The sequence below is a fragment of the Camellia sinensis genome, chromosome 2 (genome assembly GCF_055761805.1).
Source record: "Camellia sinensis isolate YWXY chromosome 2, ASM5576180v1, whole genome shotgun sequence".
Classification (NCBI taxonomy): Eukaryota; Viridiplantae; Streptophyta; class Magnoliopsida; order Ericales; family Theaceae; genus Camellia; species Camellia sinensis.
In genome coordinates this window covers 66,961,139-67,105,317 of record NC_138962.1, presented here as the reverse complement: position 1 = coordinate 67,105,317, position 144,179 = coordinate 66,961,139, and the positions used below count along the sequence as shown (strand labels likewise).

Below are 144,179 nucleotides of genomic sequence, written 5' to 3'. Positions count from 1 at the left end.
ATTTTAAATATATTACTGAACCCAAAAGTTATTTTTAAATTTAAAAAAATTATTTTTATATAAAAATAAAATAAAGAATGTTTTCACTACTTCAAAAGTATCAAAATCCTGGACAGTGGCAGGCACACATCATACGCACTAATCAATTTTTTTTCTTTACATATGAATTCCATTCTTATTTAACCTACACATTATTAATTAAACCATTGAGCACTTAATCATTCTCTTAATTAAGGAAAATGCTAGAGGTCCTAAATTTTCTACTAAATAAATGACCAAATGTCTCACATGGGTGTGGGCCCACAAAATTGCAGACCCCACACCCATGTGAGACATTTGGTCATTTATTCGGTAGAAAATTTAGTATCCCTAGCATTACTCTAAAAATGGTCTAAAATTAGAATTACTAGAACTACACTAGTTCTGTTTGTAAATTATACCCTCCAAGAGAGAAACCAGATTTGAAGGAAACTGATAACATGAATATATCTCACTAACATTAATAACACAAATTGTACAAAGAAATCAAACAGAGAAAATACATGATTAAATAAAATTTTACAAGAGTTATGAGCAAGTAAATTTCGAAAAAGACATGTCTAAGCAAGTAAATTTCGAAAAGGACATGTCTATCATGTATTTTTTTGTGCTCGATTCAACTCACCAAGTACATGTCAAAAGTTCATAAAACATCATTGTGCAATTTCGTTATAGATTAATCTAACAAAAAATATAATTTAAATTACAAATTTTCATACAAATATAATTTTAAAAAATACGGAAAATATAAGTGGAGGATAATGGTCCGTTTGGTATAACTGTTAAAACAAATTATAAATTATAAATTAACAGATTATAGATTATGACTTTAATCAGAAGTTGTTAATTTGTTTGGTGTACCTGTTGGATTATAGATTTAAGTTGCTCAATAGTGTTTGTTAAATAAGCTGTGAAGTAACTTTTTCAATTAACTTTTATTTTTTGTTATTCACTACTTGTCTACATTTCTCATAAATAATAATAATAATAATAATAATAATAATAATAATAATAATAATAATCTATAGCTCATTTGGGTCTTTTTCTATTTTTAAAAAAATAAAAAAAAATCTAAGAGTATAACCGTAAATTAACATATCCATAGCAGAAGTTGATAATCAAAAGTAAATGATGAGTAGTTTTTTAAAATCAACTTTTTTGAGTTAAAATAAATTATTAGAATTAAAAATTATTTAAAATAAATTTAACTAAACAGTCTAAAAGAGAGTGGGAAAGCATAAAAAAAAGATAAATTACACGTACATCCCCTGAGGTTTGGGTTTAATACATATCACCCCCTAACGTTTGGAAAATTACACTAACCCCTCTGTCATTGTAATTATTTAGACGGGATGAAGACATTGAACTTATACACTCTCTTTTTTTTTGTTTTGCTATACTTTCTCTTTTTTTTTTCCTTTTACTTTACTTTACTTTACTTTTTTTTTTTAATGCAATTTTTTCTATTTTTCTATTAGGAGTTATTATCTTTTATATAAGTAGGGGGCTTGTGAAATGAAACTATTAACTATAGGAGTGAAATGTAATTTCCAAAACGTCAAGAGGTGGGTAGTCATTGGATCAAACCTCGAGAGATATTAATGTAATTTATCCTAAAAAAAGAAAAAGAAAAAGAGAATGAGAGAAAAGCCATAAAAGTTGAAAGGACAAACATCAGAGCATTTAACCTAGGGCTGCAAATGAACAGAGCCGTTCGTGAACAGGCTTGAGCTCGGGTCGATAACAGCTCGTTGGAACTTGGTTTGTTAATTTTTTTTTTGTGTTCGAGCTCGAGCTCGAGTTCGAGTTCGTTAAATTTTTAATAAACAAACCCAAACATTCTAAAGCTCGGCTCGTAAGCTTGGCTCGTTAGCTGGCTCGTTTAATATTTATTATTTATATATTAAATAATATAAAAATATGTATAAAAAACAAGAGAAATATGCTATTTATATATTTAAAAAATATAAATGTAAATAATAGTTAACTATAGACAGTACATTTATGTAATAGTGGTAGTACATATTATTATTTTAGTAAAATATAGATTTTTTTTTAATATGTTTATATATATTGTATATATAATTATATAATCAAAATTTTGATTGTAACTTTAGTCTCACATGCAAGTATGAATTTATAAATTTTTTAGCTCGTTAAGGCTCGTGAACAAGCTCAAGCTCGAGTTGAGCCTAAGCCAACTTGGCTCGAGCTCGATTCGTTAAATTTTTATTGAGTTCAACCTTAAACTCGAATTCGTTAAAATCTTAATAAATAAAAACACTAAAACTCGGCTCGACTCGCCCCGTTTGCGGCCTAATCTAACCTCCCTCTTCTAGGCTTGCTAACTAAAGTTATAGACATGGGGGGCCCACTGTCATTGTGCTAAAAAAAAATATCATGTTGATGGTATACCTAACCAATAATATAATGTTAAGAATTTTATAACGCTAAATATAAAAAATTAGTTGAAAAATAGTCTTATTGAAAGATGATCACGTATTCTTCCTAATTATAGGATAATTTCTCTTTTCGTTGGTTTTCGGACGCAGTGGCTTTGGAGGAATGCATAATTTCTCCCATCATTGTGTGGCACCACTTGCCAAATCTAACGTGGTGCCTTTGGACAATAGATAATTTTTCACAATAAAGTTTAAATTAAAATTACATTTTACATATTTTATAATATTATAATTTATGATAATTTGTGATATAAAAATATAATTATATATTTTTGTTATAATATTAAGTATTTTATAGTATTATTACACATTTTGTGGTTACAAAATATTTAAATTAAAAAATATAGAAAATTATCATAAAAATACAGACTGTGCAAAATATAATTGTTGTAATTATAAATTGTTGTAATTTTTACCAAAAATATAAAACAAGGTGCGTATGGTACTAGGACTGTGCAAAATATCACTAAATTCGCTAAAATCGCATCGATCTGTATCCATGCACCGTTCTATCTACTAATTGCAGATTAAATTTTAAATTTATGATTTACCTTCGAAACTGCTCTGCTCCGTTATAATTAATACACACATATATATTTATATATATTAACCTCTAATGAAATATCACAATAAACATGAGTGTAAGATTTATTACAAATGAGTAGTTATATACATAAAAATATTATGCAAAATTAGTTTATGTTATATATATATAAAATATTATGTAAATTAGTGTTATATAAAGGCGGAGTTTGGGAAGATGAATTTTTAATTTTTTTCCTACTAAAAGATAAATTGGTTACAAAACCAAAAAAAAAAAACAAATCCAAACAAAATATTACATCAAATCCCATAATCATTTCACTTTTTCTCTCACAAACATCACATCTAACCACAAAAAAACTCAACTATCTTTTCAAATACAAAAAAAAAATTCTCTAATAATATCATACAACTAAAAAAACTTACAAAAAATTCACTTTCTAAACACCCACAAAATGTTTGCAAGTTGTTGATATGCTTTGAGGGGACTGCTTAAAGAAAAATAGTACGTTATTATAATTTAATAGTTAAATGTACTTTTCAAATTCAATATTGTAATGGTTCATTGGAATATATAAGGCAGCTCTTTCTTATATCTTTTATAATCATCAATTCAATTCATTTATTTTATACAATATTAAATCTAGAAAATAGGGGTTTATATCATTTTCTAAAGAAAAAGAGAAAAAGTAGAGACAACGAATTGGGATCTCGAAAATGATCACCAACGGTTGAATTATTATTATTCTTTAAGTGATGTCGGATCCAATCATATTGTGATTTGGTGACAAATTTCGGCATGATAATTTCATCAATAATCCTTCGTAGCTCGAATCTTTCTTCCTCGAATCTCCCGATTGTCCAAAATGACGTCGTTTTGTGCAGTTTCTTTTTTTTTTTTTCTTTTCTCCTTATGTCTGAAACAGAGAGAGCAGAGAGAAGAGAGAAGAAGAGGAAGAGGAAAAGGAAAAGAAAGAGAAAGAGAAAGAGAAAGAGAGAAAGAGAAGAGAGTGGAAGAGGGAATGGAGAGAGAGAGAGGGTCGATCGCCGCCGCCTCCACTTCCGATCGTCGCAGCCCGGCCTCCGATCTCTGATCTCCGCCTCCGATCTGTGTATAAGGATAATGTGTTGAAGTTTTTTTTTTCAAATTTTTACATTTTTTTTTGTCTCTCTCTCTGCTGTGTTGATGAAGGTGTTTCAGATTTTTACATTTTTTTTTTGTCTCTCTCTCTGCTGTGTTGATGAAGATGTGTTGGGTGGTTGATGATGATGATTCTCTCTCTCTCTCTCTCTCTCCTCTTCTCTTCTTTCTTCTTCTTCTTCTTCTTCTTCTTCTCTGTTTTTCTTTTTTGATTTTTCTTCTTCTGCCAGTTATTGAAAAAAAAAAAATCAAAACAATGAAACGACATCGTTTTGAATTTGGGCCAAATTCGAGCTCGAAAATTTCGAGTTACGTAGCATAATTGTAATTTCATAGTATATAGAAAATTTGTTGTTTAAAAGGCATTTTATTGGCCAATGATCCAACGATTCAAACATAAATTTGAATCTTTAGATAGAAAAAAGACTGGGAGCTCTAAAAGAAGAGCTCCAATGGTGTGTGGGCCCCACAATGATATGATATTTGTGTCTTGTTTTTTATTTTTTAATTTTTTTTCCATTGCCAAGTCATTGGAATTCTGTTTAGAACTCCTAAATTAGAGGGATGAATCATTTCTGCTTTAGATAATAGTCTTTATTACTTTATCTTATTGTCAAAAAAGCATCACAAAATCATTCTAATGAAAAAAATGATAAGAGGGATCCTATGATCTTTACTAGTTACTTTACCAAAAAAAAAAAAAAAAATTCTTTAATTTGTTTTTAGGTAGGTGAATTTTATAAATTAAAAGAAAGATATGGAGGAAATATATTCTCACTTGTTTTGTTTCGTCCTAAAATTGTTTCGGGAAATTTTTTTCACTTTTTTTGGCGTATCCAACCATAGAAAACAAAATGTAAAACATTCTTTTGTAATTAATAATTTTTTTTTTAAATGACAAAAATATGAAGTGTTACCAAAATTGACATATTTAGCATATTTCAAGTTGGTAGTGAGGTCACAAAATAAAGGCCACGACTCCACCACCTTATCATCGTCGTCGTTACAACCACCACATTAACACCGCCAGTAACATATTATTTTTAAAGTTACAACTAAATATAAATAAATAATTTTATAAAATTATTTTTTGAAAAATATTTTTTACCAAAATAGATGGAGCATTAAAACATTCATCTTCCTCATCCATGAATTTTGTAGAATGTTATTGTGGAGGGTAGAAATCCAAATCTAGCCTAATCGGAGCCATAATATTACACATTTGACCCGCTAACATACATTTTATTAGTTTATTAATTTGTATTATTTTATAATTTTGTGTGATTTTATGTGTTTTCATATATTTTGAGTTTTTGTACATAAATTATTACAAATAATATATTTTAAATATAATTTTACAATATTTTTTTATAATATTATATTATATATTAAAAATAAAATAATAAAATAAAATAAAATAGTTTTTTTTATAAAGAAAAAGAAAGGAAAAAGCAAGTGCCACTCTCCACTTTCTATTTATTTTTATTTATTTTTCAATATATAAGGAACTTCGGTAGGAAAAAAAAAAAAAGAAGAAAGGAAAAATTCTTGATAAATTCATATTCTCACCCTTATAAAGGATAACGGTGGTTTTATGGGAGACACAAAGACACTTGTTGATAAAAAGTTTATACGCTAACAGTTTAAGAAATTTAGTTTCATAAATACTACCTATCTCTTCAATTTTTTAAACCTATCTATCCAAATTATTTTACTATATCTTTCATAATATTTTTAACATATTTGTTCAATTTTTCAACCTATCTATCCAAATTATTTTTATACCTATATGTAGTCTGTAGCATTATCCTTAATTTTCTAGCATTACCCTTTATTTTTGAGAAGTTTTAAATATTTTAGTGAACCCAAAAGCTATTTTTATATTTAAAAAAAATATATTTTTATATAAAAATAAAAATAAAGGATGTTTTCAATGCTTCAAAAGTTTCAAAATCTTGGACAGTGGCAGGCCCACATCATACACATTAATCAAATTTTTTTTTGTTACATGTGAATTCCATTCTTATTTAACATACACATTATTAATTAAACCATTAAACACTTACTCATTCTCTAAACTAATAAATATTTCACTTTTCAATAAACATGGAGAGCTCATTAAAAAGGGGCTAAAATCTGAGTCACTAGACCTATACTAGTTCCGTTTGTATCCTTCAAGAGAGAAACCAGATTTGAAGAAACTGATAACATGAGAAACATATCTCACTAACATTAGTAACACAAATTGTACAAAGAAGTCAAACAGAGAAAACAAATGATTAAATAAAATTTGAGTGATGATAGTGTACGGGGAGGAAATATTCTTCGCTCTCCGTACTCCTTGCGTCCAAGTTTCGTGTTGCTCCGAACAACGTCGTTCAACCTGAGAACAAAGTGATGGTGAGCTGCCCGGTGGGTGTGATGCCAGAAAGCCCCTCCGATGATCAAATTAGTACCCTTTTAGAGGAGACAAAAGATAGATGGCTCTGATAGCCAAAATTGCAGACCTTTTGTATGGAGGTGCTGCACAGTTTATATACCTCCTGTGCACACCACTCTGCTCTTCTTTCTTTGGACGCGTAGTTGAACTGCCCTCTCTATTCCTTACACATGTACGCGTCAATACTGCAAAACAATATTAGCCAAAATAGCCAAATGGTATTGACGCGTACTATTGGCGGGTTTTCCTCCTCGCATTCCAATTGGGCCATGTAAGCTCCTGATGTGCTACCCATAACTCGGCGCAAGGCCGTTTACCAACTTCCATCAATCGACTCAGCTTTGAGTTGCCCAATCGGTCAACCGTGGCTCGACAAAATATTGCTCGGTTCATACAGAGGATGGTGTCATTAGCTCAGACCATCCTTAGGTCGGCCCATTCCACATGTAGTTCGGTCATTTGTTCAATGTAAATTCCCCTCAATTGCATACATTGCTCGGCCCACACTTCTTGACCGAGCACATACATAGCTCGGCTCATTCTGCTCATTGGATTTTCCCCTCTCAATTACCCCTTAATCTCATTTTTTGCAACCTAATTGGGATTGCTTTATTCTTGTATAATCTCCATTTCAGCTTGGTTTGTCATCAACCTTTATGATAGCTCGATCAAATTTTATCACTTGTTTCCGGGGCCCGCAGTGCACTGCTTCACAAATCTTCATAACTCAAAATTTTCAAGATGTTCTTCGATTTTCGTGTTGACCACTTATCGTGTAGCTCGTCCCTCTATTGACTAGGGATGGCAATTTAAACCCGGCCCGACGGGGACCCGACCCCCCGACCCCGATTAGAATGATTTTTCCCCGAAAAATACCCCCGTGGAGACGGGGATGGTATTCAAAATTAAATCCCCGATCAATTTCGGGCCGGGGACGGTGATAAATTTCTCTTCCCCGGCCCCGGCCCCGCCCCGCCCCGCAACTTCCCCGTATGTGCATATGTCTATATTATAATATATCTATCTATATAATATTATTTTATGTCTGTTTGGGTGGCTAAACAATGATATTATATTATATTTATAATATGAGATATATGTTATATTATATTATAATCTGATGCCTCTCTCACTCACTCAATTCATTTCATTTCATCTCTGACTCTCAACCTCAGCCCATTTCTCTCTCTCTACACAGGTGGTCTCACGAGACTCAACCTCAGCCTCTCTCCCTCTCTCTCTACGCAGGTGGTCTCATGGCATCGGCGACGAGCAAGCTCCTCTCATCACCGCCGATCGTCGCTGTCCTTCCCCCATAGCCGTTGTCCCTCCTCTCCATCACCGCCATCTCTCCATAGTCGCCGATTACAGTCGTCTCTCTCTCTGAATGTGTTAATTTTTTTTTTTTTTTTGAGCTCAGATCTGTTTCGATCTGTTGTATATATGTTAAATCTAGTGTTGAATATGTATTTGGGCTTAGATCTGTTGAATATAGCGATATATATGTTGAATATAGGTCAGATCTCTCTCTAATTCTTGTTGTTGTTGATATATATGTTGATATATGATGAAGAGATCTGTTATTGAATGTGTTGTTTTTTTTTTTTTTTTTTTTGATCGGTGAATTTTCGGGGTCGGGGAAACCCGATCCCCGTTAGGGGACGGGGGTGGGGGCGATGAGAGACTCCTCGTCGGAGATCGGGGCCGGGGACGAGAAAATTCGTACCTTCGGAAATCGAGAACGGAGAGTGTGAACCCCGGCCCCACCCCGCCCCGTTGCCATTCCTACTAGTGACGTAATTTGTTTCATTCTTGCATTTAGTGGAATGGGTGCGGGGCCTAGGCCTTGATTTTTCAATGCTTAAACAATTTTATAGGGGGAGTGCTTGGTGGGCCAAGCCTTATATCATAATCATGGAATGCATTTTCTTGTTTGAAAATCTTGCTCATGAACAACCAACATGTTTTTTAATATGTTAATGTTTGGCGGGTCCCACCATAGACTTTGGAAACAATCTCTTACTTTAATCAACAGGCATATAGCTTTGAACCATGAATCTTGCCTAAGAAACCGTGCTATTTCATTGGTGACCGAGCTACTTGCTCAATGAGTCAATGCTCTCAACTGAGCTACTGGCTTAGTGTTAGCACCTTCTACTTGAAGGCTGCATGGTTGGCATTGGCAGCACCTTGTGCCCATGACCAACCAAGACCAAGGCATGATGGAGGCATGCCAAGACAGCAAGGTAAAATATTGTCCAAGTGCTAAGACAGCAGCACAACCCTTGGCCAAAGTATGTGCAGCCGTTGCACAGATGCAAGGCATTAACATGACCCGAATGTGGGGCTGCAGCATGCTTGGGGGTTAAATGCAATCAGTAGGCAAAACTTGGTCTGGAGGCTAAGACAACCAAATTCGTGGCTGACTTGATGAGGCAAACAAACATGGTAGTTACTAGCAGTTATGCATGTCAGTTGGCAGCAGTTATCCATGATGGGCAAAGACAAGGCAAGTCTGGACACCTGGAACCAAGCCTGAAACATAGCAGCAGTTAAGAGCAGTTATGCTCCAGAAATGTTCCTAAGTCCCTAGGCAGTTGGGGGTGTCAACTGCCATGCCACTTGGCATGCTTTCCTTGTAATGCTGGTTGTAAGTTGAAACTGATTGTAAGCCTATTTAGGCATAAGCCATGGAACTCGAAAATTAACTAAGTGTTTTGTAAGAGTTCCATAGGCATCCTTTGTATTGTTGGTGCAATTAATAAAGGTTGGGATCTTTCCTGTAATTACATGCTGCCTATTCTTACTTGTTATAACACTGTGTGTGTGTGTGTATTCATACTTGGCTGAGACTAAGTGTCCAACTTAGTGCCATTACAGGCTGGAATTTTGAAACGAAAATTGACCCTGTGACACTTAGCATACCAACTTTTGAAGACCAAACACACAGTTCTTGCTTCAATACTGAGTTAATGGCCTCAACACTTTTTCCTTTAGCTCTAAAGCCGAGCTAGAAATATAGTCATTGCTTAAAAACCGAGCTGCAATCCACGTCGATAACTGCGTGCCTCATAGGTAATTCCATTTTTTTTTTTTTACCCTGCATCTTTTTGTGCTAGGATCAAGCCATTTTTAGGCCGAGCTAAAGCAAGGACCACGGTATTTGGGCAACTAAGTGGTGGTATAGACCGAGCTAGAGACTTGGCTCCACTATTTTAGAAAACCGAGATACCCAGCTTTGCTAGAAATAGCACCATAGCTCCTCTTAGTTATGGTGTCAAGCTATTAATGTTGCCCCTGGTTCATAACCGTACAAAATACCAGGCTGAAATAGCTGACCCAAAATGGGGCTAAAAGTATGGACTTTAAATAAATGTTGTTTGCGCAAGTTGCTTGCCATAGTTCCAATACTTTGAGTTAAAAAATTGTTCCCTTTGCTAAAAAACCGAGTCGTAGGAGCTTCACTAACAACTGAGCTACCATTCCCTTGACAATTGCTTGCTCCATTACCTGGCTAAGTTCTTGCCGAGCTAATACTGCTTCAGTAAGGCATTCATTTGATGAATATAGCAATTTGCATTTAGTCGAGCTAGATTTGCTTCGGTAATAGATTCAACCGGTTGGACAGGCTATCATTTTCCCTCTTATTGCCGAACTAAATCTACCCAAGCAAAAGAACAAACTTTAGTTGGACAAAACACCAATTCTACATCTTGCCGAGTTGATGTAGAGTTAAATTTGCTCTAGCCAAGGAATTCACTTCGTTGGACAAATCACAAACTCTTCATCTTGCCAAGCCCAATTTGCTATAGGCAAAGAATACACTTGGTTGGACAAATCACCAACTCTCCTTTTTGCCGAGCTGAATCTGCTCTAGGCAAGGAATTCACTTAGTTGGACAAATCACCAACTCCCCCTCTTGTCGAGCTGAGTCTGCTCTAGGCAAGGACTAAGTTTCCGTTTGCGGGCTTTATCTGCTTCAACAAAGATCAATTTGCCCTCTTGCCGAGCTTACTTTGCTTCTGCAAGGAATTATAAAGTTTATCAACTCTATTAACAAATCTCTTGCTGAGAAAAATTCACCCGGAAAAGAATTTCAAAATTGATCAAAACCATCAACTAACATTTTGCCGAGCAAAATCTGCTTAGCAAGGAATTCCAAAGTTAAACAAAACACCAACTTTCGTCTTGTCGAGCAAAATCAGTTCGACAGCTTGCTTTTTGGCGAACAAAATCATCTCGGCGAGAAATTCTAAAGTTGACGAGCAAAGTCAGCTAGGCAATTTGCTTCATAGTGAGCAAAGTCGTCTCAATAAGACTTTTTGGCGAGCAAAATCATCTCGGCAAGGAATTTTAAAGTTGACGGGCAAAGTCAGCTAGGCAACTTGCTTCTTGGTGAGCAAAGTCATCTCGTTGATCTTTTGCATCAACAGCTCCATTGTTGTGGGTTGATTCATTGTGACTGCATTCCTCAGCCTATGTCCGACTGGAAGACCGCACTCGGCAAAATATTGCTCGGTCCATACAGAGGACGGTGTCATTGGCTCGGACTATCCTTAGGTCAGCCCATTCCACATGTAGTCCGGTCCTTTGTTCGGTGTAAATTTCCATCAATTGCACACATAGCTCGGCCGACACTTCTCGACTGAGCACATACATAGCTCGGCCTATTCTGCTCATTGGATTTTCCCCTCCAAGATAGAGACTCCAAAAATTCTACCAAAGTTTCTACCAAATATCTCACATGGGTGTAGGACCCACACAATGTGTGTCTCGTGTGGGTCCCACACCCATGTGAGACATTTAGTAAAATTTTTGAAGTATCTAGCATTTTTGATAAAATTTTACAAGAGTTATGGGCAAATAAATTTCAAAAAAATCATGTCTATCATGTAATTTTTGTGCTCGATTCAACTCACCAATTAAATGCCAAAAATTCATATAGCATCCCATGAAACTCATAACTTCTCCACTAGATATAGGCTTTAAAAGTTCCAAATTATACCAAAACAAAGTTCTGAAATTCCAAAATGCATACAACTAACACAAGAAAAACATTCACCCAAAAAGAAGACGAGAAAGACAAACACACAAAAAAAAAAAAAAAAAAGGCTTAAAAGTGAGAAGAACTAGAATTCTGAAGCCAATATTTAGAGCACCTAATCACCGATGGTGATTCTATCCATAATCTGTGCCACAACCTCCTTGGAGTTCTTCAGCAACCTAATACTCTTGTTGAGCCTCTCACGCTTCAATGCAACAGGAGGTGATTCTTCTAGCATCCTTTCAATCCCACCACCATGAGAACCCATGAGCTCATTCACAATCTCAATTTCCATGTTCCGATTCACCAACTCATTAATACTTAACAACAAGTGTAACGCCAAGCTATCAACAAACCTTTTCAAAACTATCTTCCAATAAGCAGTGATTCTCATTTTCATGTCAAAAGCTTGTTCCCTAGTATTTGAATGAAAACGAAGATGCCCAACCTCAATATCCCCAAAACCTTCAATTGTCACCTGCGATGGCTTGGAATTATCATTCATTACCTCCATGAAAGCATTCTGATGAGCCATAAACTTAGCCCATTCTGTCATGTACTCCGGACTGCAGGTATAATCTGTTAGCTTCTCCATCTCAATGATCTCCATCACTCGATCAAAAGATTTCTCCTTCATTTTTGCTATAAGATTATGTGCTGCTCTTCGTGTAGGCAAAAGAAGTTGTGGGTAACAATCACAACGATACAACAAAACACTAATCACCACAGATTCAACGTAATTCCAGACTTTTGCCATGAAATCAACTGGAGTATTCGCTATCTCCTTAACTTTCCTCTGCAAAATTATCAGAAAAGCAGTCCGGGGAAGGAAATTGGGCAGCCCAATTCCTTTTGTTTCATCCAAAACCCGAATCTCATCCATCAAAAAGTTCTCAGTGGACTTGTTCACTGCACTCTTTTGAAGTTCTTCAGAGTACTCATTTAACATTTCAGCCAATCTAGCAGTGCAATGCATGTTTTTCTCATCCGGGTACTCATCAAACTCACCCCTTAAACAAATTTTCCTCAGAGACTCCTTTGACAATCCAATAATTCGCATGAACGCTGTCATCGCTTCAGCAACTGAAGACAGATTTTGAGGCATTTTGTTCAATTCAGAAATATTTAAATTCAGCTTGTCATTGATCTTCCTCACAATATCAGGCAAACATTTTGATAAAATGGTGGCTTGAATTCGCACGAGTTTTTGGGCAAGAACAGGTACACCCACCATAGACTTCTCAATCTTGGAAAGAAGTGGATGAGATTGAAAAAGCCTTGCTTCTTCAACCCGAGCATCTTCATAAGACTCATCACCAATTCGATTCCTCACACATACATAACCAAGTCCTATGTTCACATCATCCGCAGTAACTTTCTCAAGCAATCCTTCAGGAGCTCTATCAACCTTTGTCACAACAGCTAGAGTCCTCCCACCGGTCTTGTCAACACGCTGCGACATCCTTATCGACTCGCATGTTGGGAAATCAACTGTTGCAGATAAAACATTCAGAATAATACTCTCCTCTGGTTTAATGTAGTCCATTATGATCCCTGAAATCTGCTCATAGATATCTTCAGGTTGGCCATGAACAGGCACTCTAGTGATTCCAGGAAGGTCCACCATTGTAAGATCAGGAACACCTTTCTTTTTCACAACTAGAGTCAATGGGGTGTGGGAAATCCCCTTCCCATTACCTGCAATCAAGAACCAACACAGGATTTCAATATAGAGTAGCCAACATAAACAATAATAAAAATTCAAAAAAAATAATAATAAATACACTTTTCAGAAAAACACTTTTTAAAAAATTCTACTTTCTTATTTTTCGTATTTTTTTGTTTTTATTGAATTTTTTTAATATTTTAAGTAATTTTTTTACTTTTTAGAAATACCTAACATAAATACACCTAAAAAATTAAAAAATTGTAAAAAAATCTTTTAAAAATTCACTTAGTACCAAAAATACAAGAATTCAATACATTTTTTTATATTTTTATGTATTTATTAATTTTTTAAAATATTTTTTACAATTTTTTTATTTTTTAGATACATCTAACTAAGGTGCATCTAAAAAAGTAAAAAAAAATGTTTAAAATTTAAAAAATATTACCTAAAAACAAAAGAATACGAAAACTAAAAAACTCAGTTTTTAAAAAACTTAATCCAAAAAACTCAAACCAAATACACTAAATAATAATCACTTTACTTGGTTTCTCTTTTCCAAAAACACTTTTTAAAAAATTTTACTTTCTTATTTTCTGTATTTTTTTGTTATTACTGAATTTTTTAATATTTTAAGCAATTTTTTTACTTTTTAGACATACCTAACATAAATATACCTAAAAAGTAAAAAAATTGTGAAAAAAACTTTTAAAAATTTAGTAAATACCAAAAATACAAAAAAAAAATACGAGAATTCAGAACATTTTTTTTTGTATTTTTATATATTTATTAATTTTTTAAAATATTTTTTTACAATTTTTGTACTTTTTAGATACATCTAAGTAAGGTGCATCTAAAAAAGTAAAAAAAAATGTTTAAAATTTTAAAAATATTCACTAAAAACAAAAAAAAAAACATGAAAATTATAAAACTCAATTTTCAAAAAACTTAATCTAAAAAACTCAAACCAAACACACTGAATAAATTTTAACAACTATCTTGAAAAAAATAATATGGTACATATGAAATAGCATATAAATAAGTTTGTCTATCAAATAAAAAAAAATTATTTATCTTAGTGTCGAATCTCAAATTATATTTGACTCTTTCCCGTGATTAAAACATATGTGACGGAACATACATTTGTACAATATATTTTTTAATAGATGTAACCTTCATGAGTACTCAAAACCTCCTCTGTGTAAGTTAGGCCTTGAAATTAACATTAATTCTGAAAAAATAAAATTTTTATTATATTTTGTTGAATTTTGTTGAATTTTATACTATTTAACATCCACTCTCATAAACAAAGAAAGGTAGCCATTTAAAATTTTAAAAACTTAAATGAGCCTAGCTAACCACACGAGTTATGTTTGAATTATAAATTTATACAAAATTTCAAAAGCAAAAAGGGCATATAAATTAAATTTTTTCTCTATAATTCAAACATAGTGTTAAAATTTATATATATAAATTAAAAATATTAAAATAGAAACTCATAATTTTAAAATTATAAATACATCCATAATAAAGTGACAACACAATTAAATCTTATATAATTGGATGCATGACAACTCAAAAATAAAATATATATATATATATATATTATTAGGTGATCTCAAGACACATTCATGTCCCAACTTAACAATTGGTCGAACCAAATAACCAGATAATCACATTAAAATAATATTATATAAATAAAAAATCCATATATAACAATGTCAATCATTATATACTTTTTCATTTAAAAACAAACATAATTAAGAATAAATATATTTATAATGATAAATAATATTAGCGCATCATTCTTGTAAATTTTGTATGAATTTTAAATATAAATAAAAAAATTTCATCACATTACAAGTCAAATTAAAAATATAGACATTTAAAAAATAATTCTATCCATACTCACACTTCCAATAAAAATACAAAATGATTACTGGTAAAAAAAAAAAAAGACATTAAACACAATTTTTTCCTACAATCAATGTTTTGAAAATTGGATCGAACCAGCTTGCTCAGTCGGTTGAACCGTTGATAAGTCTATGGTCTTAGTTAAACCACTAAACCGGCTTGGGTTGAAGCAAACTGGTATGTTTGGTCCAACATTAAAAAAGTTGATACTATAGAGGGACTTGAACCCAACACCTCAAGCTCCAAAGAGTATGAATATTCACTCTACCACCATTATTCCTTGTTAATATATAGGAAATATATAATATTAATTGTATTCAAACTAATTTCTCTCAAACACATGTATAATAATATTAGGGTAAATTACACTGACACCTCCTGAAAGTTATGTTTATTACAGTTCCCCCTTCATATTTGAAAAATTACACTGACCCCCTGTTAATTTAATTTTATGGATGATGATCATTACGATGATGGGGGAACTGTTGTAAAACTTTAAATCTCAAGAGGCAATCTGTAATGAAACTTTAAACCTCAGGGAGAGGGATGTAATTTCTAAAATATGAGGAGAAAACTGTAATAAATATAAATCTCAGGGAGTGTCAATGTAATTTACCTTTAATATTTTTACAAACAATATTAATATAAACATATATGTTTGATAAATATATATATTAAATTATAAAATATTTTAAATGAATATATTTTATTTATTTTTGAATTATAAAAATATTCATTAAATAATTATAACATTATGGTTTGATTCCGATTTAATTCCAATAACTCAGTCACCCAATCTCCTTTTCGATTCATTCATCGGTGCGACTTTTAAAACGTTACTACAAACAATCAACAGCTAATACTATTGAGTAAATAGAAACGTTTTTAATCCACCCGTACCTGCAATCTCATCCGTAGCGATTTTAATGGCTTCGGCGACGTGGGTTTCGTCAGTGGGTACTACTTTTCCATGAAACTCCAAGTGAAGGTCTGGTTGGGGATTTGAATGGTGTTGGAGCCTCATTATGAGTGGGACTCTGGTGCAAATGCCTTGGCCGCGTGGGAGGCTGATTCCGGCGAGGGATTCAAGGACACTGGACTTGCCAGCAGATTGGTCGCCAACGACGACGATGGTGGGGAGTTGAATGCCCTCTTCGGCCACCTTGAGGTGGCGGAGCTTGTCGACGGCGTCGAGGAGTGGTCGAATGCGGTCGTTGTAGGAGGACGTAAGTGGCGGAGCATCTGGAGTTGGAGTAATTGGGTAGTTAGCTGAAACTGAAGATAGAGGTGTTGGGTCTTCAACGGCAAGTGAGAATGATGATAAGCATGGGACGAATTCTAAGGAGGTTTCTTCGACGTCTATGATGTTGGGACTTTGTTGAGAATGGCACGCCATTGTGAGTAAGAGTGAGCGGGGGAGGATGTAGAAGGGGAGTGTGCAGGAGATGTGTTTTATAAGGGTGTGGCATCCGGTACGGAATCATGATTTTAAGCATGTAATTAACAAAATAATAATAATAATAATAATAAATAACAATAATAAAAAAATAGAGACAATTATAAAAAAAATTCAAGAGTTGAACTTTTTAACAAAATAAATTATGAGTTTTAATTTTGTTAATTTAAACTTTATTGGTTTCTTTTTAATGTAAATTATTTATCTATTTTTGTTAAATAACACTGACTATTTTAGTTATTACGCTAAATATACATATAATGACTAAAATGTATTTTTCCAATGACTTTAATAACTAAAATATCTATTTTTTTTTATCGATTTTATTTAATAAAAATAAGTAAATAGTTTGAAATGAAAACAAATAAAAAATTTAGGATTTAAATTAATAAAATTAAAAATTCATGATTTATTCAATTATAAGGGTCAAATCTTAAGTTTTTTTTTTCTTTTGTAATTTTTTAAAAAATTAAAAACAAAGTATAAACTATAATATCAATTTCTATCGACATAAAAAAGTGAAAAATAGCATTAAGATATATATATATATATAAATTAAGATGTTTTCTTATATTAATGTTGAATTACAAAAGATAATAAATTTAAGATAATTTATCAATGTTGTGAGACTAGTTTTTTTTTTCTTCTTATATTTTGTTTGAATTGTTAAATTTTATACTTTGAATTATATGCTTTGTAGTCATGTTTGATTCACAAGACTAATAGTGAAGTATTAATAATCTTATAAAATTAGTGTAGTATTCACTATCCAATTGGATTAATATCCATTGGATTAATAATCCCACCCCTACCCTATTACTAATAATCCTACAAATTTGTTGGATTAATTATCCATTGGATTAATAATCCTAAACTAAAATATTAAAACAAACATAGGATAATTGGGCCCACGGATTAATAATCATAATCACATGTTCTAATCCATCCAATCAAATATGCCCGGTAGGTATAGAGGTCTAGATTGTACAACCACTTGATCTTTTCAAAAGCTAGAAGGGGCAAACATGTTTAATTTAATGGGGCTGTTTCCCTCCAGTTCGCATGGACTGGAGGGTACTGTGGTCACAAAACAATCGTTGTCGTGACAATCACCACGTTAACACCACTAATAACATATTATTTTTAAAGTTACAACTAAATATAAAGAAATAATTTTTTAAAAAATATTTGTTACCAAAACAAATGGAGTGTTAGAACATTCACCTTCCCCTCCTCCATGAATTTTGTAGAATGTTATTGTAGGGTTAGAAACCCAAATCCAACCTAGTCGGAGTCGTAATGTTACATATTTGGCATGTTATCATATATTTTATTAGTTTATTAATTTATATTATTTTATAATTTTATATGTTTTCATGTATTTTGAGTTTTTGTACATAAATTATTACAAATAATACATTTTAAATATAATTTTATAATATTATATTATATATTAAAAATAAAATAATATAATAAAATAATGTTATAGAGAAAAAGTAAGAGAAGAAAGGAAAAAGCAAGTGTCATTCTCCACTTACTATTTATTAATTTATTTAATTTTTTAATATATAAGCACCTTCGGTAGGAAGAAAGAAAAAGACGAAAGGAAAAATCCTTGATAAATTTATTCTCACCCCTGTCTATCGATGGATTCGTTTGGGATGTTGGTTGACTTTTTGATTTTTTAAATTTAAGATTAAAAAGTTTTGTTTGGGATAGATTTTTTGACTTTTTTGATTTTTGTAAAAAAAAATAAAATAATTATGATTTGGAGATGACATTTTGGCCCTGTTTGGTAGAGCTGTGGGAAAGTGTTTATACCTTATACCTTAACAGCTTATAGCTTATAACTATGAACATAAGCTGATTTCTGACTTATAAATTAAGCTTCTCCTGCCCCACTCAAAGAATAAGCTGATTTTTGACTTACAAAAAGCTATAAGCTATAAGCTTAAGCTAAACCAAACACATCAAAATAGCTTAAATTAAGCTGAAAGCTGAAATAAGCTGAAAAAAAGCTATACCAAACAGGGCTTTTGTCTTATTGACTTTTTAACTTATTTTTTTATTTTTGTAGCTAAAATAGCCAAAAAAAACTTTTGGCATGCCAAAGGAAGGCTATACATTATATAAGTGAAAGGGAGTTTTTAACCTATAAGGCCTCTAAAAGCTTAAAATTCTTAAAAAGTAATTTATTAATTTAAATTTAAAATTGACTAAATATAAATTAAAATTATAATGATCTATCCCATAATTTATAAGTTTTAAATACAAATTTAAAATTATCATAATGTTAGTTCAGAATATTTGCTTTATGTTGAGATTATTTATATATTTATATATTTTACAAAGAATGTTTTTAAAAAGAGATATTATGAGAGTTTCAAAACTTCATATAAAATCTATATACCATTATAATTGCAAAACGTTTTCGTTTTATTAAAGTTGAGAGCTGCAATTCTTTTTTATTTTATTTTTTTGATTTTGTTTAATTTTTGTTACTATGTGTCACAATATGATTGGTCTATAAATTAATTTTATATTATTAAAATAAAATTTTAAATTTAGATTCTTCCTTAAATTATGTTATCAAAATAATATTAATATTCATTTCTTAATTTATGCATCTTTCGTTAAATTATAAAATAAAATTTAAAATTTAAATTATATTACTACAATTAGAATAAGAACAATATTCATATGTGTCATAATATTATTAGTCTAAACATAATATAAATAAACGTACTCAAATTATGAATCCCTATTAAAAGTTTATAGTTTTATTTTTTTGTCATTTTTAGTTTTAAATTTAATTTTTTTTTATATCTTTCTAAACTACAAGGAGTTAAACAATAAATTTTTTAAATACAAATATTTTTTTTTAACAAAAGACAAAAGCATTTAAAAAAAAAGAATGACTTTTTAAATAATTGCCAAACATGATGGATTCTTTTTTTTTTTATTATTTTTTTTATCTCAATTGTCAATGAAACAAATTAAAATAAAAAATAAATATTTTTTGCTTAAATAGTTAAGAAGTGACTTTTGCTAAAATTAAATAGAAATAATCATTTTTTTTCTATTAAAAGTGATAGTTGGTGATTTTTTTTTTTATATAATGAAAAAAGAAAATGGAAGTTACACATGATAATTTATTGTTCCAGCAATACTACAAACTCATACTTTCACCCACAATAATATAGCAAGGGAGTTGAGTCTCATGTCATTGAGTGTATATCAAATCAAGAGTTGACACATATGATACCACATCATTGTGGATACAATAGTGAGTTTTTTTTTTTTTTTTCCTTTTTATAGGTCTCAAACATTTTCCTTATTGTTCATCTAGACTTTTTTAGCACTTGTGAAACATGGTAGACCTTGTTATTTTTTTAAAAAATCTCAATTGCCAATTAAACAATTTAAAATAAAAAACGAAAATTTTTTGGCTCAAATTGCTAAAAAGTGACTTTTGCAAAAATAAATAGAAAAAAATATTATTTTTCTAAAAAAGTGATGGTTCATGAAATATCTTTTTGTATTTAAAAAAATGAGGATTATATGTGATAATTTAATAGTTATCTAGAATTATTTTCAAATCAAATGAGAATATTATTTTAAATTTTCTTCTTACTTTTTTTTTAAAATTTTTTTACCCAGATACTTTTATTTTGTAAAAAATTTAATTTGTTTATATTTAAATTTTCTATTGTAATTTTCAAATTAAAAATAATTTTTGAACAATCATATTTAAAGTATTTTATGACATTATAAAATGTAATTTTTTTTAAATATCAACTTATTCGATGATCCCTTTCTAAAATGTGTATTTGCTTTTGTTCATTAATATTAAAATTTTAATTAATCTTATTTATCATTAAAAAAATAAATTAGCAAATAATTTTATATATTTATATATATAATTTTTTTTTGATTGCCCAGGTTATGTGGTGTCTCTGGCCAAATCTATTCAAATTTATTCGAATTTTTAAATTTTACAAGTTCTCACCGAATTAAAATTATGTTACCCAATCTTTAAAAATTTATAGGCTTGATTCAAGTTGTTTGGATTTAACTCGCCCAAATTTAAAACTCTAGCAAAGAGGTTAAAAGTTACATGATTGAAGTTGTGATAAATTAACAATTGATACATAAATTGTGATAAAATTATGAAACTTAAATTTTACTTTTTAATATTTTTTTATTTTCATAATTTACATATAAAAATCTAACTATTTATATTATTTTATATAAATATATTTTATTAATTTTTTCACATTCCATACATTGCACATGTGTTTTATTAGTAAAATGTATGTTAGCGAGCCACTCCGATCAGGTTGGATTTGGATTTCTACCCTCTACAATAACATTTTACAAAAATTAAAAACTCATTTATTTATCTCTATTTTTAAAATTATTTTAAATTTATCTCTATTCCTAAAATTATTCAAATAAATTTCAAATTTATATCTATTCCTAAACTATTTCAAATCTATTTTAAATTTATTTTTATTCCCAAAGTTATATCCAATCAAATTTATCTTTATTATGAAAATTATATTAATTGAACCGATATCTATGATATAGTATGTGGTACATCATATTTTCAAGTTAATTGAATATTTTAAAATGAAATTTTGTAAATAAGTTATTTACAAATTCATATAAAAATTTAAAAAAAATAAATTTTTATTTTGAACTAATATAAATGGGAAATCCTCCCTACCACAAATTGGCCTAACTTAATCACAAAATTTCTTAATATTAATTACAAAATGAGTAATCTCATTACAAATTAAAGTAACAAAAAATGTCGTAACTAAGTCACAAACTTTTGTTATATGAACCACAAAGTTTTGGATATTTTGTTATACTAATTTGTAATTTTGTTATTGATGTTATCAAATTTTGTAATAAAGTTACGGCAATTGTTGTAGGGTGCATATGGATGTGTACCATAAGGTTTCCTATCTGTATTAAGACCTACTTTGAAAGTGATAAATAAGCTTACTTTTTGTATATTTCGAAAGGGCAATTACACTAACAGTCCTTATAGTTTGGAACTCGTATAACTTTGGTCTTTGATTTTTCAATTGTGACACATTTGATCTTGAATTTTGAATTTTTTTTCCAAATAAGGACAATTGAAGATATCATTGCTCAATTTCAAAGGCAAAGTTGTCAATTTGATAAAATGTAAACTAATTTGACAAAAATAAATGCCAAAAAATATTTTCAAATTTTTAAAAATTATTTCTATCCACTAAAGATAAAATTCTATAAAATTGATAAATTTTTTACGCATTTATTTATTTACTTATTTTACCAAATTAATTTTTATTATGTGTTTGGATGATGATCATATATTGTGTAGTTGTTAGGCTTTTAATGTGTAATCAATATATTTAATATATAAAATATTTTAAGTTTTGGATTTTTTGATTTAATGGATTGATTTAATAATGATATTAAAATTGTCGCCATATTTGAGTTTTGAAAAAATAGAAACTAATTTAATGAAAATAAAAATAATCATCCATTACATGATCATCATCCAAACACATAATAAAAATTAATTTAGTAAAAAAAAATAAATGTGTAAAAGATTTATAAATTTTACATAATTTTATCTTTGGTGGTTAAAAATAATTTTTAAAAATTCAAAAATATTTTTTTGATATTTATTTTTTTCAAATTTGTTTATATTTTATCAAATTGATGACTTTGCTCTTGAAATTGAGTAATATTATCTTCAATTGTCCTTATTTGGAACAAGATTCAAAATTTAGAGTTAAATCTGCCACAATTTAAAAGTCAGGAACCAAAGTGACACAAGTCTTAAACTATAGAGACCATTAGTATAATTTGTCTATTTCAAAAAGACGTGCAAAAAGTAAAGATTTTGTGACTCACATAAGTCAAAAAATTAATAAATTAGCTTATAAATCACTTTCCAAAAGATGTCAACGTATATCTAAAAAGTACATTTACATTAGGTATACTTAAAAAGTAAAAATATAAATTTGACAAACATATGAAAAAAAAAAATCAAAAGCAACAAAACATGGAAAATAAAAAATTCAAAAGAGTAGTTTGAAAATTCAAAACTAAACAAGCTTTGAATTTTTAAATTTTTTAAAATTATTTTCAAAATATAAAATCAAATAGGTTTTCCCTTAAATGGGATATTTACCAATAAATCTTATCTCACAAACAGTTTTATCGATTGGTCCTAAGGTTATTTCTATTGTTCTGATTAGTCCTATTAGTGGGGAAAATATCTTACCAGTTGATCCTATTTCCTTTGTTTGGTAACATTGAGTGGTCAATTATACCCTTCCGTGTGTGTGTCACGTGACATACATCATTCCAAGGCAAAAAGCATAAAGAGCCTTAGTGTATTTTGTTGATGTGTGACACCCATTGTGTGTGTCACATGACATACATCATTCCAAGGCAAAAAGCATAAAGAGCCTTAGTGTACTTTGTTGATGTGTGACACCCATTGTGTGTGTCACGTGACACTCCAAGGTAAAAAGTATAAAGAGCCTTATTGTACTTTGTTAATGTGTGACACCCATTGTGCATGTCACATGACATATTGTGTGTGTCACGTGACACACCCTCATAAAGAGCCTTGGTGTACTTTGTTGATGTGTGGCACCCATTGTATGTGTCACATGACATATTGTGTATGTCATGTGACATACCCTCATAAAGAGATGCATCTAATAACATCTAAATGAGGGCATTAAGATCCCTCAAAATATCCAAGGACTAAACGGTTTATTAAAAAAAAAATGATACCAATTGGTTCATAAGTTTAACATTTGGAATTTATTGGTAAATCTCCATTGGTCAATTGTTTTCAAAAAAAAACTTTCAAAATTAATTCTGAAAATCCAACTAAACAAACCTACAAGAGTTGGAAAAGCCTAGATATAGGAACAATTTTCTGTATGAAAATTTTATTTTTACATAAGATTCAGTCAAAACACTTAACAAGAATGTGTGATAATACCATTATTTGTTTTGAAATATAAATCCATAATAAATTGTATCATTAAATATAAAAATTATATACAATATGAATTTTTTGTATAATAGCATTACTTCGTGGGGAACTACATACATGTGGGAACTGAAAAAAAAAAAAATTACAAACATACGAGGGGTGTAAGTATATCAGTGGTGATATAGTTTTTAATAAGAATACAAAAAATGTAATAAATTTTCTAAATATATTTTTTAATATATTTTTGATATTTAGTGAATTTTCTAAATATTTTTTTTCACAAATATTATAATTTTTAAGTGTATTTATGTTAGGTGTATCTAAAAATTAAAAATTACTTAGAATATTTAAAAAATTCAGAAAAAATAAAAAAAATACGAAAAATAAAATTTTTAATTTTTTAAAAAATGAATTTTAAAAATCCAAATCAAATAAGTTAAATATTATTGCGTCACAAAGTCACTTGTACGTGGTGCCGCACACCGATGAAAGATGAAAGGGTGCCAAGTCAACAGAATACACTGGGCCCACCATGCTGTAACTTAGTTGGTAAGCCAAATGTTTAGAAGACGGACGTTGAATGCTCATTTTTTTTTTTTTTTTTTTTTTTTTTTGGGATTGATTTCCCTGTAGCCTTTATCAGATTAGAAATGTTTGTTTGGCCAGGAAACTCATTTTTTTAATTTCGTTTGAATAATTTAAATTATTTATATTTTAAAATTAATCGAGTGCATAAACTTTATAAAAAATTAAGTTTATCAAATAACTAAAATTACATGTTTAGATTAGTTTTATATACATAAAAAAAAAATTAATGGTGAAAAAATAAATGATTAAGACAAAATTGATTTGAACATATATTTTTCGTTATCTAAGGGTCTGTTCGATAACGTTTACGTTTTCAGTTTATATTTACAAAAAATTTATAAACTGATTTTTGTTTATTTTTAGAAAAACATAAATTACAAACGTGTTTGGTTTAGATAAAATGTTTGAAAAACTTTAAAAATATAAAAAAGAGTGAGAAATGGCAAGTGGTGGCGAGTGGCGTGTGATGGGTGGTGACGAATGGTGGCGGCGGAAGACGGTGGTAGAAAATGGTGGTAGGTGGTGGGTGATAATGGCAGAAGACGGTGGTGGAAAGTGGTGGCAAGTGGCAAGTGGCGGGTGGCGGCGGAAGATAGTGGTGGAAAGTAGTTACGGGTGGGTGGATGGTGGTGGCAGGTGGGTGGTAGATGGCGAGTGGTGGTGGGTGGTGGCGGTGGGTGAGTGGGTGACAATGACGGGTGGTGGGTGGTGGTGGCAGGTGGGTGGTGGGTGATTGTGGTGGTGGTGGTGGTAGCGGGTGGTGGTGGCGGGTGGGTAGCAGGTGGCTGGTTGTTGCAGGCGGGTGGTGGGTGGGTGGCAAGTGGGTTGTGGGTGGTGGAGGTGGAGGTGGCGGTGGCGGTGGCGGGGGGTGGGTGGCAGTGGCGGGGGGTGGCAAGTGGGTGGGGGTGGCGGGTAGTGAGTGGTGGTGGCAGGTGGGTGGTGGTAGGTGGTGGCGGGTGGGTGGGTGGTGGCGAAGGGTGGGTGGTTGCCGGGTGGGTGGGTGGTGGTGGTGGTGGTGGCGGGGGTAGGTGGTGCTGGCGAGTGGGTGGCAGGTGGGTGGTGAGTGGTGGTGGGGGTTGACTGTGGTGGAAAATGATGGCGGGTGGTGGCTAGTGTTGGGTGGTAAAAAAAAAAAACTGAAAATTCAATACGTAAACTTATTTTTTGAGTTTACAGTTTTTTGTCGAATTTATAAACTGAGACCATTGATTTATAAATAAAAAATTTACCAAACAAGTTTTATTTGAATTTTTAAAATTTTTATAAATATAAACTGAAAACGTATGTGTTACCAAACGTCACCTAATTGATTTAATTTTTTACAATAATAATATATTTGAGGAAATATAAAATATAAACTATTTGAAATATAGAAGCGAGCTCCAAAAACTGACCCAATAAATCGGCTAGACTGTCCAATCGGATAAAAAAATTGGAGACAGTGCAACCTTTTTTTAATTTTTTATTTGAGCCAAAGCATGCTCTCATGTTTGTCCTTTCAAGTTTCAACTTTTCGACTCCTCTCTCATTTTTTATTTTTTCTTTATGCTTTCCAATCTCCTTTTACCTCCACGTCAATTTCTTGTTACTTTTCTTTAATTACTTTTCTAACTAAAAAAAAAAAAGAAAAATTTTATGATGTGTACTCTTTTAACAGTATATATCATATGCATTTTATTATAAAAATAAGTAATTTTATTATAAAATTTGATAATATTAGCTATAAAATGTATAATTTTATATAAATTAATATAATAAAAAATATTATAATCAAATTACAAATTTTCACACAAATAGTTAAAGAAAAATATGGAAAATATAAGTGAAGGGAAAAGGACGTGGGAAAGCATTAAAGAAAAAAAGAAAAAAGGGGAACTTCATTTTACTTTCATGTAGTTTGGCCTGTGTGGATTGCCCCACTATTATCTGAAAATAATCACTTAGGTGTTGTTTGGTAACACTTACGTTTTTAGTTTTATGTTTATATTTATAAAAATTTTAAAAATTCAAATAAAACTTATTTGGTAAAATTTTTTATTTATAAATCAATAATCTTAGTTTATAAATTTGGCCAAAAAATGAAAACACAAAAAATGTGTTTTCGTTTTGAGTTTTTTTTTTTACCACCCGCCACTAGTCACATCCGCCACCATTTTCCACCACCGTCTTCCGCCACCACCACCCACCACTCACCTTTCACCACCACCTGCCACCACCACTCACCACCACCACCCATCTGCCATCCAACCGCCACCACCCACCACCTGCCACTACCATCCACAGCCCGCCACTTACTTGCCACCACCTCTCACCACCCACCTGCCACCACCAGCCACCCACCACCACCAGCCACCTGCCACCTACGCACCCCCCCACCATCACCCACCACCCACCCGCAACCCACTTGCCACCATTACCCACCACCCACCACCACCACCACACACTCGCTACCACCTACTACCCGCCACCGTCACCCACCACCACCCGCCACCTACCCGCCACCAACCGCCATCCGCCACCCACCACCCGCTACCACCACTCACTCGCTACCACCTACCACCCGCCACCGTCACCCACCATCACTACCCACCCGCCACTACCCATCAACATTCGCCACCCGCCACCTACCTGTCACCACCAACCGCCACTACTCATCAACATTCGCCACCCGCCACCTACCTGCTACCACCACCCGCCACAACCACCACCATCACCACCTGCCATCTGCCACCCACCTGCCACCACCACCCACCATCACCACTACCCACCACCGTCACCCACCCACCCACCCACCACCACCTATTCGCTACCACCTACCACCTACCACCCACCACCGTCACCTACCCACCCACCACCACCCACTACCTACCGTCACCACTTTCCACCACCGTCTTCAGCCGCCATTTGCCACCACTTGTCATTTCTCACTCTTTTTTATATTTTTAAATTTTTTTAAACATTTTGTCAATCACCAAATGCATTTGTAGTTTATGTTTTTCTAAAAATAAGCAAAAATCAATTTATAAAATTTTTATAAATATAAATTGAAAACGTAAACGTTACCAAACACACCCTTAACTTTTATGTATTTCATGAACTAAAATGCATAGTTATAATTTTTGTCAAAAGTAACCGCATGTGTAATGCACGCGCATTTGTTAAGAGTTAGTATGAGTACGACATTTTTTTAAGACCAAAACGCCCTAATAAATCTCTAAAATTACAAACTTACCATTCCTCTACCCCTCATCTTCCCTTCCACTTCCACTGGTGCCACCTGCTCCACCCTTCCAATTTCAAACGAAAAATACAAAAAAATCCCAGCAAAGCTCTCCCTCCCTCCACCTTAAATTCAGAAACATTCCTAAAGAAAAATATAGCAAATTCAATCTTCGAAGTGCCTCTTTCAACAATTGCCCAATTTGTCCTCAATATTATTTTGCTTGCCTTTAGTCCTCTCTCTCAATTTTATTGTTTTTCTTTTTATTTTAAACAAGATTTGTAGCTCTTATTACCACATATGTGACAGTGAATAAATTCTATGTTTATGTCTAAATTCTTTGATGGGTTATCTTCTAATTTTCTCAAAAATCAACTGTTTGAACTCTCTTTCTCTTTCTTGATTCTACTTTTTCTATATCTATAGGTGTAGCTATTGTATACTTATTGGAGAAGAAAAAAGAAAAAAGGAGGAAGAGAGGGAGGGAGGGGTAGAGCAGTGAGCGGCTGCTGGAGGGAAAGAGGAAGGGTGGGGCCTACCGAAAATGGAGGTTTTCGGAGATAGAGATGAGGCGAAGTAAGGGACTGCCCGAGGAGAAAGGAAGGACGGGGGTTGAATGGCCAAACGTCAGAGCATCTAACCTGCCTCTTCTAAACGTTCGGCTTAAGTTATAGACATGGCGGGCCACTGTCATTGTGTTGAATTGGCAGCCTTTGGCCTATTTTCCGAAATTAATTAAAAACTAATTTTTTAATTTTTTTTTAAAAAATATGTCAAAAAATAAAGAGTTAATATGACTCAAAAAATTTAAAAAATTAATAAGTTGGCTTTTAATCTTATTCCCAAAATAGGCCTTTCATTTGAATAATTATCATATCTTTTGAGAATTTCATATTCACAGTATACCAATTACCAACATAAGGTTAAAAATTACATAACGCTAAATATAAGAAATTAGTTAAAAAATAACATATAGACATCACTTAAAAATAATAATAAATTTTTAATTTGAAATTAGTTATAGACATCACTTAAAAAATAATAATTAGTTGTAGACATCACTTAATTGAATAATTTTAGAAATAGAGATAAATTTAAAAATAAAGATTAATAAATGAGTTTTTAATTTTTAGCTCTCAAAAATCTTTTTAAAATTCAAACCAAATGGGTCCTTCGTTTTCCATACCACCAAGGACAGAGATGGAGCAAGATGGGGGTGGTAATTATAATTTTTTTTTATATATATTCAATTAATTATTATTTTTTAAGTGATGTCTATAACTAATAAAAAAATTAGTCAGAAAACAAAATGTAAAACATTCTTTTGTGATTAATAAAATCTATTTTTTTAAATGACAAACATATGAAGTGTTACCAAAATTGACATATTTGAAATATTTCAAGTTGGTAGTGTGGTCACAAAACAAAGGCCCCGACTTCACCACCCCATTATCGTTGTCGTCACAACCACCACAGTAACACCATTGGTAACATATTATTTTTAAAGTTACAACTAAATATAAAGAAATAATTTTATAAAATTATTTTAAAAAAAAATATTTTTTATCAAAATAGATGGAGCGTTAGAACATTCATGAATTTTATAGAATGGTATTGTAGAGGGTAGAAATCCAATTACCTGATCCGAGCCATAACGTTACACATTTAATTCGCTAACATATATTTTATTAGTTTATTAATTTGTATTATTTATAATTTTATGTGATTTTATGTATTTTGATTTTTTTTATACATAAATTATTACAAATAATACATTTTAAATATAATTTTACAATATTTTTATAATATATTAAAAATAAAATAATAAAATATAATATAATATAATATTTTTATAAAGAAAAGGAAAGAATAGAAAGGAAAAAAGCAAGGGTCACTCTCCACTTTCTATTTATTTATTTTTTCAATATATAAGGAGGTTCAGTAGGAAGAAAAAAAAAAGAGGAGCTTTTTTTTTTTGATAAATCTCTTTTCCAAGAGTTTTATTTCATATAATTTATAATTTTTTGACTATTTTATTAGGTCCTATTTAAGGTACGAAGACCAAAACACCCTTAATTTTTCCTGCCCCCATTAATGTTGATATTTCGGTTGGTTTGGGATGTTCTAAAAAAATACACTTTTTGACTTATTGACTTATATGGGTTGGGTTTGGGTATGGGTTGGGTTTGATGTGATGTGTTAGAGAAGTGATGTGATTTAAATAAGATGATGTGACTTAAATAGGATAGTGACTTTTTGACTTTTTGTATTATTTAGTAGATGCCAAACTTGGCCTTAATGCTGATTGTCGTTATGTTTTGATAGTTCTCATGCATCAGGATGTTGACTGTCATTATATTCACATTAATTTGAAAATGAATTTTTATTATTGTATTGTCAACTACATGATGTGAATATTCATATAAAATATACGAATATGAATTTTCACATGAATTCTAGAATATAGATAAAAACACCATGATCATGGTGACATGTGTGAAAGTTCGCATTGGGGCAAAAAAATTGGGCAATATTAAGTAGAAATGAATACTTTTCAATTGTAATCTTCATGTTATATCCATATACAAATGTTAATGGCCCTGTTTGGTAGAGCTGTGGGAAAGTGATTATAAATTATAGCTTAACAGATTATAACTTATAGCTGTGAGTATAAGCTGCTAACCTGTTTGGTGTAGCTGTGGGATTATAGATTTAAGCAACAGAGTAGTGTTTGGTAAATAAGCTGTAAAATAGCTTTTTCCTGTGTAAATGTCAATTTTGCCCTTATGAACAGGAAATTTGTAATTTTTGTAATTTTCTTCTCTTTAAATTTTGAAAAAGTTATTTCATTAATGGAAGTTGATTAATTAGTACCTAGTTTGGTACATTTCATTACCTCAAATTTTTATTTTTTTTTTATTTAATTTTTTTGTAATAATATTGAGTTGACAAGAAAACAAAAAATGTCATTGCAATAAAAATACAATAAATTACTATTAAGGCAAGAAAAATAAAACTTCATAGATATTTATAGAGCTCCTAATTTCGTCTGCAAATTGACATACAAATATTATGTCTCCTCACTTCCATCTCGTTGACATCACATGCAACATCATTTCCATGGCGCGCTTGTTGAGACGAAGATCCTTCCTCTTCATTAGGCACATAATCCGTGAATCTATCATAAGAGTCAAATGCAATATCGCAGAGCTTACTTCGTCGGATGAAATTATGAATTGCCATTGTTGCACAAACAAGTTTGACTTGGGTCGGCCACTTGTAGTTAGGTGGGATATCCTTTATCATCGGCCATCTTGCTTTCCAAACCCCGAACGTTCTTTCTATTACACTTCTAAGTGATGAATGTGCTTGGTTGAATTTTTCTTGTGCATTTTGGGGGGGTTGACCATGTTCAAATTGAGCTAGATGGTATCTCTCTCATTTGTAAGGTGTAAGATATCCTTTCATGTTTGGATAACCAGCATCCACCAAGTAAAACTCATCTATTTTAAAATTCCAAAATGAAATTTAAGTAACCAATTATAAATATAAAAATAAATATGAAGATGTGAGTGTGGTGCATCTATTGTAGCAATCAAATATAAAACAGTTACTTCCTTGTGGTTTTGGAAAATTAAAACTAGGATTCCTAATTGCATCTAAGAAGATCTGAGTATCGTGTGCACTTCCTTCCCATCCTGGTAAGCAAAATGTGAAACACATATCAAAGTCACATGCGGCCATTATGTTTTGAGTCGCATATCCCTTTCCACCTATTAGACAAGCTTGCTTATCTGGAGATATATATGCTTTGATGTATGTTTCGTCAATTGCTCCAATGCAATCCTATTACATAATAATGAAAAAAAAAAAAAAAAATTAGCCACAGATTAGTAGAAATATCCTACCAACATTAATTATATGTAACACCCAAGTTGCGCTTGTAGTTAATTATTTACCTTGAAATGAGGATAATATTTGCGGTTGCGTCGGATATATGGATGCACACCATTAGTTGGTTGAGGTCTTACCTAATCGATGGACATCATTATAATAGCCTTTAACACCTTCTTGAAATATTTTGAAATAGTCTCGCCGGAATGTTGAAATCTTTCTTGGACATTTCTGTTTCGAATATCACCGCCAACAATAAACAAAAATATTGCAACTTGCTCTTGAACCGAGACTTGTCGTCCAGTTTGAAGGCCATAATTTGTTTGTAACAAATTACACAATTGATAAAATACCTCTCTTTCCATTCGAAAATTTTTAAATATTCTTGTCTGATTCCCTTCTTGTAATTCTACCATCCACATCCCTCCTGTTAAACAAGATGTCCTACATGGTTTTTTTATCAAATAATTTGTTACATATGTCGCTGCAACTGTAGCCGCCGTAGCTAAGAGCATATTATTATTTTGTTGGGTTTGCTGCCTTCATCGTCAGTAGCTTCATCATCATGGTCATCATTCCATTGGTCTTCATCACTGTTACTCATCTTTAAAATACCTACTCATTTAAAAGGTTCAGTTACCATTCAATTAAAAAAAAAATAGGGTGACATAAAGAGTTAATATAAATTCAGAATTGGCAATTTAAATTATTAAATCAAACCCACTATATGCACAGGAAGATTCAAAACAATGTGAACAAATAAAAGTTACTAAGGGATAAAAGTAAAGTTATTTGATAGTGTTTCTATTAAGAACAACCTTGTTTCTATTTTAAACTATCCAGATTGTAAACTATTTTAAACACTAAAGGTCCAGATTGTAAACTATTCAATAAGTTAGGAAAATGAATATATATTTTCTAAAAAAATCCAAATGTCATTGAGCGGCTCTTTGTTTCACTCATGAGTTCGGTGGGTCATATGCACCAACCATTTGCAATCGTTGAGTATGGCAAACATATTCAATATCTATTCTCTCTCATGAGTTGGGTGGGTCATATGCACCCGCCATTTCAACATGGAGACGTAATCAGTAAGAAAACATATCAGTATGCCACAGTGGTGTAACTACTTGGAGCAGTTTCAGACCCTATTTAATTGTTTCAATTCGTAACTGTCAGTCTATCTGTTTCAATTCATGAAATTCAAGCATAACACAAATGCAATTCAAGCACGCAGCATTGTTATATGCATATCCAATTCTAGCTCATGAATGAAGTATTAAAGATGTGTTCCTATCTATTGAAATATAAGGCAACCTGTCATCCATTTATTCCAATTAAAGAAAACCATCATTCATATAAAGAAATATGTAAATAAAAAAATGAAATAGGTGAAAGATTAAAATGTAAAGCAAGAAAATTATACCTTAAACTTCAACAAAGTTATACCTAGAGAGATTCAAATGTAAAGGAAAAAAAATGTAAAGCACAAAAATGAATTGAGTAAACCATTCACCTACATATACATATATATAATCTTCACCATTCACCTACCATTCATATTCACCTATCATTCATATTCAACTAACAATCAACAAGTCAACCATTCACCTACCATTCAACTGAAAAAATGTCACCTACCCACCAACCATTCAACCATTTAACTAACAAAGTCCAACATAATATTAATAAAATTCGAAATAGTGAGTCCACAATTAAAATTCAAAAATATAGTCAATATTAATAAAAGGAAAAATTAGGAAAATATTACAACAGTCCACAATTACTAAAATAAAAAGTCCAATAGAACAGTCCACAATTAATAATAAAAGTCTTAAGAACAACTGGGCAATCCACAATTAGCCACGATAACATGTGGTGGTCTTCTCCATCTCAATCTCCAACTTTATAAACCTAAGCCGAACTTCATCCGTAGGAAGAGTCATGAAGCACTCACGACGCTTGTCGCGTAAGAACAATCGGGCGGCCCATACATACAGCTCATCATCCGAGGACACACCAGGGATGTTTTCCAACTTTGCCAAACATTCTGCAATTGAAGGATATCTTGATGAGATCTGTGTTGAAGTTGCTGAAGATGACTCAACCACATTGACTATACGATCAAGTGTCTTGTTAATTAGAGCTGCACCAGTAAATTTCTTCTTTGTCTTGCTTTTGGTTGATGAACCACCAGTGTTTGATGAACGTTTTTTGTTTAACTTAGAGGGATGAACCACCTCCAAATCATCATCATCATATTCGGCATCATGTAGGGTATGAAATTCCTCCACATTGTCATCAGTGTCAGGCGTAACCCCTAAACTAGGAGTGTATGCCCATTCTCCTGTAGCAACTGCGTATGAGAATAATATGTCTAAGTCTTCACTAAATTGCAACGGCATACGCCGGAATTTAGTAGCATCAGGATACCTCTGCAACAATTACAAAGAAAAAATTTAGCATTTACAAGTATCAAAGTTTGGTGTGTTTAAACAACAAAAACAAACAGAATATGTACATTAAGCAATTTAAATACCTCCAATTTCTTGGTCCACCGCTCATCAGATGCAGATATAGCTCCAGTCAATGTATTATGGCCTAAGCCTGTCTCACCCCTTAACAGATTGTTCCACAAAAGCCAATCTTTTTTCAACACATCCTAATGGTTTTTCATTTGTATTCGTTGGTATGCTTTTCCAGTCATAGTTTTAAACGTAGTTATGACATTTTCCTACCCAACCCTATCTAAGTGTGTACCAGGTCTGTGTCCGACCTTCACTTGCTCAACACAAAGCTTAATAAAGATTTCATTTGATTTTGCATTCCAATGAGCCTTAAAAGATGGTACTTGAGAAGATTTTCCCTTATTCTTCCTATTTTCAGATTGTGTTTCCTCTTGGGTACTCATTCTATGAAAGAAAAAAAAAAAATTTGTTTAACACATACTCATTAATCATTGGTTGCATTAAAACATAAGATTAGTACAAAATAACCATACATGGCATGATTAGTATAAAATATAAGATTACTACAATAGACGTCTCATCATTGGGTACACAACTTAGCAAAAAAACACATAATCTAAAAGCCACCAACAATCATTTGAAGAGTAATGCAATTGACAGAACAATACAAATTGTGAGCAAACCCACAACAAGCTGCTTCATAAATATTACGGATTGCTCAAGCATTTGGTTCTTCACTTTTAGTCCTACAGTCTCGATGTTTTGATTTTCATAAAGATTTGTCTCGTTCCTCTGCCTCTCTACCATCGTTACAGATTTTGGGGTACACTACCTCCAAAATTGGCAATTTCTCTTCTCACAAATTACTTACAGTCTTCTTTTTGATGGCTTCTCAGATTCGGTTACCCTTATGGCAGCTCTTACACCACACTCACATTTCAAAGCCTCGTACCTCAAATCCAAGCTGTCAGCACTAGAAGTATAGTTACTAGAGGATGACATGCCTCTGCAGTAATTACAAAGAATTGAATCCACATCCTCTAAAATTGATTGGGAACTTAAAGATGTTATACATAACTAACACTATTGTCCATGACCAACTATGTAAACAGAAAGAGTTTTCATGCATTGGATTGATTAACCCTTATTGATACAATGAAAATATTTGCACACTTTGGCCTTGCAAAGACAAAAAAAAAAAAAAAAAAAAAAAAAAAAAAAAAAAAAAAAAAAAAAAACATAGTTATGGATATGTATGTTCATTAAATTATCACTGAAAGTCATTTACTTTTATTGGAAATAGTCTTTCCTCAACACTATTGTTAAAGCCCTTAATTTTGAAGAGTTAGTTTCTAATTATTACCCGTGAAAATTTTTAAGTGAGATACTCTTAAAAGTGAGCTAAACTAGTATAAGTTTGTTAATAAATACAAATGGAGTAGGTGAAGAGCAATCTAGGAAACGAAATGCAGAGCCTATTTAAACAAAAAGGAAAAACTGGACTTATTAGACTCCGGATGATATTTCAAGAAGAGAAGTTAAAGCCTTTTCATAGAGAAAGAACCGACAAAAACTTACGAACAATAGAGAAGTATTACAAAAGGAACTTTGAGCTGCTCAGCAGCCAACTATATTTACAAACTATGACAGATAAAGCATAAATAAGAGAATGGTAAACAATGACATATGGGAATTATAGATCCAAATTGAATTACATGACCAAAATAAACCAAAGAGCTCTTGATATTCTATCCCATGTCTGGGCATTTTCTAAAACTTCACAAACTAATTTAACTGATGAAGATAAAAATTATCAGTTATCTTCATCAAACACTAATTTATCAAAAGCCAATCAAAGACAGAAAAAAATTGTATCAAAAGCCAAACACTGTATCAAAAGAAGATAACACAAATTTGTTATTTAAATTGGAACAACAGAGAATAATTTCAGAGAAAAATAACATTAATTTACGAAAATTAACATTAATTTCAGAGTAAATAAAATTTCAATTCACATTAAAATGTTATTCACGAAAATAAACTAAATGACAGAAAAATAAAATCAATATATAAATAACATTCTTGAACTTCAGTTCACATTTCACATACAGACACACACAATCTTCAGAGAAAAGAAGGGGGGAAATAAGAAGAAGTTCCACATCTATATATTCAGCCATATATCTTCAGATAAAGTAAACAGAGCATACATTTCTGAGAGAGAGAGAGATGACAAATAAGGGAGAAGGCAAAGCCAAGGGCAAGATGGAAGAGGAAAATTCAGACGGAGAGGCCGCCTTCAACTCGAAACCAAAGGGTGAATCAAAGGAAGAAGAGAGAGTGTGATCTGTCTGTAAACCCTAGCTCAAATGTGTGTGTGTGTGTGTGTGTGTATCACAAACAAAAGGCATGAACTCTTACCTTTTGTAGTGCAGATCTTGGAGAAATCTTGAAGAAATCTTTGACTTCGATCGGCTGACCTTGGAGAGATGTGGAGGATCGTCTTTCGTCGCCAAGGAAATGAGAAGACGAGTGTGAGGAGAGAAGTGGGCTAGGGCACGACGAAAGAGGGCTTATATAGTGGCATAACCGTAATTGTTGAAGTTTTAGAGGGGCATTTAAGTCATTTCATGCCCCTCCAAACAGCTGCGCGTTTAAGCGAAAATCTGAAGCACCTCCGGAGCAACTTCTCCAAATTGGCTGAAAATGACTTTTTTTAAGTTATAATTTGGTGCTTTAAGCTGTGCCAAACAGATCAGAATGACTTAAATTAAGTCATAAGTTGAAATAACCTGAAATTAAGTTTCACCAAACAGGCACAATGTTCACAATGTTACATCAATATGTTCATGGTGACATGTGTGAAATTTTGCATTGGGGCAAAAAAATGGACAATATTAAGTAGGAATTAAAACTTTTCAACGGTAACTTTCTTATTATATCCACATACAAATTGTTAGGTTTTTATTCTTGGCAATCTCGTTTGACAAAACTCTTTTCAGTTATAATTTTATTAGCTCTTGTATTTCAGTGAGGATATGAGTTTTAGATACGAATCCAACCTGAATTGTGCCTTGCAGAGAAGTTTATGATGTTAATGCTTTCAAGATTGCTACTTCGCTGTTTATGACGGGGGTCGAGCTGCCCGGTCAGCTCGCGGCCGAAGCAAAATGCAAAATTACATTCAAAGTTGCATGTCCGCCCTTGCTCGCTCGAGTGAAGAAATCCTCGCTCGAGCGAAGGATTGCGTCTATACAAAAACTTGAAAGAGCTCATTGGTCGCTCGAGCGAAGGGTTCGTGGCTCGAGCAAAGGCACTAGTGGAAATCACGCGAGTTAAGGTTCTCGCTCGAGCGAGAGAAGCTTCGCTCGAGCGAGCTTCAAAATCCGAATTTCTATAAGAAATTGGTTTTCTTCCAAAACTAGGATTACTTTGGATCTCTATAAGTAGTTGGTTTTCTCCCAAAACTTGACTTACTCTTCCAGATCTTCTTTTTGGGTTCTAATGTTTATATCTAGGGATATTTTGCTAGTTTTCTTTGATGCTTTCATTGAGTATTCAACTCATGGTTTAAGAAGCATACATCAAAGGTTTGTTTGTTTATTCTACACAAAAGAGAGAGTTGTTCTTCGGTGGATTCTGAAGAATTCGAGCCTGAAGCTTTGGTGGATTCCGTGGATTCCGGAGTGGCTCATCGTCAAGACAATTCTGAGGTGAAGACGGGGTTAGAAGAGACACATAGAGGTTGGTTCAATTCGGGCGTGGATTCGCTAGGTAATTAAGAGTATACCTGTGTAATTCCTTTATATCTTCTTAGTGGATTGTGTTGTGGCTATTGCCCGTGGTTTTTTTATCACAATTGGAGGTGTCCAATTGTGGTTTTTCTACGTAAAATCGTTGTGTCAATTTGTCTTGATTGTTTGATTGGGATTGTTGTTTGCTGCTTAAAATTGATACATAATCACAAATCAACATCTAGAGGATTTCTAGATTTTTCAATTGGTATCAGAGTAGGTTGTTCTATTTTTTTTTAAAAAAATATATATATCTTTTAGAACGAGGTCTTGTTTGATTTGTGATAATGGATTCAATTCGTGAGGGAAATTCTATGGTCCGACCACCCCTACTTGACGGATCCAATTATTCTTTTTGGAAAGCTTGGATGAGATCGTTTTTGAAATCTATAGGTGAAAAAGTTTGGCAATCTGTCATGAATGGGTGGACCGAACCAACAATTACCATTGATGGAGTAACTTTTCCCAAACCAATTGAAATGTGGGACACAATTGATTACCAAAATAGTAGCTGGAATAGTAAAGCTATCAATTCTCTCTTTTGCGTTGTTACACCTGAAGAGTTTAGTCGAATTTGCAATTGTGAAGTCGCAAAAGAGGCTTGAGATATCTTACAAAATATTCATGAGGGCACTCCTTCTGTTAAACGCTGAAAACTTTAAAGGCTCACATCTAGTTTCGAAAACCTTTCAATGAAAGATAGTGAGACCTTTGATGAATTTTATGCGAAGTTGAGTGACATTGTAAATTCCAGCTTCAATTTAGGTGAAAAAAATACCAGAATCCAAAGTTGTGGGAAAAATTTTGAGATCCTTGCCCGATCGATTCCAACCAAAAGTTACGGCTATTGAAGAGGCTCAAGATGTTGACAACCTCAAGCTGGATCAGTTGGTTGGAAATCTCCAAACTTATGAGGCACATAGGAATTTCAAAAAGAAACAAAAAATATTACTTTTAGTAGTGCTCATAGAGTTGGAGAGGATTCTGATGAGGATTGTGAGATAGATTCTAAGATTACGGCTGCTTTTGTTAAACAATTTAAAAAATCTTTTCTGAAAAAGAATCCTAAACTATTGGAATCTACTCATACTCATAAATCAAAAGGCAAAGATAAACTCAAAATTAATTCTATAGCCAAGAAGGAGAAAGGAAAGATACAAGGGAACTCTGAAAGAGTCCAATGCTATGATGCCAAGGATATGGCCACTTTGCTTCAGAATGCCCCACTCGTTTGAAGAAGAAGAAAGCCCTCGCCATCACTTGGGATGATGAATCAGAATCTGATGAAGATGAAAGTGACAACGAAGATCAAGGCGAAGAGGGACATAAATAATTCCTTGCTTTCACGGCGGCTTCCAAAACTGAAGAACGAACAGAGTATCCGAAGAGGCCGGTTGAGAATGCCACTGATGATGAATCTTAGGGAAGTGATGATGATCAGCTTGAGCAAGCTTATGAAAAATTGTATAAGGAATCTCTTGACTTATCCAAATTGAATGACAAACTCACTATGAAACTCAAAGCATGTGAAAGTGAGAATGTCAAATTAAAGAAAAATATTTCTAAGGCTAGGAATGATGCCCTTAAGATTTCTAATGATCGACAAGCTCTCTGTGCAAAACTCTTGACTTGTGAGACGGAGAGGTATGAGCTACAGCAAATCTATGCAACATATGAAGAAAAGATTGAAACTCTCGAGATGTCTCAACTTGCCTTGGAAGAACTAATCATCAAGAAAGAGGAAGAACTCAAGTGTGCTATGGCTACCATTGGTCTTTGGAACAAATGATCAAAGACTTTGGACAATATCATTGGGTCTCAACAAATTTGTTCTGACAAGAGTGGCATTGGATTTGGTGGTAAGAAATAGCAAAAACAGAGTGCTTCCTCATCTCATGATACAAGAACTCAAGGAAAGGGGGAACAAAAAATTCAACATAAGGATGGACTTCTCAAACTTCTTAGAGTTGGAAAGGTAAAAGAAAAGAAGGTACACCCTGTTTTTATTTGTCATCATTGTGGTATGCATGGTCATATACGTCCTTATTGTTATAAGTTGCATGGGAGAGTGTATTTGCTTAGACCTAAAAATAGGATGTCGGAAACTAAGTCGAGACGGGTTCCCATTGAAAGAAAAGGGAACCACAATGTCAAGACACCACCTAAGAACCGCAATGCTCACAACTTTGTTTATACTAAAGCAGTTTGGGTGAGAAAACTTGACTTGTGTTAATTTGTTTATTTGTTTTAGTTTTTGGGTTTCTGTGTGTTGTTTTTAATGAAAAAAAAAAATTCCAAAAAGATTTTCTTAGTATGGTTTTGCAAGCTTGAAATTTTTGAGTGGTCCTTGGTGCATATTGGAATTGATGAAAATATCCATTACATGTTAATATGTATGTGCTTTCTATGGTCTTTACTCATTTTGGAGTGCGTGTTTTTTGATTAGTATGTCTCATTCTGTACACACTTTTGGATTAGCAAATTTTGGAGTCTTCCACCTTAATGATTATTTTTTTTTTCTATAGACTTCTGGCATTGTATCTTTTGTTTTTCTAGAGGAATTGACCTATACTAGCATATCATGGATGATGTTGAGTCTCTTAACCACCTTCCATCTTTTTGCATCTCCACGGCTTTCCCCTCGATTCTTTGTAGTCCAGCCATGAGGAAAATGCTACCTCAGAGTCACCAACCAGGCCATCCTTATTATATCCATGCTTCTCTGGTTCGGTTTCCATACTCTTGAGCGTGTCAGCTGCCAAAGAGTGTGCAAAAGAAAAAAAAAAAAAAAAAAACCTGTGCACAAGAAAGAAAAGAAAAAAAATGTGCAAAAGAAAGAAAAGAAAAACTGTGTGAAAAAAAAAGAAAAAAAAGAAAAGATTCATTGATTGAGGGGGAGCCTCCGCTTTTACTCACCAAATACCCCTTGATTCTTAGTGGTTTGACTTTCTATAGATATGCTTAGATTCTCTTGTCAGTGGTCCAGCTATCAGATCACTACTAGGATTAAATCTAGTGTTTGTCGAACTCCAAGAGTCACACACACACTTTTATCATGGGATCTATGCTTTTCACATAATGCATCACTTTCTTTCATGAGGAATCTTTTACAAACTGTGCACATTGTGTTTACTAATAATTGTGCTTCTTGGATAATCTTGTGTGTTCTAAGGTACAAATCTGAGATTTCTTGCTTGCTCCACCATATTATTTTTTGTCTTTTTCTTCTTGTTCACTGTTTTCAGTGTTTGTGGTTGTTTTTAGTGAGGGGGAGTTTGGTTTATCTTGATTTGGGTTGGTAAGGGAGTTTGGTTTTTCATTGCAAGAGTTGTTTAGCATGAACACTTTGATTTGTTTGGTAAGGGAGATTGGCTAGTTGTTTTGAATGTTGTTATGCAATGTTTGCTATTTATTTCCTTCTTGCATGCTCCTGGTATTTACATCGTCATATCATTGCTTGTGTGGTTTATGATCTTGCTTTTGTTGTTTAGTAGTTGTTTTGGAGATTGTGGCACTAATAGTTGTTTTGCAGATCATGACCTTGAGAAAGAAGTTTGTTTTTATTGGCTGTAAGGGTTAGGGTGTTTAGGATTTTATTTGTTAGGTGTGTTTTGTCACGACATTACCAAAGGGGGAGATTGTTAGGTTTTTATTCTTGGCAATCCCGTTTGACAAAACTCCTTTCAGTTGTAATTTTATTCGCTCTTGTATTTCAGTGAGGATATGAGTTTTAGATGAGAATCCAACCCGAATTGTGCCTTGCAGAGAAGTTTGTGATGTTAATGCTTTCAAGATTACTACTTCACTGTTTATGACGGGGGTCGAGCTGCCCGGTCAACTCACGGCCGAAGCAAAATGTAAAATTGCATTCAAAGTTGCATGTCCGCCCTTGCTCGCTCGAGCGAAGAAGTCCTCGCTCGAGCGAAGGATTGTGTCTATACAAAAACCTGAAAGTGCTCATTGGTCGCTCGAGCGAAGGGTTCGTGGCTCGAGCGAAGGCACTAGTGGAAATCACGCGAGTTAAGGTTCTCGCTCGAGCGAGAGAAGCCTCGCTCGAGCGAGCTTCAAAATCCGGATTTCTATAAGGAATTGGTTTTTTTCCAAAACTAGGATTACTTTAGATCTCTATAAGTAGTTGGTTTTCTCCCAAAACTTGACTTACCCCTCCTAATCTTCTTTTTGGGTTCTAAGGTTTATATCTAGGGATATTTTGCTAGTTTTCTTTGATGTTTTCATTGAGTATTCAACTCATGGTTTAAGAAGCATACATCAAAGGTTTGTTTGTTTATTCTACACAAAAGAGAGAGTTGTTCTTCGGTGGATTCTGAAGAATTCGAGCCTGAAGCTTTGGTGGATTCCGGAGTGGCTCATCATCAAGACAATTCCGAGGTGAAGACAGGGTTGGAAGAGACACATAGAGGTTGGTTCAATTCGGGCGTGGATTCGCTAGGTAATTGAGAGTATACCTGTGTAATTCTTTTATATCTTCTTAGTGGATTGTTTTGTGGCTATTGCCCGTGGTTTTTTTTTATCACAATTGGAGGTGTCCAATTGTGATTTTTTCATGTAAAATCAGTGTGTCGATTTGTCTTGATTGTTTGATTAGGATTGGTGTTTACTGCTTAAAATTGATACATAGTCACAAATCAACATCTAGGGGATTTCTAGATTTTTCACAAATGTTAATGTCCACAATGGTAATGTCGAGGTTCATATTAACAACTCATGTTTTGAATATAATAATGATGTTAATGTTCACATTGTAACTTACAAAGTACAAAAATATGACAACTTCAACAATGCATTAATCACACTACTATTTTTTGGGTAATCAAACATAATGTGAATAAGAATGTATAGATGATGTGAATCTTCACATCACAACACTGGCTACATAAATAGACAATAATATATCAAACCACCATTTCATTATTTTTTGAAGAAAAAAAAAAACAGAGGGTTCATATCCTTTGAACACCATCAACACCAATAGCAATGTCATGACCCAAACCCGCCCCTATGGGTTTAGTACCGTAACCGGCCAGTAATCTGAGATTACCGAAGGCCTGCTTAACAGAAGAACAGTAATATAGAGTACAGGGGCTGGCGGAAGCCAAAACAATAAATAAACATTGTCTAATGAGCTGTGACAGTCTGTATGCAAAAAGACTTTTCATTCAAATATATATAGTCGGACAAAACAGTATGTACATATATACAGTCATTCAGTTCAGGGACCTAGTTCCTATTAAACAATATAGTACAGTAAACAGGATAGTTACAGAGACAGAAGAGGAAAATTAAAAACACCCCTAAGCCATAACTTGACAGGCTCGGAACCTCGCAGTGAGGCACAGTGGTTGGCTTGACAAAACTGGAGCTTACCCCGACGCTTCTAACCACGGTCCGGTACCTGTACACCTACATATATATATGAGCAGTGAGCTAAAGCCCAGTGAATGACACAATGCGTGAAGAGGTTAAGAATGAACGTCCTTATAGTAATGAAAACAGTTCATTAAATCAGTATTTCAGTCGTTCAGTCAATACAGTCATATGTGGTACATCCATTAGCATAACAGTACAGTAAACAGTAGGTCTTAAAAGACCGAACAGTAAATGATGGCCATCAATCAGTAAACAGTAGTGGTTCCAACAAGGGAACCGACAGAGATCTCTGTAACAGTAACAGTAAACAGTAGTTGCTAAGGATGCCACAATACAATTCAGAATATAGGACATATATTCATTCAATTAACAGTATCAGTTTAGAAAGAAGTACAGTTCAATTGTTCAGAAGATAATCATTTTGAACATATCTTTACACAGTTGTTACTCACAGAGTTCTGGGCTACAATAAAGCTAGAGCGCGTCCCCAGTCGCCAACCCTACACAGTTACAGATTGAACACACACTAAGCTACACAGTTGGGAAAATAATAACTTAATCCCTAATTTGCCTCGGTGTGTTCTACATCTATGTCCTCGTTAAGATGCCTTAAACTAGGCCTAATAATGCCTAGGATGAGATGATGATGTAAAGATGCACCTTAAAAGCATTTTCAGAAAACAGGGGTCACACTCGAGCGTAGGTTACCCCGCTCGAGCGGACATGCAGACAGAGGTTTCCGCTCGAGCGTAGAATTACCCGCTCGAGCGTTCAGCAAAACAGTCAAAAGTGCTGGATGGGTGAAAATCACGCTCGATTGGGCGCTCGACACCCGCTCGAGCATGTGACACAATGTCCCACTCAAGCGTCTATTATTCCGCTCGAGCAGACTTCAAAACAAAACAAAAATGCTGGGAGCACGATTTCCATGCTCGAGCGCCAGTCACCCCGCTTGAGCGTGAGTCCAAATTCTGGAAATTCCAGATTTGAACCTCAAGCTCAAAACCAAGCTTTAAACCATAAATTTCGATCCTCTTGGGCCAATTTTCTAGAAAACACATCAAAACTCATACTTTAACATGATTCCAAAGCTCAATTGTAAAATCAAAGCCCAAGGGTGTTTCAAACAACTTAATTCAAACCAATTTTCATGAACATAATCCAAGCATGACATGCATGAGTTTAGCTAGCCTCCAAGCTTCCAAAACATGCTCCAAGGAGCCAATTCTTTCCAAAACAAAATGAAATCATGGACTAAACATAACTATGAGCATGCATGTGACAATTCTCCATGGAATCAACTCAAAATTCAACGATATAAGCATGCATGTATGGAATGAGCTCTTAATTCAACAACTTGAGCTAGTTCTAGGCTTAGGTCACTAAGAACACAAGAACCATGGATGAACATTCATAAACACAACAATAAAAGGCTGAATTTCCTTACCTAAGTCTTGAATTAGAGGTATGGAGGCTCAATGTTGCAAGAACTCCTTTAATCTTCCAAATTTCCAAACAATTCTCTCAAGAACAAATCAATTCTCTCCCTCTCTCTCTTGGTCGGTTGAGACAAGGAAAGGCTGATGAAAATGTTTTGTATAGAGTGTAATAAGGCTCAACAATAGTCCAAGTAGTGGGCCACTAGGTGGCACCAATGTAAATAAGGCCAACTATGCAATTTATCAATATTTAATCTAATTTAATCATACCAAATCAATTTTCAGATAAATATGCCATAAATTCACATTAATTCTAACGATCATAGAACATCAATCAATTTCAGATTCGGCCGCCGATAAGGCCTTCAATTCGCAATTTGAACACAGAGGCATGAACAGATAATCAAACAGTCAGCAGATAGACATACAATTAAACAGATATACTTAATCAATTCAGTTCCAGATTTCAGTCAGTCAGTTCAGTACTTCAATCAATTCAGTTACCAATCATAATCAGTCTCAATTTAGCAGTAATCGGTAGTTTAACGGTAAACAGTGATGAGGGTTGTTACAAGCAATCACAATCACAATCACAAAAAGGGAGAAAATAATATATTATCATTACTTAAAAATAAGAATGTTCACATCACTATATTAGATGAGACAGAATTTTCCGGAAAGGTATTGTGAACGTTCACATTAGATGAGAGAGAATTCTCAGGGCGTTGAAGCCATTAAATAACTTTCCGGAAAGGTGTCCATTTCATAAGATTATCAAAATTTTTAATAAGTTGGATGAAAAGGGAGCTTTTTTGGTTTAAGGTTTAGCGACATTAAATATTAACATTAAAGTTTGATGAAAAAGGAGCTTTTTTGGTTTAGGGTTTAGGGACATTAAATGTGATGCCCCAAAATTTGAGGACATCATAATAAAGTTTAAAACTTAAAATCAATTTTCTTAATTAAGAATCCTCATCAATTTTGCCACCAAATTTACCATCATCCATTAATTAAATACGCAGAAACTAAAAGTTCTTAAAGTACAACTTTAATCAAACTTAAAACTTTGTCTTAGTACTTAAAAAAAATAACACAAATATAAAAAGAAATTAGAGAAAAACTAGAAAACTCAGAAAAATAGTTCATGGAACTTTGGCACATTTCTAGCTAACCAATGTTGAATGATGCCTTCTAACACCTTGGGGTTTCCTTCGGTTTCTTCGGTACCTGGCATAAAACGCCAAGGCAACGGAAAATGCCAATGAGCGACGAGCTCAATAAGATATTACAACCAGAAAATACCCATCCCGATAATTATACTCACAATTAATGAATACTGTGTAGTAACAAAATAACAAGCAACATTTAATAAGCATAACAGGAATGCTCTCAGTTGAAGTAATAACAATAGATAATAAGAACAATGGCAAGCGGAAGCAGTATTTTATCATAAGGAAAAATGCTAACTTTTCTTTTAAATTCACAGAGATTTAGTTTATTAGATAAGTTTAAGTAACTCCTCACGGAGCACTTTTTCCACTCAACCGCTAAAGAATGGCCAGGAGCAATTCTAACTCCCCTTTGGTCAAATATTCAAATATTACTTTCTATAATTATCAATGATGCCAACGCACCAGGGTTACGTACCCGAGTCGTGACATCATGGTCTGCCCAAAGGGAACGGTCTATGTTGTGACACCCGCACCACCAACCTTATATCGCCTACACCGATAAGAGCCAAAATACCTTCCCATGCCATGTTAGGGTTCGCAATTCACTTGCGCAAGATTCTAAACCAGGCTTTTAAATTTTAATGTATGATGGTTCAATTTTGTGTTTCTCTACTTCGTCGAATTCACATTTTAATGCATGTGCGAGTTTTAGTTTGAAAACTACAGTAATATAATTTTTATATAGCACAACACAGTCATGTATGGCAACCAAAATAAATATGATAAAATGTCTTAGGAATCATCACAAAATTTCTTAAGAATTCACACACTTCTTCTTTCAACATTGTGTAGTTAGACAAAAAAATATGAAATCCATACCAAATGAAGTTCAACCATTACAATATTTTAATTGGTGCTAGTTCATCGAGTTAGGAAAATATTTCGAGAAGAATACCAGGGCTAAAAATGATTTAAAAAGGAGAAATAAAATTTGGAGAAAACTGGTTTTTCTCGGACAGTGAGTTGCAGTAACTTCCAGCACAGTTGATCTGTGTTTGAAAATAGAAATGAGCCTCAAATGGTGTCAAAACGAGGTATGGTTAGAACGGCTTGCTTGATATTTGAGTTTAAAACATATTTCCGAAAGAGTTTGAAGATTGAAAACCAGTGGAAGATGGTCAAATAATTTTTTTAAGAAAACTGGACAGATTCTATCACATTTAGGAAAAATTGACGTTTTTCTCTCAATGCTTAGTAAAAAATATATATATATATGAAACCAACGGCATTTGAAAGGTAACTTAAAAATCTAACTTTTTCAATTTGAATCACCTGAAAATTCATTCTGTAGAATAAATGGTGACTTGGTAAAGTCAGCATTGCTGCTACCTCTAAATAGCAACGAAGTTAAAAATATGTCGGGTGAATTACACTAATGGTCCCTATAGTTTGGGGCTTGTGTCATTTTGGTCCATGACTTTTCAATTGTGACACATTTGACTTTGAATTTTGAATCTTATTCCAAATAAGGACAATTGTAGATACTATTAGATTTTTCAAGTGCAAAATTGTCAATTAATTTAGCAAAAATAAATGTCAAATTTTTTTTTTGAATTTTTAAAAATTATTTCTAGCTACTAAAGATAAAATTATATAAAATTAATAAATCTTTTAGAGATTTATTTTTTTTTTACCAAATTAATTTTTATTATGTATTTAGATGATGATCATGCAAAATTAATTTTTAAAAATTAATCATGTAATTTTTATTAATTTTACATAATTTTATTTTTGGTGGGTAAAAATAATTTTTTAAAAATTTTAAAATATTTTTTTGACATTTATTTTTGTCAAATTAGTTTATATTTTATCAAATTGATGATTTTGCCCTTGAAATTAAGCAATGGTATGTTCAATTGTTCTTATTTGGAACAAGATTCAAAATTCAGGGTCAAATGTGTCACAATTGAAAAGTCGTGATTCAAGTGACATAAGTTCCAAACTATAGGGACTATTAGTGTAATTTGCCCAAATATGTTTTGGCTACGAAACGTTGTCAAATAATTTTTTCGATATTCTAGCACCATGAAAACATGTTAAACTAACTCCAGTAGTTTCAGATTTTATGAAAACGTTCTCATGAGTTTGTTTGAGTTTATTCAAAACGGATTAAAAATCTGTTTTACTAGAAGTTCATTATTTTGTGAAAAACACACTTTGTATTCACCATGAATCACACGCAGGACTATAAAAATTATTTCTTGCTACTATTCCCATGTGAAACTCAAATCCTTCATATTTATTTTCATTAGTGGGAACAGGGAATAGATGAAAATAAATATATATGAAGAGTGAACACAAATTCATAAGCGTGCAAGATTATTTCAAATAATGGAGAATATTTCAGTACATATAAGAAGAAAAATCAGTAGCTAAATCATCTAATCTATGCTTGCAAGAAGGATAGAAATCATATAATCATAAGATTATCATTCTATCAAAATGTAAACATGCATTGAGCTATTATTGCTATGTGTGTATTAACAATGCACACTCTTGCATATTTTTGATATATAGATTCAGTTTAAAAAAAAATATCTAAGGGAGGATAGAGGTTGAATCTTCTTACCTCAAAAGCTTTTACAAACAATTCTCAAAATTAGTTTTGAAATGGTGATCGCAAAGTACCCTCTCCTATTCCTCTCTTTTTCTTTTCTTTTCTACTCTTTCTCTCTTGTTTTTCTTTGCTCAGCTATGTATCTCTAAGGTAGCTAAAGATAGGGTCCTTATGTAGGAGTTTGGAGGCCTATTTTTATTTTTATTCCTCTTGGCTTGGGAATATTACCTACAATGTCTAGGTTAGGGTGTGGTTGGAACCATGCTTTAGCATGCATTGGCATGCTTGCCCAGCAACCTCTTTCCTTGGAAAGGAAGGGGACGAATTCCTCTGGCCAAAAAATAAATTCTGATTTCATTTTTTTTTTATTATGTACAAAAATAAAAATCAATGAATAGATATATAACCTAGTCACTAGATATTTTGTTCCCTACTATTCTCTAAATAACTTAGTTATTATTTGTTTAACTCATTTAGTTTCCACAACTATATTTAGATACAAAAATTTAATTACATAAATAAATTTATTTAAAGGGGTTTAATATTGGTATTAATCATGATGCTATTATCATTATAATTTAATAGTTTAATAATCACTATTAATTGACTTAATATTATAATATTATTATATGTAACTAAAAAACTTGAGATTGAACCAATTAATCTCCATGGGTTAATTTTCTTGTACACAAATTATTAATGTAAAACTTTATACAGAATTATATATATTAAAAATTAGATTTGTGTAGTCATAAAAGTGACGACAACGACGATGACGACGACAACAACAACAATAATAATAATACTATTAAGATAAAAATTGCACTAATTAAATAATTAAAAGTTAATTATAGAATTTCATCACAAAATGTTGTTATGGAATTGGATTATGGATGTTGATTACAAAATTTAAGTAGCTAAATATAATTACCAAAATAATGTAATATGCAAAAATACAGGTTCTCACAACCTATCCCCCTTAAAATAATTTCATCCCCAAAATTTTAACGCATACATTTATCTTCAAACAACTGAGGGTATTTAGCTCGTATTGCATCCTCTCTTTCCCAGGTAGACTCCCCCATTCCTCGGTGCTGCCACAACACTCGCACCAAGTGGATGATTTTTCCTCTCAAGTTCTTTTCATGTTGATCCATAATCTTATAGGCCTTTCCTCAGTGCTTGCATCTTTATTGAAATCAAGATCTCCCAAGTTGATAACATAGGAAGGGTGTGGCTCATGCTTCCGTAACATTGAGATGTGAAAAACATTGTGCACTACTGCGAGCTGTGGTGGTAGTGCTAAACGGTATGTCACCTCTCCTACCTTGCCCAGAATTTCAAAGAGTCCCACATAATGAGGTGCAAGTTTTTGTTTCTTCCCAAATCGTGTAGTACCTCAATGAGGTCGAGCTTTGAGAAAGACATGATCCCCTACTTCAAACGTTAAGGGTCGTCTACTTTGATCCGCATAGCTCTTTTGTCGACTTTAGGCTGTGATTAATCGTTGTCTGATCAGTTTTATCTTTTCAATGGTCTCCTGAACCAAGTCTGGTCCTAACAAGGTTGTTTCTCCTACTTCAGTCCAACAGACTGGTGATCGACAAGGTCGCCCATAAAGTGCTTCATACGGTGCCATTCCAATACTGGCCTGGAAACTATTGTTGTAAGTGAACTCAACGAGAGGTAAGTGTTTCTCCCAACTTCCATTAAAATCCATAATGCAAGCTCGAAGCATATCCTCCAAAGTTTGTATTGTTCTTTCAGACTACCTATCGGTTTGTGGGTGAAATGTCATGCTAAAGTATAGGTTCGTTCCCATTGCCTTCTGCAAGCTCTGCCAAAATTGAGAAATGAATCGAGGATCACGATTAGACACGATGCTAATTGGTACTTCGTGTAATCTGATCACTTCTTTGATGAACAATCTACTAAGTGAATCTAACGTATCTAATGACGCAACAAGTAAGAATTGGGCTATCTTAGTTAGTCGATCTAGCACTACCCATACGCAGTCATGTCCCTGTAATGATCGAGGCAAACCTGTCATGAAATTCATGGTTATGTGTTCCCATTTCCACTTCGGGATTGGTAAGGGTTGAAGTGTCCCTGCCGGTCTTTGGTGTTGAGCCTTTACTTGTTGACATGTCAAGCATTGTGACACAAACTTTGCTACATCCCTTTTCATTCCGCCCCACCAATATTGGCGTTTTAGGTCTTGGTATATCTTAGTACCTCCTGGATGTACTGCGAATACTGAATGATGGAATTCCTTAAGTACCTTTTCTCTTAGTGAGTCGTCGCTTGGCACGAACATTCGACCTTGATATTTCAAGCTTCTATCTATGTGAATTTCCCAACGAGGCATCGGTTCAATAGACTCCATTCGTGCCTTGATGAATGCTACCTCTTGATTGTACTTTTGTGATTCTAATATCTCACTCAAAATTTTAGACGTAACAATCTGAGCACCAAGGTAAGCCTTTTCATTTTGAACCTCTATTTGTACTCCAAATTCATTGAGCGTTCCAACCATACTCCATTCCCTAAGTGCTAAACTAGCAACAATTCCTCCATTCTTACGACTTAGTGCATCTGCCACCATGTTAGCCTTGCCAAGATGATAGGAAAGGGTAAATTGGTAATCCTCGACATACTTCATCTAGCGTCTCTGACGCATGTTCATGTCCTTTTAGGTGAACAGATACTTCAAACTTTTGTGATCGGTGAATATCTCAAACTTTTCACCATACAGGTAGTGTCTCCAAATTTTAAGTGCGTAAACTATGGTTGCTAACTCCAAATCATGAGTGGGATAATTCTTCTCATGGTTTTTTAATTGCCTTGATCCATATACCACCACCTTGCCATTTTGCATCAATACGCACCCCAGACCTTCTTTAGAAGCATCACAATACACATTATACCTAACATCACGTTCTTGTACTATGAGAATAGGGGCACTCGTCAATCTTTTCTTTAGTTTTTGGAATGAATTTTCAGAAGACTCGTTCCATTTAAACTTAACCCCATTTTAAGTCAAATGTGTCATTGGTTTGGCCAATTTTTAGAAGTCTTGAATGAATCTTCGATAGTAACTGGCCAATCCTAAGAAACTACGAATCTCAAATATGTTCTTAGGTTGCTTCCATTCTATCACTGCTTCTACTTTAGTTGGGTCCACTGATATTCTATTTTCAGACACCACGTGACCCAAAAACTTTACTTCTTCCATCCAGAACTCACATTTACTAGCCTTAGCATACAGTTGGTTCTCTTTCAAGGTTTGAAGTACTATTCTCAAGTGTTGTTCATGATCTCTTTCAGACTTGGAATACACTAAAATGTCATCAATGAAAACTACCATAATGTGATCTAAGTAAGGCATGAATATTTTGTTCATTAAGCTCATGAACATGCTTGGTGCATTGGTTAGACCGAACGACATTACTACGAACTCATAGTGGCCGTAACAGGTTTGAAACGCAGTCTTAAGAATATCTTCTTCCCGAATATCTAAGATGATCAAAGAGGTCATCAATCCTAGGTAGGGGATACCAATTCTTAATGGTGACCCTATTGAGTTATCGGTAATCAATGCACAACCTAAGTGTCCAATCTTTCTTTTTAGCAAAGAAGGCTGGTGCTCCCCACAGGGATGTGTTTGACCTTATAAATTCCTTGTCCAATAATTCTTGCAACTATGTCTTTAGCTCTCTCAATTTAGCTGGTGCCATATGGTGTGGTGCCATTGAGATCGGTGATGTACTAGGTTGTAGTTCAATGGTAAAGTCTACTTCTCACTTTGGGGATAGTCCTGGTAACTCCTCTTAGAATACATCAGCATACTCACACACCACACGAGGCAGCCCTAGTTCCATACAATCCTTGTCTTCCAGAACTAAGCTGGCTAGCCACCCAGCTAGGTGATCGGGCCATTTTGACTTTCCAAGTGTCAGTGATAGGGAATCTCGTCTATTCCCCTTAAATTGGAATCATGTTCCGTCATGAGAGTAGGAAGTCATCGTCTTTCAATAGCAATTAATGGTGGCTTTATAGGCTGATAACCAATCCATTCCAAGGATAATGTCAAAGTCTGACATTTCCATGACTCATAGGTCGCAAGTTAAACGCAAACTAAAGACTCCTAATTCACATGATTTGCATACGAGATCTACTCGAGTTTGACCTCGTAACGGTGAAGCTACACTCATAGGTGTTTCTAATTGTTCAAGCTCTAATCCCAAGATTCACACAGTTGTAGTAGAGAAGAAAGAGTAAGACATGGCTACGACAATAACATAATTAGCATAAGAATTCAAATGGAATTTGAACAGACAGTATAGTCCGATGACATGATGGTTTTGAACATTTAATAGGGTTAAGATTATGGAGCTAGTGACCAAACTAGATATTTGAATTGAAATTGTGTTTGGCCATATACATTTCAAACCAAATACCTAAGATTCTTTATCCTGTAAGGATTAAAAGAGTGCAACTGGTTTTCAAGAGAACAACATACAAGATACAATAATCAAGGCTCAAAAATTGCCAATTGATCATCTTAAGGCAATACTTTGTCAAATTGGAAAGGTTCAATGAAGATAGAGAAGTGATGATTTTACATCCGACAAATTTGGCGTCAAGCTAGAGGTACAGTTAGGAGCAAACAAGGATAATTACTATGATTAGCATAAAGCTCACATAAACTATGAGTCACATAACTCTATTCCTTCTAACACATGACACTACTCCTCAATTGAGGTTAAACCACTTCCCACCGTCCCTAGGTATTCTAACCTAGGGCTCTGATACCATGTTGTGACGCCCCCAAATTTGAGGACATCATAATAAGGTTTAAGCCTTAAAATCAATTTTCTTAATTAAGAATCCTCATTAATGTTGCCACCAAATTTGCCATCATCCATTAATTAACAACACAGAAACTAAAAGTTCTTAAATTACAACTCCAATCAAACTTAAAATTTGTCTTAGTACATTTAAAAAAAAACACAAATATAAAAAGAAACTAGAGAAAAACTAGAGAACTCAAAAAAATAGTTCATGGAACTTTGGCACACTTCAAGCTAACCAGGGTTGAATGTTGCCTTCCAACGCCTTGGTGTTTCCTTCTGTTTTTTCGGTACCTGGCATAAAACGCCAGGGCAACGAGAATGCCAATGAGTGACGAACTCAATAAGATACTACAACCCAAAAATACCCACCCCGATAATAATACTCACAATTAATGAATACTATGTAGTAACAGAACAACAAGCAGCATTTAATAAGCATAACAGGAATGCTCTCAGTTGAAGTAATAACAATAGATAATAAGAACAGTGGCAAGCAGAAGCAATATTTCATCATAAGGAAAAATGCCAACTTTTCTTTTAAATTCACATAGATTTAGTTTACCAGATAAGTTTCAGTAACTTCCCGCGGAGTACTATTTCCACTCAACTGCTAAACAATGGCCACGGGCAATTCTGACTTCCCGTTGGTCAAATATTAAAATATTACTCGCTGTAACTACCAATGCTGCCCACGCACCAGGTTGTCTGCCCCAAGGGAACGGTCTATGTTGTGAGACCCGCACCACTAACCTTATATCGCCTACACCGATAAGAGTCGAAATACCTTCCCATGCCATGTTAGGGTTCGGAACTCACTTGCGCAAGATTTTAAACCGGGCTCACCCCATCACTTTTAAATTTTAATGTATCATCGGTTCAATTTTGTGTTTCTTTACTTTGCCGAATTCACATTTTGATGCATGTGCGAGTTTTAGTTTGAAAACCACAGTGACATAATGTTTATATAGCATAACACAATCATGTATGGCAAGCAAAATAAATATGATAGAATGTCTTAGGAATCATCACAAAATTTCTTAAGAATTCACATACTTCTTCTTTTAGCACTGTATGGTCAAACAAAAAAATATGAAACCCATACCAAACGAAGTTCAACCATTACAATACTTTAACTGGTGCTATTTCATCGAGTTAGGAAAATATTTCGAGAAGAATAGCAAGGCTAAAAATGATTTTAAAATGGAGAAATAAAATTTGGAGAAAACTGGTTTTTCTCGGACAGTGAATTGCAGTAACTTCCAGCATAAGTGATCTGTGTTTGAAAAATAGAAAGGGGCCTCAAACGGTGTCAAAAAAAGATAAGGTTAGAACGGCTTGCTAGATATTTGAGTTTAGAACATATTTCCAGAGGAGTTTGAAGATTGAAAACCAATTGAAGATGGTCAAATAATTTTTCTAAGAAAACTGGATAGATTCTGTCACATTTAGGAAAAATTGAGATTTCTCTCTCAATGATTAATAAAAAATTTTATGAAACCAGCGGCATTTGAAAGGTAACTTAGAAATCTAACTTTTCCAATTTGAATCACTTGAAAATTCATTCTGTAGAATAAACGGTGACCTGGTAAAGTCAGCATTGCTGCTGCCTCCAAACAGCAATGAAGTTAAAAATATGTTTTGGCCACGAAACATTGTCAAATAATTTTTTCGATATTCTAGCATCATGAAAACATGTTAAACTAACTCCAGTAGTTTCAGATTTTATGAAAGTGTTCTCATGAGTTTGTTTGGGTTTATTCAAAACGGATTAAAAATCTGTTCATTATTTTGTAAAAAACACACTTTGTATTCACCATGAATCACACGCAAGACTATAAAAATTATTTCTTGCTACTATTCCCATGTGAAACTATAATCCTTCATATTTACTTTCATTAGTGGGAATAGGGAATAGATGAAAATAAATATTTATGAAGAGTGAACACAGATTCATAAGCATGCAAAATTATTTCAAACAATGGAGAATATTTGAGGACATAAGAAGAAAAATCAGTAGCTAAACCATCTAATCTATGCTTGCAAGAAGGATAGAAATCGTATAATCGTAAGATTATCATTCTATTAAAATGTAAACATGCATTGAGCTATTATTGTTATGTGTGTATTAACAATGCACACTCTTGCATATTTTTGATATATAGATTCAGTTGAAAAAAAAAATATCTAAAGGAGGATAGAGGTTGAGTCTTCTTACCTCAAGAGTTTTTACAAATAATTCTCAAAACTAGTTTTGAAATGGTGATCACCAAATACCCTCTCCTCTTCCTCTCTTTTTCTTTTCTTTTCTACTCTTTCTCTCTTATTTTTCTTTGCTCAGTTGTGTATCTCTAAGGTGGCTAAAGATGGGGTCCTTATGTAAGAGTTTGGAGGCCTATTTTTATTTCATTTTATTTTTATTTTTATTCCTCTTGGCTTGGGAATATTACCTACAATGTATAGGTTACGGTGTGGTTGGAAGCATGCTTTAGCATGCATTGACATGCTTGCCTAGCAGACTTCTTCCTTGGGAAGGAAGGGGCCGAATTCCTCTACCCAAAAAATCAATTCTGATTTTTTTTTTTTTATTGTGTACAAAAGTAAAAATCAATGAATATATATATAACCTAGTCACTAGATATTTTGCTCCTTACTATTCTCTAACCAACTTTGTTATTATTTGTTGAACTCATTTAGTTTCCACAGTTGTATTTAGATACAAAAATTTAATCACATAAATAAATTTATTTAAAAGAGTTTAATAATAGTATTAATCATGATGCTATTATCATTATAATTCAATAGTTTAATAATCACTATTAATTGACTTAATATTATAATATTATTATATGTAACTAAAAGACTTGAGATTGAACCAATTAATCTCCATGAGTTAATTTTCTTGTACACAAATTATTAATGTAAAACTTTATACAAAACAATTATACAGAATAATATATATTAAGAATTAGATTTGTGTAGTCATAAAAGTGACGACAACGACGATGATGACAACAACAACAATAATAATACTACGAAGATAAAATTTGCACTAATTAAATAATTAAAAGTTAATTATAGAATTTCGTCACAAAATGTTGTTATGGAATTGGATTATGGATGCTGATTACAAAATTTAAGTAGCTAAATATAATTACCAAGATAATGTAATATGCAAAAATACGGGTTCTCACATTAAATATCAATATTAAATATCAACATTAAATATAAAGGTATAAGAGTCTAATAAAATAGTGTAAATTAAGAAAAAAGACTTTATGGAATAAAAGTATACATACATGGGACTAAGTTGGTTAAAAAATTTCTTCATAAACTTCTTAGGTTAGAACATTTCTAAATGAGATTTATCAATAAAAATTCCCACCCTCCCCCCCCCCCCCCAAAAAAAAAAAGGAAGCAAGAAAAAAATTCTTGATAAATTCATATTCTCACTCTTATAAGTTATGAAGGATAAGGGTGGTTTTATTGGAGACGTAAAGATATTTGTTGGTAAAAAGTTTATATGCTAAGAGTTTAAGAAATTTAGTTTCATAAATACTATCTACGGAAAATTACAAAAAAAAATCTCAAGATTTTGCGTGTTTTTCAATTTAAATCTCAAGGTTTCAATTTTGACAAATTATACCTTAGAGTTTCTTCTGTGTTTTAATATGAACCTTCCGTCCATATCCGTTTGATTGAACTAATGTAATGTGGGCAAAATTTTCAGATTCAAACACACATGTTTAAACACTTGTATCTCCCTCGTCGTAACTCCGTTTCGTATCATTTTTACGTCGTTGGATTTATCTCATTGCCTAGTTTTCATTACATCCTTCATACGCCTTGTTCAACCTCGTTTTGTGTGTTGTTAGAACTCTGAAAGTTGGCCAAATATAAGATTTTTCTCTCTTTGAGCATAATTTTCAGATTCAAATACACATGTTCAAGCACTTGTATCTCCTTCGTCGTAACTCTGTTTCGCCTCATTTTTGCGTTGTTGGATTCACCTCATGGCCCAACTTTCGTTTCACCCTTTATACGCCTTGTTCCACCACTTTTTGCGTGTTGTTGGAGCTCTGAAAGTTGGCTAAAAATAAGATTTTCTCTCTTCTTCTTTTTTTTCTTCATTTCTTTCTTTATCTATCTTATATCTCCATACTTCTTCCTTCCTCATTCCTTTCCACAATTATACTCTCTTTTCCTCTTCCTTTATGGCCCTTTCCCCCACTCTTATGTTTCTTTCCGTTCTTGTAAGTCATATACATTCATACTCGATGACACCACCACCATTGGAGGTTTGGTGGCCACCACGAGCTTGGTGGAAGGGCCATGAAGGAAAAGGAAAAAAGAGAATAATTGTGGAAAGAAAATAGGAAGAAAGGAGCAAGGAGATAAAAGATAGAGGAGGAAAAAAAAAGAATTATTTTATTTTTGGCTAACTTTTGAAGCTTTGGCCACATGCAAAAAGAGGTGGAATAAGGCGCATGATGGGTGAAATGAAACTAGGCCATGAGGTGAATCAAACAACGCAAAAATGAGGCGAATCCAACAACGCAAAAATGAGGCGAAATGGAGTTACGATGAGGGAAATACAAGTGCTTGAACATATGGGTTTAAATATGAAAATTTTGCCCAAAGACAGAAAATCTTATTTTTGGCCAACTTTCGGAGCTCCGACAGTATGCAAAAAGATGTGGAACAAGGTTTATGAGGCATAAAATGAAAATTAGGCCATGAGGTGAACTAATGACGCAAAATGAGGCAAAATGGAGTTACGACAAAGGAGATACAAGTACTTGAACACGTGTACTTGAATCTGAAAATTTTGCCCAAAGAGAAAAAAATATTATTTTTGGCCAACTTTCAGAGTTCTAACGGCACACAAAACGATGTTGAACAAAGCGTATGAGGGATAGGATTAAAACTAGGCAATGAGGTGAATCTAACGACGCAAAAATAAAACAAAACAGAGTTATGAGGAGGGAGATACAAGTGTTTGAATTTGAGAATTTTGCCTAGATTCCGTTAGCCAAATCAAATGGATATAGGAGAGTTCAAATTGAAACACAGAAGAAACTCTAGGGTTTAATTTGTCAAAATTAAAACTCTGTAGTTTAAATTGAAAAATACAGGAAACCTTGAAGTTTTTTTTTTTTTTTTTGTAATTTGCCATACTATCTATTTCTTCAATTCTTTAAACCTATCCATCCAAATTATTTTACTATAACTTTCATAATATTTCAAACATATTTGTCCAATTTTTCAACCTATCTATCCAAATTATTTTTACACGTATACGTAGTCTGTAGCATTATACCAAAAGTTGTATTTAAATTTTAAAATATTATTTTTATATTTAAATAAAAATAAAAATAAAGGGTGTTTTCAATACTTCAAAAGTTTCAAAATCTTGGACAGTGGCAGACCCAGATCATACACATTAATAAATGTTCTTTCGTTACATGTGATTCTATTCCTATTTAACATACACATTATTAATTAAACCATTAAGCAATTATTTTAGTAAATTTTTGAATTTTTAACTAAAATATGAGATAAAAAAATTAATATGTTTAGAATAACTTTTTGATTTTTTACGAAAAGATGTGCAAAAATAAAGAAAAAATGAAATCTTTGACTTTTTGGTAGATGTTGTAGACTTTTTAATTTTTTTTAATAACTTTTTGACTTTTAAGTTAAAATTCTCAAATGACAAACGGAGCATGTCGCTCTCTAAACTAACAAATATTTCACTTTTCACATAAACAGAGCTCATTAAATATGGGCTAAAATCGAAGTCACTAGACATACACTAGTTCTTTTTGTATCCTCCAAGAGAGAAACCAGATTTGAAGGATATTGATAGCATGAGGAACATATCTCACTAACATTAGTAACACAAATTGTTCAAAGAAATCAAACAGAAAAAACACATGATTAAATAAAATTTTACAAGAGTTACGGGCAAGTAAATTTCAAAAAAGTTATGTTTATGATGTATTTTTGTGCTCACATGCCAAAAATTCAACATCCCATGAAACTCATAACTTCCCCTCTAGATATAGGCTTTAAAAGTTCCAAATTATACTAAAACAAAGTACTGAAGTTCCAAAATGCTGACAACTTACACAAGAAAAACATTCACCCAAAAAGAAGACAAGGACACAAATACAAACAAAAACAAGCTTAAAAGTGAGAAGAACTAGAATTCTGAAGCCAATATTTAGAGCACCTAATCACCACTGACAGTGATTCTATCCATAATCTGTGCCACAACCTCCTTGGAGTTCTTTAGCAACCTGATACTCTTGTTGAGCCTCTCGCGCTTCAATGCAACAGGAGGTGATTCTTCTAGCATCCTTTCAATCCCACCACCATGAGAACCCATGAGCTCATTCACAATCTCAATTTCCATTTTCCGATTAACCAACTCATTAATACTTAACAACAAGTGTAAAGCCAAGCTATCAACAAACCTTTTCAAAACTATCTTCCAATAAGCAGTGATTCTCATTTTCATGTCAAAAGCTTGTTCCCTAGTACTTGAATGAAAACGAAGATGCCCAACCTCAATCTCCCCAAAACCTTCAATTGTCACCTGCGATGGCTTGGAATTATCATTCATTACCTCTGTGAAAGCATTCTGATGAGCCATAAACTTAGCCCATTCTGTCATGTACTCCGGACTGCATGTATAATCCGTTAGCTTCTCCATCTCAACAATCTCCATCACTCGATCAAAAGATTTCTCCTTCATTTTGGCTATAAGACTGTGTGCTGCTCTTCGTGTAGATGAAAGAAGTTGTGGGTAACTATCACAATGATAAAACAAAACACTAATCACCACAGATTCAATGTAATTCCATACTTTTGCCATGAAATCAACTGGGAGTATTCGCTATCTCCTTAACTTTCCTCTGCAAAATTATCAGAAAAGCAGTCCGGGGAAGGAAATTGGGCAGCCCAATTCCTTTTGTTTCATCCAAAACCTGAATCTCATCCATCAAAAAGTTCTCAGTGGACTTGTTCACCGCACTCTTTTGAAGTTCTTCAGAGTACTCATTTAACATTTCAGCCAATCTAGCAGTGCAATGCATGTTTTTCTCATCCGGGTACTCATCAAACTCACCCCTCAACAAAATTTTCCTCAGAGACTCCTTTGACAATCCAATAATTCGCATGAACGCTGTCATCGCTTCAGCAACTGAAGACAGATTCCTAGGCATTCTGTTCAATTCAGAAATATTTAAATTCAGCTTGTCATTGATCTTCTTCACAATATCCGGCAAACATTTTGATAGAATGGTGGCTTGAATTTGCACAAGTTTTTGGGCAAGAACAGGTACACCCACCATAGCCTTTTCAATCTTGGAAAGAAGTGGATGAGATTGAAAAAGCCTTGCTTCTTCAACCCGAGCATCCTCATAAGACTCATCACCAATTCGATTCCTCACACAGACATAACCGAGTCCTATGTTCACATCATCCGCAGTAACTTTCTCAAGCAATCCTTCAGGAGCTCTATCAACCTTTGTCACAACAGCTAGAGTCCTCTCACCGGTCTTGTCAACACGCTGCGACATCCTTATCGATTCGCATGTTGGGAAATCAACTGTTGCAGATAAAACATTCAGAATAATACTCTCCTCTGGTTTAATGTACTCCATTATGATCCCTGAAATCTGCTCATAGATATCTTCAGGTTGGCCATGAACAGGCACTCTAGTGATTCCAGGAAGGTCAACCATTGTAAGATCAGGAACACCTTTCTTTTTCACAACTAGAGTCAATGGGGTGTGGGAAATCCCCTTCCCATTACCTGCAATCAAGAACCAACACAGGATTTCAATATAGAGTAGCCAACATAAACATAAATAAAAGTTCAAAAAAAAATAATAATAATAATAATAATAAATTTTAACAGCTATCTTGAAAAAAATTATATAGTACATATGAAAAAACATATAAATAAGTTGTCTATCAAATAAAAAAAATATTTATCTGAGTGTTGAATCTCAAATTATATTTGAGACTCTTTCCTGTGATTAAAAACATATGTGACGGAACATACATTTGTACAATATATTTCTTAATAGATGTAACCTTCATGAGTACTCAAAACCTCCTCTTTGCAAGTTAGGCCTTGAAATTAACATTAATTCTGAAAAAAATAAATTTTTTATTATATTTTGTTGAATTTTTTTTTGTAATTTTACACTATTTAACAGCCACTCTCATAAACATAGAAAGGTTGCCATTTAAAATTTTAAAAATCTAGATAAGCCTAGCTAACCACACAAGCTTTGAATTATAAATTTATACAAAATTTCAAAAACAAAAAAGGCATATAAATTAAATTTTATCTCTATAATTCAAGCATAATGTTAAATTATATATATATATAAACTAAAAAAAAATGCTTAATTTAAAAAAATTAAAATAAAAACTCATAATTTCAAAATTATAAATACATCCATAATACAGTGACAACACAATTAAATCTTATATAATTGGGTGTACGACAACTTAAAATTTAAAAAAAAAAAAATTTATTTGGTGATCTGAAGACAAATTAATGTGATATCCCAACTTAGCAATTACTGGTTGAAACAGTTTTGTTGACTTTTTGAGAGTTGACAAGTATAAGTAATATATAGCAAGAAACAATAACCAAATAATCACATTAAAATAATACTATACAAATAAAAAATTTATATATAATAATATCAAAGCATTATGTACCTTTTCATTTAAAAAAATATAATTAAGAATAAATATATTTATTATAATAAGATTAGCGCATCATTTTTATAAATTTGGTGTGAATTTTAAATATAAATAAAAAAGTTCATCACATTTTTATAGACATTTACAAATATTTTTATATACATTCAAATTAAAAATATATACATTTAAAAAATAATCCTATCCATACACTCCTACTAAAAATACAACTGGTGAAAAAAAGACATTAAGCACACATTTTTTGCTACAACAATCAACGGCTAATACTATCGAGTAAATAGAAAGGTCTTAAATCCATCCATACCTGCAATCTCATCCGTAGCAATTTTAATGGCTTCGGCGACGTCGGTTTCGTCAGTGGATACTACTTTTCCATGAAACTCCAAGTGAAGGTCAGGCTGGGGATTTGAGTGGTGTTGGAGCCTCATTATGAGGGGGACTCTGGTGCAAATGCCTTGGCCGCGTGGGAGGCTGATTCCAGCGAGTGATTCAAGGACGCTGGACTTGCCAGCAGATTGGTCGCCAACGACGACGATGGTGGGGAGTTGAATGCCCTCCTGAGCCACCTTGAGGTGGCGGAGCTTGTCGACCGCGTCGAGGAGGGGTCGAATGCGATCGTTGTAGGAGGACGTAAGTGGCGGAACATCTGGAGTAGGAGTAATTGTGTCGTCAGCTGAAACTGAAGAAAGAGGTGTTGGGTCTTCGATGACAAGGGAGGGAACGAGTGCTTGGGAGGTTTCTTCGATGCTTAAGAGGTTGGGACTCTGTTGTTGGGAAAGCCCTTTCTTGTTACGCTTAGAATGGGACGCCATTGAGAGTGAGAGTGAGAGTGAGTGAACATGAGAGAGGTATTTTTATAAGGGGGGGTTGTATGGAAAACGAAGGGACAGGGTGGGAGGGAAGGCTAGATTGTTGATGAGTTTGGTATGGGGAAGATGAGTTGTTTTGTTGCTGCCATTGATTGAACCTGCATGCGGATCGCATAGACTTTTCGCTTTCGTTCTAAATTTATTGTAGTATCTATTAACCGTCCCTCATATAGAGATTGTAAAAGTATACGGGAAAAAAAAAGGAAAGAAAAAAAAAGGGCATAAATTTAGATAAAGATAGAAAGAGAAATAGGAAAGTAAAACAAACATGAATATTTTTTCTTTTTTGAAATTCTTTATCAAATACGTGATAGAAACATGGTTTTAAATGATCAACGTGAGAAAAAAATGCTCACAGCACAAATCAAATACACCTTTTTTTCACGTAATTGTAGAAGTCAACATAAATAATTATGTGATCAATTTATTTATGTTCTTAGAAAAATGCTATTTATTATGAATTTTTGTTTCAAATTTTACAATAAAAATAAGATGAATGATGCACATTTCAAATTAACTAGGTATGAGCCACAAGTAAAAAATTTATGGTCTATAGAAATACTTATTTTAATATAGAGTATTAATGATATATGGATCATGTTTGTGGGGATATATTTTCTGAGTACCAACACGTGGCATGGTGACACCGATGTGTCAGCCGAGGTGCCACGTATTGTGGTAGTTACGCCGAGGTTATCTCGGAGTTGTCGAGGTTACCTCCGAAGATATCGGAATCCGAGATAAGCGGATAAGGGACAAGAGTCCTAGATTGGGAGAAGACTTCAGTTTGGGTAAAGATAAGACTCTTAGAGAGTTTATCCTTATCCCACTGGGAGTCCCAGATTAGCAGTAATCCTAAGTCCATTAGGGCTAGGCTCCTATTGGGACTAGGATTGTATTGGCTATAAAAGAGAGGCACCTCCATGGGTCTAAGGTATGCTTTTGATACTCAAGCTTGTGAATTTAGTACTTGATTATCTTTGAGAGATATACTGACTTGATCGACGGAGTACCCCCGGGTGGTCGAAACCACCGTGGGATTCTTATATTTTTGTTGCAGGTCAGTCAGGTGCCATCTATTCTGCCAGTGCTTTCCAGCTGGTTACTAAGCGGGCAGTGTGGTCGGAAAATCACCCACACAATTTGGCGCCGTCTGTGGGAATCTTAGAAGAATAGATGGCTAGTGACAGACAGAGGAAAAACGATGGGGGCGACATTCCTGCTGGGAGTGGCAGACCGATTGATCTTGACTTTGAAGGAGACAACCACAATACAGAAACTCATGGCCAGGGCCACGGAGAGAAAGACGTTGGCCAAGAGGGCAACACTTCAAAGAAGACAGACCAAGGCAAGTACTATAACGAAGATAACCTTCAGATATGGAGGGATAGGTGCCTACGGAGGGATGAGGAAGTAAAAGACTTGGCAAACAAGTTGGCGGACCTACAATCGGTCGTCAAATTCATGATGCAAAATAATGTCATGCAACCACCATACCCGCTGCAAGATACGCCGATACCAGCGATTAATACCCAGAATGAAGGAAGAAAAGCAATCCCCGAAGCCCCTCAGCACACCAGGAGTGGAAGCCACTCTCACCGACCTTCCAGGAAAGTCGGACGAGAGGAACCAAGGCAAGAAGAATCCCGAAGGACAAATCGCATGAAGGATCCAGGGCACAAAGAACATCGGCATGTTCAAGGGCAAGCACTCTGCTTTGACACAACCCATGGAGAAAGATTGAAACGGGCCCACCACGAGGCCGAAAGTAGTGTGCCAAAAAGATTAAAGTCCAGAGATAGCCGAGCTCCAGGTAGGAGTAAGGAAGACTTGAGGGATTACCTCAAAAGGAGACAGCAGAATGTTGAAGCCGAGGTGACATCTCCAGTTAAGCCGAGAACACCGTTCTCGGTGGAACTGGACAAATTTGAAGCACCAAAAAGATTCAGTATGCCGAGGTTCCAAATTTATGATGGTAAGTCAGACCCCAACTTTCATGTTGGACTATACCTGAACTCAATGGCATTATACAGTGGGAACGAGCCGTTGCTCTACAAAGTATTTCCCTCATCCTTTGGGGAAATTGCATCCGATTGGTTCCATAAACTACCAAAGGGAAGCGTGAAGACATGGGAAGGCCTGGCCGAGATGTTTGTGGCCAGGTTTGTAACGAACAAACTGCAGCCCTTAAGGGTCGACGCCCTGATGGCTTTAAGAATCACCAAGGAAGAAGGCCTTAGGGCCTACGCGAAGAGATACTACGAGGTGTTCAATCGAATACCCGAATGCAACCAAGAAGTGACGGTCGTATCTTTCAAGAACGGCCTGAAAGATGACTGTCCACTACGGAAGTCTTTGGCAAAAACATTGCCAAAAAGTATGGAAGAACTCATGGCGAGAATCGAGAAGTACACTAGAGCCGAGGAAGATACGTCGGGAAACAAAAAGATGAAGCAGGAAAAAGAAAACGGCTCGCCGAAGCGAAGCCGAGGTAACAACGGACCAACCAAACAAGAGACAGAATTGAAGGGTAAACAGGCAGTGACGACGGTGTTCCGAATCCCTATCCATAAAGTCTTGGATCAAATACGAAACCAACCCTATTTCAGAACTCCAGCGAGAACACCAGGGAAATTTATGGGAAGAAACGTTGGTAGGCGCTGTGCTTACCATAATGAAGAAGGACACCCAACTCAGGGTTGCAGAGCCTTAAAAGCACACTTAGAAGACCTAGTAAGGCAAGGTCATCTGAGGGACCTTGTTGACGAGGCCAGAACAAGAGAAGAACAGGCAAGATTGCCTCAAGCACCAGCAGCACCGCCTCCACCAGCACAACAACCACAGGCAGGAGGACCACGGGTGGTTAATGTAATCCACTCAAAGGTGAACGAAAGCGACATTCGGGGAGAAACCCAAAGAGTAAAACACCTGCAGCAAGTGAACCAGGTCGGATACAAAAGGCCTCGGCCTGAAGAATGCCAAGAACCGATGATAACTTTCACTGAAGCCGACCTGGAGTTGGTCCAACATCCGCATAATGATGCCTTGGTAGTATCCTTCTAGGTTGGGAAATGCCAAGTCAAACGCATTCTAATAGATCAAGGCAGCTCTTGTGACATCATGTACATCAGATGTTACAAAGAGCTGGGCCTTCACCCTGACGACCTGGAACAAACCAGCAACCCTATGGTCGGCTTCAATGGAACGTCGACATGGCCACTGGGCGCAGCAAGCATGAAAGTACAAGCTGGTACTAAAAAGATCAAGACAGAATTTATGGTGATTGACACACCCTCGCCATATAACATCATCTTAGGGAGACCATGGTTGCATGCAATGGGGGCAGTTCCCTCAACGCTGCATCAACTACTACGGTTCCCAACAGAACATGGGATTGAAGAAGTCAGAGGAGATCAACTGCAGGCAAAAACTTGCTCCATGGCAGCAATGAAGACTATTTGCAGCATTCGAAAGCCAAAAAAGGCAGAGATTGAAGACGAGGACATGGAGGTCCTAGAAGATGTCGGCAAGGAGCCGACCGAAAAAAGTGAAGAGACACTAAAGAAAATCCATGTCCAGGAGGGCAGCGAAGAACGCTTCTTTCTTCTCGGCTCAGGCTTAGCTGAAGAAGAGGAAAGAGAACTGGAAGATTTTTTGAGAGCCAACATTGAGGTGTTCGCCTAGACACCTTACGAGATGCCTGGCATTGACCCCGAGGTCACTTGCCACAGATTGAATGTCGACAGGTCAGCAAAACCTGTGATTCAACGAGCTCGAAGACCGACGTTGATACACGTCGAAGCAGTAGAAGAAGAAGTAGATAGACTTCTGGAGGCCAGGGCCATCCGAGAAGTTTACTACCCAACTTGGCTATCCAACACAGTAGTAGTGAAGAAGAAGAACAGCAAATGGAGGGTTTGTGTAGACTTTACCAGCCTCAACAAAGCCTGCCCCAAAGACAGCTTTCCTCTGCCAAGATTGATCAGCTCGTAGACGCTACTTCAGGGCATGAAATGATGAGTTTTCTAGATGCATATAGGGGGTACCACCAGATTGCCATGTACCCTCCAGACGAGGAAAAAACCGCGTTCATCACCCCTAAAGGCCTGTACTGTTACAAGGTAATGCCTTTTGGGTTGAAAAACGCAGGAGCAACGTACCAAAGGTTAGTAACAAAAATGTTCAAGCACCTAATTGGTAAAACGGTAGAAGTCTACATCGATGACATGGTCGTGAAGACCAAGGAATCTAAGGGACATCTTGCCGACCTAAAAGAGGTCTTTGATATACTCAAAACATACCGGCTCCGACTCAACGCATCGAAGTGCGCGTTTAGAGTTGGATCAGGTAAGTTTTTAGGGTATCTGGTAACAAGGAAGGGCATTAAGGCCAGCCCAGACCAAATCAAGGCCATTCTAGAGCTGCAGAGCCCGACGTCGGCAAAACAGGTTCAGATGCTTACCGGAAGGGCCGCAGCCCTAAACAGATTCATCAGCAGAAGCTCAGATAAATGCAGACCCTTCTTCAACTTGGTGAAAAAAGCCACAGACTTTCTGTGGACAGAAGAATGCGAAGCCGCTTTAACCGACCTAAAGAAGTACTTGGCCACGACTCCGGTTCTTTCCAATCCAGAACCAGGGGAAGAACTATATTTGTACTTGGCAGTTTTAGAACACGCCGTCAGTGCAATACTAATCCGAGAAGAAAAAGGGAAGCAAACGGCTATTTACTATGTAAGCAAAACTCTGGCCAGCGCAGAAACAAGGTATCTACCACTGGAGAAATTAATGCTAGCCTTAGTAATGGCTTCAAAGAAGCTGAACCATTACTTTCAGGCACATAAAATTGTGGTCTTAACAGAGCATCCATTGAAGTCCTTATTACAGCAAGGAGACTTAACAGGAAGGATAGCAAGATGGGTCGTAGCCCTAGATCAGTATGATCTGGAGTTCAGGCCGAGATCAGCGATTAAAGGCCAAGTTTTGGCCGACTTCGTGGCAAAATTCACCCCCGAAACCATAGAACATCGGGCTCCGTTGAGCCAAGATGAGCATTTTCCCAGCAGGCAAGGAGAATCTCAGCCAAAGACCAAGGAGCAAAGGAAGGAAAAACTCAGACCCTGCAGCATCTACATCGGCGACTCATTCAGACTGTTTGTCGATGGAAGTTCAAACCAACAAGGCACAGGGGCAGGAGTACTGCTGATATCTCCAGATGGAGAAATAATAGAACAGTCCATCCGTTTGGGGTTCAAGGCCTCAAACAATGAAGCGGAATACGAAGCATTAATTGCAGGGTTAAAACTGGCAGCAGCAGCAGAAGCAGATGAGGTAATAGTTTTTTGTGATTCACAACTTATTGTTAACCAGTCCACAGGTGAATTTGCAGCCAGGGACGAAAGGATGTCGGCATATGCAAAAGAGGTCATCAGATTGGCAGCCCTATTTCAGAACTGCCGACTACTCCAAGTCAGCCGAGATGACAACACCCACGCCGACGCGTTGGCTTACCTGGAAAGTTCAATACAGACTGGAAAAACAAGAACAATTATGATCGACTATATGTCGGGCCCGAGCATTGAACCAGAAAGCACAAAGTAGCAAGCAATGTGTGTGGATATGGGGCCAAGCTGGATGGATGCAATTGTTGCATTCCTGAAAGAAGGAAAGTTGCCAGAAGACTGTAAGGAGGCACACAAAGTTAGATTGAAATCGGCAAGATTCAGTCTGACAGAAGATGGACACCTCTACAGAAGGTCCTTCACTGGACCACTTTTAAGGTGCGTACACCCTTTACAGGTTGAAGATTTCCTGTATGAAATTCATGAAAGAATTTGTGGAAGCCATACTGGGGGCAGATCATTAGCCCACAGGGCCATTACCCAGGGGTATTGGTGGCCCTACATGCAGAAGGATGCTGAAGCCTACGTAAAGAAGTGTGAACAATGCCAAAAGTTTGCACCTTTGATACATCAGCCAGCTGCTGACCTAAACCCAGTATCCAGCCCTTGGCCGTTTGCCCAATGGGGCATGGATCTGGTTGGGAAACTTCCCCAGGCAACTGGGCAGAGAAAATACTTGCTGGTGGCAACAGATTACTTTACAAAATGGATAGAGGCAGAACCTCTAGCCAAAATCCGGGATGTGGACGTCAAGAACTTTATATGGAGAAACATCATCACCAGATTTGGGATTCCAAGAGCAATAGTTGCCGACAACGGAACACAGTTTGACAGCAAACTCATCAAGAACTTTTGTGCGAAATTCAAGATCAAAAATTACTTTTCAACACCAAGTTTTCCCCAAAGTAATGGGCAAGCAGAAGCATCCAACAAAGTAATTTTGGATGGAATAAAGAAGAGGCTGCAGGAAGCAAAAGGAAAGTGGGTAGACGAATTGCCCAACGTGCTTTGGGCATATCGGACTACGCCGAGAAGATCAACAGGGGAATCCCCCTTTGCCATGGCTTATGGCACAGAAGCAGTCATCCCATTTGAGATCAGCATCCTAGGGATCAGGACCCAGGGAGTAGAGAATGGCACCAATGACATACTCTTGGCCCGAGATCTGGATCTTCTGGAAGAACGAAGAGAAAAAGCTGCAATCCAGCTAGCAGTATACCAGCAACAGCTTGCCAGAGCTTACAACAAGAAGGTTAATCCGAGAGAATTTCAAGTCGGCGACCTAGTCTTGAGAAAAGTCGTGGGCAACAAGAAGGATCCCAGAGAGGGCAAGCTTGGCCCAAACTGGGAAGGACCCTATAGAATTACTTCAGTATTAGGCAATGGAGCTTATCGGCTTGAAGATAATGAGGGCAAAGCACTGCCAAGACCTTGGAACACTTGTAATTTGAAATTTTTCTATCATTAGATGTGCATTATTTTTTCGCCGATGTCATCAATAGAGTTTTTTCAGAGTTCTTTCAACACAATATGACTGATAAAATTACATGTTCTTTGAAGACATAAATAATAAGAACCCAAGTAGAACTCAGGTTCACATTGGGGGCAGGGAGAACAAGAATGCGTTTACTATTTGTTGAAATTTGTAGCAATTTACAAGTTGGTTAAACCGAGATGATACTTAACCGAAGTTAAGCCGAGATTATTCCTTAATTCACTTGTTGAAATTTGTAGCAATTTACAAGTTGGAATTAAGCTGATTCCTTATCTTCACTTGTTGAAATTTGTAGCAATTTATAAGTTGAAGTTAAGCCGAGATTATTCCTTAATTCACTTGTTGAAATTTGTAGCAATTTACAAGTTGGAATTAAGCTGATCCCTTATCTTCACTTGTTGAAATTTGTAACAATTTACAAGTTGAAGTTAAGCCGAGATTATTCCTTAATTCACTTGTTGAAATTTGTAGCAATTTACAAGTTGGAATTAAGCTGATTCCTTATCTTCACTTGTTGAAATTTGTAGCAATTTACAAGTTGAAGTTAAGCCGAGATTATTCCTTAATTCACTTGTTGAAATTTATAGCAATTTACAAGTTGGAATTAAGCTGATTCCTTATCTTCACTTGTTGAAATTTGTAGCAATTTACAAGTTGGAATTAAGCTGATTCCTTATCTCCACTTGTTGAAATTTGTCGCAAATTACAAACTGATGTTAAGCCAACATATGATCATCCAGCAATTTACAGGTTGAAGTAAAAGCTAAGTATATTGTTTAAACACTTGTTGAAATTTGTAGCAATTTACAAGTAGATCATTATTTAACACTTGTTATAACTTGAGAACAGTTTACAGTATATGTTAACACTTGTTGAAATTTGTAGCAATTTACAAGTAGGTTAGACTGAGATCACTGTTTACATACTTGTTGAAATTTGAGAAGAAGCTTGCAAAGTTAACATTGAGTAGTATATGTTTCATACTTGTTAAAATCTATGACAAGTTTGCAGGACAGTATCTTGCCGAAGTGAAGCTTGTATACCCGAGGTATGTTACACCGAGAAGATTGTACAAAGGTGGCAAGATATGAAAGGCGTGCAACACATGCTAAGTATAGAATCACACAGAAGCAATCCAGAGAAAATAAAAATTGAAGACATGAATAAGAAAACAGTTGCAGTTGTATACACACATCGGCCATAAGAGGGAGCTTACATTGTCCAGAAATTAAAACAAAGTACAAAGTAGAAAAAAAAAAAGAAAGACATCAAAGTTGTGATTCCTCAGCCCCAGGAGCAGTTTGGGTCTGGACCTCGGAAGTTTCTTGCGAAACCACTTCGGTAACCTTCTCTGCCGCCAGCTCGGCGTCAATATCTGCTATTGTTTTATCAAGACTTCTTTCAGCTAAGAGAAGGTCGGATGATAATTGCCCTGTAACAACTTCCCTAGGCGCCTCCCCAACCTAATCACCCTCTTCATCCAAGGTTAAGTCCATGACTTGCTCAGTTAGAGGAAGGGACTTGGCCTCAGTAGTATCCTTGGATTTCCTCACCAAGGCCTCATCTTCATTGTTATCTTCATCCTCAGCCTGCGATTCTGACTTGTCTTCAGCTTGACTTGAAGGTGGAGCACGAGGAGGGAATGGGAGCGGAATAGCTTTAGCCTTAAGCAGAGGTGAATCTTCAGGAACATTCAGCTTTTTGGCCAGGGACATCCAACTAAGGGAAAAACCCCTGTTGCATGCCTGCCTAACATGCAGTTTGTAGTCCTCAGCAACATCGGCCATTCCTTGGGCGTAAGCTTTTTCATCGGCTTCAGTAATTTCGGCGTTTTTAGTGGCCAGGGCCTCTTCGAGCTCTTTTTCGGCTTGAGCCTATTTTACCTCGGCATCTCTCTTCTCGGCCTAGGTAACTTTTTTGATGCTTCAGCAGACTCCGCTTTTTCTTCGGCCATCTGTTGGGCCTTAGTGGCAATCTCAGCCTGATCTTCCAGCTTCTTCATCTTTATCAGAACAGCTTTGTTCTCCTTTTTTAAGGCAGAAACCTCCCTCTTCATGTCGGCCAACTTCTCCCTTGTTTCGAAAGCCTGCATGGAGAAAGAGTGGGCATGTTGGATGGCCTGAAAAGAACACAAGGCACAAATTGTTACAAACCTTTACAAATTAAGAGAAAAAACATGTTTAAACACAAAGGCACTTACTTGGACAGAGTGTTGCAGCATAAAGGCATAATTCTCATACTCACTCATCTTGGCGTTTCGCTCAAGATCGCCTGGGAGGAGTAGAGCAGTACTTAGGGCCACGCCGACGTTTATGTCATCGGCACTGTCGCTGGCTAGGACTGGCTTATCTTCCAGAGTAATTTCTAGTCTCCAAGGGACTTTTGGTACTCTCGAACCCGAGGTCGTCGCAGACGATGACCTCGGCTTCTTTGATTGAGTGGATTCTGATAGCTGGGCCTCAGCAGACCTTTTGGCAGAAGTAGAAGCAGTTTTTTTTCTCTCAGCCAATTGTGAGATGGGCAGAGCATCCTCAGCCTCAATCTCAGTGGCTTTGGCCTTGGGCTGAGCCTTTTTTACTCTCTTCGGCTTTGGTGGAGGCATGGTTTGCGTCGGTTGAGCGTCAACATCCGTGGGAAGATCGGCTAGGAGATCTTGGGCGATAGGCTTCGGGCGACCCATCTCAGCAGTTTTGATAAGTCGTCGCCGACGTTTTCTTTCTGGTATTGGGACTAAGAATGGGGCTGAAGTTGATGGTTGGTCGGCTGGATCAGAGGTTGACCCTTGGTCAGCCCGAGATGTTGATGCTGTTTGTGGAGTGGTAGCAGAAGGAGGAGATAGGCTCTTCTTCTTTCTTTTTGGGACGTCGGGCAATGTGGATTTGTATGTCGGAATAAAATTCAGTAACAAGGGAGCCTTGCGCTTGTGGATTGGCAGATCTAGGAGCTTCTTTAAATCTTTTCCTGGGAAGAAGGTTTGGCGGAAGTTTTTTGGTGGCTGATGAAGATCTGCAGGACAAGCAAACAGACATTAGAAACAGACAAAGTTTTGAAGACTTAGAAAAGAAATAACTAAGTATTGTCACTAGGCTCTTACCCTTGCCCTCTTTAACTGTTCGAGGAAGAGGATAGAGGTGGACATCTTCGTCTGGACCAAATTCCCAATTTCCCGAGGTAATGACAAAGTCATCCCCGGCTCCCTTGTTGGAGTCCGAGAGGTCGGCTACAATTTTGAATTCGGTAGACCTCGGCTTGAGGTAGTAGACATAACCTTTTTCCTTCAGGTTAAGAGGGCACATGGTATAACAATATTGTATATCGGCAAGGGTGATCCTAACATTCTCCTGCCTAGCCAGGGCTATGATACCATTGATCACTCGATAAGAGTTTATGGCAAGTTGCATAGGGTTCAACTTGTAAAAATGAAGAATTTCGCGAAAAAGAATGTTAAGTGGGAGCCGGAGTCCGCACTCAGTAAAAGCTACTATAGGAAAGGGCATTGAATCATCTGTGGGCAGGAAAGGGCATTGAATCATCTGTGGGCATGATAGAGTCACTATCTTCAGCTAGCCTCAGATGGACATCGGCAGGAATAGAGAACTCCCGCCTAAAGTACTCGAGTTTGGTTGGGGTATCTACCCTATGTCTCCACATACCCATAACGTCGGCCTAAAAACAGAGGGCCAGGTTTTGTTGAAAGAAAGGTGTTCTTAAGGGGTTATCTGGACCTCGGCGAAACCCTAGGTAAATGCTGGTAAGGATTGTTTCAGTTTTCCCTAAATTAAAGGTTCTACAGACAGAACCCAAACCTAGATTTATGAAGGCAAAGGTTGAAAGCAAGAATTAAAGGCAGAGATCTGGAAAACAAAACAGAAAACAAGAAACAAAGAATGACGTTTCAGAAACGAAGAACAGAGGTATGGTTCTCAAAAGCAAAAGAAATACAGAAGTAAAAGGTCAAGAACAGTGGCAAGAAAAATATTCAAAACAGTGCAAGTGTTCAAAATATGAGTAAAATCATGGAAAGGACGCATCCAGATGAATAGTTCAGCAAATTAAGGGTTTGAAACAAAGTAATAATGGCAGCAAGTAAACGAAAGCACATAGAAGAAATTTGGAATAAAAGGAATAGAGGCTTACCAGAGCAAATGAAGCCAGAATAAAAGGTCGCCGAGATAAGGCAATAGCTGCAGACAAGACGGAGTGACGAAAGCTTCGCTGGAATGGAAGAATGAAGGCAGTTGCAGAGCTTGGAGCTAGAGCAATGGCGGGTTTGAGAAAGTTTAGAGAGAGAGAGAGCCAGAAAATCGAATGCAAAAGTAAAGAAATGAAGATGGAGAGAAAAGTTTTGTAAAAAACTTGAAACGACCGCAAAAAGCAGGGCATTTATTACGCCTGGAGCAACGCATACGTCAGACGGCGCAGATGGGTGAAATACAGTTTTCAGGCGCGTCGCAGGCACGGGCCAATAAGGATAAAGCACATGAGGGGAACGGTTGAGAAAATGTGCATGACAGCTCATGCGCGTGGAGGAGTTCGTTTGAGTTCTTATTCTTTGATAGAGGCATGTCGGCCTAAAATGAATAATCTCGGCTGAAGAGTTCTCACGCCGAGGTACTAGAAGAAAATACAGAAATAGGTTCCATCACCTCAGAATGCCGAGGTAATAGAACCTAGGGGGCAGTTGTGGGGATATATTTTCTAAGTACCAACACGTGGCATGGTGACACCGACGTGTCAGCCGAGGTGCCACGTATTGTGGTAGTTACGCCGAGGTTATCTCGGAGTTGCCGAGGTTACCTCCGAAGATATCGGAATCCGAGATAAGCGGATAAGGGACAAGAGTCCTAGATTGGGAAAAGACTTCAGTTTGGGTAAAGATAAGACTCTTAGAGAGTTTATCCTTATCTCACTGGGAGTCCCAGATTAGCAGTAATCCTAAGTCCATTAGGGCCAGGCTCCTATTGGGACTAGGATTGTATTGGCTATAAAAGAGAGGCACCCCCATGGGTCTAAGGTATGCTTTTGATACTCAAGCTTGTGAGTTTAGTACTTGATTATCTTTGAGAGATATACTGACTTGATCGTCGGAGTGTCCCCAGGTGGTCGAAACCACCGTGGAATTCTTATATTTCTGTTGCAGGTCAGTCAGGTGCCATTTATTCTGCCAGTGCTTTCCAGCTGATTACTAAGTGGGCAGTGTGGTCGGAAAATCACCCACACAATGTTATTATAGAATTTTCCTTTAGAGTAGACACTATAAAACATCACGTGACTATACTTCCAAACTATTCTATCGAATAATCACCCACCTCAACATAATAGTTTTTGGTTGGTTAGTTTTATGTTTTGATCCATGGAGTAGACAAAGATAAATATTTAGAGAAATCTATTCAGTGTGTTTGGTTTGAGTTTTCTGGATTAAGTTTTTTGATATTTTCGTGTTCTTTTGTTTTTAGTGAATATTTTTTAAATTTTAAATATTTTTTTACTTTTTAGATACACCTTAGTTAGATGTATCTAAAAAGTAAAAAATTTGGGAAAAAATATTTTAAAAAATTAATAAATACATAGAAATATAAAAAATGTACTAAATTCTTGTATTTTTTTTTGTATTTTTGGTATTTAGTAAATTTTTAAAAGATTTTTTTACAATTTTTTTACTTTTTAGGTGTATTTATGTTAGGTGCGTCTAAAAAGTAAAAAAAAAATTTGCTTAAAATATTAAAAAAATTCAGTAAAAACAAAAAAATACGGAAAATAAGAAAATAAAATTTTCTAAAAAGTGTTTTCTGAAAAATAAAAACAAGCAAGTTTGTTGTTGAGGTTTTTTTTTAAAGGAAAATATTTGAGATTCATAAAAACAATTTCATAATCTGACCCAACACTGAAATAATATGATAGGTATATATGTCAATTTTTGATTAGTTACACACTTAATGATGTAAGGGCTACCTTCTTTTGCCACGTCATTATGAGTAAATTTATGAATATTAAATGTAAGGAAAATGTTAGAGAGCCCAAAAGATTTACCAAACTTTTTACCAAATTAAATGTCTGTGTGGAACCCACACCATATGGGTCCTATGCGGGTCTCACACTCATGTAAGACATTTGGTAAAAAATTTAATAAATTTTTTGAAATTTCTAACATTACTCTAAGGGCGTGTTTGATTGGGGGGATTGGAAGGAGGGACTATCCACTATTTGGATTACAATCCAAATAGTGTTCCTTATCCGCCGTTTGATTTTTTTTTAGTCCACCGGACATGGAGTCCGGCTGGACTCCATGTCCCCCATATGGGGGACTATTGTGTCCTAGGGGGGGTGTGATAGAATGTGGGGGACTATTCACTGTTGGGATTAGATGCGAAAATGACCATTTTGACCCTCTACTATTTAATTATGTATTATATTTAATAAAATTCAATAAAATTTAAATGTCTCAATTTAAAAATAAAATAATTTTATTTAACTTTTTATTGATGTTTTATTTATTTAATTTTTTAAAATAATTTTTTATAGATATTTTATTGATGTTTTATTTTAAAATTTTGTTTATAATTTATTTAATTTCATTATTTAAATTTTAATATGTGTTTTATTTAAAATTTATTTAAAATTTTAATTAAAAAAATAATATAAATTTTTTATACAGGTTATACAGTATTTTATTAAATCAAATTTAGTGGTTATTTATTTATTTAATTGTGTAAAAAAATAAATTTATTTAATTGTGTAAATAAACAAACACAGTAAAGTTTTGCATGTAAAAAAAATAATGATTTGTTATACAGTAATGATTTAAAACAAATTTTATTGATATTTTATTTATTTATTTATTTATTTAAAAAAAACGAATTTATTTAATTAAAAATAATTAAAATATTGAAAATATGTTTAATATTGCTATTACTTAGTAAACAATTGAAAAGGGTAAAATAGTCTTTTGTTCATTTATCCTATCCAATCCGTCCAACCAAACGTTGGATTCACTGAAAATAGTCCTATCTAGACATCTAATCCCATGAAAAAACAAACACAGGATACATATCCAATCCGACCAAATAGTCCGGGGGATTCATAGTCCCAGGACTCAAGTCCGATGGATTCTAATCCCCCCTTTTCCAGTCCGTCCAATCAAACACACCCTAAATGTAAACCTCCAGCATTACTCATTTTTTAAAAGAGCAAGGGTTCACTTGAGTCCATTTTTCTAAACTCTAGTACATTTTGGGTGTGTTTGGTAACGTTTACGTTTTCAATTTATATTTACAAAAATTTTATAAATTGGTTTTTGTTTATTTTTAGAAACACATAAACTACAAACGCGTTTGGTAATTGACGAAATGTTTAAAAAAATTTAAAAATATAAAAAAGAGTGAGAAATGGCAAGTGGCGGCAGAAGACGGTGGTGGAAAGTGGTGACGGTGGGTGGTAGGTAGCTGGTGGTGGTGGGTGGTGGCGGGTGGTTGGTGGTGGTGGATGAGTGGGCGACGGTGGCGGGTGGTAGCGAGTGGGTGGTGGTGGTGGTGGTAGGTGGTGGTGGTGGTGGTGGTAGGTGGTGGTGGCAGGTGGTGGTGGGTGGTGGCGGGCGGTGGTAATGGGTGACGGTGGCGGGTGGTGGGTGGTAGCGAGTGGGTAGTGGTGGTGGTGGTGGTGGTGGCGGTGCCGGGTAGTGGTGGTGGTGGCAGTGTTGGGTGGTGGTGGCGGTGTTGGGTGGTGGGTAGCGGGTGGTGGATGGTGTGTTGCCATTATTTTTATATATTATTAATTTTTTCTGAGTTATACACGGATCGAGTGTGCAAACCGTTAGCATATGTATAAACTAGCGATAACCCGTGCGATGCACGGAAAAATAAATTATTTATATTTTGTGTAATAAATAAATCATCTTAATTTTAAATTATATCTTAATAGCAACAAATAATGATATTAAGCCATCTGGGTAGATGTTAACAATAATTAACTCACAAAATTTCACAATAAAATTTGACATGCATAAGAAATTATTAATTAGAAAAACTATTGAGAATAATAGTATCATAATCACTTAATAACATAAATAACTTGTATCAAACTAAACAAAACATTAAAAGAGAGAAATTCTATAAGCTCATAAAAGTTATCATAAATTTACTTGGACTTTTAAATCAGTTGTGTATATTATTATTGTGGGATCAAATTATGAATATCAACTTTTAATTATAATTTATAAGTAGTTTTTTAAAAATTTTAATCTAAGTTTGTTGCCTTGCTTATAAAAAGAACTTCTCAAACAAATCATTAATTGATTATATTAGCAACTCTCTATCTTTGATTTCCTCTATCAATGACACACGCATATCATATCAAAGTATAAATGCTTCTCCATAGTTTGAAGAATACTTGCATAGATTCAATGTCATTTTAAAAAAATTAATCAAGATAAGAATTTCATAGTATTATAAAAATTATATAAGAGAATAGTTTTAATCTATCTTATTTATAAAAAAAATGATAAAAAAATTATTTGAATTGTACTTGAAGAAATATAACAAATGATAACTTTAATCATTATATACCCAAAAAAAAAATTATATCTGTGGGAAAAAATGGTCGAATACAAATAAAGTCATGGACATTGAATTAAATCATATGGGCTCTAAATTGATAGTATAATATAGCAAGTCAACTAAAGTAACATAGAGATATTAACAAACATGTAGTACTTCCTTATCATCTTTGTATTATATATATTCATTAATTTCATATATTATATGAAAGTTTTATTCGTTTCGATAAGGACCAAGAAAACAAATTTGATAAGAAATTGATTCTAAACTTAATTATTAAAAAAACAAAAATTTCAAAGAGAGAATTTAGAGATGAGATTGGAGAAATACTATAACGAATGACAGCCTTAAAAAAAAAAAAAAAAAAAACATAACAATGATCTGCTGCAATTTATTTTTAATAACTAATAGAAAGAATATCAAATTATTATCTTTTATAAATATAGTGAAGAAAATTAATTTTGTGAGATTTTTGTGTTGCATTCTCCCATGTAGCCTTTATTATTTCATTATTAATACTCTTCTCATTTAAAGTGAATCAATTTCATTATTAATACTTTTCTCATTCAGAGCCAATAATTTTTTTTTTAATCTTTATCACTTGGTAGATAATAACGAATAATAAAAATTATCAAAAGAATGTTAAGAATTTAATAGGAGATAAGAAGTTATAGATAAAGTCATTTCATAAGATAAAAAATTTAAAATAAAAAAAGATAATATGTGATAGGAGAAAAAAAATATGAGCAAATGAAAATAAAGATTCAGATATATATGTTTTTGATAGATATATAGATTAACAAATCATATCTTTATCTAAATTTTATTATTTTACTTTTTTTGTAAATCAATTATTTAATCTTTATCTTTATTTGTAGGCCACGAAATTAATTTTTATAAATTATTTATCATTTTCATATGTTTATTTATCTATAAGTCATGAAATTATTTTTTTAAATAATTTTTTAATTTTTATCTTTATCTATAGGTCATGAAATAAATTTTCATAAATTATTTATGAATTTTTATATGTTTATCTATAATGAAATTAATTAAAGTACGAAATGAAGGGAAGAAAAAATGAGTAATTTTGTTTTTTTTTTTTAAAAAAAAAACAATTATTTAATCTTTATCTTTATTTGTAGGTCATGAAATTAATTTTTATAAGTTATTTATCAACTTTTATTTGTTTATTTATAGGAAGAAATTTTAAATTATCTATAAGTTATGAAATTAATTTTTTTAAATTAATTTTTTAATTTTTATCTTTATCTGTAGACTACAAAATTATTTTTTAGTTTTTATATGTTTATCTATATGGAGAATTTTGAAATTCAAATCTTTATCTATAAGCAATGAAATTAATTTTAATTATAATTAATCAAACAAATAGAAAATGAAGAAAAATAGAAAACATGAAAGGCAGTCAAAGAAGGTTGACACGTAGGAAAGAGAGAGTTTCAAAATTATGAGAATTTAGGAATAAATATTTGGAGGCTTTTAACAAAACAACTACATTTGGTCTTTATCACTTGGTAGATAATAACGAATAATAAAAATTATCAAAAGAATGTTAAGAATTTAATAGGATATAAGAAGTTATAGATAAAGTCATTTCATAAGATAAAAAATTTAAAATAAAAAAAGATAATATGTGATAGGAGAAAAAAAATATGAGCAAATGAAAATAAAGATTCAGATATATATGTTTTTGATAGATATATAGATTAAAAAATCATATCTTTATCTAAATTTTATTATTTTACTTTTTTTGTAAATCAATTATTTAATCTTTATCTTTATTTGTAGGCCACGAAATTAATTTTTATAAATTATTTATCATTTTTCATATGTTTATTTATCTATAAGTCATGAAATTATTTTTTTAAATAATTTTTTAATTTTTATCTTTATCTATAGGTCATGAAATAAATTTTCATAAATTATTTATGAATTTTTATATGTTTATCTATAATGAAATTAATTAAAGTACGAAATGAAGGGAAGAAAAAATGAGTAATTTTGTTTTTTTTTTTTTTTAAAAAAAACAATTATTTAATCTTTATCTTTATTTGTAGGTCATGAAATTAATTTTTATAAGTTATTTATCAACTTTTATTTGTTTATTTATAGGAAGAAATTTTAAATTATCTATAAGTTATGAAATTAATTTTTTTAAATTAATTTTTTAATTTTTATCTTTATCTGTAGACTATAAAATTAATTTTTAGTTTTTATGTGTTTTTCTATATGGAGAAATTTTGAAATTCAAATCTTTATCCATAAGCAATGAAATTAATTTTAATTATAATTAATCAAACAAATAGAAAATGAAGAAAAATAGAAAACATGAAAGGCAGTCAAAGAAGGTTGACACGTAGGAAAGAGAGAGTTTCAAAATTATGAGAATTTAGGAATAAATATTTGGAAGTTTTTAACTAAACAACTACATTTGGTTATATATATAGTATAGATGCGTTGGCATGAGATAATTAATTAATCTATGTGCGCTACTAATAATCAAAATTATAATAATTTATCTCAATTTTAAATTTGAATTTGACAAGATTGTTCAAGTCTATAAAATCTATCACATGTTCTATTTTAATAATCGAAATTATATATTATTTATAGAAAAAAATTAGATTGATCCGATAATCCTAACCTTTTTATTTGATCACATTTGTCTTATAAAATTAAAGAAAAATGTGTTGTTAAAAATACAATATATATTAGGGGTGAGCAGCAGATATACCGATCCGCCAAAACCGACCGAACCGAACCAATCTGCCACATTTTGGACGGATGCGTGATGACGAGCGGACGGTTGCGGATTGATTTTCTTCAATCCGCCAATTTGGCGGACGGATGGCGGATTTAAGGTTCCTTTGGCCGCAACCGAACCGCCAAACTGCGAGCACCCTTAGTAATTTTTAAAACTTTGTGTTTTCAATTTGTTTAAATATTTTGTTTGTTTTTTCAATTGAAAAAGAGTTCAAATATTCTGTTGAAATTTTTTTTTTAACTTGAATATATCTTTTGAATTGAAAAAAATAAACGTATTATTTATCTATATTTTTTTATTTTTAAATCTAACTCTAAAAGTAATAAATAGAAAATATGATATACGTTGGTTGGTTTTTATTTTCAAAAACATATATAAATGTAACAATACAGAGACATATAATCTCTACTATTGCTCTATTCATGGTTTTGGAGGTTTGAATTGTTTTTATATTTTAAGAACTACAGATTGTAATATTTTATATGGATGAGGCATGCTGTGATTGTAATATGTGAATGAGACATGCAGTGATTGTGATATTCTAAAGTTTCAAACTTTTTTTCGTTAGATGAGGCATGCAGTAATTGTAATTCTTTTTTAAGTCATTGACTGTAATATTCTCTTTTTTTTTTTGAGGAAGTGCGCAAGTTGAACTCTGTTAAAAATTTATAAAATTCCAAACCGCCAAACCAATTCGCATCCATCCGCCAAACCGCCAATCCGCTCAATCCACATCCGCCAGATTGGTGGACGGATGCGGATTGATTTTTTCCAATCCGCCAATCTGGCGGACGGATGGCGGATTGTAGGTTTTGTGGCTGCAACTGACCCGCGCCCACCCCTAATATATATATATATATATATTTAAAAACAAACATAATAAAATAAAATGTTATGATTACTCAATTTATCTAATTTTCTCATAGATAATATATACAAAAGTTTACAAAATAAATAGTTTGAATAATTAAATCAAGATTTGTTGTGAATCTAACAATCCCAAATTATTGTCCCAAGTTTAAATTTAAACCCAACCTAATTATAACTGAACCTGCTTTTCTCTAGTCCAAAATCTGTATTGGATGGAGCTATCCGGGCCCATAAGACTCACCACAAGTTTAGTTTCAACGATTCAAATTGTTCATTTTGTAGAGCACTTTGTATATTATCAATTAAAAATTTAGGTCGATTTGATAATCATGTCATCTCCATTTTATAATTTTTTTTAAAACAATTTTTAAAAAAATATATATATTTGCTATCAATTTTTTTAAAAATAAATGTGATAAAATAGAGGTATTACGAGTAGAAAATGAACCTAATGTTTCTTTAAAAATAATATGATACATAGTGCTTTACAAAATAAATAATTTAAAATAAGGATAGTAGTATTCTCTTGTCCCGTTCTGCCCAGCGTCTCCTGCCTCGTCGCATTTCATCCCATTGAGAAAGTAGGGTAGAGACGGTGTCACGATCCGCTCCCCGTACCCAAGGGTTAAGCATCGTGATGGCCAGTAACTGAAATTACTTACGGCCAATTCTTAAACAAATAAATAAACGCAAGCGGAAGAAATATTTCAGTAAGGGTACCAAAATAATCATTGGAGTTTCTATTTTTATTACAAAATATATTGACCAAAAAGGCCGATATTTACGTATAAATAATATCATGAAAATACTGTGTGTGTCTATTCCGCAACCCGACCAAAAAGCTATTTCTGAATTGTATTATTTCTTGAAAATTGGTAAACTATAAGCACATGACAGAGTGAGAAATATTATACCAAGAGTATAAGGGACACGAAATAACCATAAATAGTTATGTTGCCAAAACATTTACATAAACAAATCATTTGAGTAGCAGAAATCATTTAAGTAGCAGAAACTGAAATACAGATATTATGTAAATAAATAACCATAACCACGGTACAGAACAGAGGTCACAAAAGTGACAGTCAGAACAGAGGTACAGATTCAAGAGGTGGCTCGTACGGATTCTAGAGGTGGCTCCCACAATAGTGTAGCATTTAGCTCCGCACAGCACTTTGGTCCGCACAGAACAGAGATACGAATTCAAGAGGTGGCTCGTACGGATTCTAGAGGTGGCTCTCACAATAGTGTAGCACTTAGTTCTGCACAACACTTTGGTCCGCACAGAACAGAGGTCAATGGATCCATGACAAACAGAGGACCACAAAGTGGTCAAATAGAAGCCAATAGTTATTTAAGTCTCCCAAGGCGTGGGACTCCCGTGGTGGTACTTACAAAACATAATTATTTATAAGGTTATAGTCAAATATTCTTTAAAAATAAAAAAAATATATCCATAGGTTTCCTTTTGAGCAAATAGGATTCAGAAATAAAACCACGTAACTCAAACCTTTATAAAACATAACTTTTATTAAAAACATAACTTGTGTAAAACAGATTTTGATAAGTCAAAACATACGTAACATATATTTTAGTGACTCAAGATATAATATAACTCACCTTAAATTTAATACCTTACTCTTTCTTTTTACTATCAAAGACCCTTTTACCTTCCACTTTTTCTCTCTTCTTTTCCTCTCTTTCTTTTCTCTCTTTCTCTTTTCTTCTTTCTGTTTCTTCTTTTCTTTTTTCTTCTTTCGGCCGAATCACCCCCCTATATACGGAGGTGAACCCACTCTTCAGTCAACACGCGTCCCTCCCCAATTCAATCCGCAGATTCGACTATAATTTTATAGATTCGTTCCTATCCTTCATATATTTAAGATAATTACCTTTTACTCAATATTTTAATATAATTATATAAATTAAGATAATTACCTTTTATTTAATATTTTAATATAATTATATAAATTAATTAATTTTTAATTAAATTATATATTATCACATACTAACAGAAAATTAATTATTTATTTTATTATTATATCCATTATTATTATTATTATTCATATTTTGACTCCTAACTTTTAGTAATTATATCATTTTACAAAAATTACACATAATAATATATAATAAATTATATATTTTTCGAACTGAAATTAAATAATATTAATATAAATTCTACAGAATAATTAAAAATTTAGACTGTTACAGATGGATTTTAATTCCTCTGCCTTTATTAAATATATTTATATATAATATATATAATTTAATTTTTTTATTATAATAAAATTAAAATATTAAAATATTATACTTAAAACACAAAATATTATTTTTTATTTATTTTTTTTTATCTTACATTTTATAAAATTATCCATAATATACTATATTATTTATAATTTTTTTTATAAATTTTTTCTTATGAAATTAACTAATCTCCCGATCCGTACCCGCCCCGCCACCCCGAACGCAGGAAGGACACAAGTTATTCCAAACCCCCTTCAAACCCGACCCGCGCACTCCCTATAATTATTATACGCTACATTGGCGACTGGCGTCAACGTTAAGCTACTTACTGAGACGATCAAGAAAGCAGTTATATAAAAGTAATTCTGAGAGTGGTAAATAAAAATACTCTGAATTGCTTTTGTTGGGAAGTTGTTGGTGTAGCTAAAATTCAGAATTGGGTTCGACTAACATGGCCAGCCTCAGTGATCGTAAGTTCCTCATATTCCATACCCTATGAATGTCTATATATATGTATCTGTGTATGTGTACCCAGCATTGAAGATTCACTGCTTCATTTTGTGTTAATGATTGCTCTTCCAATTTCGTTTTTATTCTGATTTATTATGCTTGTATTTATTGTTCTGTGATTGTCTGGAGTTTTTTTTTTTTTTTTGGATTGTCGGAGAATTTTAATTAAAAAAATTATTATTCAATTGTTTCATAATTGTGATCAGTATAAAATTAATGTAAATTCAGTTATCTTTGAAACCCAAAGGAAAAAACAAAAACAAATTCAATTACTATATGTTAATGCTATTACATTTATTATGTTGTTTGTTTTTAAAAAAAAAAAATTAAATTCAATATTCAATACAAGATTATATGAAGAATAACTGTATGACTGTTATATCAGGGCACATATGAATGAGACATCATACTCTTCTTTAGGAGTGCTAGTGGGTACGGTTTGAGCCGGTTATATGCCATCCGCCATCCTACTTTTGACCACTCATGGTTTCGAAATTGACTGAGTTGGTTGGGCGGATGGATGCGGATTGGATTGGCGGATTGAAAAAATCCTAATTTTGCACGCACCAAAAAAAAAAACCCTAATTTTTTACTGAACAATGAAGAGTGAGTTTTTTATTTTTTTATTTTTTTTATTGATAAATACTATGAAGAGTGAGGTTTTTGCTTTTTCTAAAAAGTGAAAAGTGTCATTTTGAAGTTTCAATACTTTTTATTGAACAAATAAATAATATGTATATATATCAACATTTATGAAGAATTCTTAATTCCATACGGTCAGTCGGATTTTGCGAATTGACGCTTGTATATCTCCACCCGACTGAAACCCAACTTTTTGAAATTGCTAGACCTGCATTTGTCCGCCTATTGCATCGAAATCACCCATTTGAGGTCGAGTTGAGTTGGGTTGGACGGGTTAGGCGGGTCGATTGGATGTTTGCCTACCCCTACTCTTCCTCCTGTAATTGGGAGTCTTTTTTGCCAGCAGTTAAGACACACCCATGAAAACTTTAGTCTTTCTTATGAGTATTTTACTATCTATATTTTTGATAACTTTTATTGGTGACTTGTTCATATCCTTTGGTGGAACGCTGGATGAGGAAGGTTGTTGTGGACACTTGAGTTGACTGTTGCATTCTGTCTGTACTTTCATGTAAGGAGAAACAAACAACATTATGATAGTGACTACATACTTCTCAGTCTCACATCTCAATTTTTTTATTCTATTTCCTTACTCAAATTACATGTTATTATTTATACTGTTTTAATTTTAACATTTATTTTTCTTCATTTTACTGTTTTACAATAAGCATTGTGTTATTCTATTTTTACTATAACTTGTATGAAATTTTAGTGCCAATTTCTAACAGGGACTTGATACATTCTTTTCATGAATCTGTTATTTCATGTTCTGTTTCTCAAATTGAATTGACATGCTTATCATGTAAAGTTATTATAATTACTATTATTAAAAGGAAATTCTGTTTATTTCCAAGAAAAAATAATCCCATCTGCTTGTGATTGTTGTTTAACATTATGAACAGAAAATGTTGACCGCTCAATATAGCTAAATAAGGGACATGGTGATTAATGAGAATTTTTCTCCAATTCTAGTTCATTTTTACAACTAAATCTCAACAAGAAGCAGTTACAATAACCAACAAGTGTGCTTCTTTTTTTGTATTCTAGAGGAAATAGTATCAATTATTTCTTGGCATATAATTTGAGTGAAGATTGATAAAAGGATATATCACAAGGCCAAAAAGATTATTCATATTAGATGATGAAACTTTAAATATAATTTTAGAACTTTTATATATTTATTTTATTCATATATGATATTACAATGAAGCTCGATGAATTACAATCATGATATTGAAGGTCAAATGCAACAAATAAATCTGTAAGTAGAGATAGTAATGCATAATCTAGAGTCCGAGTGTAAATGTTATGTAAAAATGTATGCATAATGTGGCAAATTGTGCTACAGAATATGCAAATAACACCAATGATTAAAATATTACCACACTTCAGATATCAACACTAACCAATGTGCAAACATAAAATACACGCAAAGAAAGTTCAAATACCTAGACGCACATTTATTCAAATGTAACTATGTATACAAATTTAGTTCAAATACATATATAGCAACCCAAGAGGACACCGAAGGCGATAATATATAAACAAAAACTATATTCAATACCATATGGAGTTTTATGTTGCCAAACCCAAAAGTATATCAACCTCGTTAGTGAGTTGTTCGAAATACTCTACCCATGACATCTTATTAAGAGATTTGTCAATCAATTCTAATTGTCTCTCCAACTTCTCCATGATTACACTCTCCAAACCCTAAGTTATGGATACTCATGATAACCAGCTCTACCATGTGTCAGCCTAATAGGATCATAAGAGAGAAGCTTGGGGGCGTACAAAATTCTGGAAATTTTACCCTTATCTCCATATGATTGAAAGAATTCTTGAATAAAAAATACATGAAACATGAACAAGGATGTACAAGAGAGAAGGAATGTAAGGGTGAGGGTGTGATGGAGTATGTGGGAAGTGGGAAGGTTTGATTTTACTTTTCAAATATGTGGGGTTGGTTATTATAATGATTATTTGAGATATGTAATATAATGAAAATATATGGGAGATTGTCAAAATTATCCTGAGTCCTGATCTTAATAGTAGTTTGAGACTTTGGAGCTAAACTGAATCAAGGTTTTGGTGTTAACTTCTTCCCCATCTATTTTTGCATCATCTTTTTTTCCCCTTGCTTTTTTCATCAGGTCGGCCTAACCCTATTGGTCAATTTGTAGGTGGGACTGGCTTTGCTGCTTGGGCTAGACAGCCAAATGCCTTTACTTCATTATTATCTGGTCAGCCTGCCTCAAGTCCCTTCTCCTCCGCAACCTCTTACAATTTATTTGCTTCTCAGACACCAGTCTTTGCTTCTGCAGCCTTTGGTGCATCAACTATTCCTGCATTTGGTTCATCAGTTTTTGCAGCACCATCCTCTGCAAGTCCTTTTGGCAATTCGCCTGCAAATCCCTTCTCCTCAGGCTTTGAAGCATCAGCTGCTCCTGCAATCAGTTCATCACCGTTTCAGACATCTGCATGCCACTGTGGGACTATATCGTCATCTACATCTTGTGTATTTAGAACAGCGTCATCCTCTGGATTTGGGGCCAATAGCTCTAAACCTCCTTTTGGTGCATCAAGTTCACCTATATTTGGATCATCCCCTTCTGTGTTTAGTTCTAGTTTTTCATTCTCTACAAACCCATCTGGGACAACATCTTCCCAACCTATTTTTGGAACAACCTCAGCCCCTCTATTTGGAGCTAGTATCTCTCCATCGCCTTTTGGTGTTCCCAGCTCATCTATCTCATCTACATTTGAATCAGTACCAACAAATACCATGTCAACCCCATTATTTGGATCAGTCTCTGCCCAATCCCCATTGTCTCAGTCAGTTGCACCATCCTTTCAGAAGCAGACAAATGATGAATTCGAACAGAGTACTTTTTCATTCACACCAGGTATTGTTCCTTCCTTTGTTCCAACAAGCATGTCCGGCACTGCATCAACTGGAAATGAATGTGGAGGAAATTTGTTCGCAAGAACACAGTTCGCGAGTCCTACAAGCCCAGCTGGTTTTAGTCAGACTATTGTAAGTTTTAGTTGGTGTTAACTCATTCCATTATTATTGACCTGTAATGGCATTTTCTTCTTGTTTCTTAAAATACTGTTGGTATTCATTTCCATGGTGCATAGATGTTCATCTCTTTTATAATCTATTTGTCTTCTAAGTTCTTTCCATGCTTCTCCTAGTTTAAATTTAGATGCTTATGTTTTAACTTTCCTTTATATGATTGAGGCTACCTTTTTTATTCCAAGTTATGCGATATGCAGCCTTCTACCATTGCTCCTTTTCAGCAAGTTCAAACTGCTCATACTACAGGTGTTCCTATAGGCAACTTTAGCCAGTCAGTAACAGGTATCCTAGATTATTTCATTCACATTTTTTTTCCTGTTAAATTTCATTCCTTCTATGTATATTTATTTATATGTTGTTGTGTATTATACTTGTGGCTTTATTTTTTGTTGCCGTTTTGGAAGGTTCAAATGGTTTTCTAGGTATTGCCATAATTCCTACTTGGATTCCTTTTGGTCAACCGGTTACTTCACCTCCTGGTTGGATTACCTCTGGTCAATCAATTACTTCTCCTGCGACATGTTACAATCCATATCACAGACAAGGTTTTCTTATCTTCTTTGCTTGATAGACGTGTTATGAACTCAATACTTAGTATTATGGACAGGCGCATCTTTTATATTAACTCTTAAGCTGTGTTTAGATATTGGTTTTTTTTTTTTTTTTTTTTTTGGGGTGGGGGGTGGGTTAATAATGCATTGGAAGCTAATTTCCCCCCCCCCCCCCTACTTTTCCCTTCCTATTTCCTTTCCCCCCACAAATCCTTCTGGAAATCCAAGATTCAAACACAACATTAAGGAATCTTTGTTCCATTTACAATTCAGCAAGAATTTGATACAATAATGAACAATTGTTCTTCTCTTTTTACTCATTTTAATTAATAGACATTTTGGTATTATATTTGCTTTGTCAATTTTTTTTATAAGTCTCTTCGGTCTCTATTTTGGTACTCTAGAGCAAATAGTGGAGTATATATTATTGCTTCGCATATAATGAGTAAAATAAAGATAAAATTGATATATCACATGGACAAAAATATAGATATATTCATTGATATCTAGAAAGCATGGATACGGATACGAGGTACAGATACGATACGATACGGATACGGCGATATAGCAAAATCTAAAAAAGTAGGATACACGTATGGTTAGGATACGTTTGTAAAAAATAAAATAAATAAATAAATTATTAGCAGTGAGTTACACATAAGCTCAAGAATGTTGAGAAACCACAGTAACTTTATGATGCAAAATACTAATCTTTAAGAATTAGGTATTAATTTAAGGCAGTAGCAAGTTTAGTTTTTAAATTTTCAATAGGTCTTGTAAATATTTCATTTCAATATCAAGTCTATGTTAATATTATAATATCAATACAATCCACAACTTGACTCTATGCTTTTTCCTTTTGCACTAGTTAAAAATATTTTATGCAAGTTTATTTGCTTATTTATTTATTGATATTTAATTTTACTATTGTTATATTATCTTATTAATCCTTACTTCTATGTAGTTATAGGGGACATGCATGATACAATAAAGATATGTCAATTTAATGAATTCTATTACCTTAGCTTACTATGTTATTTTTATAAAAAAACTAAGCAAAGTATTGTAAAAATATTGTATTTATCCTCGCAATTTTATTATATTATAATGTTATGTAAGAAATGATACAATTCGAATTTCGTAAAAGGAGTAATATAAGACTTGGAGCATTTGATACTTCAAAATTAATTAAGAAGTATCCGATAATATGTGGCCTGGAGCATCCGATACTTCAAAACTAAGTATCCGATACTTCAAAATTAATGAAAAATTAATTAAGAAGTATCTGATACTTTTAATAAGTATCTGATATGTATCCGTAAGTATCCAAGGAGTATCGGTATCCGATATGGATACGATACGGATATGTCTTCCTATTTGAAGTATCCATGCTTCATAGATTGATATATTGCAAGTATATATCTTATCATAATTTGAAGAAAAAAAATATTTATATTAAACCTTGGAATTTTGCAAGTATTGGTGGAGATAATAATGCATAATCTAGAGTCCAAATATGAAAATTTGTTAATAAATTGTATATGTGGCATACATAATGGTATGCATAATGCGGCAAATGTGGATTGCAAAATATGTAAATAAGACCAATGTTTAAATTTTTACAATACTAGATGATGCCTACAATACAAATATTTTTTTGATAAATAATTAGACTTTATTAAGAAAGCATCAAGATGATGCGAAAGAATACAAAAGATCCCAATATGGGAAAACACCAAAATCAACTAGAAAACAACTGAAAACACCTAACCAATAACATCATCTAAAAAGTCTAAAAGAGCAAACAAATCCGGATCCCCCTCCCCCCTCTCCAACCAACTATACAAAGTAACCAATAACCGTCAACAAACCCATCTCAAAGGGCCCACAAAAAAACCCGCCAACAAACCCTTCTGCACCGCCTTAGATAACAATCTAGTGAAAGCCTCCATAACCAAAATAAATAATAATGGCAACAATGGATCCCTTTGCCAAAGACCCCGATGTGTCAGAAAGAACCTTGCCGGAGTACCATTCAACAAAACTGACATCCGTACAGTAGATATACAAAACTTAATCCACTTACACCACTTCTCCCCAAAACCCATTTGACCCATAACATAAAATAGAAACTCCCAATTAACATTATCATTGGCTTTCTCAATATCCCGCTTACACATCACACCAGGATGCCCTTGCTGGATCTGAGAGTCAACACACTCGTTAGCCACCAACACTGCATCCAAATTCTGCCAACCCCCCCTATAAATGCATTTTGAGATTCAGACACCACATCTGGCAATGCACCTCGAAGCCTATTAGCCAATACCTTAGCTAACAACTTGTACACACTACCAAGCAAACTAATAGGTTACAAATCTCGAATATCTTCAACCCCCCCTTTCTTCGAGATCAAAGTTAAAAAGGTCGCATTAAAACTCCTCTCAAACGTCCCTATGTTGAAGAAAGCATCAAACACTAGGAGTACTCGCGGATCAGTTTTTGACGGTTCGGTTTGCAGTTTGTATCCGCCCGTGTATCTGTGCTTTAAGGAAAATTGAACCCGCAACTGCCCGCAATACGGGTTGCGGTTTGTGCAGATAGGATTCGTGGATGTACGGGCGGTTTGCGGATTGAGTTTTTTCCTCTAAAAATTTATTTTTTGGCTTGTTTTTTCCCATTTTAAAAATATTTTTTATTGCGGAAGATTCGACACTATCTTCCATTAAAATTGGATTACAAAAAAATAGAATGAAAATTAAATAAAAATTAACATAGAAAAAAAAAATCGCATAACTAGATTTGCAAAAAATTGAAAAAATTCTAATTGAATAATAAGTATTTCAAATAAGATAGTGTGTGATATTATTATAATGTTATAATGTTAGAGCCTACAGGTATGATAATCAGATTAAAGTGAGTGAGAGAAGAGAGGATTAGGGTTAGACAGTTACAAAACTTATAAGAAAAGCTAATAGTCCAAATTAAAATTTAAAAAAAAATTATATACAGATGTGGGCGGGTGAGTGCGGGTGAGGGTAAAACCTGCGATCCGCCCGCAACCCGCAAAACAGGAAAAATCCTAAACCGCACCCAGCCCTAACAATTTTGCAAAACCGTCCACATAGGCACGGATGGTTCGGATTGGACGGTTTTCCCTGGTCAGACAACCTTATGCCCAGCCGTATTGAACATTTCCAGTGCCAACACATTTAACTTCACCACACTCTAGCAATGTTGGAAAAAGGCCATTGTAAAGCCATCCGGACGTAAAGCCTTGCCACCGCTCATAGCCTGCAAAGCCCCAAAAACCTCTTCCCCCATGAATGCATGCTCCAATCCCTCTCTGTCATCCTACATAACAGCTCCAAAATGAACCCCATCTAACCCCGGCCTCCACTCCCCTTTATGTGAACAAAACAACCTCTAATAGAAGCCCACCTATGAAGCACAGGTATTTCGAAAAACATGTCATACCCCGTATCGGGTACTTACTAGCTTGTGGTACCTCATATGGTTACTTCTGCATAAGTACTGAGTACATGAAATACGTACCCAAATTTTTTCTTCTTAATTTTTGGCGTACCTAGACCTACCTAGTATATACCCAAGTCATACTGTACCTCAATTATTACAGAGATAAAAATTCTTTCACTAAACTTCTTTTTTATTTTTAGTTTTATGCCTACCATGATTTTAAAATTAAACTATAGTTTGTAAGTTATTTAATATATTGACATTTAATTTTGATATATACCTTTACTTTTGGCATTAAATGTTAATTATAGGTTGGATCTTAACAAATAAAACCATTTAATTAATTTTTACACTACTCTAAATTAAAAATAAATATTTTTTTACAAGCGTACCAAGCTGTACTCGCACCTTACTTTTTATGGATTTTACAGTATCGACGTACCTGTATCGTACCAGTACTCGTACCCGTACCCATGCTTCATAGAAGCCCACAATACCTTCCCTAATCTCCTCATCAGTGCTCAATCTCACTCTACATTCGAACAATCTGAATGCAAATGAGGTTCAAATTTACATCTGTTCATATGTAACTGTGTATATAATAAAAGTTCAAATACATGTATTACAATCTAAGAGGACACCAATAATATAATAAACAAACACTATATTCAATACAATCTGGAGTTTTAGGTAGCTCATATCCAAAAGCGTCACTGATTACTCTATATGAAAGAGTAAACAGTACAATAATGAATTATTCAAAATACTCTACCCATGTCATTCAATTAAGGAATATATTGATTAAATATAAGTCTTCCAAATAAGGTTTCAAAAAGCGGTTACGGTGACGCCGTTGCGGTTGTGGAGTATAAAGGCCGTAGCATAATGGTTGCGGTAATCAGAACTGTGATTTTTTTATTATTTTTCACACAATTTGAAGAAAACTTACCAATACGCATATATTTTTTTTTTCTTTCTAGAATCACATTTATTAGGGTTTAAAATAGATTTTGGTCAATTTTTATTAATTTTTAAGTATGATTCAATATATTTCATATTTTCAAATCACTATAAAATGAGTTTTTTACACTTTATTTCAATAGTTAATGACTTTAAGAATAAGTGATTTTAAATGTCTACAAATTATTTTTAACCAATACTTGAATTAATTGAATAAAAAATATTTACAATTATTAAATGAAATGATTATAAAAATAAAAATTGTGCCATAAACAAAAATTATTTTTGAGGCTTTTTTTAGACTACACTTTACAGGTAACTAAATAAAATTATTTATAATTAAGCATTAAATGAAATGATTATAAAAATAAAAATTGTGCCATAAATAAAAAATATTTTTGAGTTTTTTAAAGACATTTTTTAGACAACACAATACAGTAACAAAATAAAAAATATTTATAATTAAATATTAAATAAAATGATTATAAAAATAAATACAATCACTATTTATATATTTTTTATTTTACATGCTAATGTAATGAAATAAAAATTAAAAACAATTATAAAGAAAATCAATTCATATAAGAGTTTTTCTTTGAACTTGGATCATTTAAGTATTTGTTCTTTTTTTGTAAGCTTTTATTTTTTTGTTTTGGGGAAAGGAAGTTATTCAGAATATTATAAAAGGGTGTAGCGGTGTGTAACGGTCCGTTATGGCTGTTACGGTACCGCTACGGCCATTACACGTGAATTTCCGTCGCACCTCTATAGCGGCCGTAACGGGTGGCGGTAACCACCACACCCTTTACGTAACGGCGTTAGGTAATGGTTGTGGCTGCTCTTTAAAACCTTACTTCCAAACTTCTCCATGATAACATTCTCCAAAATTCAAGTTATGGATACTCATGATAACCACCTCTGCCCGTGTGCTAGCTTAATAGGATCATACGGAAGAATGTTCCTGAAGTTTTGGAACACTTTCTTTCTTTTCCATAGATTGGATAATATTTTGCTTAAAAAACACATGAAAGTGAATAGGTATGTGCAAAAGAGAGAGAAGGTATAAGGGCAATGGCATGATTGACGGGTATGTGGGTATTGAGAAGCTTTGCTACTTTTCAAATAATTTTGGTTATTTGTTATATATATGTGGAATAAAAACGGGACTTGTCAAAATGTTGTATGATATATCTGTGGGGGTCCCATTTTTGTATTTTTTAGTATCTTCTTGATGCTCTTTTTCTATAAAATTTATCTATTTATCAAAAAAAAAAAAATATATATATATATATATATATTCTGACCATAATAATATTGTGAGAATTTAAAGCAAAATATAACAATATTTTGCGGTATATCCACACTAACTTGTCATTTTCTGACCTTGTTAATTTATCATGTTGCATTTTTCTAAATCACAATACATTGAGCAACATGTGAGGATAAAATTTGATACTTTTTTCTTTGGGCATATTTAATTCGTGATAAAGTTTGATATCATATTCCATGGGTATATTCAATTAAATTTGGGTGTGTTTGATTTATTTAGTTTTATAACCATTGATCTTGTTTGTTTTTACCTACAAAGTAAAATATTTCTGATTCATTTGAACTTATTGTTCTCTAGATTTAAACATTTGGCCAATCAATTTAGTAGTAGCAGCATCTTATCTGGGACCAACCACCTCCTTTACATTCTCAGAGTTCCTATTTTGGTATTAACTGTCCCAATCTATTTTGCAGGAACTGAGACCGTGACATCATCATTTGGAAGTGCTAATTTTGGACAGTCAGCCTTTGGTAGTCAGCATGGAGGAAGCAGAGGAGCGGTCTACACTAAAACAGATCACGAAGAAGATGGTGTAAAGCTAGGGTCAATATCAGCTATGCCTATTTACGAAAATAAGAGCCATGAAGAACTCCGGTGGGAGGACTACCTGTCAGGAGATAAAGGTATTATCCACTTGTGTTAATGGGCAAATCTGTATATTTTCTAGATTTATTAGGAAATAGCATGCATTGATTTTACTTATTTATTTTTTCTTTTTCCCCTCTTAAATTTTCATCTGGTGAACCTAACCTTGTGGGTCAATTTGTAGGTGGGATTGGCTTTGGTGCCTCAGCTACACAGTCAAACCGCTTTACTGCTTCATATTTATCTGGTCAGCCAGCTTCGAGTCCCTTCTACTCAACCTCTTCCAGTTTTTTTGTTTCCCAAACACCAGCCTTTGCTTCTGCAGGCTTTGGAGCATCAAGCACTCATGGGCTCGTTTCATCAGTTTTTGCACCATCATCTTTCGCAAATCCTTTTGGCCAGTCATCTGCAAATCCCTTCTCGTCCTCAAACCCTTCCAACCCGTTTACTTCTAAGACACCAACCTTTGGCTCTACTGTTTTTGAAGCATCAACTGCTCCAGCACTCAGTTCATCACCCTTTCAGACATCTGCATGTCATTGTGGGACTAGATCATTATCTACACCTTGTGTATTTGGAACAGCTGCAGCCTCTGGATTTGGGACCAATACCTCTAAACCTCCTTTTGGTGCATCAAGCTCGCCTATATTTGGATCATCTCCTTCTGTCTTTAGTTCTAGTTTTTCATTCTCTACAAATTCTTCTGGGACAACATCTTCCCAACCTATATTTGGAACATTGTCAGCGCCTGTATTCCCAGCAAATAACTCTTCGTCTCCTTTTGGAGCACCCTACTCATCTATCTCATCAAGATTTGGTTCAGTACCGATGAACATTGTACCACCCCCATTATTTGGACCGATCACTGGTCAATCCTTGTTGCCTCTGCAAATTGCCCCCTCCTTTGGGAAGACAAATGCTGCATTCGGAGAGAGTACTTTTTCGTTCACTCCAAGTATCGCCCCCTCCTTTGGTCCATTAAGCATATTCAGCACTGCATCAACTGGAAATCAATCTGGAGGAAATTTGTTCTCAAGCACACAATCTGTGTGCGCTAAAAGCCCGTCTGGTTTTGGTCAGATGACTGTAAGTGACCCTTAGACTTACTAGAACTTTAGTAGTTTGTGTCAAATAATTTAATCTTTGTATTATTTTACAATGGCGTTTTTTCCCTCTTTCTTAAAATTTCATTGGTATTTATTAACATGGTGCACGGAACATTCATCTCTTCTATAGTCTATTTGTCTTTTAAGTTCTCATACTCTTTTAGGTTAACTTCTCTTCATATGATGAAGCTACATTTTCATTTTAAGTTATGTGATATGCAGCGTTCTACCACCGCTCCTTTTCAGCCAGTGCAAACTGCGAATGGTGTTCTTATAGGTAACTTTGGTCTGTCATTAGCAGGTAATTAGATTATTTCATTCCTATTATTTTTCTAATCTGTTAAACTCATGACTTTTATATATATGTATTCACATGTTGTTTTGTATTATAATTTTTCTGCCATTTTGGAAGGTTCGTATGGCTTTCCGGGCATTGCAATACTTCCTGATTGGATTGCTTTTAATCAACCAGTTGCTTCACCTCCTGGTTGGAGTACCTCTGCTCAACCGATGGCTTCACCTATGACTTGTTACAAACCGTATTACGGACAAGGTTTTCTCTATTCTTCACTTAGTAGAAGTGTTATGAGCTCAATTCTTAGGATTATGTGTCACACTTGAGGAATCTTTGATATTTTCATTGATACATTGAAAGTATATATCATATTGCAATTGTTTTTAAAAAATATATATTAAATTATGAATTTCTGCTTACAATTTTGCTGAGTAGAGATAGTAATGCATAATCTAGAGTCCAAATATTGTAAATAAAATGTTCATTTGACATATAAATGGTATGCATAATGTGACAAATGTGTGGTAGAATATGTAAATAACACCAATGATTAGATATTACAGTACTTGGTCGATGATAGTAACACTAACCAATGTGCAAATATCAAATACATGCAAATGCAGTTCAAATGCGTAGACATCTATTTAAATGTAACTAAGATTAGAAAAGGAGGTTCACATACAAATATCACTAACCAAGAGGACACCAATAATATAATAAATACTATATTCAATACCATATGGAGTTTCAAATGCGTAACTCATCTCTCCATACATAAGAGTTAACATCTCGTTGAGTTGTTCAAAGTACTTTTCCCATGTCATTCAATTAATAAATTTTTGGATATTTTGTCTAACATTCTCCAAAACTCCGAGTTATGGTACTTACTTATGTTAACCACCTCTCCCTATGTGCTAGACTAAGAGGATCATAAGTGAAAATGTGGTAGAATTCTGTAACATTTTTTTTTCCATGTGGTTGAGAGAATTAATTGCATAAAAATTACATGAAATATGAACGGAGAGAGAGAAATTTGGATGTAGTTAATTTCCTCACTTTTACAAAATTGATCTAGTTCATTTTTCCTGCACAAATAAATGTTGTTTTGATTCATTTGAACATATTGTCCTCTCGACTGAAATCTTTGGCCAATTGACTTCAACATTCAATCGTAGCAGCATCCTATCTGGAACTACCCATCTCCTTTACAGTATCAGAGTTTCCTATTTTGGCATTAACTTTGTCCCAATTTATTATGCAGAAGCTGAGACCATGACACCATCATTTGGAAGCTCTAATTTTGGACAGTCAGCCTTTGGTAGTCAGCGTGGAGGAAGCAGAGTTGCGGCCTACACTACAACAGTTCAAGTAGTAGATGGCATAAAGCTAAACTCAATATCAGCCATGCCTATTTACGTGAGTAAGAGCCCTGAAGAACTCCGCTGGGAAGACTACCTGTCTGGAGATAAAGGTATTATCCACGTGTTAATGGACAAATGTAGTTTTTTTCTAGATTTGTTAGGAAATAGCATGCATGGTTCCCCCCCCCCCCCCCCCCCCCCCCCCCAAATTTTCATCAGGTGAGCCTAACCTTGTTGGGCAATTTCTAGGTGGGATTTTCTTTGCTGCCTCTGCAACACAACCTAACTGCTCAAGTGCTTCATATTTATCTGGTCAACAAGGTTCAAGTCCCTTCTCCTCCACCTCTTCCAATTTATTTGCTTCCCAAACACCATCCTTCGCATCAACCACTCCTGGGCTCATTTCATCAGTTTTTGCGGCACCATCCTTTGCAAATCCTTTTGCCCAGTCATCTGCAAATCCCTTCTCCTCCTCAACCACTTCCAAATCCAATCCATTTACTCCTATGACAGCCTTTGGCTCTTAAGGCATTGGTGTGGTGTTTGCATGACCTTTTGGGACTATATCATCATTTATACCTAGTATTTTGAATAACATCAGCTTCTAGGTTAGGGTCTAATAGCTCTCAACCTCCTTTTGGTGCATCAAGCTCACCTATAGCTATATTGTGATCATCGGTTTCTGTCTTTTGTTCTTGTTTGTCATTCTCTGCAAACCGTTCTGGAACATCTTTCCAAATTCCAACCTATATTTGGAACAGCCCTCAATCCCTAGATTTGGAGCTAATAGCTCTCCATCTCTTCTTGGTGTACCCAACTCATCTATCTCAGCTACATTTGGTTCAGTTCCACTGAACAGTGTGTCACCTGTGCTATGTGGATCAGTCTCTGCCCAATCCCTGTTGTCTCAGTCAATTGCACCCTTCTTTGGGCAATCAACTGCTGTATTTGGACAGTACTTTTTCGTTCATTCCAATTATTGCCCTTTTGGTACACCAAACACATCCGACACTACAATTGCAAATGGATCAGAAGGAAATTCGTTCTCTAGCACACAATTCAGGTGTCCTACATGCCCTGCTGGTTTTGATCAGAGTATTGTAAGTGTTCCTTAAAACTTAGTAGAACTTTAGTAGTTGGTGCTGAATCATTCATTCTTATTATTGCTTTACAATTTCTTTTTCACCCTGTTTCCTAAAAATTGTTGGTATCATTTCCTAGGGCTCACAGAATGTTCGTCTCTTCCATAGTCTTATTACTCCTCTTGGTTTAAATTTAGGTTCTTATGCTCTGACTTCTCTTCATATGATTGAGGCTACATTTTTCATTCTACATCATATGATGTGCAGCTTTCTGTCTCCGCCCTTTTTAAGCCAGTGCCAACTGCTCTACTGCAGGTGTTCCTTCAGGCAACTTTGACTACTCAATAGTACAGGTGACTAGATTTTTCATTCGCATTCTTTTCTCTGTTATATGCTGTTCTGTATTGTACTTTGGTTCTATTCACGCATCTAATACTTTATTTTTGGCTGCCATTTAGGATGTTTAGGATGGCTTTTGGGGCATTGCAATACTTCAGGTTGGATTGCTTGTGGTCAACCCTTTGGTCAGCTGATTGCTTCACCTGCGACTTGTTGCATTTCATATTACAAACAATGTTTTCTAATCTTATTTGCTTAGTAGAAGTGTTATGAACTCAGTTCTTCAGGACAGGCATAACTTTTATACATGGTTTAGTTGAATCTTGGTTCGATAATCACCAAAGTGTATTGAGTGTTTTTTCATGTGGAATCCTTGGTTAATGGTTAGAGGTATAGGGTAGTGAATGCATTATTGGCTATCAACCATTGTTTCTGTTTTAAAAAATTTTTAACCTCTGTTTTTACTTTCCTTTTCTTGCTATCTAGAATTCAAAAGTTTCAGTGGACAAAATTTGGACCAATAATTATTTGACACAAAACCAATCAATAAAAATAGCGGTGTTATTTATATCGATCGATGGAACCAGCTGGTAAAGATGGTGCTCCACTTAAATGTTTCAATGGACAAAATTTGGACCAATAATTATTTGACATAAAACCAATCAATAAAATATTGGTGTTGGTAAATTATTAATAGATCCTAATAGTTGGACTTAATTTTTATAAAATTCCATTGAAAACAAGTTCTAGTAAAATCGTCGCTAAAATAAATTTTTTTGACGATTTTTTACACGTCATTAAAAATTGACTATTAGTGACTTGTTTTTGTCATGGTTTTTATAAATTGTTGTTAAAACATACAATTAGTGATTTTTTTATGACAAATTTTTCAAACTGTTAGTGAAAGTTGAAATTTAGTGATTTTTTTTATGACGATTTTTAAAATTGTCGCTAAAACTTATAATTAGTGATATTTTTTGTGATAATTTTCAAACTATCATTGAAAATTAACAAAGTGATGTTTCTTTTAATAATATTTGATGGAAAATATCATTAATTCTCACCGGACCCATTGGATAATAAGTTAACTATTAAAATCTACACGTGAGTTCTTCTTATTTATATCGATCAGTGGAACCAACCAGTAAAGATAGTGCTCCACTGAAATTGTTTCACTTGTATATTTATATGGTTGGCTGTGTAAAATTATTATTGTTTTTGGGCTACGTTTCCAGGATGTGTCTATTTTTCATGATTAATTTGAATTAAATTCCAATTGTTCATGGAACTTTTGAATTTCCGTCCATTTTCTTGTTAAAAAACATCAAAGCAAAAGGTTGAAGCATAAAATAAAGTACTAGAATCATGAGATGTGATTACCAAAATGAACATCATAGTATTGATGGAATCAAACAAGCAATATGACTTGCAACATCGTGGCAGGTGGGCAAAATTAAGATACTAGCAGGGCCTAATACATATTTCCAGTAAAGGCTAACGTGATTTAAATAATCAACCTTTTAATGAAAAATTATTCATTCTGTTGACTTTGGAATTTTCAAAAATATTTTTTGATGTTTTAATTAGTAAATTTTTATTTTTAGTGATCTTTTTGAATATTTTAATTAATTTTTTATTCTTCAGATTCACTTAATTTATATACACTTAAATAGTACAAAATTTGTGAAAAAATAATTAAAATAATCACTAAATACTAGATGTATAGAAAAAAAAAAAGACAAAAAATTAATACATTTTCGTATTAGTTATTTATTTATTATTTAAAAAAACTTCAAACATATTTTACTTTTATAGATTAGATTCATCTAAAAAAATTTGACTAAAATATTTTAGAGATTAACCAAAAACAAAAAATACAATTGAAAGTTCAAAAATTATTTTTGAAATTTAAAACTAAACTGTGATTAATACCTAATACAAGGATTTCATCTTAAATAAAATATTATCAAAATTCTGACACCCCAAAATATATGTTTTTAATCTTTGGAAAAAAAAAATGTAATTCCAACATTTTTTAGGTCATAGTAAATGAATAAAGCTTGGGGCCCCCAGTGGGGGTGCTGGGGGTCCTTTGTGATTGGTTGAAAAAACTGTTTTTTTTTTTTTTTTTTCTTTGTTTTTGGCCATTGGCAGCCCCCCATGTGACACGGGGGTGCTGGGGGTGCCAAAATGCTGGGGGTCTCTAGCATTTCCGATAGTAAATATAGAAAACTTGTGCATAGTTACTCTAAAAACCTTATGGTTCGCATGGTGAGCCATGTGGTTTCGACACGTGCTGCACAGTACTGCATAGCGCAGCATTGTATTGCATGGTAACGGTCTTTTCGTTTATAAATAGGTGAGTTATATGATAACGGAATCACAAGAATAATAAATAAACGGGATCTGAGAGAGTGAATCGAAATCAGAAGTGAGAGTAAAAGATCAAATTTAAGGTGAATTATATTATATTTTGAGTTATCACAAACTATTTTATGCAAAATCTGTTTTGCCAATCATATTAATTTTTAAAAGTTTATTGTTTGTTAAATAACTCTATTTGCTTAAAAAAAGAAACACATAAATATAACAGTTTATTAAATGTATTTTGCACAATTATTTTTGTAAATACCACCATGGAAGTTCCATGCCTTGGGCAACTTAAATAACCATTGGCCCTCTGTATTGTCACTTTATGTGACTCTCTGTTGTTATGGATCTATTGACCCTCTAATTTCTGGTATGAAGCAAAGTGTTGTGCAGAGCTCAGTGCTACACTTTTGTGTTAGCTCCACTTTTGTGGGAGCCACCTCTAGAATTCGTACAAGCTACCTTTTTAATCCATATATTTGTTCTGTACCGTGGTTATGATTATTTTGTTTATATGATTTCTGTATTATATGTCTGTTATTCAAAATGATTTTTGTATTATATACTCTGTATTTTAATATCAAACTAAGCTTGTTTAGTCAAATAATTATTCATGGTGATTTTATATCCTTATGGTCTCAGTATAATATTTTTCACTCTACCATGTGCTTATAGTTGTTAACCACTTTCAGATGATGTGTCAAGACCAATGCATGAGGTAGACACAAGGCACTTTGTAGTCATAGTTTAGCTCTGGCAATGTAAATGAATAGAAGCTTCAATGTATATATTTTAGGTATGGCTTCTGTCCAGTCCGGGATTGGACTGGATCATGCTGTTGGGCCCGTGGGGGCCATCACGGGTCCCGTTTTGATAATCTAAATCAATCAATGTGTAGAACTCATCGAGTACTATATGGCTGTAAAAAATCACGTTGATCGGATATCGATAGTTATATGATCAAATCAGTTTCGTATTAAAAAAATTGGACGGTGAACAAATTAACTGTTGACAAAAAGCTGTTTTGATCACATAGCTATCGATATCCGATTAACGTGATTTTTTACAGATATATAGTACTCGACGATTTTACATATTGAACGGTTCAGATTTCAAAACGGGACTCGTGGTGGGCTCCCACAGGCCCAACAGTATGGTCCAGTCCGATCCCAGACTGGAGAGAAACCATACCCTATATTTTTGTTATAATTAAATTAAGTTGGTGGTACCTTTTTATTTTACTACGCTGCACTATTAATTTGTTATGACTTCAATTGCTGAACCTTCAGATATTAAGTTTGGGTTATAACAAAAACCCATTATGATAATAAGATTCTAACCTAGGGGTGGACATCGACTTGTTGACTGACCTGACCTTATTTTTTTTAAAGGTTTGGAAAGGTCTCTTTAGCTCATATGATTTGGGTGAGCCAATATTTTTAGCCCAATATATTAATGGGTTGAGTTTGGAATTTATATTTTCAATCCTGCTTGGCTCGGCCAGGTCCGCTATTAAATAAACAAATAAATTTTAATATATTAAAAAATATATTCTTTGTTAGGATTTTGATTTTGTTAATTTTATTGAAATTTATATTTGTGGTGATATTTGATTAAATTTATTTAAGAAATTCTTCAATTTATATACAAAATTCTTCAATTTATAATGATATTAGTATATTTATTTAAGAAATATAATGTATGATTGAATTTAATTATAGAATATTTTTTTTTTTTTAAAACATAGTCCGATGGTGAGCTTGAAATTTATAATTATTTTTCGGCCAAATTTGGATAGATGTAGAGTCCCGATATTAGAGTCAGGCCGGATTTGGACAAACACAAAATCTTTTACTCCCTCCGTTCCAAAATATTAGTCCCTTATTCTATTTTTCATTACCCCAAAATATTAGTTCATTTTCAAAAATTAAGGACTAAAATAATATGAATTTATTATTTTACCATTTTTTAAAATTCATTAACAACACAAAAAGTACAGTTCTGACAATTGATATTCCCAAAAAATATACTATCAAAGGATAATTTTGAAAAATTAATTTTTTAAAAGTGCAATAATTGTACTATAAAAAAAATTAAACTCTTCAAAAGAAACTATTATTTTGAAACGGTAAGAGTATTATGTAGTATCGACCCAGTCCGACCTGACCGGATGAATGCTCACCCCAATCTTCTTCGGTTATCTTTCTTTAGGACTTTTGCAAATGAAAAATGATATAAATTTATTTTGCTAAAATATAAATAATTTAATTTTTTTTATTATTGTTTGAATTTTTTGAATAAAACTTTTGACAAATCACTAAAACCTTTTGTGCTTGATTTTCAAGAAAAATATTTAATTGTAGCCTAAAATCAATAAAATTTAATTTATTTGTGTTAATTTATTTCTTTAATTTTTTTAATATTTTTAGTTTTCCCCGTTACATAAATAAAAATCTATTTTGCAATTTTTACATAAATAAATTTATGTTGCTAAAAGTTTCACCCTTGGGCTTTACTTATTTTGTAATCTTTTTTTAGACTTTTTAGATTCTTAATAGAAGCCTGCAAAAAGAAAAATTGAAAATAATTTACTAAAATAAAAAGAGTCAATTATACTTTTCACTCCAATAATTTGATCTAAATTTTATTTTAGTTTTTAAAGTTTCAAATTAAATAATTTGATTCTCACACTTTTTAAGTCTAGTTTCAATTTTATTATTTTATTCAAATTTTCGTCAATTCTGAGTGCCACCTTAAAAAATTGATAAGTGTCTTAAAATTATTAATTTTAATCTTAATTAATAGGTGACCCATGTGATGCACAAAAATTTATTTTTTAAATGAATATTTGATTTTATGTCTTGATACTTTATGTGTAGAAAATATAAACAATTGAAAACTAAATATAAACAGATTTGTTAATGGCTGATATGTAATATAGGTTCATAAAAACAATTTTTTTCAAAATTTTTTTAAAAAAAAAGAAGATTCTAAATCTAAAATCAAATCCTCATTTGTATTAATCAAATTTATCAAAAGTCATGAATTCCACTTGTATCAAAATATTTTTTTTGAAAAAAACAAAAACAACAGAAAATTCTATAATATACAAATTTTAACTTAGTTATAACTCATGGCATATTATTTTGGTTATTAATTGAAAATGTCTTTACTAATTTGTTATGTTTTTGGTTATGTCTAAAGTAGTATATTGAGTCTTTAATTATGCTTTTAGTAACATTTGATTATAATTTATTATAATACTTTAATATGATAATATTTAAGTATTTTATTACACGAAAAAGTACTTAAGGTGGGTTGACTCAAGGTAAGATTTATGTTTATATCAGTAAGATCGTAAAAGTTATTCGCATTGATATATAAAAAATTAGGACAAATTACATATACCCCTTGAGGTTTGGCTAAATTACAAATACCCCATAAGGTTTGAGAAATTGCAAATTCTCCCCTAAATGCTATATTTGCATAACAAATTAGGGGGTAATTTGTTATGAAATATAAACCTCAGGGGGCAAATTGTTTTTGAAAATACAAACCTCAGGGGGTGGGATGTAATTTTCGAAACCTCAGGGGTATCTGTAATTAGGCCAAACCTCGAGAGAGGTATATGTAATTTGCCCTAATTATACAAATTCAAATCATAAATAGTGTCTTCAAAGAGAATCAAACACAAAATTTCTATAACCTTAATAATTTTAGTTCTCAAATGGGTTGTAATTAATTATGTGATACATCATAATAACCGCAAAATTTTTATTCTAGCCAAATTATTTTTGCATATCTTTTCTTGCTTATGAAGGTGCATTATCAATAATACTATAAATTTAAAATTATTCAAAAAAAAAAAATCAATAGGTATCTTAAATATACACAATCATTTTCGATAAATCATTATTCTTTAAAATAATACTATGCACTATTTATCATTTGGCATTTGTCAATTTATCTTCTCAAAACATAACAAAAAAATTAAGTTCAATTATTTTAATTAATCAATATCAAATTAGACGTTATATGTATATGTAAATCACTTCTAAAAATATGATGTCTGACATAAAATCAAAATGAAGTTAACTTTAATTAATTTAATGATATTTCTATTATAACATGTGTTACAAAGAATAATATTAATTTTAATTTAAAATAAAATTTTAATTTTAATTATTTATTTTAATAATCTTAGCCTTATCATTCCATAAAAGTATTAGTTGAATACTTATACATAATATAATAAATTTAGTTAAATTATTTGTTTATTTTGATATTATTAGTTCTATTATCATATAATGATTTTTTATTATATATATTAAATTAAAAGATAATAAAATAAACACTCATTTTAATATTAAAAATAATAGTTAAATTAAAAAGAGAATTAGTAATATAAAACTAAAAGTCATTCAAATTATTTAATTTTATATTTATATTTATATTTATTTGGAAAATAAAAATATGTAGAAATAGAACTGCACAAAATTTATTTAAAAGATTAAATATGTTATAATTGGATTAAGAAGAAAATACATAAATTATATGTAGAGTATTGATTTTTTTTTAATATTCTTTTTGAATTATTCATATATTGTATATATGTATATAAAATTTAAATTAAATATAAATATTTTGTAATAAATAATTTCATTTTAAATAAAAAAATTAAATATAAATTAATATTAAGCTATCAATAAGATAGATAAAAAATATAAAATATAAAATAAAATTAATTTGATCTGTGCGATACATATAATTAGGCACATTTTATCTTACTTATTTATTTATATATTAAGATAATTTTTTTTTCTCCAAATATCATAATAATTAAATTAAAATATCAACTATATAGAAGAAATTTGATAACGACAAAACTAAATACACGATGAAAAATACATATATAAAATAAGTATTTATCAAATAGAATCCATATAAAATCGATTATTATAATTAAAACTGAATTTGTGTAGAACTTTAAAAATGAATGGAAAAAGTATATCAATGTGACTTTTTTACAAAAAAATAAGCTTTTAGAATTTGCCAATTAAATAAAGAAAGGAAAAATACTACTTCTAATAATATAATATATAGAAGGACTAAATTGAAATAAAACTTAAAAAGTAGAGATTAAGAATGATCAACGGATCCTCCAACCCTAAACGGATATGGATGTAATTTTTTGCTTTTCCCGGTGTGCACTCGTATTAATTGTTTTTTTTCCCTTGCAGGAGTGTGCACCTAAGACATATGCTCATAGAATCGAACTTAACATCTAGTGTGTTGAAAGGAGTGTAAAAATAGCCCGCGACTCATGAGCGGCCTGAAACCCTTTCGCGGCTCGAGGTGAGCCCAGCTCCTTTAGGCTTGTTTGGGCACGAGCCCAGCCCGAGATCCTGGGCTAGGGCTTGGGCCATCATTTTGAAGCCCAGCCCTACTCGTGGGCCTGGCCCAGTCCATCAGCCTGCTTAAGGCCCACTCAAGGCCCAAGGCGAGGCCTATTGTTTTTTTTAATGAAAAATAATAAAATTTTGGTAGAAAAAATAAAAAAAAAAAACACAAAAAAAATTGTTTAGGCCTGCCCCAAGCCCGCCCCAGGCCCACCGGCCTGTTCCAGGCCCGAATACTCCCTGGACTTGTGCTTGCCCGGCCCAGCTCAAATTTTGGCGAGAACCCGCGGGCTAGATGTAGGCCCAGCCGGACCAAATTTACGCCTCTAACTTGAAAGCCATCATTCTTTCCACTGCTCCACTGTATCTTCTTCTTAATATACAATAAAAAAAACATAGTATTTATGGTATTCATTATATTTTATCATATATTTAACTGTTATGTCACCTTTAACTTTATTTATATTTGCTAAATATATATTTTTATAATGTTTTCTTTCAAACATTATATAATTAATATTTTTAACAAATATAAAAATAAATATATCTTAATTCTTACACAATTATTAGATAATTTATTCTCTTCATCTCTTCTTCTTCTCTTCCATTCTTTTCTCTTATATTTTTGTTTGTTAATCTATTAGGATTAACAATCTATTTGTTAATGTGCTTGGGTTGAACCATTCAATAGTTTTCTTTTATGGGTTTCTATTTTCCTTACCGTAGAAAAGAAAACCATTCCATAATTTTCTTGATGAATTTTTATTTTGCTTATTATTTTGGTTGGACTACATTGTTGAAAGCCTTTTTAAATCGCTTAAACTATTTTTTTAAATCTCCCCCCACTGTCTAATATGCTGATAATTTTAAAAATAACGAAGAGTAACAAAATTTGGGCCAAATAAGGCCTTAAAAGTAAGGAATTATAATTTGAAAAAATACTTGAAATTTGTAAAGTTAAAACTATCAAATTGATCGCATTCATCCGTCAATCTTCTCATTTTGCATCCGCCAACTAAGCAAATAGATGCGGATTGATTTTTTCCAATTCGCCTAATTTTGGAAGGATGGCGGATGGAACGTTACCTGACCTAACTTGAACTACGAGAACTCCTAGTAGAGATCAAATTGTTCAATTTGAAACTATAAGAACTAAAGTAATATTTAAATAATGTTAGGATAAATTATAAATACATCATTTAAAGTTTAATTAAAATCTGTGATTCTAAAAAATTACATCCCGTTCATTGAAATTTCTAATTTCATAACAAATGATTTTTTTTAATTAATAAATCATAAGGTCAATTAATAGTTTTTAATGATATCGGAAATTTACTTCAATTAATAATTCAGGTAATTTTATCATTTTATAGAAGAGCAGTTAGAAATTTTATTTTTTAATTAATTGTGTTAAATAAAAAATTTTGACAATAAGATATTTGTAATTTTTCAAATTATAAAAGGCGATTTGTATTTTAAGTAAATTTTAAAAAGTATATATGTAATTTATCCATAAAATTATAAGAGTGATAAGTATAATCAACCCAAAAAAGGGAAAAAAAAAAAAGCTTAAAAGTTGGAGTGAAACCAATCCGTTTAAATTATGGAACTAATTCAAACCAATTCATTTAAACATGATTCGGCTTAGTTTGAAACCACGATGTTACATAATTTGTTCATAAAAAAAAATCATATAATATTTTCATTTTAACATTAAGTTGCCCATAACTTTTTGAAATATAAACATGCATCCCTACATGTCTATGATTACCATTTTAACTAGTGAATCCCAACATGTTTGTTGATCAAATTTTCAAAGACCAGGCTTTGTTTGATTTAGTTTTTTTAAAAAATTTAAGTTTTAAATTGTATTTTGAAAGGTAAGTTTTTGAAAAGTATTTTGGAAATTAAAAACTTATTTGATTATGACTTTTGAAAATAATTTTTGAATGATTTGTAAAAAAAAAAAAATTAGTTAAATAGATGGATGTGAGAAAAAAAATTAATTGATTGATATGTAGAATGTGAGATAATGAGTGGAAAGAGAAAAAATAATTTTGAAAACAATTTTAAAAAACGATAAAACAAACATATTTTTTGATTTTTCAATCCAAAAGTTAATTTAAAAATTAAACCAAACAATATCCAAGAAATTTTAATTTTTTTTTTCACCTTATGTTACAGATTGAAATGTCAAGGTCTTTTTTTTTTTTTTCCTATTGATTATGAGGAGATTTAGGATAGTTTGCAACATGTTTTTTTTAATGTAAATGGTATATATATATATGATTAAAGTTACATGCAGTCCAAATCGATTTTAATCCAGAATTGTAAAAAATAATTCAAAATTGATCTGCAAAAACAGTTCTCAATTTTCTAAATTAAATCCGAATCAAAGATTTGAAAAATTAAACCAAACATATCAAATTAGACTCGACGGATTCAATTTGTGGATTTTACGGTTGCTTTGCTCAATAGTAAGGCCTCCAATGAAAAGATCAAAATCGAAATGTGTGGGCAACATATCATAATAAACTAAAACAAGAGGACTGAATTGGAAAAATTCACAAAACGAACACGCTTTCGCATATCGATTGTAACGGTTAAGTCGGTTCGAGGTACACTGAGAGAATACGCTATGTTGGCTTCAAAAGTAAGCAACTCGGTGGTGGACTCGCTCTCTGACTCACTCATCTATTTATATTGAAGTACGCTACGTTGGGTAGCACATTGTTCCAGCAGCATATTCTCAAATCTCTTTCTGGGTTTCTTGTTATCTGTTCGACTCTGTCTCTGAATCGCTTTGATTCCTTTTTTTTCCCAGGCTCTCTCAAGATGTTCGGTTCCACTACTCGTAAGTTCTTACTCTGTATTTCAGAATCTCTGTATAAGTAAAACCTATTTAAATTCAATTCAATTCAAATTAATGCACTTGTATTTGCATCTAATTGGAATGTTCTTATTGAGATAATGTTGGTTTATTCAACGTTTGTGGCTGATTTTTGGGATTTTGATACACAAATTTTGAATTTGATGTCGGTTATGTGCGTTGAAGTTGTTTTTTTTTTTTTTTTCCTTAAAGAATATGGTGGTAATCTTCTTATTTTTCTTGTTTGGTAAGAAACGAAAAATGTTGAGAAACTATTCTTGTGTTTATTCTAACAATTATTATACTCTAATTCTATGCAAAGATTATTGCAATCTCAATTTCATAATAGTTTTTGGAGTAGTTTGGATACGTGAGCTTGAGTGTCCGAAAAGTATCCAATACTTCTTAAAGTTAATGGATACTTTTAGGAAGTGTCTGCTACGAATTCGTGAGTATCTGAAGAGTATCCATATCTGATATGGGTTCGACTCACTTTTAGAATTATCTGTTAGAATATTGTATAAATATAGTGTTTGCTTTCGGCTGTTAGAATATTGTATAAATATAGTGTTTGCTTTCGGTGTTAGAATAGCTTTAGCATAGCAGACTTCATTATATTATTAATTGTATAGTGTTTGCTTTCGGTGATAAGTGTGGTATCCAATGCCCCTTTCTCTCTCTATAAAGAGAGCCTTCATCCCTTTGTAAAACACACAACATAATACAAACATTTCAGAGTCTCTCTCTCACTCTATAGCTTCTCTCACTCTCTCAAACTAATCTTACATGGTATCAGAGCCCAGTGTTACATTTCTGGCAATTTTCAATTTTTGTGTTTAGTCCCGTACACAGTGGCATACATCAAAACGCTCGGAATTTTCTCACGATTCCAACGGCACCTAGCCCGTTCTCAGAACACCCTCCACGCGCCCACACGCGCCGCCTTTACCTTCGGCGCGTCACCAGCTCCGCCACCACTCTCACACGCGCCCGCACGCGCCATCTGTTGCCACTCACCTTCGCCACGCGCCTCCACGCGCCCACACAACCGCGGCTGACGTCAGCCCTGCCACTCCCGTACGCCGCGCCTGCTATCGTGCGCCTTTCGTGCGCCGCTTCACTACATTGCACCCGCGTGCGCCAAAACGGCTATTGTGCGCCGCGCCTGCGCCTGTTTCGCTACCGTGCGCCGCCGCCTTTCTGCTAACGTGCTCCTCCCTGCACTCTGCTAACGTGCGCCGCTGACATCATCGCTGACATCATCTCTGTCCAGCAGCCTTTTCTGGCTATTTTCGACCTTCCGGACTCACTGGTACACTCTGTTTTACCAAATTTTGCTCCTACAGGTCTCTTCCTGTTGCTTTAATCCTACTTAACTAGTATTATGGATCGTCTTGACACCTCCCATCCCATTTCCGTTATTCTGAATGGTTCAAACTATGTTCTGTGGGCCCAAGCCATGTCTTCCTTTCTTAAAGGCAAGAAGCTCTGGCGAATTGTCACCGGGGATGTGACTAAACCAGTCAAAGACAGTGCCACTACTGAAACTCCTGTTCTTACTGCTACATATGAAGACCGACTTGAGGAATGGGACAGTAAGAATTACCAAATCATTACCTGGTTTCGTAATACCTCTGTTACCTCTATCAGTCTTCAATTTGGCCGGTTTCAGCTTGACTCTGTAACTACTCCTGCGAAAGACATCTGGGATTTTTTGAAAGAACGATACCAGACTACTGGTCTTGCCCATCAATATCAACTTCAGAACCAACTTCACCGCATGCGTCAAGAATCCACTCAGTCCATTAATGACTTCCTTTCTCAAATATACTCTGTTTGGGATCAGCTTGCTCTTTCAGAACCAACCTGGCATGACCCCGAAGATGCAGTTTTATTTACTAACCATCGCAACCAGCAGAGGTTGGTGCAATTTCTCATGGCTCTTACCCCCTCTTTTGAGCCCGTACGTGCCTCTCTGCTTCATCGCCATCCCTTGCCCACTCTTGAACAAGCCATTTCTGAGTTGCTATCAGAGGAGACTCGTCTAGGTACTCTTCAAACTCATCATGTGGACTCTGTTCTTGCCACTCCTCCGTCCCGGCCATCATTTACCCAGCGGACAACTGCTTGCCTCTATTGTCAGAATCGGGGCCTTCCTTCAACCCATCTCCTGGTCAATTGCCCCGTCAGATCCTGCCGCTACTGCAACAAACTTGGTCCTGGTCATCTGCAACAGGATTGTTTTCGCAATCCATCTCGCTCATCCTCCAATAGCCACTCCTCTCGCGGTGGCTCTTCCCGGGGAAGTTTTCATCGTTCCGGCAACCAGTCTCATCACACTGCTACTTCTGCTTCCGGGAATCAGTCTTATCACACTGCTGCTGCTGCTTCCGGGAATCAGTCTCATCACCCTGACACTGCCCCCTCTGTAGGGTTCTCTGAGTCACCTGCTCCATCTACCCCTCACTTTTCTCCAACGGATGTAGAGGCCATGCTCAAACAACTTCTCTCCTCATCTGGTACACCTCCTCCTACTGCTTTGTCTGTCATCCCAGGTAACTCTTCTTGGTATTTTGACTCTGCCTGTTGTAATCATATGACCTCCAGTTCTACTATCTTTTCTTCCTTATCTTCATCTCCTCATATTCCCTCAATACATACTGCTGATGGTTCCCTCATGTCTGTTCGTCATGTTGGTACTGTTTCCACCTCTTCTTTATCTCTACCTCACGTTTATCATATCCCTGCTCTTACCTTAAACCTTATTTCCATTGGTCAATTATGTGAACTTGGTCTAACTGTCACCTTTTCTGCTACTGATTGTTTGGTACAGGACCCTCAGACAGGGCAGACTATTGGGATCGGCCGTAAGCGTGGACGTCTCTATGAACTCATTCACCTTCATGTTCCTGCCTCTCCTCAGATTGCTGCTCCTACATCTACTTCCTTATTATCTCCCTTTCATCTTTGGCATTGTCGCTTAGGGCATATTTCTGTTACTCGTTTAAGGTCTTTGGTTTCTAGTGGACAGTTGGGTCATGTAATTCCCGATAATTTCGATTGTATACCCTGTCAACTTGCCAAACAACCTGCTTTATCATTTAATAAGAGTACTTCTGTTTCTCTTGCCCCTTTTGATCTTATACATTCGGATATTTGGGGGCCCTCCCCTACTACTACTATGGGGGGATCCCGCTATTTTGTTGTTTTTATTGATGATTTTTCCCGGTTTACTTGGCTTTTTCTCATGAAAAATAGGTCTGAACTTAAACACATTTATTATCGATTTGCACAAATGGTTCACACCCAATTCTCCAAAACCATCAAAATTTTTCGCTCTGACAATGCTATGGAATATCGGGATTCAGATTTCCTTTCCTTTCTTCAGCATCATGGTACACTGCCTCATCGTTCTTGTGCTGGCACGTCCCAGCAAAATGGCCGCGCTGAAAGGAAACATAGGCATATTCTTGACACTACTCGCGCTCTCCTTCTCTCTTCTTCCTGTCCTGAAAACTTTTGGGGAGAAGCTGCTCTCACTGCTGTTTACACTATCAACTGTGCTCCTACCCCTGTCATCCATAATCAAACTCCCTTTGAACGTCTGCATGGCACTCCCCCTCCTTACGCCAATCTCCGGGTTTTTGGCTCTGCTTGTTTTGTTTTACTTCAATCCCATGAACACACCAAGCTTGAACCTCGCTCTCGTCTTTGTTGCTTTCTTGGGTATGGAATTGAACATAAAGGTTTTCGCTGTTGGGATCCTCTCTCTAAACGTCTTCGTATCTCCCGCCATGTCGTTTTCTGGGAACACCAAATGTTTTCCTCGCTATCCTCCTTTCACTTACCCGGACTTTCCACTACTGCACTGTTTACTAATCCTTCCATCGATCTTTTCTCTGCTGAATTTGATACAGGTTCCTCCTCCATCGAGACGCCCTTGCTCATCCCTGATCCTGTCCAGCCTGCTCTACCTGAAGGTCTACCTCTGGTTGCCACACCTCCTTCTCCACCGACTCTTCCTCCCACCGATCCTCCTACGGGTCGACCCCACCGGGTAACTCAACCTCCTATTCATCTTCGTGATTATATTGTTGGATCTGCTGCCTTCTCTACTTATGAACCTACCTCCTATCGTGAGGCTTGTACTAATCCTCTTTGGCAGCAAGCTATGACTGATGAACTCCATGCCTTGGACAAAGCTCATACTTGGGATCTTGTTGATCTTCCTCCTGGCAAGACTGCGATTGGCTGCAAATGGGTTTACAAAATCAAAACACATTCTGATGGCTCTATTGAACGCTACAAAGCTCGTCTTGTTGCCAAGGGTTTCAACCAAGAATATGGCATTGATTATGAGGAGACATTCTCTCCTGTTGCTCGGCTTACCTCTGTTCGCAGTTTACTTGCTGTTGCTACTGCTCGCCACTGGGGGCTCTTTCAGATGGATGTCAAAAATGCTTTCCTCAATGGTCATCTTCTTGAAGAGGTCTACATGCAACCCCCACCTGGGTCCACTTTTCAACCTCATCAGGTTTGCAAACTACAGCGTGCTCTCTATGGTCTCAAGCAAGCGCCTCGTGCTTGGTTTGCTAAGTTCAGTTCTACCATTCATGACTTCGGATTCACCTCTAGCTCCTATGACTCTGCTCTTTTTATACGGACTACTTCTCATGGTACTACTCTTCTTCTTCTGTATGTGGATGATATGATTATCACTGGTGATGATCAAGCTGGTATTCTCCACCTCAAACAATTTCTCCACCAACAGTTTGAGATGAAGGACCTTGGTACTCTTAACTACTTCTTAGGCCTTGAAGTCTCTCATGATTCTACTGGTTCCTATTTGTCCCAGGCCAAATATGCATCCGATCTTCTGGCTCGAGCTGGTCTTACTGATTGCAAAACTGCCTCTACTCCGGTTGATCCCCAGATTCGTCTCACTCCTCTCGATGGGACTCTTCTCTCTGATGCTACTCTTTATCGCCAGCTCGTCGGCAGTCTTGTCTATCTCACAGTCACTCGTCCTGACATTGCCTATGCTGTTCACATTGTCAGTCAGTACATGTCGGCTCCTCGCACTCCCCACTATACTGCTCTACTCCGTATCCTTCGCTACCTCAAAGGCACTATGTTCCATGGTCTTCACTTCTCGGCTTCTTCCTCTCTTGACCTACGTGCCTTCTCTGATGCTGATTGGGCTGGGGATCCTACGGATCGACGCTCCACCACGGGCTTCTGTTTCTTCTTAGGGGATTCTCTTCTTGCTTGGCGTAGCAAAAAACAATCCCTCACTGCCCGCTCTAGCACCGAAGCTGAATACCGAGCTCTTGCGGATACTACTCAAGAACTTCTCTGGCTTCGCTGGCTCCTTGCTGATATGGGTGTTTCTTCATCTGCTCCTACGCCTCTCTACTGTGACAATCAGAGTGCCATTCAGATTGCTCACAATGATGTTTTTCATGATCGCACCAAACATATTGAGATTGATTGTCATTTTATTCGCCAGCATGTCACCTGTGGAACTGTTCATCTTCTTCCTATTGCTTCAGTCGATCAACCCGCTGATATCTTCACTAAGGCTCATCCTCCTGGCCGCTTCAATGATCTTGTTTCCAAACTCAACTTGGTTGATGCTTTCCCTCCTTGAGTTTGCGGGGGGCTGTTAGAATATTGTATAAATATAGTGTTTGCTTTCGGCTGTTAGAATATTGTATAAATATAGTGTTTGCTTTCGGTGTTAGAATAGCTTTAGCATAGCAGACTTCATTATATTATTAATTGTATAGTGTTTGCTTTCGGTGATAAGTGTGGTATCCAATGCCCCTTTCTCTCTCTATAAAGAGAGCCTTCATCCCTTTGTAAAACACACAACATAATACAAACATTTCAGAGTCTCTCTCTCACTCTATAGCTTCTCTCACTCTCTCAAACTAATCTTACATTATCTATGCTTCAAGTAGTAATAATCTATTCATTCCCAAAGCATTCGATTTTAGAGTATTAACTCCTTTTGGTTCCTTTACAGGACCGTCAGTTTTTGGTGGAACTTCAACCGGTGTATTTGGAGCAAATTCTTCACCTTTAGGGTCCATGTCAGCATTTGGTGCCACTTTGTCTCCTGCTTTTGGAAGTTCAACTGCTGCTTTGGGAGCTCCTCTGGCCCCTGCTTTTGGCAGTTCTCTATCGTCTTTTGGTGGTTAGTACTTGAATAATTCATTGTTTTTCTTTTAAAGTTTATTCGTTGCCTGTGTTAGTTGTTTGGCCAATCACCCACTGATTCTTTGTTCTTTAGTTTGGTCGTGGAAATAACAACACCGGTTCAGTTTCGGCCTGCAAGTTGAGATTGCACAGCCCTTTATTTTGGAAAACAGGGTTGTCTTCCAAATTATCAGAAGCAAGCACATTCATCTTGTTATTTAGACGAGAAGATGAAGTTTTACTCTATGGGAGCTCCATCTAAATGCATTTTTGTAGGATGCAGCTTTTGCAGTGCTACATGTCGTAGGGCGAAATTTCTGTGGTAGATTAGTAGGGTGTGGCTTGTTGATGACCTAGTGGCCATTGGTCCTTGACATGGGATTGGAGTTGCAGCATAGGCACAGGGATCAAGCCTTCTCAGATTTTGTAAAATTAGCCATCTGGCATCTTTAATTATATTGAAAGCATAAAGGAGTTCAAGGCTTGATGAAAGATTACGAGTTATTTATTTATTTTTGGTATGGATTGGGTACACTTGCCTTCAAGAGATCATATTGCCAACATTCACCACTCAATTCATATTAGAATGTTTTTCAATTTTCCCTCTCTAAAATTTTAGATATCCTCCCCCTAAATCTTTATAATTCCTCCTTTTAAACAAAATCCCTGGTCCCCTTTAAATGTTTATTTTTATGAAATTTGTCTTTATCTTGGGTCATGTTGACTCTTGAGAGCTTCCGCCTTTTACACATGTTAGATCTCTCACAGGTTAGATCTCTCTCTCTCTCTATATATATATATATATATATATGTGTGTGTGTGTGTGTCCGCGTGTGTTCTTCTTTCATTTTGATGCAAGAAATAAATGTGCATGTTTTGTCCAAAATGTTCATATCTTTGGAAATTATTATTGTTATGATCATCATCATCATTATCATCCTAAAATAACTTTTCTGTTTTAAGTAGTGATGATCATCATGGTTATTAACCAAAACAACATAGAATTAACTTAACAATTAAAACAATAGAAAATCAACTTTCAGATGTTAATTCTTCATATAACATGGGATCTCATTGTTCAATCAGATTTAGTTTTTTGAAGTGTTTATGGAGTGATGCGTTGTGGAATTATACCTTATAAGGGCTATAATCTCTCTCAATGTGTGGACAATGGATATTCACCGGCTATTGGGTCATTTAATATGATCAAGAAGTTGTATACATGGATACACCGTGGTTTTTGTTGTCAGGCTCACACTGTATCACCTTTACGGATATGTAGACATGAATTTGAATAGACAAAATGTGATTTGTTAGCCATACTTAATGACTTAAGTATGACTAAAAACTGCCAGGGAATATAATTTAAATAATTGTAATGACATGAGAAAGAAACACAGCATTGCTTCTATTTGAGTTCTTGCTATATTAGGGGAAAAAAAAAGAAAAAGAAAGAAGAAATGATAAAAAAACAAGAAGGCCTCTTTATGGAGTGATGCATTGTTGTTTGGATGTATATCTTTGGTTTTTGATTTGCCTTTTTGTCAGTTCTCATTGTACTTTCCTGAGAGTGTATGGTATGAGCTTGTGTGATTATGATCTCATAATTTTATCATGGAAAATTTATGGTACTGTTTTTCTTTCTTTGTAGTTATGATGCATTTTCATTTATTAGATTATGCATTTTGACTGCCCTTCTCTTGATTTTCTTATGACTGAAATTTTTGTTATGTCGATCAAAAACTTTTGTTATTGTCACATATTTGTAGGATCTTGTTTATTTGGACAGAAGCCTGCTTTTGGAGGATTTGCATCAAGGTCTAATCAATCTGACTCATCTGGGAGTGTGTTTCAACAAACTCAAACTACTTTTGGAAGCAATCCATTTGGTTCATCTACTCCCTTTGATGCATCAACCCAAAATGCATTTGGTGCTGGTAGTCCCCCAGCCTTTGGTGCAGCTAGCACATCAACTTTTGCTGTTGCAAGCACTCCGACATTTGGCTCCTCGTCAACCTCAATCTTTGGCAGCACAGGCACGGCTTTTGCTGTGTCCAGTGCACCAGCTTTTGGATTTGGGACCGGGGCTGCATTTGGTGCTTCAAACACATCGGGAACATTGAACACATCCATTTTGGGGGCATCAAACACCTCTGCATTTGGAGCATCAGACAGTCCTGCCTTTGGTACATCAAGTACCACAGGATTTGGCTTTGGTACCACTCCAACATATGGGCAGTCAACTTCAGCATCTGGCAGCAGCAGCATATTTGAAGCTACTCCATCTCTTTTTGGGACTCAGAGTTCCTCCTTTGGTGGGTTATTTTCCATATTTCTTTCTATATTAGTTCATGCTTATGTCTTTTGTTTATAACCAATGAAACATTATTATTCTCTCAATCTATTTTGCAGGAGCCCAGACAACGATGCCGCCATTGGGGACCACAAGCTTTGGACCTTCAGCTTTTGGTGGTCAACGTGAAGGAAGTAGAGTAGCCGCTTACACTGCAACTGCTGAGGTAGATGGTGGCAGTAGAACACAACCTGCTGTTAAACTGCAGTCCCTTTTAGCAATGACTGTTTACAAAGATAAAAGCCATGAAGAACTGAGGTTGGAGGACTATCAGTTGGGAGATAAAGGTAAGGCTAGCCTGTGCACGAGTGGTTTCATTCATCTTTATCTTGTCTTTTGTTATGAAAATGGTCTGTACTGACTGTTCTTTCTCATTGATTCCAAATTCAGGGGGCCCGTGCCATGTGGGTCAATCTGCAGGTGGTTTTGGCATTGGTGGTTCCACTACACAGTCAAACGCCTTTGGTCCTTCACCCACACTGACTCAGTCATCTCCCAATCCCTTCTCTTCCTCAGTCTCTTCTAATCCACTTGCTCCCCGAACCTCTACTCCTAATCCATTTGCCCCCCAAACCTCTACTCCTAATCCATTTCCAACCCAAACCCCTTCTCCTAATCCATTTGCCACCCAAACCTCTACTCCTAATCCATTTGCCCTCCAAACCTCTACTCCTAATCCATTTCCCACTCAAACCCCTTCTCCTAATCCATTTGCCACCCAAACCTCTTCTCCTATTCCATTTCCCCCCAAAACATTTTCAAATCTGTTAACCCCCCAAACCTCTTCAAATCTGTCAGCCCCTCAAACCTCTTCTCCTAATCCATATGCCTCTCAAACCTCTTCTAACCGATTTGCCCCCCAAACCATTTCAAATGCATTACCCCCCCAAACCCCTTATAATTCATTTGCCCCCAAAACACCAGCTCCTAGCTGTTTAGGCTCTGTATCCTCATCTGTTCTTGGATTCAATTCATTACTCTATAGCACATCATCATTTGCAAACACTTTCAAGACAACATCATCCCCACCTTGCTCAATTTTGACAGCATCAGGCCCTGGCCCTGCATCTGGGCCAAATAGCTGTCCGTCTCTTTTTAGCTCATCCAGCTCACCAGTACTTGGACCGTCACCCTCTATCTTTAGTTCTACTTCAGCTCTGGGAACAGCTTCAGGAATTGGCTCTGGCTTGAGTTCTGCTAACACACAATCATCCCCAGCATTTCGGTATGTTGCACACCCTTACTCAAAGGGACAAGTGCTTTGTTAATTGTATTTATTGTTATTAAATTCTTAGAGTTAGAAGAGCTGCATTTTTACCCTAATGGATTTGTTGGATGGTTTATTCAATTTTTGGTTCATCATGCATCACATCATATGTGTTTCTTGGGGTTAGGGTTAACGGGGTTTGGATGGTTCAATAGATATCAAACTAACATCAATGTCCCTAGAAATAGGAAAAACAAAAACCAGAATGCAAATGATCTTCTGCTGCTACCATGCCTCTCATCCTCCTTTTTTTTCTCTTCACAAATTTGATGACAGTTTTCTGGACCAAGTTTGAATTTGTTTGATTAAATGTATTTTCAGCTTTTGAGAAGAGGGGCTACAAATTAAAAATAATAATAAAAAAATAAAATAATAAAATTATACAAGACCAAGGCAGCAACGAAATATAAGGTTCAATAGACATCAAACAAACATCAATATCCCCAGGAATGGGAAAAAAATAAAAGTAAAAAGCCAATGATTTGCTACCATGCCTTTCATCCAACTTCTTGTTATCTTCACAAATTTAATGATGAAGATTTCTGGGCCCAGTTTGAATTTGTTTGACTAAAATGTATTTTGTCTTTTGAGATGAGGGGTCACAAATTGAAAACAAAAAGAAAAACATACAAGACTAAGGCAGTAACTGAACAGAAGGTTCAACAGATATCAAACAAACATCAGTATAGGAAAAACAAAAACTAGAAAGAAAATGATTTGTTACCATGCCTCTCATCCACCTTTTTGTTCTCCTCACAAATTTAATGATGAAGGTTTCTGAACCAAGTTTGAATTCATTTCACAATGTATTTACAGTACTTTCGGCAAAGTTGGACCCCCAAAACTGGCTAAACACATACGTTAAAGTGCTTATTGTTAAACTTTTTGAAGCCAACAAGTGTTATTTACTAGATTGTTGGAGTTACGAAGAGCTGCATTTTTACCCTAATGGGAAATTTGTTGCATGGTTCATTCAAATTTTGGTTCATGCAGGCATCACATCAATATGTATTTCTTCATGCACGGTTAGGGTTAACAGGGTTTGCATGTGTCCTCGTATTCACTTCTGGTGATATATGGATGTGTGATCAAATATAATTTTCTTCTTCGTCATGCGTTAACAAAGCAATTGAACAATCAAGTTGGTTTCTAACTCTGATACCACCATAACCGGCAAAGACAAATCTAGAAAAGGTCATGTGTATAAATCCTTGAGTGTCCTTGTACGGGGAGCAAATATTTCGGTGAGCCTGTACTCCTTTCTTCCAAGCTCCCTGTCTGTCCGATCAACCTGCGAACACAACGGCAGTGAGCTACCCGGTGGTGTGTGGCTGGAAAACCCCTCCGACGGTCAAGTTAGCACACACTTAGGAATAGAGAGAGAGAGGAGAGAGTTGAATGTCTAAGTGTATCTCACCAAATGATCATCTGCCTCAGCATGGGGGCGCAGACACGCTTATATACTTTCTGCGTCCCAAATCTACTCCCATTAGTCTCTCGACGCGTGGTGCTGCTATCCCATCTGTCAGCACAAATCCAACAATCACCACCTAACCAAACTGTCAGGATATCTTGGCGAAGCCCGGCAGACCGGCGGAATCACCTCGGCCTCACACGGCCGTGCTGCGCCGCATGCCCGAATGCTCACTAGCCGAGCTCCATACCGACCGAGCTCAGTTGCATTCCGGCAAAGCCGAGCTCGAAATAGGTCACGCGAGTAAAACAAAGGCCTTCCTACTGAGCTAAAGGCGCGAGCCTTCCTGCCGAGCAACGCAAGTAGCACGGTTCCCACCTGTGCAAGTTCAAGTAGCTCGGTCTTGGGCTTTAGCCGAGCAGCCCCATCTCCGTGCAAGCCCAAAGCTATCCTGGCCCAAACGCGCTCGGCCTTCAACTTGCCCGGCCCTTACCATGGCCCATTTCCAGCTCATAAAATCTCCCTCTCAATTGCCCCTTAATTCCGTCCGCAAAAGCGTGACTGGGATTACATGATCCAACCGGGGTAGACCCTTCCTTGGTCTGTTGTTTGCAAGACGTCAACCGCACTAATTCCAGTGCTCGGTTCCTCGATTTGCTCGGCCAACATCTCATCTCGCCTTCCTGTCTTTTCAACTTTGACGCCGCCATTAATTGGGACACGCGTCGCTCGGTTGTTGGCCTCGAGCAGCCAACCATCACGTCCCTTCACATTCAAAATTTTTGGCGGTCTCTCACTTCTATTTATACGTCTCCTCCCCTTCACTTTTCGTTCTTACTGACTCTCCTTCATTCTTGTTGATCCAGAGCTCCAGTGCCCTCAGCAGCTTCCACTCTTGCCCTCTCCAGCGTTCGTGTTCGAAGAAGCAACTTCTGTCCCTAAACTGGTAAGTCCTTCGAATCATCTTTATCGCTTTTTCATTTGATATTCCACATTCTAGGGCACAAAAACTATAGATTTTAGGGTATAGCTCCCCAAAACCCTCTCATGTCCCTTGTTCTCCTTGCTGTTCTTCAGCTCCAGTGATGAACACCTGAAGATCTGGGGCGGACCGGGCTCCAGGTCTTCTATTGATCCCAAAAAACATCAAGACCGAGCGAATTGCGAGTTTAAGGAAAACTTCTGTAGAAACTGAGGTAGGTAGAGTACTTGGTCGGTCGACCGGGCTAATATCTGGTCCGCTTAACTGGCCGAGCTTCTGAATTTACCTTCGTGACCGAGGTGGTCTGGCACTCCATCTGACCGAGCTAAAGTCAAGCTCGTTTTGCACGACCGCGCTTCCACTTACACTTGCTCTTCTTTTCTTGTAGAGTCCAAGGGGACCATACCAACTCCGAGGCTCTCTAAGACCGAGCAGCCATCAAGCAAGAGTTTGCGCCAAACCACCTCAGCCGAGCTAAAACCAGCCGGCCACACATGGGGCGCTACCGTTTCCTGGTCGACACCCCAGTCGCTCTAGCCGCGTTCCGGGAAGAATTCGGTATCCCGGACGACGTTCATTTAGAGCTCGGCGTTGAGGACACAACCCCATGAGACAGATTAGACCACTGTGCTGTCCATTATAGAAGGAGGCCTCCGCTTCCCGGTTAACCCGCTGATCTATGAATTCTTGCGATGCACCGGGCTAGCTCCAACCCAGGTCTCAACCAACACTTACAGAATAATCAACGGGATCCACGAACTGAACAACCGGCTAGGAACCAACCTAGGACTAGCCGAGATATTGCGCCAGTATACCCTCGGGCATACAGGCGATGGCCTTGCCTATTATTTCAAAATCAGACCGGGCAAGGAGAAGATAGTGACCGGCACCCCAGAAAAGGACTTGCACGACGATGACTTTTTCTGGGTGACTGGTAACTACGAAACAGCCGACGTACTGGGCTGGTTTATCAACAAGAATTTCGGCGAGATATGTAAGCCGTGCTAACTGCTCGGTCAATTTATCTTTCTTCACTATTCTGCACTTGACATTTTTTCTGCTTTCCTTTGTAGCAATCGAACCCCTGCAAGCCTACTATCATTATCTCAACGAAGCAGCCATCAGAACCGTGCTCCGCTACCACAATCGGGATTGCCACGAGCTCCTCGATTACACACCGACATATAGATATTCAGCTCCACGCCGGAGTAAAGTCACAGACTTTCTTCGTGCTCCATCTCTACCTCCCGATCCCACATTACCAGACGTGCCATTCATCCGGTTGACTGAGGCAGAAGAGATGGCCAAAAGAAGCCGCATCAAGAACCTCATCACCGTCACCTCCACCGAGATACCGAGCATCCCGACCCGCTCTCCTGCTGTCGGGTAATCCAGCGGGACCGTGGTTGCACTGGCGTCTCCCGCCGCCGGGCAAGCCAGCAAAGACAACTGCTGGGCTGGCAAAAGGCCACGTGCAGACCCTTCCGCCGAGCTAGTTGCGGAGCTTAACACCGAGCAACCTGCCGTGATAACTGACCCAACTCCGCCGTGGAGGCCCCAACTCAAGTACCGGGGTAAAGAGATCCCAGCGACAGCTTTTGTCAAAGGCGACAAGGAGCATTTGCTCGCCTTTGGCCTCACCAAAGCCTTGCTGCTACCGAGCAACGTGGTCGGCAGCGACCATGTACCGGACACTCGGCTGGTGAAATCCTCGGTCAAGTCTATGACCAGGGTAAGAACTTTGCACATTTTGCCAAAAAAATTTCCAAGTGTTTGCTCGGTTTTCTTTCTAATCGAACCTTCTTCTTGCAGGCTATCTAGAAACAACACTTGGTCATGGAGGGCATTTACCGACTTCGGCAGAAGGCCACCGACTCTGCCAACCAGGTGGAACACCTTCAAGCCGAGCTCGGCCGGTCCAAAGCATCACTGCAGATGGCGAATTCTGACAATTCAAAGTTGCTCGGCCAGCTTGGTGTTGCCGAGCAAGAGAGGAATGTGCTCAAGACCGAGCTGGAGAGGTTGAAGCAATCGAGAAAGGAGGAGCTAGGGGATGCAAACAATGCCGGCTTCAAGGAGGCCGAGGAGAACTACACTAAGCAGGTCCATGCCACCCAAGACATCTTCATCAAAGCGGGCTGGAAGGCTACTTGTGAACAGCTCGGCCAAGGACCTGATACCGACGTGTTTGCCTCTCCTCCAGCTGCCTTCCTACCGACCTATCTCGTGCGCTATGCCAACGATGTCTTCAGCGCGTTGCAGGCTGAGACCGAGGAAGAAGAAGCTGAAAACGCCGAGGAGAATGCGGAGGGTGACAACTGCCCAAATCAGGCCGGCCAGGAGAAGACTGGCGCCCAGGAGACCACAACCACGGTCGACCTGGAGGTTGCGACCGGGGATGAATTCACAGACCTTTTCCTCTAGCTTAGTTTTCTTTGTCTTTGTTTTTGTTTGAACATGTAACCGGGCTATCTGCCCCTCCTCTTGTAATTATTTTGAACATCAATGAAAAAGTTCAATTTTCATCAAGTGTTTGCACGGTCTTCAAGCTAAATAACTTCAGCCGGACAAAATACTTCGGCAAAAAAGACCATCTTGTTTAACTTATTTAACCAAAAAAGGCATCTCTGTTTGAATCATAAAGTTGAGTAAATCATCAACTCAATCAACCGGAGTAAAGCATCTCGGTTGAAGTTTCACAAAAGTTGAATAAATCTTCAACTTAGTCAACCGGAGTAAAACATCTCGGTTGAAGTTCAAAGAAGTTGAGTAAATCATCAACTTAGTCAACCGGAATAAAACATCTAGGTTGAAAATCTCAAAGTTGAGCAAATCACCAACTTAGTCAACCAGAATAAAACATCTCGGTTGACATTCACAAAAATTTGAGTAAATCATCAACTCAGTCAACCGGAATAAAACATCTTAGTTGAAATCTCAAAGTTGAGTAAATCATCAATTCAATTAACCGGAGTAAAACATCTCGGTTGGAATCTCAAAATAAAAAACAACAATCTGAATGCTAAAGCAAAGATGAGACACTTCTATTATATTGACAAAAAGAATATTACATTCTGAAGTGTGAGGCAAAAAATTCCTTTGCACTAAAAATAGTACAGTTTGAGGTTGGTCGCATTCCATGGCCGGGGTATTCCTCTTCCCTCCAAGTCCTCCAAGTGGTATGCCCCCTTGCCCGCTAGACCGGTTATCTTGTAGGGTCCTTCCCAGTTTACCCCTAGTTTGCCTTTACCTGGCACCAGGGCGTTGCCCATGACCTTCCTCAAAACCCAGTCGCCGACTTTGAACGGTCTGGGGTGCACCGTTTTGTTGTATTTTCTTGAAAGCTCTTGTTGGTAGGCGGCCACATGGATGAGAGCCTTTTCCCGGCGTTCTTCCACTAGGTCCAATTTCAGGGCAATGGTTTCGGCGTTCAGCTCGGGCTCAAAACTTTCACTGCAGAGGGTGGGCATACCGACTTCCAAAGGGATGACCGCCTCCATGCCATATGCCAAGGCAAACGGAGTTTCCCCGGTGGATCGCCGCGGGGTCGTTCGGTATGCCCAAAGAACGCTTGGGAGTTCCTCGGCCCATTTTCCCTTGGCTTTCTCAAGCCTTTTCTTCAACCCATCAAGAATAGTCTTGTTTGATGCTTCGGCTTGACCGTTAGACTGCGGGTAAGTCGGGGTAGAGTTGTAGAATTCAATCTTCAAGTCTTCACAAAATCCTCTGAATAGGCGGCCGTCAAATTGGGTGTCGTTATCAGAGATCAGAATTTTGGGGACGCCAAACCGCGTTACCACATTCTGCTAGACAAACCGTTTGACGTCTTTCTCCTTGATTGTTACCAAAGGCTCAGCTTCAACCCATTTGGTGAAGTAGTCTGTAGCTGCGATGAAGAACTTCCGGTTGCCTAGTGCCGTTGGGAGTGGCCCCACCATATCTAGCCCCCACATCGCAAAGGGCCAAGGGCTGGTGAGGGGAAGAAGTTCCCTGGCCGGCTGGTGGATTTGGTGGGCAAACTTCTGGCACTTTTCACATTTGCGAACATACTTCTGCGCGTCTGCTTGCATGCACGGCCACCAATATCCTTGCGAGATAGCCCGGTAGGCTAGAGATCTGCCCCCTATGTGACTGCCGCATATGCCTTCGTGAATTTCGTACAGGAAAGCTTCCACGCTGCTTGGGTATACACACTTGAGATAGGGACCGGTGAAAGACTTCTTGTATAAAGCGCTAGATAAAGAGAGCCAAAACCGCTCTGACTTCACCCGGACTTTATGTGCTTTCTTTTTATCGATGGGAAGGGTCCGATCTTTGAGGAAGAGGATAATTGGGTCTATCCAGGAAGGACCTAGCTCGATGCAGAGTACTTTTGTCTTTTCGGCTTCCTCAATGCTGGGCCTCGGAAGGAATTCAATCAGGAGAGGGCTGGGAGATGTGCTATCGACCATGGAAGCGAGGCCGGCTAATTCATCTACTCGCCCATTTTCTTCACGGCCAATTTGTTGGACCCTTATTGCCTGGAATCGCTTGATGTGGTCTCTTACCAGAGCTTGGTACTTCGCCATTCTGTCGTCTTTAGCTTCGTAAATCCCAGAAACTTGGTTAACCACAAGTTGGGAATCACTATAAACCATTAGCTCGGATGCGTGCATCTGAAGCGCGCTCTTGAGCCCGGCCAAAAGCGCCTCGTACTCAGCCTCATTGTTTGATGCAGGGAATCCAAGGGTGATAGAGTGTTTGATGGTCAGTCCGTCTGGCGAAATCAGAACTATGCCCAGCCCGGCACCGTGGCGGTTAGAAGCCCCATCTACGAAAAGTTTCCACATTTCGCCCACAAAGAGCTTCCAACATTCTGAGGGGTCCTGGGAGGCTTGCAGGTGGATGGGCGTATGGTCGCTCGGCTGTGCAGCGTCAGGTTCAATGCTGATCGGTTCTACTTCCTCCCCTTCTGGCGATGCGTCACCAGACAGAGCAGGTTGGTTGGTAATACCCAACTTCGTCGTCGCATTGCCGGGCTGTAGCGTCGTACTAGCTGAAGGTTCTTCGGCGGGGCGTGCAAGTTCCGCGTCGCCAACATCGCCTTGCTGTGTTACTTCGATTAAATCTGCACTCACCTCCTCGGCTGCCGCTGCAAGATCCACCGGGCAGACGGGATGAATCCCGGGTGAGAATTCAGCAACAAAATCGGCCAATGTCTGGGCCTTTATGGCAGTGCGTGGCTGGAACTTGACGTCAAACTGTCCCAATTCGACCGCCCACTTGAGAATTCGATCGGAGAAGTCCGCCCGCTCGAACAAAGCTTTGAGGGGAAACTCGGTCAAAACAATGATTGTATGAGCATGGAAATAGTGCGCCAACTTCCCGGAGGCCATTATCAATGCCAACGCAAGTTTTTCTAGCGGCAAGTATCTCGACTCTGCCGGTAGCAAGGTTTTACTTACGTAGAAGATAGGGAGGTGCTTGATTTCTTCCGACCGGACAAGCACCGCACTAACTGCATGCTGAGAAACGGCCAGATAAAGGTAAAGTTCCTCGCCGGGCTTCGGTGTTACCAACAGTGGTGCTGAAGACAGATACTCCTTGAGCTCGGCCAAAGCCCGGTCACATTCTTCATCCCATGAGAACTTTGATTTCAAAGCTTGAAAGAAAGGGCGGCAGCGATCTGATGACCGGCTTATGAATCGGTTAAGCACGGCGGCCATTCCGGCCAGATGTTGCACGTCCTTAGCTGAGCTTGGCTGCTTTAATTCTTGTACGGCTCTGATTTGTGTGGGGTCTGCCTCGATGCCTCGATTTGTGACTAGGAAGCCTAAGAATTTTCCGGATCCCACGCCAAAGGCACACTTGGACGCATTCAGGCGTAGCTTGTGTCGTTTGAGAATGGCGAATGTCTCGGCCAAGTTGGACAAGTGGTCTTCTTGATGTCGGCTTTTGACCACCATATCATCAATATAAGCCTCCATTGTCCGGCCTAGCAGAGGAGCGAACATCTTGGTCACCATCCTTTGGAAAGTTGCCCCGGCGTTCTTCAAACCAAAATGCATGACTCGGTAGCAGAAGAGTCCCCTTGGAGTCGTGAAAGAGGTGATCTCACAGTCGGGGCCATGCATGGCAATCTGATGATAGTCGCGGTAGGAATCCAAAAAACTAAGCCTGTTATGTCCGGCCGTTAGATCGGCAAGCTGGTCTATTCTGGGCAGAGGAAAGCTGTCTTTAGGGCAACCTTGACGTCGTCGCCGGACGCGAGGGTTGGTAAGTGCTATAATGCGCGCTAGACTTCTCTACGGGCGCGTCGGAATCTCCAACCTTGTAACTTCTGGTGATTGAGAGGGACAAAGTGTGCCGCTGGCTCTGACTGCCTGAACGGCGGGGTTGGGTGTGCTCACTGTGGTCTCCCACTCCAGCTACACCCTTCATTTTGACATGCCGTTTAAGATCCTCCATCTCCGCCGCTATTCTCCGGATGACGGCGTCTTGGTCCCTTAGCTTGTGTTCCAGACGTCTGGCGTGCGATTCTCTCCGCCGCCGGTGACCGTCTGGACTCCGAGAATGACCAAAGCTTCTTCTGCGCTTATCCCGCGCGTCTCTTGAATGTCCTCCTAGAGAAGTCTCCAAGTCCGCCATCGGAGGAATGGCGGGGTGTCCTTCTCTCCGTCTGGCTGACTCCGGGATAACTCCGTCGATGGCGGACAACGGAATCTCTTCGTTGTTCGCCATGGACGGCGATTAGATGAGCTGGGAAGACAAGGTTTTGTCTATCAAGTTCCCATAGACGGCGCCAATTGTACGGGGAGTAAATATTCCGGCGAGCCCGTACTCCTTTCTTCCAAGCTCCCTGTCTGTCCGATCGACCTGCGAACACAACGGCAGTGAGCTACCTGGCGGTGTGTGGCCGGAAAACCCCTCCGACGGTCAAGTTAGCACACACTCAGGGATAGAGAGAGAGAGGAGAGAGTTAAATGTCTAAGTATATCTCACCAAATGATCATCTGCCTCAGCATGGGGGGCGCAGACACGCTTATATACCTTCTGCGTCCCAAATCTACTCCCATTAGTCTCTCGACACGTGGTGCTGCTATCCCATCTGTCAGCACAAATCCAGCAATCACCACCTAACCAAACTGTCAGGATATCTTGGCGGAGCCCGGCAGACCTGCGGAATCACCTCAGCCTCACACGGCCGTGCTGCGCCGCATGCCCGAATGCTCACTAGCCGAACTCCATACCGACCGAGCTCAGTTGCATTCCGGCAGAGCCGAGCTCGAAATAGGTCACGCGGGTAAAACAAAGGCCTTCTTGCCGAGCTAAAGGCGCGAGCCTTCCTGCCAAGCAACGCAGGTAGCACGGTTCCCACCTGTGCAAGTTCAAGTAGCTTGGTCTCGGGCTTTAGCCGAGCAGCCCCATCTCCGTGCAAGCCCAAAGCTATCCTGGCCCAAACGTGCTCGGCCTTCAACTTGCCCGGCCCTTACCATGGCCCATTTCCAGCTCATAAAATCTCCCTCTCAGTCCTTATTATAAAATTTGTTAAGCAAAGAAACATACTTATTTGTGTACCATCAAGAATACGATGGACTCATTTTAACTGCCTTGAAATTAATGGAATGATTACATACATTGCTACTAGATGTCCAAACTTCATATTTAGAACCAAACCAATTTCCTTGTTTTAAACTAAAAATGCAAGATTTTTTTCTTCAAGTATATACGTTGAGATATAATGAAAGATTTGTAACTCGTTTGTTGGCTTAATGCCTTGAGATATAATGAAAGATTTGTAACTCGTTTGTTGGCTTAATGCCTTGTTCTTTGCAATGGTTTAATGTGTAATTACATGTATCTCAGGTCTTCCACTCAGAGCACTGTGGTAGTGCAGCCAGCGCCAGTTGTGAGTCCTTTTGGAGCTTTACCTGCAATGCCTCAGTTGTCAATTGCTCACCCTGGATCCACACCCTCAATTCGATATGGAATTTCTAGCATGCCTGTAAGTCTGATATCTCTAAACCTTTCTATTGTTGGATACAATAGAATGCTTTTGTATGGATTTACTTTCTTCATTCTTGATGCAGATTAGAATTTATAAATTATATGTTTTTTTTAGTATATAATTATAAATTTATAATTATTATTTAAGACTAAAATATTTAGTTTCCTATTTATTTAGGTTGCCTATTTAGTTTTCTTGTTTTAAAAAAATTAATATTTTCTGTTTTAAATATTCTTGACTAGCAAGAATATATCTTTTTCTTTTTAGATTTTCTTGATTAGCAAGAATTATTTTAGTATAAATAAAAATATAAGCCTTAGTGCAATACAGTTTATATTTGATTAAGAAAAATTGATAGTTTTCTCAATATTGTTCGTTTGTAGAAAGATTATCTCTAGTTCGGATTTGTTTGTGGTTCGATCTTGTTGTTTGCTTTTCTTTCCGATACACTTCCCTGCATCAATTCTGAGCTATGAACAATAGAGGTTGGGTCCCTCTTGGTGCGCTTAGTGAATATCTATGTATGAAAAAAAAAAATGTGGACATGTGCATGAGTATTACATTTTGACAAGAACACTGCATCTTGGGCATGACTGATTCTTAGGAATGATATATGGTTGGTTATATGTATGTGCTCTATATAAGGAAGGAACACACACAAGAAAAACTGCATTTTGAAAGGGATATGGGATATGGGCAGTGCTAAAACTAAAGAACGTGTAAATAGTTATACTTACATATTTTCTAGAGAACAGCGTGTATGTGTTTGTGATGAAAGTTTGTGGATATTGGCTTGTCAGGCCAAAAATATGAACACTTGGTGTTGAAGATATACAGCATAAAATTTCAAATGGGACCTACAAATTGAAGTATGGAATTTGACCATGCTTTCACAAAATTAGCTTAAACAAAGGCAGTTATATTTGTATAGATCCAAAAAAGTGGCAGTGTTATGTTATGTTGTGTGTAAAAACACTCATAGTACCATACTCATGTATCATATTCTGTGAACTATGTACTTGTAGCTGTCTGTTTTGCTGAAAGTGAATTTTGTGCATGACATTCTTTCTTCAAAACAGGTGTTTGACAAGCCTGCTGCTCCTGTCAGACTGTCATCCTTGCTGAGATCTCGACACTTGTCTCAAAGACGGATTAGGTTGCCAGCTCGGAAATATGATCCCAAAAGTGATGGCCCAAAGGTGAGGATTGTCAAAACACAAGTTGCATTTTACACTCTTGTAACCTGTTCAACCAAGCCACTGAGATCTTTTACATTAATGCTTCTGTTGCCCAACTGTTGTATACAGGTGCCATTTTTCAGTAATGATGGAGAAATGCCTACTGCACCCAAGGCTGGCACTTTATTTGTTCCAAGGGAGAATCCAAGGGCTTTGGTTATTAATCCTGCTGAACAATGGCCCCAGAGGCCGAACAATGAAAAAATGTCTCCACTGCTGCGTGCATCTTATGTTCATATATATAATAATGGTGAGTGCTTCCTTTTTTTATGAAGTTATAACATCATGTATGTGTGTAATTGTCATATTAGCGATCTTGCAATAATATGTAGTAGTTATGTTATGACTAAGGTATGATATTATTGAATCATGTTATGTCTTGCTTGTTAGATTCAATTCTCCTTCAGGCAAAAGTTTTGCATGCTTAGGTGTTGAATAATTAATTTAGGGGAAGCGCCGATGGGTATCCTAAACTTTCTTGTCTAGGCATTGTTTACACAAGCGACTTGTGTTCATTTTTCATTTTGTAAGGGTGTATCGTAGTTTCTATTCTGGCTTCTTTTTTTTCTCTCTCTCCTGCATCCAAGAGTACAATTGTGCTGTTTTTAAAATTTTCTACTTATACCATTTCATTTAGCTTGTGTTTGGTTAGGGGATTTAGGGAGGAATTTGGAAAGGGAAAGGAAAAAAGTGTGTAAAACTAAGTGAAATGTAAGTATATTTTATTTACATTTCACTAATCTTTTTCTTTTCCTTTTCCCTTTCCAAATCCTCTCCCAAATTCCCCATCCAAACATAGCGTTAAGGTAGAATCTCTGCAGTGGTGTCTGCACCATGCTTTAAATGGTTTCATACATTCAGCTTTTCGTGTTGCAAAATATCATTAAGAATATAAAATTGAGGAAACAGAAATCAGTTTTTTGGACTGTTTGCTTGTGTTTTTGTTTTCTGTTTTATAATTTCACTTTCCAAAAAACACAAATTAGTTTGGCTAATTGTTTCCTAAAATTGTTTTAGGATTTTTTTTTCCCTTAAAACAACCCCCGTTTTAGGGAACACCAAAAAGTTATTTTCAAAATTTTCGGAAACAGTTTTTGCACAAAAATGAAAGCAACATGAAAATTATGAGTGCTCATGAACCTTTTCGATGTTTTTGTTTCTGAAAGCACAAATATGAAAACAAAGAACATGAGAAACAGACTTCGTTCAATCCCTACATATATATGTATATATATGTCTTGTGTTGAAGTAGATTTGTCCATAATTGATGTTTTTTCTGTTACAAAATAAGACAGTTTTGGCTGATGCTGTATGTATATTTCTGTATCTTTGACATCCACCTCCACTTTGATTCTTATTAATTATAACAGGTAGAGAATCTTGTTGAGAAGTGACCAAATAATTAAAAATGCAAAAGAATCCTTTTGAAAAATGTACAAATAGTGAAATGAAATTAACTTCCTTTAATATAATTCACTAATTAATCATATTTGTGAACTGGATTTGTTAAATACCAAGCAATTTCCTTGTTTTGTTTCTGAAAATTGGGGTGATGCCCAACACTTCTGGGGACCTAAGGCGGAATCTCAAAATGAGGCCTTTTGGTTCTTAATATTAATTTAAATGCATCTATTTTAATTTATTTTTTGCAGGAGTAGTTTTTTTTTTCTTTTTCTTTTTCTTTTTCTTGAAAGCATTATACTTGATGTGGATATGTATACTAGAAGAGTATTTGCACACTACCGTCTGCAGATAGTATGCAATTGAAACTGTTAGGGATATCATGGGTGAGAGAGAGAGAGAGAGAGAGAGAGAGAGAGTCTATTGTTTTATTGATTCTACTTTTTGGTCCTTACAATAACTATTAGGCAAAGATAAAATTTGGGAAAATTATGTTGATGCTGTGATTTTTTTTTTTAAATTGCGTGACAAAGCTTTAACCAAGTGAGTTGTGTGCTTTATAAAATAGAATATATATGAGGATTAGAAAAATACGGGCCTCCTCCAATTGGGGACTTTACACAATGGCCTTATAATGACCAATATTTATGTTTGATTGGGGAAGGTGAGGGCTGTGGGTGGCGGTTGATGGTACGGTATCTTTTTTGTATTCTGATAGGCTCATATTTTCATTTTACTACATTTCATACACTAGTACTGGGTTTTGCAAGTTTATATGTATTCTTTCCAACAATTTTGCAGGGAGCGTATCTGAAAATAGTGCTGACAAGGAGGGCACTAGTTCTATCAAATCCAATCATAAGCCCAACGATCCGTGTAATATTACTTTCACTGAGAAAGAAGCCTTGCATATTATTACATCCACAGGGTGCAAAGCTGGTGAGGCTGCAATTCTGCAAGAACAAGAGACCGATGTTGAGGCATTAATGCCACAGCTGCAACGCTCTGGGTACTATACAGAACCACAAATCCACGAGCTGGCAGTGAAGGAAAGGGCCGAGCCAGGGTTTTGCTGTCGTGTGAACAACTTTGTGGTTGGACGCCATGGCTGTGGAAACATCAAGTTTCTTGGTGACACAGACGTGCGACAGCTTGATCTAGATTACCACATTCATTTTGATAATCGCGAACTGACTGTCTACATGGATGAGAGCAAGAAACCTCCAGTGGGGCAAGGTCTGAATAAGCCTGCCGAGGTCACTCTTCTTAACATCAAATGCATTGACAAAAAGACAGGGAAACAGTACATAAATGGACCTAAGGTTGATAAATACAGAGAGATGCTAATGAAGAAGGCAATAGAACAAGGTGCTGAGTTTGTGTCTTATGACCCTGTAAAATGGGAGTGGAAATTCAGGGTGCAACACTTTTAGCCGATACAAGTTTTGAAATGACACAAAAATGGACTAGTTTCGAGACCCAGTTTCTGTCATTGTCAATGCAATGAGAAGTGAGGGTTACAAAATTTGCAAAGAAAGCTTCGCCATTGCTTTGAGAAATTGGCTGCGTGGTCCTTTTTTCTTTTTGGTTCAGAGTCTACTTGTAATTTGGGGTTCATGGTGTATTATCTTTTCATTCAATTGTCTTCATTTAATTTGTTGTCTTGACTTTTACAAATTAAGGAATCAACAAAAGTATTTTTTTTCTCTCAAAATGCTCTGTGTGATATTGGCATCAGCAGATGTTGTCTTTTGGATTGGTTAAATAATGTTATTATAATTTCAAATGGATGGATTTGAATGAAATAACTCTGCAATTATAGTTATTTGAAATCATTGAAAGGGGAAAAAAAAAAAGCAGCAGCTAAACATTTTCACAAACATTTGCAAAAATGAGATTTTATCAATGACCAAATGCACAAACCATTCACTACTAAATTGAAGACTAGCATTGGTAGCATCTTCTTAGGGAAATGTAAAAAATCATTATAAACTAATTGCAGTCAATATCATGCTTAATTGAATCAATGTATATCAATAAAAGTTGACACATTAGATGCTATAATCTCTCACAGGATAGAGCAAAATGGATTGTTGTCATAGGGAACAGCATAGCTGACGGCTACAAGCTGGCATTTGTTACAACAGCAGTCAGGTATACATACAGGCGTAGGGGGTTTGGGCGGCGGAGTCTCTTTAGCCTTCGGTGGACCAACACCAGTGAGCTCTGCTACCTTTCCGGTCTTCCTCACTTGGTTTGCAACTAAAACAGGATCAACATTCCCAATAACAGTTAATATCCCCTTCTCACTATCCACCGATACCTGATCAATGCCTGTTCATTCAAAATATATATAGCATCATTTTACATGTTATAGTTCAAAACATAGTAAATTTCGACAAACTTGTCAACCCATTCTTCATACCTTGAAGTTTAGTGACTGACTTCAATACATCGCTTTTGCACTTATGGCAGTGAATGCTAACTTTCACCTCTATTTTCTGCACAGAAATGCAAAGAACAAGAGACATGAATTTGAAAGAACTAGAATGAATAATAGCGAACTTTCACTAAAACTAGGCCTTACCTTCACCATCATGGCAGCGAAAATGATCAAATTGAACTATATGTTCCCTCAACCTAGGATTAATGTTGGAAACCTATTTGTAGGAGTAAGACTAAAAAAAAAAAAAAATTAATAATAATAAATAAATAAATAAATAATGTTAACTTAGTATAGAAAGACCTTGACTTTGTTTTTAAGATTTAGAATGGTCAATATAAGGTGGTTGCACATTTAGTTTTTTTTTTTTTTTTCCTTTGATGCAGGAAAAACATGAAGTCTATGATGACATGGAGCAAGTAATAATGTGATGTAAATGTCAAAACCGAGTGGGATGTTTGTGGAAATTTAAAAGCTTAGAAAATTCTTGACAGTGATTGTTTTCTTAGAAAATTGTTGAACAGTTATTGTTTTCTTAGAAAACTGTTGAACAGTGATTGTTTCCTTAGAAAATTGTTTGATGGTGATTATTTTCCTGAAGAAGGGTTCAAATCCTCCTCCCAGCTCATGGTATTTCAGTGATGTAGACAAAGAAGTGAATTCCACAGGCCAATTCTTCCTAGGATATGTACTCAAACAACAAAATTAAGTCACTAATGTCAATGGAGAGAGAGAGAGAGAGAGGGGGGGGGGGTCAATGGAGAGAGAGAGAGAGAGGGGGGGGGGGGATTCTGACAATTCCATTAGATGTATTTTATACCATTTTACAACAAAAAAAAAAAGTGGGATAGAATTGAATCTGATTTGAAAGATTGGCATCTGCTAACAAATCACCACAAATCAGTACTTTAAAAAAGTCCATCACTAAACTATAATCTCTCTGTGATATTTGCCTCAGCAGATACTATCTTTTGGATTAGTTAAATAATGTTATTATAGTTTCAAATGGATGGATTTGAATGAAATAACTCTGCAATTATAGCGATCTGAAATCATCAAGATATATATAAAGCTAAACATTTTCCCAAACATATGCAAAAATTTGTTGCCTAAATGAGTTTTTATCAAAGACCAAAATGCACAAACCATTCACACTAAATTGAAGACAAGCTTTGGTATAGTCATTATAAACAAATTGCAGACAATAATACCATGCTTAATTGAAGCAATGTATATACTTACACAAAAATTATTAAAATTTGAACACATTGGATGCCAGAGCAATATGGACTGTCAAAGGGAACCAACACCGATGAGTCTTGCTACCTTTCCGGTCTTCCTGACTTGGGTTACGACTAAAACCGGATCAACATCCCCAATAACGGTTAGTTTCCCCTTCTCACTATCCACGGATATCTTATCAATGCCTGTTCAATCAAAATATATATAGCCTCATTTTACACATGTTAATACTTCAAAATATCGTAAATTTTCAACAAACTTGTCAACCCATTCTTGATACCTTCAATTTTAGTGACTGCCTTCAGTACCTTGGTTTTGCACTTAGGACAGTTATTAATGCTAACATCCAACTCTATTTTCTGCAGCATTTTTACAGAAACCCAAACGCAAATTCCTAGTGAATTTGAAGGAACTAGAATGAATATAGCGAAATTGCACTAAAACTAGGCCTTACCTTCACCTTCATGGTATCGCAATGATCAAATTTTCTGCAGCATTTTTTTTTTCCTTTTTTTTTTTTTCAAGTAGGCAAAAAACATGAGGTGTATGATGACATCAAGACTGTGATGTAAATGTCAAGAGCAAGTGGGATGTCTGGATTAATGAGTACGCCATCTCTATAACACTGCTTACTGATTAATAGCTTAGAAAATTCTTGACAGTGATTGTTTCCTAAGAAAATTCTTGACAGTGATTATTTTCCTGAAGAAGGGTTCAAATCCTCCTCCCAGACAGTTCATGGTATTTTCAGTCATGTAGACAGAATAGGGAGTTCCACAGGCCAATTCTTCCTTGGATATGTACTCAAAACAACAAAAGTAAACTGCCAATTGCAAGTAAGCTGTGTGTCTCTGAGACTGTATCCCCTTGGTACAGCAAGGACATCTTCTCTGACATTAAGTGGCTCCCAAGCGAGGCACGTGGCCTTTAGCTGGACAAGGCGGATCCACAAGAGGGTGGCGCATGGGATTGCTCAGGCTCAGGCTCCGGATCACGCACATGTCTTTTGGTTTGGGTTGTCTTACCTCCTGTAGAGTTGTTTTAACCAAAAAAAAAAAAAAAAAAAAAAAAAAAGTCAATAGAGAGAGAGAGAGAGACAGTTTTGACAATTCCATTTTACGTTTTCAAAACCATTTAAAAAAAGAATGGAGGATACGATTGAATCTAATTTGAAATATTAGCATCTGCTAAGCTTCCACCACCAACCTTTATTTTGAAAAGGTCATCACTAAAATGAGAGTTGTAGGGTATGTTTGGTTGGGTTTTCAGAGAGTAGTTTTTAAAAATTATTCTGGAGAGAGAGTTTAGAATTTTTTAAAATTTATTTGGTTATGTATTTTAAAAGTAGTTTTGAAATTTAGAATGATTTGATATTTTATTGTAAATGAGTAAATGTGTGTGAGAGAAAAAGTGATTGATTGATGTGTAAAAGAAAAAGTGATTTTGAAAATTATTTTGGAAAAATTAAAAACCAAACAAATTTTTTAAAATTTTTTTCTGAAAATCACTCTACAAAGCCAAACCAAACATATACGTAATTTTTAGGTAAATTTCATGTCACTATAGAACTTAAAAAGTAATTAGAAATAAATGGCAAAGTTTATAAATATTATTAATTATAATTATAATTATAATTATAATTTTTTTTTCATAAATATGTAATAATTTTCTCAAATTACCACTAATTGGTAATTTTTTATAATTTTTAATTAGAAGGTTATAGTGATTTTTGATAAATTAATTTAATATTTAAAATTGAATATATTAAGTAAGAATTAATTAAATCTGTTTTTTATATTTTTATTTTTTTTAAGAGAGGTTTAGAGAGGAAAAACAAACACAGAATTAGGAAGGTAACTCAGAGAGAACCAGGGATAATAGAGAAATGGGAAGTTCTTCCATCCATGTCGACAATTGTGGTCGATGCTTCACTAACCTTGCCAGGCCATGTGCCACACGATTGCCCAAACAGCCAACATGGACACAACCATAGTGCTAAAAAGAGCCCATAGCTGTTGTGAAAAGCATCCACCAAATGACGAAAGGAAAAGAGAGAACCATCGCCATGGAGTATGGCTAAGACAATACTAAACGAGTCTCCTTCAAAAATCACATTCTGCAAACCCAAGTCAGCAGCAAATTGAATTGCCTTAAGAGTTGCCCAAGGCCTCAACATAATCAATGTCCAATAAGCCCATAACTTTCTTTTACACGGAATCCATTATTGACCACGGGCATTGTACAGGGAGCAAATATTCCGGCAAGCCCGTACTCCTTTATTCCGAGCTCCGTCTCTGTCCGATCACCTGCGAGCAAATAATGGTGAGCTACCCGACGGTGTGTGGCCGGAAAAATCCTCCGACGATCAAGTTAGCACACTCCTTAGGATAGAGAGAGAGAGAGGGGGGGTTAGAGTGTAGGAGTTTTCTTACAAAGTGTTCGTCTCCCCGTGTATGGGGGGCGCAGACATGCTTATATACCCTCTGCGCCCCATATCCACTCCCAGTCATCTCCTGACACGTGGCTCCGCTATCCCATCTGTCAGCATAAACCTTGCTGAACATCACCTAATCTCAACTGCCTGCCTTCTCAGCTGGAGCTCGGCAGCCGAGCTTCTCTATCCACGGCCGTGCTGTGCTTCATACCCAAGCACTTCACTGGCTAAGCCCAAGGAGGATCGGGCTAGGCGGCATCTCGGCAAAGCCTAGCCCGGGGCACCTCCTGTAGTCGGCCTTCCTGCCGATCAAACGATTACCTCGGCTGACCACGCCTTTCCGGGCGCCGGTCACTCAGCTTGACTGGCTCCACCATTGCCTGATCATGCAGCTCGGTCCAACCGAGCACTGCCTTGCCGAGCAGCTTCTTTACGGTCTGGGACGACACATACTTGGCCCAACTCCTGCCCGGCCCAAGTCCTGGCAGCCCATCTACGGGCGGATCACCGGTCATCTCGGCCCCATGCATCATTAGGCTCTCAACCTGCTCGGCCGTTACCTCGACCCAATTCCAGATCATGAATCTCCCTCTCAATTGCCCCTTAATTTCGTCCGCGCGAGTGTGACTGGGATTACCTATACTATGACCGGGGTAACATTTCTTCGGTCTTCAAAATGCCAAAGGGCGACCGGGCTAGTTAACATTACTGTCTACAAACTTGTCCGGTTATACTCCTCGGCTGACGTCCTCTTCTTCGAAAGTAGCCCGGTTAGCTCCTCGACTCTTCAACCTGCCTCTTCAGTCCTGACGTCGCCATAAATGGGGACACGTAGCGGGCTGCCATTGGTTCTCGAGCAGCCAACCCGCCGTTTTGCCAGAATTTGAATTTGGGCGGTCTCTCTTGTCTATACATACAAGACCCTTCTTACTCAATTTCCTCCTACTGTCATTCTGCTATCCGACTCGCCAGAGCTCTAGCATCTTCCTCCAAGCCCCGCTTGCCATTCTTTGCGTTTGTGCTCGAAGAAAAAGTAATTGCCCTTCACTGGTAAGACCTTCAACCCCTCTTTTGTTGCTGTTTTCTTTGATATTTCACATATTAGGGCATGAAATCGTAGCTTTTAGGCCTTGGGCATCTAAAACCGCCCCAAACCCTCCATTGTTAACGGTGTTCTTCATTTTTCTTGAAGAACACTGAAGAACTGGGGCTGACCGGGCTCCTGGTCTTCATTTGATCCAAAAAACCAATCTAACCGAGCAAATAACATGTTTGTCTCAACCCCAACACAAACTGAGATAGCAAAAGGAATCGGTCGCTCGACCGGGCTAACATCTGGTCTGCTTGGGCGACCGAACTCCTTCGTTATCTTAGACGACCGAGGTGGTTTGGCACTCTTAATGACCGAGCTAAAGTCCAGCTTCTTTCGCGCGACCGCGCTCACACTTACACTTGCCATCATTTTCCTACAGAGTCCAAGGGGACCATTGTCCATTCCTGAGGCTCTCAAGGCCGAGCAACAACCAATTACCACAGTGCCAAACCCCTTAGCCGAGCTATCCTAGGCCGGCCACAAATGGGGAAATTTCGATTTCTCGTAGATACTCCGGCTGCACTGGCTGCATTCAGGGAGAAGTACGGCATCCCGGCCGATGTCCACCTTGAACTTGCAAAAATTGAGACAACGCCTTGGGGCAGGAAGGAATGCCCCTTCACCGTGCTATCCATCGTCGAAGGGGGCCTTTGTTTCCCACTCAACCCATTGATTACCGAGTTCCTGCGCCGAACCGGGCTAGCACCCACCCAAGTGTCCACCAACACTTACTGGATAATAAACGGCGTGCACGAGCTAAACAACCGGTTAGGCATAAGCCTAGGTTTAGCCGAGATCCTGCTCCGATACACCCTAGGCCACACCGGCGACGGCCTCGCCTATTATCTTAAGATTAGACCGGGCAGAGAGAAAATTGTGACCGGCACACCAGACAAGGATCTTCACGACGATGATTTCTTCTGGGTGTCAGGCAATTACGAGACAGCCGAGGCACCGGGCTGGATGATAAGCAAAAACTTTGGCAGCACATGTAAGCCGCGCAAATTAGCTCGGTTAATATACTTTCTTCATGTTTCTGTACTTAGTCATTTTCTTTCTTGTTTCTTTTGCAGCAATCCAAGCCTTGCAAGCCAACTATCATTTCCCCAACGTAGAGGCAATCAGGACCGCGCTCCGCTACCGCGACCGAGATTGCAATCAATTGCTCGGCTACAGTCCCACATACAGATACTCCGCTCCCCGCCAGTGTAAAGTTACAGACTTCCTCCGCGCTCCAACTCCTCCACCAGATCCAACTCTGCCTGACGTTCCACTCATTCGCTTGACAGAGGAGCAAGAGATGGCCAAACGAAGCAGAATCAAGAACCTGCTCACCGCCACGTCTGTCGAGATGCCGAGCGTTGTCACCCGCTCGCCAGCCGCCGGTCAATCCAGCGGCGCCGTGATCGCTCTTGCCTCTACAGCGACCGGGCAGTCCAGCCGGGAACCTGCTCCTCGCCGTGCTGGTAAAAGAGCTCGCGCAGATGCATCTGCCGAGCTTGTCGCCGAGCTGACTACCAAGCATCCATCTGACGCTCCCGTCCCAGTGCCGGTCTGGCATCCACAGCTGAAGCACCGGGGTCAAGACATCCCGGCCACGGCTTCGATCAAGGGTGATAAAGAGCATTTGCTCGCCTTCGATCTTACCAAAGCTCTTCTTCTACCGAGCGACGTGGTCGGCAGCGACCATGTCCCTGACACTCGGTTGATAAAATCATTAGTGAAGTCTATGGCTAGGGTAAGTCAATGTGCCTCTGAAATTTTCACAAGTGTTTGCTCGGTTCCTTCTCTAATCAGCTTTACTTCTTGCAGGCCATTCAGAAACAACACCTAGTAATGGAGCGCATCCATAGACTTCGGCAAAAGGCCAATGACACAGCCAGCCAAGTCCAGAGCCTCCAAGCCGAGCTCGGCCGGGCAAAGTCTTCACTTGAGATGGCTAATGCAGACAACAACAGACTGCTCGGTCAGCTAGATGCGGCCGAGAAAAAACGGGATGAGCTCCAGACCGAGCTAAACGCGCTCAAAAAGTCGCGGAAGAAAGACTGCCGGAATGCTAACAACGCCGGCTTCAACGAAGCCGAGGAGAGCTATAAGAAATAAGTCTTTGCAACACAAGACATTTACTTCAAAGCTGGCTGGAAATCCGCCTGCGAGCATCTCGGCCAGGGCTCTGACACCGACGTATTTGCCAATCCTCATCCTGCTTTCCTACCGGTCTACTTCGTGCCTTACGCAAACGACGTCTTCAGCGGGTTGCAAGCTGAGGCCGAGGAAGGGCTGGAAGAGGGAGACGCCGAGACAGATACAGAGGCAGAGGATGCCGAGGTGCAGGAGCAGCCCAGCCATGACGAGCCCGGTGCCCAAGACAAAAGTCCAACCATCAACCTTGAGGCCGCCGAGGACGAGTTTACCAATTTCTCCCCCTTAGTTTAGTTTTCTTTTCTTTTTGTATGTTTGCTTTCTGCGTTTCTGATGTAACCGGGCTCTGTCCCCACCTTTTGTATTGACTTTCTTATCAATGAAAAACTCAAATTTTGCCAAGTGTTTGCACGGTTGTCGTCAATTCCATCTTCAGCAAAACATCTCGGTATAAATCATAGATTGAACAAAACACCTCGTCAACCGGAATACATAACTCGGTTGAAGTACTTAAGCAGAACAAAACAGCAACTTCATAAACCGAAATAGCCATCTCGGTTAGTAATAACAAAGTTGAACAAATCACCAACTCTTCCAACCGGAGTAAATCATCTCGGTTGGGAATAGCAGTTGAACAAATCACCAACTCTTCCAACCGGGATAAATCATCTCGGTTGGGATTCCTAAGTTGGACAAAACACCAACTCTTCCAACCGGAGTAAATCATCTTGGTTGGGAATCTGAAGTTGGACAAAACACCAACTCTACCAACCGGAGTAAATCATCTCGGTTGGGAATCCGAAGTTGGACAAAACATCAACTCTACCAACCGGAGTAAATCATCTCAGTTGAAAATCTGAAGTTGGACAAAACACCAACTCTACCAACCGGAGTAAATCATCTCGGTTGGGAATCCGAAGTTGGACAAAACACCAACTCTACCAACCGAAGTAAATCATCTCGGTTTTTACATTAAAACAACAGTCCAAGTGCTAAAGCAAAATTTCTTCTATATATTGACAAAAAGAATTACATTATGAAGTGCAAGCCAAAAAATTCCTTTGCACAAGAAAAGAAACCAAAAGCTTAGAAATAATACAGTTTCAGGTTGGCCGCATTCCATGGCCGGGGTATTGCTCTTCCCTCTAAATCCTCCAAGTGGTAAGCCCCCTTGCCCGCCAGACCGGTGATCTTGTAGGGTCCTTCCCAATTTGCCCCTAGTTTGCCTTCACCTGGCACCAGGGTGTTGCCCATAAATTTCCTCAACACCCAATCACCAACTTTGAACGGTCTGGGGTGCACCGTCTTGTTGTACTTCTTTGAGAGCTCTTGTTGGTATGCATCCACATGGATGAGGGCCTTCTCCCGACGCTCTTCCACCAGGTCCAGCTCCAAGGCAATAGCCTTGGCATTCAGTTCGGGCTCGAAACTCTCACTTCTTAGGGTGGGCATGCCAACTTCCAGAGGTATGACCACCTCCATGCCATAAGCCAAAGCAAATGGAGTTTCCCCGGTAGATTGCCGCGGGGTTGTTCGGTATGCCCAAAGGACGCTGGGTAATTCCTCAGCCCACTTTTCCTTTGCCTTCTCCAGCCGTTTCTTCAACCCATCCAGTATAGTCTTGTTCGATGCCTCGGCTTGACCATTGGACTGCGGGTAAGCCGGGGTGGAGTTGTAGAATTCAATCTTCAAATCTTCACAAAATCCTCTGAATAGGCGACCGTCAAATTGGGTGCCGTTGTCAGAGATCAAGATCTTGGGGACGCCAAACCACGTGACCACGTTCTGCCAGACAAACCGCTTCACGTCTTTCTCTTTAATTGTTGCCAAGGGCTCAGCTTCGACCAATTTCGTGAAGTAATCTGTGGCCGCAATGAAGAATTTCCAGTTGCCCGATGCTCTTG

General features: G+C 35.9%; 5 protein-coding genes, 1 long non-coding RNA gene and 1 pseudogene across 34 annotated transcripts; 2 read left to right on the top strand and 5 right to left on the bottom strand.

Annotated features, from left to right (window-relative positions):
* Positions 1-11,567: 11,567 nt before the first annotated feature.
* On the bottom strand, positions 11,568-16,693 carry LOC114302586 (dynamin-related protein 4C). The gene is made up of 2 exons (XM_028247631.2): positions 16,150-16,693; positions 11,568-13,367 (listed from the first exon to the last, which is right to left on the bottom strand). Exons 1-2 carry the CDS (start codon positions 16,643-16,645, stop codon positions 11,785-11,787), a joined length of 2,079 nt encoding a protein of 692 aa, XP_028103432.2. The 5' UTR covers positions 16,646-16,693; the 3' UTR covers positions 11,568-11,784.
* A 13,793-nt stretch (positions 16,694-30,486) lies between these two features.
* Positions 30,487-32,913, bottom strand: LOC114302587 (uncharacterized). Its single transcript, XR_003643463.2, has 3 exons — positions 32,852-32,913; positions 31,491-32,040; positions 30,487-31,377 (listed from the first exon to the last, which is right to left on the bottom strand). It is a non-coding gene; the product is annotated as an uncharacterized LOC114302587 (long non-coding RNA).
* Positions 32,914-59,217: 26,304 nt separating this feature from the next.
* LOC114302589 (dynamin-related protein 4C pseudogene) lies at positions 59,218-62,716 on the bottom strand (annotated as a pseudogene).
* A 21,684-nt stretch (positions 62,717-84,400) lies between these two features.
* Positions 84,401-99,904, top strand: LOC114302599 (uncharacterized). Of its 28 annotated transcripts, XM_082914723.1 has the most exons (14): positions 84,425-84,590; positions 87,456-87,515; positions 87,597-88,309; positions 88,552-88,636; positions 88,759-88,899; positions 95,086-95,295; positions 95,442-95,504; positions 95,583-96,343; positions 96,586-96,664; positions 96,776-96,916; positions 97,920-98,129; positions 98,269-99,119; positions 99,369-99,454; positions 99,560-99,904. In XM_082914723.1, the coding sequence occupies exons 1-12, from the start codon at positions 84,572-84,574 to the stop codon at positions 98,544-98,546; spliced, it is 2,760 nt and encodes a 919-aa protein (XP_082770849.1). In that variant the 5' UTR covers positions 84,425-84,571; the 3' UTR covers positions 98,547-99,119; positions 99,369-99,454; positions 99,560-99,904. The 28 variants fall into 28 exon arrangements, with proteins under 28 accessions (XP_082770844.1, XP_082770842.1, XP_082770840.1 ...); XM_082914718.1 differs by having other exon boundaries at positions 84,401-84,590; positions 95,442-96,343; positions 99,569-99,904; XM_082914716.1 differs by having other exon boundaries at positions 84,401-84,590; positions 87,456-88,309; positions 99,417-99,454; positions 99,569-99,904.
* Positions 99,905-109,753: 9,849 nt separating this feature from the next.
* LOC114302600 (nuclear pore complex protein NUP98A) lies at positions 109,754-134,635 on the top strand. Of its 2 annotated transcripts, none has more exons than XM_082914728.1 (9): positions 109,754-110,063; positions 116,107-116,277; positions 118,049-118,594; positions 118,692-118,919; positions 119,023-119,857; positions 130,141-130,279; positions 131,362-131,481; positions 131,590-131,770; positions 133,723-134,635. In XM_082914728.1, exons 1-9 carry the CDS (start codon positions 110,045-110,047, stop codon positions 134,352-134,354), a joined length of 2,871 nt encoding a protein of 956 aa, XP_082770854.1. In that variant the 5' UTR covers positions 109,754-110,044; the 3' UTR covers positions 134,355-134,635. The 2 variants fall into 2 exon arrangements, with proteins under 2 accessions (XP_082770854.1, XP_082770855.1); XM_082914729.1 differs by having other exon boundaries at positions 109,893-110,063; positions 116,374-118,594.
* Positions 134,636-134,885: 250 nt separating this feature from the next.
* Positions 134,886-135,595, bottom strand: LOC114302601 (heavy metal-associated isoprenylated plant protein 2). Its single transcript, XM_028247649.2, has 3 exons — positions 135,509-135,595; positions 135,347-135,422; positions 134,886-135,255 (listed from the first exon to the last, which is right to left on the bottom strand). Exons 1-3 carry the CDS (start codon positions 135,518-135,520, stop codon positions 134,990-134,992), a joined length of 354 nt encoding a protein of 117 aa, XP_028103450.2. The 5' UTR covers positions 135,521-135,595; the 3' UTR covers positions 134,886-134,989.
* Positions 135,596-136,612: 1,017 nt separating this feature from the next.
* On the bottom strand, positions 136,613-137,061 carry LOC145819582 (heavy metal-associated isoprenylated plant protein 2-like). Its single transcript, XM_082913540.1, has 2 exons — positions 136,887-137,061; positions 136,613-136,791 (listed from the first exon to the last, which is right to left on the bottom strand). Exons 1-2 carry the CDS (start codon positions 136,972-136,974, stop codon positions 136,658-136,660), a joined length of 222 nt encoding a protein of 73 aa, XP_082769666.1. The 5' UTR covers positions 136,975-137,061; the 3' UTR covers positions 136,613-136,657.
* Between the last annotated feature and the right edge of the window lie 7,118 nt (positions 137,062-144,179).

What these genes read in the sequence shown, in the direction of transcription:
- LOC114302586 (XM_028247631.2), bottom strand. Translation starts at nt 16,645, where the DNA reads ATGGCGTGCCATTCTCAACAAAGTCCCAACATCATAGACGTCGAAGAA. An exon ending in CGCTACGGATGAGATTGCAG is followed by an intron (nt 13,368 to 16,149) that starts GTACGGGTGGAT and finishes TCTTGATTGCAG; the next exon opens with GTAATGGGAAGGGGATTTCC.
- LOC114302599 (XM_028247640.2), top strand. An exon ending in CTACCTGTCAGGAGATAAAG is followed by an intron (nt 95,296 to 95,441) that starts GTATTATCCACT and finishes GTCAATTTGTAG; the next exon opens with GTGGGATTGGCTTTGGTGCC. An exon ending in CTACCTGTCTGGAGATAAAG is followed by an intron (nt 98,130 to 98,268) that starts GTATTATCCACG and finishes GGCAATTTCTAG; the next exon opens with GTGGGATTTTCTTTGCTGCC.
- LOC114302600 (XM_082914728.1), top strand. An exon ending in CCAAAAGTGATGGCCCAAAG is followed by an intron (nt 131,482 to 131,589) that starts GTGAGGATTGTC and finishes TGTTGTATACAG; the next exon opens with GTGCCATTTTTCAGTAATGA. An exon ending in TGTTCATATATATAATAATG is followed by an intron (nt 131,771 to 133,722) that starts GTGAGTGCTTCC and finishes ACAATTTTGCAG; the next exon opens with GGAGCGTATCTGAAAATAGT.
- LOC114302601 (XM_028247649.2), bottom strand. An exon ending in GTCAGTCACTAAACTTCAAG is followed by an intron (nt 135,256 to 135,346) that starts GTATGAAGAATG and finishes TTGAATGAACAG; the next exon opens with GCATTGATCAGGTATCGGTG.
- LOC145819582 (XM_082913540.1), bottom strand. Translation starts at nt 136,974, where the DNA reads ATGCTGCAGAAAATAGAGTTGGATGTTAGCATTAATAACTGTCCTAAG. An exon ending in GGCAGTCACTAAAATTGAAG is followed by an intron (nt 136,792 to 136,886) that starts GTATCAAGAATG and finishes TTGATTGAACAG; the next exon opens with GCATTGATAAGATATCCGTG.